Here is a 140878-nt window from a genome sequence, read left to right on the forward strand (position 1 = left end):
GTAAACACAGAAATGTGCCCCCCAGATCTTCCTTCAAGGAAGCACTTGTAGCTGAGGGGAATAGAGGGGAGCAAGCAGCTATTCTTCAGCTGCCAGATCCTCCAAATCTGCCTCACCCACAGAGTCCCTTCACCTGAGGTCATAACCTTCCTGGGGCAGCCTGCATCCAGTGACTAAGTGAAACAGAATATATAAAATATCTGGCCAGTGTAGCCTGACAGAGGATGCTCTGATGGGCTACATTAGCTCCAGAGCTCCCCACCTGGCTGATGAAGGTCTGTGGGACTTGCATCACAGTTTAACTTTTTCTTCTGTCCCCTTTCTGGGTGATCATCCCTAATAAACACACTGCTTCAGCATCTGCTTCTGAAGAAACCAATCTGTAACATCCTTTTTTTGAGAGAGAGAGCACGCAAGCGGAGGGGCTCAATCTCATGACCCTGAGATCATGACTTGAGCCGAAATCAAATGTGGGATGCTTAACTGAGCCGCCCAGGCACCCCCTGCAACACCATTTAAGGCCATGGTAAAGATTGCTACCTCTAAACCGATTTGAATAATGAAGTTGTAGAAAATAAAGCAACAGTGCCAAAAAGAAATAAGGGCTGCATGATATTCCTACACTGGTCAGAAGAGAGCAGCATCCTTTCAAAGGGTGAGAGAATGCAGGCTTTCCAGGAGTGACCAGCAGGCAGGAAAATAAACAGTGGCCCACAGCACTGTTGAGAGCAGTGGAGAGTAGTATGAGACATAGCTGCCAGGTGAGCAGCTCATTAGTAAATGATAATTAGAAAACAAAAAACTAGAGGATAGAGAGGGAGGGTAAAATTGATGAGCAGAGCAAGAATAGATACTTTTTCTACATATTGTTGGAGGTGGGGGTGAGAAGAGTAGGGTCAAATAAAGAAACCTAGGTCTTGAAAATGGATTCCTGAGAAGGAATCAGAGGTGATAGCTAAATTGAGCCAAAACAAGGAGCCCTACCTTGGCTTCATGTGCTCTGGGCTGGAATTATTCCTGGAAGAACAGATTTATTATCCTGTGTACTGGGGAGGCACCTACTGGTCCAACTGCAGACTCCCATCATCACTCCAGCTCCCTTCTATCTGTCAAGTTAAAAAAATCTATGAACATCACCCAATGCCTTTCTTGCCTCAGGACCTAGTTATTTGGGGTCTCTGGAGTCACAATGAAATTGGGAATCTTAATATGGGGTTCACAAATACACTATACCCATCTCAGAAGCAACTACTGGTCTTAGTAAGAACATCACAGACACTTTAAACCATGAATTTTCCTTGCTCTTCCCTTGATTCCCATTCTAACTATAAATATCCTTCTTACAGCCTCCCATCTTATTTCTGAGGCCCTAGAGTTCAATCATGCGAATTCCTGCTGAAACTACATAGAAGTTGTAGGCCCTGCTTACCACCAGATGGTGGTAAAGAGCCTTATCAGGATAATTCTGATCATTTCTCAACTTCTACACGGTTGACCTTCACGGCCAGTTAATTCTTTGTTGGGAGGTGGGGATCTGTCCTATGCATTATAGAATGTTTAGCAGCATCCTTGGCCTTTACCCCTTAGATGCTAGTAGCACTCCCTACAATCATGACAACCAAATATTTGTTCAGACATTGCCAAATGTCCCTGGAATATTTGGATTCTTTGGTTGAGAACCACTATGCAATAGGACCCTGAAGAGTTTTGAACAAAAGAATAAAAGAGAGAAAGAGAATCAGATTTTGATGAAATTTTTTTTTGTTATATTGTTATTATTATTACTATCAGTTAGCTTTGTTGATTTTTTTCTTTTTAAAGATTTTATCCATCTATTTGACAGGGAATGACAGAAGAGAGGGAACACAGCAGGGAGAGTGGGAGAGGGAGAGAAGCAGGCTTCCCACCGAGCAGGGAGCCTGATGCAAAGCCAATCCCAGGACCCCAGGATCATGACCTGAGCCAAAGGCAGACACTTAACGACTGAGCCAACCAGGTGCCCCAGCTTTGTTGATTTTTTAAAAATAACATTTATTCATTGAAAAAATTACAAAAATGTGGAAAAATATTTAAAAGGGTAATTTAAAACGCAAAATCCCACCACTCAAATTAACTTCTGTGAACATTTAAATGACCATCCTTCAAAGCGTATGGACACATATTTAAATACATACAATTTGTCATGCATGGTAATGTATAGTACACACACTCTCCTATAATCTCCTTTTCCACTCAAAATCTACAATAGACACCTTTCAAGATCAACGATATGGCATATTTTAATGCCTGTGTAATATTCCTTTGTATATAATTAACCACGTCTCTACTGGTAGGCAACCGGGTTCCTAAATATTCACTATTATAAATACCATTGTAATTAATATCCGTGAACATACATATCTTTGCACAGCCTGAGATTGACAGTTTCACACTCAACATTTCTGTGTATCTAGAATTTTGCCAGGACCCAGAGCTTTACAAAGTGAATTACACATAGATCTCATTCCAAGGATGTACACAGACTGGTAGGGAAAAATGAACATAGTACAAAATAAAATGTGATAAATGGGATGGAAATGCAAGGTGGAAATGTTGACAAAAATGAAGAGAATATGATTAATTGTGCATCTGGGATGGTTTTACAGACATGGGCCTAGAAAGTCAGTATAAAAGTCAGTCTCAGTCTCTCAATATTATATTTAGAAAACCCTAAAGACTCCACCAAAAACTATTAGAACTGATAAATGAATTCAGTAAAGTCACAGGATACAAAATCAATGTACAGATATCTGTTGCATTCCTATACACTAATAATGAAGCAACAAAAAGTGAAATTAAGAAAGCAATCCCATTTATAACTGTACCAAAAACAATAAAATATTTAGGAATAAACTGAACCAAAGAGGTGAAAGACCTAAACTCTGAAAACTATAAAACACTGATGAAAGAAATTCAAGATGACACAAAAAAATGGAAAGACAGTCCATTCTCATAGGCTGGAAAAACAATTATTGTTAAAATGTCTATACTACCCAAAACAATCTACATATTTAATGCAATCCCTATCAAAATACCAACAGCATTTTTCACAGAACTAGAACAAACAATCCTAAAATCCGTATGAAGCACGAAAGACTGTGAATAGCAAAAGCAACCTTGAAAAAGAAAAACAAAGCCGGAGGCATCATAATTCTGGACTTTAAGCTATATTACAAAGCTGCAGGCATCAAGACAGTATGGTCCTGGCAAAAAAACAGACACATAGATCAATGGGACAGAATAGAAAACCCAGAAATAAACACACAATTATACGGTCAATTAATCTTCAACAAAAGTGGAATAAATATACAATGAGAAAAAGATAGTCACACACAACAATCACACATGATGTTGGGAAAATTGGACAGCACCATGCAAAAGAATGAAATTGGACCACTTTCTTTCACAATACACAGAAATAAACTCTACATCAAAATAAAGAGCTTCTGTACAGCAAAGGAAACAATGAACAAAACCAAAAAACAACCTACTGAGTGGGAGAAGATATTTTCAAGTGATATGTCCAATAAAGGGTTAGTTCCAAAATATACAAAGAACTTATTAAACTCAATACCCCCAAAATAAATAATCTAATTAAAAATGGGCAGAAGACATGAACAGACATTTCTCTGAAGAAGATATACAGATGGGCAACAGACACATGAAAAGATGCTCAACATCACTCATCAGGGAACTGCAAATCAAAACTACAATGAGATACCACCTCACACCTGTCAGATGGCTAAAATCAACAACTCAAGAAACAAGTATTGGCGAGGATGTGGAGAAAAAGGTACACTTGTGCATTGCTGGTGGGAATGCAAACTGTTGCAGCCACTATGGAAAACAGTATGGAGGTTCCTCAAAAAGTTAAAAATAGAACTACCCTACGATGGAGCAATCACACTACTGAGCATTTACCCAAAAAATACAAAAACACTAATTCAAAGGGATACAAGCATCCCAATGTTTATAGCAGCTTTATTTATAATAGCTGCATTATGGAAGTAGTCCAACTGTCCATCAACAGACGAATGGAATAAGAAGATGTGTGTGTGTGTGTATATATATATGCACACACACACACACAATGGAATATTATTCAGCCATAAAAAAGAATGAAATCTTGCCATTCACAACAACATGGATGGAGCTAGAGAGAATAATGCTAAGAGAAATAAGCCAGTCAGAAAGACAAATACCATATGATTTCACTCATATGTAGCATTTAAGAAATGAGACAAATGAGCAAAAGGGAAAAAGAGAGAGAGAAACCAAGAAAGAGACTCTTAACTACAGAGAACAAATTGATGGTTACCAGAGGGAAGGGGGGGGGGGTGAAATAGATGATGAGGAATAAAGAGTACACTAATCGTGATAAGCACTAAGTAATGTATAGAATTGCCGAATCACTATGTTGTATACCTGAAACCAACATAACATTGTATGTTAACTATGTTGGAATTAAAATTTAAGACTTAATAAAAAATAGTCTCAGCTTGTTTTTCAAGTGCTTGTTTATAACAACCATTTGTTTAAATGTCTATTTCCTGGGATGCCTGGGTGGCTCAGTTGGTTAAGCATCTGCCTTCGGCTCAGGTCTTGGGATAGAGTCCTGCATCAGGCTCTTTGCTCAGCAGGGAGCCTGCTTCTCCCTCTGCGGCTCCCCCTGCTTGTGCTCTCTCTCTCTGTGTCAAATAAAATAAAATAAATAAATACATAAATAAATATCTATTTCCCTATTTCCCCTGCTCCCTTTTTCTTCTGTACATACCCTGTATTTATCAGAGCCTCATACTTATTCAAGCTTAAGTAAAGTTTTATTGAATGGGGATATATATTTTTTTTAATTTCCTGCCTGAAGAGCATTCTTCTAAAGAGAAGGAAGAATTATATAGGAGCAAGTGGGCTACGAATATAAGTTTAAATTCCCTCCCAATTTCCCAAACTCAAAGACAGACCAGGAAAAAGGGATGGGGAAAAACAAGGGGAAAAAAAGAAAGATAAATTGGTGTGCACTTCTCTGGTGCTCTTTCCTCTTCTGAAAAGCTTATCCAAGAAGAAATCTGAATGGCCTTGCAAAAGGGCAATTTGGGATGAATCCTAACTCATATACTACAACTCAAATGATGTAGAGAAATACTTTACTCTCCTTATTTTATTCTGTAATCTAATATCCCTCCCAAATCCCCATTCACTTGTTACCAGGAGAAAATAATTAATTAGTTTCAATCTAGTTTAAACTTAATCCAATCTGACATTTTAAATATACTCTTAAGAAGCATTTGATCTTTATTGGATAAAATAATGCTTGATCACTTAGAGAGCCTCTCCTTTCTCTGCATCTCTCCCCCAAAATTATGGTGTTAAGAATGTACGCTTCTCTCATCTCCTGGCATTGAGAAGAGACTCTAGCCTCATGCTGGTTTTTCTTGTGGTGGCTGCCACCTACTGGTATCTGGAGCACTGTCCTTTGTGCACCTAACTGCTGAACATTTTGCAGGAGGCTGCTGCTGAATTGGCTAGTTAACATAGAGTCTAGACTTTTGGCACGGACAATGTTCCTGAGCTACTGATGCTGTACCAAGGATTCTTCTGTTTGCAGAACATGTAGTTAATTTCACATCGTCCACCTCAAAAGTTGGCCCAGCAGTCCAGTTCAGGGTTGAGTCAACTCACTCTGTTATTGTAGGCATATGGCAGCCCACTGGGCTTCAACTAAGCATCCACAGCACATAAAAACTCAGGGCATCTAGGGGCGCCTGGGTGGCTCAGTCGTTGGGCATCTGCCTTCGGCTTGGGTCATGATCCCAGTGTTCTGGGTTAGGGTTAGGGTTAGTGTTAGGGTTAGTGTGTCTAGCATGTCAGGCTTCCTGCTCAGTGGGGAGACTGCTTCTCCCTCTCCAGCTCCCCACTGCTTGTGTTCCCTCTCTCACTGTCTCAGTGAGACATCTCAGGGCATCTTTATAAAGTTTATAAAGTTAAACCCCAGGGCCTCCCTCTACCTGACCATGTGACTGCATACTCCATTTCTGTGACTGAGTCTTAAGTTAATACATGGCAAAATTCATTTTGGACATCAAAGACTAATATTACTTCAGGCTTATTTCTTTCTGTATTTCTTTTGTAAAAAATCCTAATCTCCCTCCTGACAAATGAATGCCTCTGATGGACTAAAGAAAAGCCCTAATCACGCCACCTTCATCCACATCCTCATCCCCAATTCTGTTGCGTCTAATTACTACAAACCCTGTGATCTTTTAACTTCACCTCCAGACCTTTAGACCAGAAAGTTTAAGGCGGTTTGAAAATTAAGAGGAGACAGACTGGAAGAAAACTGCCTGGTCACATCACATCATCATACCGGTCTTGAATTCTCACAGAAACATCCATATTTATTGTTAAAATCCTTTACTGTAATTAAGAATCAGACATTTTGGAAGCTTGAGCATTCATTCAATACACATTTACAGAGCACCTACTATGTGCAACGTACTCTGACAATGTATAACCCGCTGTAACTTTCTGATTGCCGCTGTGACAGATTATCACAGACTTGGTGGCTTAAAACAACACATCAATTCTCTTAAAGTTCTGGAGGTATAAGGTATAGAAATGAGTCTTATGGGGCTGATTTACTGGGGATGAGTTAGTGACAGGGCCACTTTCCTTTTGAACGTTCCAGGGAAAGTCCATTTTCTTGCATTTTCCAACTTCTAGAGGCTGCCCACATTCCTAGCCTTATTACCCATTTCCATCATCAAAGCCAGCAATGGCCAGGCAAGTTTTTCTCATGGTGCATCATTCTACCTTTGACCCTCCTGCCTCCCTCTTATAAGGACCCTGTGATTACATTGGGCCTATCTGGATAATCCAAGCTACTCTCCCTACCTCAAAATCTTTAATCATATCTGCAAAATTCTTTCTGTCATGTAAGTTAACATGTTTGCAGGTTCTGGGGATTAAGGTATGGACATGTTTGGGGGGCCTTTATTCATCAATATGACACCTACCAGGGAGAAATAACTCTTAGTGAGTCGGAAGGCTATAAAAGAATATAGCTTTTCTGCCTTTCTTTTTTTTTAACTAAAATGTAAGTTATACTAAAAAAACCACACAGTTTACATGTGTACAGCTCAATGAATTATCACAAAACACTCAGGTAACTGCCATCTAGGTCCACCCAGGTCAAGTTATGGAACATTACCAACACCCCAGAATCCATCCCCATCCACTCAATTACCCTTAATCATGCCCTCTTCTAATCAGTATACTCTCTCTACTCCAGAGGTTCAACCATATTTTAGTACTGGTTTTGAATAGGCAACTGGAATGATATAGTGTATATGTTCTGTGCCTAACTTCCTTCACTCAACATTGTGAGATTTATCTATGTTGCTAAATGAAACTGTAGGTAGTTCATTTTCATCATTGTATAATATCCCATTATATGACAATAATGCAATTTGTTTACTCATTATACTATTGATGGACATTAGGGTTGTTTCCAGCTCGGGTATATTTTTAATAGTACTGCTATAAGCATTCTTGTAGATGTCTTTTATTGTCTATCTGTTCACATTTACATTAGATATATACTAGGCGTAGAATTGCTAGGTCATAGTAGAGATCTACCTATCTATATCCTAGATATAGCTTCAACTTCAGTAGAGAACACCAAACAATTTTTTAAGTCGCTGTGCGAATTTATATCCTTAATAGCCATGTACAAGAGAATTCCAGTTGCTTTTCATATTTACAACACTTACAGGGGAGTGCACAGGGAAAATGAAGTATTATCAGTCTTTTTAATTTTAGTCATTCTGGGTATGTAATACTATCTCAATTTAATTTTGATATGCATTTCCCTGATTACCATAAGATTGTGCATCTTCTCATGCTTTGTTGACTATTTGGTTATTTATTCACTTTTATAAAGTGCCTGCTCAAGTCTTTTGTCTATTTTTATTTGTGAGGATTTTATAGGAGTTTTTTTGTTTGTTTTACATATTCTACACACAAGCCCTTTGTCAGTTATATGTGTTGCATACATGGCTTCTGTAGGGCCAAGGGCAGGCTGCCCCAAGATGGGCCATTTTGGCATATTGATTATTTTAAAAAGTTACTTGAGAGCCTGTGCAAGAAAAACACTCAGACTCTACTCTGTTCTGTTGAAAGCAGAAAATACATCTCCCATATGAAGGGTGCCTCCCTGTACCAGGAAGTAAAGGGACATCCTTATCACCAGAGATGGGAAATTTGGAACTGACAAGGCTATATAAACAACCCTTGTTACTTTTTACTAATTTACTATCCCAGCCCAAATTCTGTTTAGAATTCCCTTAATTGAAGTTCCTAAAGTTAAGTTTTCTTTGTCCTGTCAATTCCTCGCAGATTTGTTGTCTGTCTTAAAAATGATACAAACTGCCTGCCTTGATCATTTCTTTAGGTTTCAACTGCATTAGTGGGCTTCCATGCACATGTAATAAAATTTTGGATTTTTTTGTTCTATTGATCTATCACATGTCAACTTTTCAAAAAGATTTTATTTATTTATTCGAAAGCAAGAGAGAGAGAAGGAGCAGGGGGAGGGGCAAAGGGAGAGGGAGAAGCAGACTCCCCTCTGAGCAGGGAGCCTGACGTGGGACTCGATCGCAGGACTCGATCCCAGGACTCTGGGATCATGACCGGAGCCAAAGACAAATGTTTAACTGACTGAGCCACCCAGGCGTCCCTTATTGCATGTAAATTTAATCCTTAGTCCATCTGGAAGACTTCGAAAAGATAGAGAAGAATTCTTCTTTCCCTTCACTTCTCTGCCACAAAAATACGTATATAAAATTAAAATTTAAATATCAATTGATTTCTTATGGATTATCATTTCCATTTTTTGTTAGTATACAACAAAATATTTCACAAATCTGTGATAAATAAGTCTTAAACATAAAGAATAAATTGTTACTGAAAATACATCACCCAAAGAAATGGATGGGCAGGATTTTTTAAATTAGTTCATGTATTCTTAGACAAATAATACCCAATGCTAAAGTGATACTGGGTTCAGTGGAGATTAACAGCAAAAACAAAAGAAGTCAAAAAAGATATTGGGCCACTTGGAAGTGCAGGGTGTAAGAAGGTATATTAATTGTTATTGTTTAGGGCATTGTTTACAGAATTAATAACACATTTAAGTAAATCTAAATCTCTTAAGTAGATGGTAGGAATGAATAAATGACCAGAGAATTAGTTGAAAAGTGACAGCAAGAACACATTAGCCAGAACTAAAATGATATGCGTTCACAGTACCCAAACTTTAGTCAAAAGGCAACGAAAGAACTTTATGGTATGCAAATTTTACCTCAATAAAGCTGTTTTTTTTTTTTAAGCCAATTAAGGGGGGCCTGGGTGGTAGAGTCAGTTGAGCCTCTGACTCTTGGTTTCTGCCCAAGTCATGATCTCAGGGTTGTAAAGTTGAGTCCCACATCAGCATGGAGTCTGCTCAAGTTCCTCTCTTCCTCTCCCTCTGCCCCATTCCCCCAACCCATGCATGCACGTGCTCTCTCAAATAAAACTTTTTTAAAAAATAAAAAGCCAATTAAAACATTTCTTCCATGAGTCCGAATAAATGTTCTTGATTAACTTACCTTTAATATATATTGCTTTTTCTTTTAGATGCAACATTAAACTATCAGAAATAAACAATTTTCATCTCCTAATTCCTGAAATTATATGAAATACGCAACTGTCAGGGAGCAAGAATTCCTGTCCCTCAAAGGTTCTTCTAGCTGGATTAAGAATCAAATAACATGAGACATATTAACAGGAGAAAATCAAATTTAATAGTGTATATATGGGGGGGGGCGGCGCCTGAGTGGCTCAGTCATTAAGTGTCTGCCTTCGGCTCAGGTCATGATCCCAGGGTCCTGGGATTGAGCCCCATGTCAGGCTCCCTGCTCAGTGGGAAGCCTGCTTCTCCCTCTCCCACTCCCCCTGCTTGTGTTCCCTTTTTCGCTGCCTCTCTCTCTGTCAAATAAATAAATAAAAATCTTTTAAAAAATAAAATTTAAAAAAATAGTGTATATACAGGGAATCCACACAGACATGGAAATTCCAAAGACAGTCAAGCAAAATGAGGTGTGTATATATATCATTCTGAACTGAGGAGAAAGGGGTAGGAATCTGGGATTTCAGAGGAAAGGAATGCACTTCACAGGGTGATAAGAAGAGCAGATGGGTAGTTGGGAAGATGGCAGCAGAGTAGGAGGACCCTAGACTCTACCAAATCATCCTAAATGCCCCAGAAATCAACCTGAAGACTGGCAGAACAAACTCCACAACCAAAGGTAGAGAAGAGGAAACACTGAAGAAGGTAGAAAGTGCAGAGACATGGTTTGGGAGAGAAACAGATTGTGGCTGCTGCAGTGGGGAGAGAGCCAGGGTCACAGAGAAGGGCAAGAGACAGACTAACACATGGGGGGTGGGGGGTGCACGGGAAAAATAAATTCCCATAGCAACGGCTAGGAAAGTGAGAGGGGCTGAATTTTGTGACTTCTGGCAACTGGTGGGGCTTAAAGCCTAAAGCTGTTTATGTATTTATTTTTTTAATTTTATTCATTTGTCAGAGACAGGGAGAGAGCGCACGCATGCGCATGAGGAGAGAAAGAGAGCACACACACACAAACAGGGGAAGTGGCAGGCAGAGGGAGAAGCAGGCTCCCCACCGAGCAAGGAGCCTGATGCTGGACTTGATCCCAGGACCCAAGGATCATGACCTGAGCCGAAGGCAGATGCCCAACCAACTGAGCCACCCAGGTGTCCCTAAAGCCTGAAGTTGTAAAGGTCACCGGGCTTGGTTCAGAAGAGCGCAGAGGCATTGGGACTGCTCTTAGAAGGCAGGCAAACAGCCTGCAGACATTCAGCCTGGAAACAGCAATCTAAAGAGTGCCTAGGGCACATAGTGGGATTATTTGCTTATCTCCAAGCATGTCCCAGAGAGGCAGTGTTAACAGAGAGGCCTCTCCAGGAACAAAGGAACTGGCAGCTGCCCTTTCCCTCCCCCAGCCTTCAGCATTAGCACAGGGCCACCTGCGGAAACCAGCATAGCACCTAACTTGCTTACATCAGGCCTGGCCCCTTGCATTCTAGTGGAACTGTCCCTCCCAGGATGCTTGCCTCAGTACCAGTGGGAGGGAGGGGACTCCCTCATAAAATGGGCCCAACCCCTGCCAACACCTCGTCTCCCAACATGGGAGTTTTGTGAGGCCTTGGTTCCTGTGGCAGCACCAGTGACAGGTCTCATTTCACAAGCAGACCAGAACACACCTAGTTAAAACTCATCACATTCAGGCCAGGGATCAAACACTGCCCCCAGCAGCAAGGAGAGACTCTGTAGATGACTGGGCTGCAGGATAGAGCAACCAGAACACAAGAGCAGCAGAACACAGCATGCTGGGCACACACTGGGGATGTTCCTGGAAGCACCAGGCCCTAGGGAACAGGGTACACTACACTGCAGGGCACTACAGGCCTTCTTCATAAAGCCATTTCCCTCAAGAAAAGGAGATGTAGCTGATTTTCCTAACACACAGAAACAGGCACAGAGACTTAGACAAAATGAGAAGACAGAGGAATTTGTCCCAAATGAAAGAACAGGATAAGGCCATAGCCAGAGATCTAAGTGAAACAGATATAAGTAACATGCCTAATGGAGAATTTAAAGCATGATCATAAGGCTACTCACTGGATTTGAGACAAGTGTGGAGGACATCAGTGAGACCATTAACACAGAGATACAGAATAACATAGCGGAGATAAAAGGCTCAATAAGCGAAATGAGAAACATGCTTGATAGAATGAACAGCAGGCTGGAAGAAGCAGAGGAACAAATTAATGACCTAGAAGACAGAGTAATGGAAAGTAATCAAGCTGAACAAAAGAGAGAAAAAAGAATTATGCAAAATGAGAATAGACTCAGGGAACTAACTCAGCGACTCCATCAAATGTAATAACATTCCTATTATAGGAGTCCCAGGAGAAGAGAGAGAAAAGAGCGCAGAAAATTTATTTGAAGAGATAATAACTGAAAACTTCCCTAATCTGAGAAAGGAAACAGATATCCAGATCCAGGAGGCACAGAGAACCCCCAATAAAATCAACAAAAGCAGATCCACACCAAGACATATTATAATTAAATGGCAAAATGTAGTGATAGAAGAAAAAAATTTTAAAGCAGCAAGACAAAAGATAGTTACATATAAGGGAAACCCCATAAGGCTATCAGCCGATTTTTCAGCAGATAGAATCACTGAATCACTATATTGCACACCCAAACCTAATATAACACTGTATGTTAACTATACTGGAATTAAAATAAAATAAAAAGTAAAATAAGAAGAGTAGAATGTTTGGTAATGAGATGTTTGCCCTACCATACAGATGGGTAACTCAGATAAAATTTATGTTAATAATTCTTATTCTGTGAAAGACCCCCATTTAGATTTTTCTGCATGATTAAGGAAGGGACAAAACTTTCTCTTGAGCCCACAGGGTCTCAATGACTTCAGCCAAAAACAAGCCACATGCCAAAGTGGCATATGGGGGACGGGAGTGACTGTCCTGAACACCTTCACAACTGAGACTTAAGTGAATAAAGATACTCATTTTTTTCATTACTGAAATTAATGAAAACACAGAACACATTTTGTAGGTTATTTCCCAGCATGATTTTGTGTGTGTGTGTGTGTGTGTGTGTGTGTGTGTGTGAGAGAGAGAGACAGCGAGTGCATGCATACATGCACGAGCAGGGGGAGGGGCAGAGGGAGAGCGGGGGGAAGAGAATCAAGAAGGCTCTACACTCAGCACGGAGCCCAATGCGGGGCTTTATCTCATGACCCTGAGATCATGACCTGAGCTGAAATCAAGAGTCTGACGCTTAACCGACTGAGCCACCCAGGCGCCCCCCAGCATGATTTTTATAAGTCTTGAATATTCTAATTCTAAGATAGATTAGATAGATAGACTTTTTACTCAGGGAACAGTGTACCATAATAAGATTCAAAATGGGCAAAAGGAACGGCTTTATTTTTTAAAAATGAGATAAGAGTCGACATGAAAAGTGAGATGGGAAAAAAGAACCAAAATGCTATTTCTACTACAGACATATTCCTAGGCAAATCAATTTTAGAAGAGACATATGGAGGTTTAGGACCTGGTAAAAATTACCTTAAAATTATCCATACAAGGGGGCGCCTGGGTGGCTCAGTCGGTTAAACATCTGCCTTCAGCTCAGGTCATGATCTCAGAGTCCTGAGATGAAGCCGCAAGCCCCATGCTGGCCTCCCTGCTTCTCCCTCTCCTTCTGCCATGCACCCCTGCTCGTTCTCTCCCTCTCAAATAAATAAATAAAATCTTTTTAAAAAATTATCCATACATGTGTATCTCCTGCAGAATCATTGTGTACCCCCAGGGGTATACATAACTCCTTTTAAAAATAGCTTTCCTGGGCGCCTGGGTGGCTCAGTCATTAAGCGTCTGCCTTCGGCTCAGGTCATGATCCCAGGGTCCTGGGATCGAGTCCCACATCGGGCTCCCTGCTCTGCGGGAAGCCTGCTTCTCCCTCTCCCACTCCCCCTGCTTGTGTTCCTGCTCTCGTTATCTCTCTCTCTGTCAAATTAATAAATAAAATCTTAAAAAAAAAATAGCTTTCCTATAATATAAATGCTATGAATGCAAGAACTGGGCGTGATTTTTTTTTCCCACTGCTTGTGTTGGATACTTTCTGTTTGCCTCCCTAGATATACCTTCCATCCTTCTCTGTCCCAGTCTATATATCCTGACACTGGGCTTCTTGCCTAAAATAATCCTTTTTTTAACTTCCTTGTCTCACCCTCTTTCTGCCTATAAAAACCTTCTATTTTATACAACTCCTCAGAGCTCCTTTCTATTTGCTAGATGGGACCTGCTATATTCATGAATTATTGAATAAAGCCAATTGGATCTTCAAGTTTACTCAACTGAATTTTGTTTTTTAACACAAGCAATGTACCTAGGCACATAGTAAATCCTCAATAAGTATCTATCAAGTGAAAGACAAAGGGAGGGATAAATAATTGTTCCAAGTAAAGGTGAAATCTTCCAGGACACAGACCAAAAAACAAACAAACAAACAAAACAAAATCAAAATTCTCTTTTTTAAACTTATATTAAAAAGACTTTAAAAAAAAAAAAAAAGCACAGGGGCGCCTGGGTGGCTCAGTCGTTAAGCGTCTGCCTTCGGCTCAGGTCATGATCCCAGGGTCCTGGGATCGAGGCCCGCATCGGGCTCCCTGCTCGGCAGGGAGTCTGCTTCTCCGTCTCCCACTCCCCCTGCTTGTGTTCCCTCTCTCACTCTCTCTCTCTCTGTCAAATAAATAAATAAAATCTTTTTTTTTTAAAGATTTTATTTATTTATTTGAGAGAGAGAGAATGAGAGAGAGAGAACACATGAGAGGGGATAGGGTCAGAGGACGAAGCAGACTCCCTGCCGAGCAGGGAGCCCGATGCGGGACTCGATCCAGGGACTCCAGGATCATGACCTGAGCCGAAGGCAGTCGCTTAACCAACTGAGCCACCCAGGCGCCCTAAATAAATAAAATCTTAAAAAAAAAAAAAAAAAAAAAAAGCACAGCACTAGGCTGGAGGTAAAGGAGCAGGAGTGGGAGAGGAGATGCCTGAGTCAGAGTCCTTCCCTGACCTTGAAGGACCTTATAATCCCAACAGGAGGCAGTTCATCTCACTAATAATACAAGGAAATGAAGCAAGGAGGGGAAAGAACACCACATGAAGAGAGTAAGCCAAGCTGGAAACAGCTAGTCATCATTTCCAAAGGGAAATATCCCCACAGACAGTTATGCTGATTTCTGTCCAAATTCTATGTCTCTCTACAGCCCTGGACCACCACCAACTTTAGATGCCTATATATCAGTAACTTCTTTTCCTAAATTCAACTGCTTACAAGGTGTCTTGTTTCCAACTGGGATGTTTGACTTATAGTTATCCTCAATATCCTAATGACTCTAATTATGGAAAACTCATTTTAACTGATTCTAATATGATCACAATTCTATCTGATACCAGACATGGGCTCTATCTTTGTCTAATCCTTCCCAGAACATTGGGTCCAAAGAGGTTTTAAGACCCTGACCTGAAAGTAAAACACATGAAGAATCAGGACCTATGATACTTCTAGACAATCAGGATTCCAGGGATAGAACCACAAGTTGGCTTAGGATCTGACAATTGCTTCCCACCATCATCACCACATCCCTTGCTGAACTCCCTGTACTGGCTCCCAGGACATTGCTTCATGGAAGCTTCAACAGAATAGGATGCAGTCATTCAGAGTACAGGAAAAAGATTACTTCTCTACTTCAAACACTTCTGACACCAAATATGCGGGTTTTCCACACCAGGCAATTCTCTAATTCTTTAAAGACACTGACTGGGGGTCCTACAAGCCAATTCTGATACTAACTACCTGGAATTAGCATAGACCCCACAGGTTAAGGTCTCAGTCCCCCATTTCAAGGCCAATTGCAAGTCCCAGGTTGTCACCTATAAAACGGGGGTTCCCATGATCACCTCCTCAAATTTGATAATTTGCTAGAATGGCAGGAAAGCACTTTTACTTATTATTACTGGTTTATATAAAAGGTACAACTAAGGAAGAGCCAAATGGAAGAGATGCATAGAGCAAGGTATGTAGGAAGGGGTGCAGAGCTTCCATTCCCTCTCTAGGCACATGCTAAACTTCCAGGCACTTCAATGCGCTCACCAACCCAGAAGCTCCCCAAACCCCATTGTTTAGGGGTCTTATGCAGGCACAATTGACTAAATCATTGGACACTGGTGATTAGGTCAATCTCCAACCTCCCCAGAGGAAGGGAAAGCACCAACCCTCTAATTACTCTAATCATGTGGTTAGTTCCTCTGTTAACCAGCCCCCCTCCTCCAAGAGACACCTCATTAGCATAAACTCAGGTATGGTTGAAAGGGGCTTTTATGATAACAAAAGACCCTCTCATTCCCATCACTCAGGAAATTTTCACTCTGTGACAGGAACCTGGACAAAGACTACACACACACACACACACACACACACATTATATCACAACATCACACTGGGGTTCTCTGCAGTAGTGTGGGCCAAGTCCAACCCCCTTCTTCCAGCAGAAGCTATGAAATTTCATGTGTAACAATTTTCTATAGACTGGGGTCTTTCTTCTTCAGCTGCTGCACAACACTGCTTAGGACCACTTTCCTCACCTCTGCCCGACTAGCTACAGTCACTACCAACACTGCCTCAGGGGCTCAACTTGGACTGTCAACAGAGTTACTCCAAGTCCTGGCTCCCCCAGAATACTCAGATTCATCTGAGTACCTTCCTTGGAGGCTCAGCTGGACACTCAGAGCCATCTGATATCTGGTGGGGAGGTAGCAGCAATCTGCCCTTCTGAAACCATAAGGAGGTGAACTATCTGTAAAGGATTTTAAAATAGTAACAAAGCTAGGGGCGCCTAGGTGGCTCAGTGGGTTAAGCATCTGCCTTCGGCTCAGGTCATGACCCTAGGACCTTGGGATCAAGCCCCAGGTCTGGCTCCCTGCTAAGCAGGGAGACTGCTTCTCCCTCTATCCCTCCCCCACCCGTGTGCGTGCTCTCTCAAATAAATAAATAAAATCTTAAAACAAACAAACAAACAATAAAACTAACCAAAAGTCAACCTGATTTTTATCACGTTACACAATGCTAAACAGTGTTAGTGATACAATAACCCTCACATAAAAATCTTTTTTGGGGGCGCCTGGGTGGCTCAGTTGGTTAAGCAACTGCCTTCGGCTCAGGTCATGATCCTGGAGTCCCGGGATCAAGTCCCGCATCGGGCTCCCTGCTCGGCAGGGAGCCTGCTTCTCCCTCTGACCCTCCCCCCTCTCATGTGCTCTCTCTCTCTCATTCTGTCTCAAATAAATAAATAAATAAAATCTTTAAAAAAAAAAATCTTTTTTTGGTCTAAATTCTAGTTGTTATGCTTACTGCTGAGTTATATTATCTATGTAGGCTTCAAATTATCACTTTTTAAACTAATTCACTAACAAATATTTTATTCTACATGAAAAGTTAATTTGAGGAAATACCAATTTCACAAATTCGGCCACATATGTTACTTTTCACAGTAAATTCATAAGAATTTGTGATCTTCCAAATTCACTTCTGGTGCATTTTGGACTCTAACCTTTTAGCAGAACATAGCCCTACTTTCAAAACAGTAAATTTAAAATAAACAATTTTAGTTGCAAAAGATTTTTCTTTTCCAAGTTATTTTTTTTATTAAGGTAATGTATCAGATGAGGTCAATCAGACACAAAAATATCTGCAAACCACAAGAATAAGCCTTGAACAACACACAGTAAAACACCAAGGTTTAAAATTGTTCCATGAATACCAGCTCACAGAAATTGTGGAGAAAGCTATAACTATGCAACAACAAAATATAAGGAAATTGACAGAAAAAAGAATCAAAATTTGAGGACTGCCAGAAGAGACAAGAGATGATGGCTTTCACGGACAAAAATAATTAAGGACAATGTCTGGTGCTGTACGTTTTCACAAAGTGGACATTTCTTCTAAAGCAATGCATAAAATAATGTCACAGTGTCAGTTCATCCTCTTGACTTTTGCTGAAGAAAATCTTCACAAGATTTTACCACTAGGAATTTATGATGAATTTTCAATTGTGGAAATCCTGAAAGCTGCAAGAATTGATCCCAAAGAAATAAGGCACAGACAATATAATAATTTCTGGAATTTATTGTGAAACAGGATTTGTATAAATCTATGCCAACATATCCATATGTTTAAGACTTTTCCTAACTACTTCAGACAAAAAAAAACTTTTCAAAATTAAAATTAACAAGAAGTGTTCTCTGGTCACCTATGAGCGAGGACAGAGTGACAAATCTAAGTGTGCTATCTACTGAACATGAATATGTTATTAGTCTCCTAAAACCCTAGGAGACTAATACACTGCTCTACAATTTATTGTCTCATAGTCCTGAAGGCTGGAAGTCCAAAATCAGTGTGACACCTGGGCCATGAATTCTTTCAAGAATCTTGGGAAAATTTTGTTCGATGTCTTTCTCTTAGTTTCAGGTGTCTGCCAGAAATCCTTGCCGATCCTTGGCTCCCAACTGCCTAACTGGGATCTCTGGCTTCTTGGTCACGTGGCATTCTCCCTGTGTGTCTCTAGTCTTCACATGGTTGTCTTCACTCTGTGTGTCTGTCTCTCCACTTGTGGTTTTTTTGTTTTTTGTTTTTTTTGAGGACACCAGTCATTTGGATTAGATGCCCACTCTACTCCGGTATGACCTCATCTTAATAATTAATTGCAACTGCAATAATCCTATTTCCAAATAAGGTCATATTCTGAGGGGAGTGCGGTGGAGGTTGGGAGGGGTTTGGGCTTAATCTTTCTGGGGGCGGGGCAGGGGAAGACAATTCAACCCACAACAAGGAGTAATTTTGACAAAGTGACTGCAAAGTGTCTGCCAATTTGCAGACATTAAGACTCAAAAACAGAAACTAGAACGCTACTACACATTAACACAAATGCATAGGTACGTTTCTCACCTTTTAAAAAAAATACACGGATGTAATTAAAAAGTATTAACCCATTACTTTTCCTTTGCTGTACTTCCTAACTGGGATGGTTACTATATGTACTTCAACAAAAGAAAATGTTCAGTTAACTGCGCTTCTTTTCTGAGCATCACTGTTATTCGTTTCATCTCCCCATTATTGCGGAAAATAATTTTGTGACAAAAAGACACGCTCGGGGTGTCAGACACGCGGGCTCGCCACCGCTCGGACTTGGCTGGGCCGCCGGCTACAGCGCCCCGACTCCTCCGGGGGGGCGGCCTTCCCCTCAGATACTCACTTTCCCAGCAGGCTCCGCGGCGCTTCCTGTCGCCCTAGAGGCCACAAGATGAGTGACGCAGCCCAGGAGAAACTCGACGGCCGCTTCGTCCCACACTAGGGGGCGTCTGGTTCCCCGGAGCGACAAGGAGTGCCCGAGGCCCGCCTCGCTCTCCTCCTCTGGAAGAAGCCAACACCTCTTCTCCGCCCTCCCCCAGGTTGCCAACGAGGCAGGCTCTGATACTCATGCGCAAACACGTCCACCACGCACCTAGGTACGGCGCATGCGTCCTCCCAAAACCGTCTCCTCGGCGTCTCCCTTCGAGTTTCCAGTTCCGGCCTCACAGGGGCGGAGAGAAGTCAGGAAAAATGCGGCTGACCGTCGCCGCCGCCATCTCCCATGGCCGTGTATTCCGCCGTCTGGGCCTTGGTCCGGAGTCCCGCATCCACCTGTTGCGGAACTTGCTTACCGGCCTGGTGCGACACGAACGCATCGAGGCGTCATGGGCGCGCGTGGACGAAATGAGGGGCTACGCCGAGAAGGTGAGGGGCGGGGCCACGCAAGGCGAGTGAGTTGGGGGCGGGACCCTTCTGTCCTCCAGGAGCATCAGGCCTGAGATGCGGCTGGACTTGGGGGACGAGTGGGATAGCCCTGGCAATCCCCGCCCAAAGTCTGAATCCCCTGGTACCCTGAGTTGACCCCTCTCCTCCGGCCCCTCAAATGGACGACTAGTTAGAGCTGCGGAGTTAGGAGTGGCCTGAATTAGAGGGATGCTTTGCTGGTGGAATGAATGGGTTGCGGTCCCGCATTAGAGAAGTAAGATTGCGCCTCCTTTCTCACTCGGGTTGGATCAATGATGTTATGTCCCCTCAGCTCATCGACTATGGAAAGCTGGGAGACACCAACGAACAAGCCATGCGCATGGCTGACTTCTGGCTTACGGTGAGTGCATCGTATCTCCCTCCCAAATCTCATCTTTTGCTCCCTGTGGGGGAGGGGATTGTTAGAGGAAGGGGGAACTGGGCAGAATTAAGCTAAGACACTCACAGACAGATGTTGTAAACTAAATTAGAAACGTGTGACTTAAGTTAGTTGAATGTTACGTGAACCAACCTGCACAATTGCCTGTAACCCCTCTGTGTAACTTTGACACTACCACGTTAGGGGATGGAAGAGTTCTGTGTGAATGTGTTTGGACCCTGTTTTTGGAAGTGCTGAAAGTTAAATGTGTCTCCGCAGTAGTGCCTGACTCTGCTCTCTCCTGGATAACTCTCCCGCTCTAGGAGAAAGACTTGATCCCAAAGTTGTTTCAAGTACTGGCCCCTCGGTACCAAGGTCAGAATGGGGGCTACACGAGAATGCTGCAGATCCCAAATCGGAATAAGCAGGATCGGGCCAAGATGGCAGTGATCGAGTATAAAGGGAACTGCCTCCCACCCCTGCCCCTGCCTCGCAGAGACAGCGACCTTACACTTCTAAACCAGCTGCTTCAAGGGTTGCGGCAGGACCAGAAAGCAAGCATCCACGGCTCCCACACAGCTCAAACACCAGGGATTTGACTGGAGCCAGAGGGTGTGTGGCCCGCTCATCAATGCCCATGATCACAGGTCTTTGGAGCTCTTTTAATCTCTAAGAAGAACTGGAGCTAGAGTTGTTAATGGACAGTTTTAATGGAGACAAGAAGCTTCTGGGGAGCCAGATAATCATCTCTTTGCAGTAGATAAAATTCTTTGTATGAATATATGTATGTATATGGGTGTTCTTTTTTTTCCTACCCTTGGGATTTCTGGAGAATGAGAACTATCCAAATGCTCAGTCTCCGTGGGTTAGTAAATTCACTGCTTATGTTTCTGGCTCTTATTCTGAGTTGTGTTTGGTTAGCAGTTTTGTTTTTCTTAATGTCAGTTTTTATGGGGCTTATATCCTATAATTCCAAACTGGCCTCCAAAGGTGATTGATTTTTGACATCTAGCATAGAGACTGAGCCCCTGGGATTTCTTAGAGAAAGATTACTTCCTGACAGGCTAGGAGAGTGAACATCTAGAATTGAATCTTCCATAATAATCTGGTGCCTTAGGAAACTTCAAGGAACACTACAACTATTCCTCTGTTTCTAGGCAGGATCACATATTACCCTCATGTGCTCGCCTCAGCCCCAAATAGGCCTCAGAAGAGAGGATCTGAGAACTCAGATGTACCACCTTCCTGGCCAAGGGGGTGGAAGTATTCAGTAAAGGATAAGATCCTTCCTCTTGGAGTGGGCGTTGGGGGTGGGGTAATAAAGAGAGAGTTGAGGTGGGAGGAGGGTTAGGAAGTTAAATGTGCTGGGAATTTCCTGGAAGTTTTTATTGTTGTCAAAACTGGGCTTCTCTGGGAACTCAGAAAAGGGAAATCCGGCTTCAGAATGGCCAGAGCATATGAGAAGTAGGAAGCTCCTTGATATCCACTAATTATTGTGAAGCCAGACTTAGCCCAGCCAGGCGGCCCATGCCTCAGGCTCAGAGGTTTGACTAGGATAGTAGTCATGGAAGACTTGGAACTATCATCCCTGCCTGAACACTTGGCAGCAAGGCCTGACAGTTCCCATATCTCTAGTACAGTGAAAAGAAGAGATTTTATCTTAGGCTGGACCTTCAGAGTTTATTTGGCCTGCTAAACCCAACCATTGTCAGAAAGTAAGGGTGAGGATGGAAGGGGTCACTGGTTTAGCAGGTAGATATTAGCTTCAGGGACAGAGCTGTTCTGTTCTCTTTCCCTGCAGCTGCTTGAGTCTTAAGATTCATCTGCTCCCAACAGGATTCTCCCATCTCTTTCCCTCTAATTTGTCTTTCACGCTATTGCCAGAAAGCTCTTTCTGACATATTTTGAGTGACATATAGTAGACACTCAAAGCATTTATTCCCAAAACCTACAATTCTGAATGCTTCCCCAAAATTCACCCCCTTCCTGTCCTCTTGGCATGAACATTCACCTCAGCTATATATCTCGGGAGTCATCCCTGATTCTTTTTTTTTTTTTTTTAACATTTTATTTATTTATTTGAGAGAGAGAGAAGAGAGACAGCGAGAGAGTACAAGCGGGGAGGAGAGGGAGAAACTGGCTCCCCGCAGAGCAAGGAGCCCAATGCAGGGCTCGATCCCAGGACCCTGGGATCATGACACAAGCCAAAGGGGTCATAACTGACTGAGCCACCCAGGCACCCCGAGAAAGTACTTTCTTTAAAATTAAAACCACATCTGTTAAGTATTACCATAGGTGGGTTATGGCTCAACTCGCATAGCTTTTCCTCTTAGTCCCCAGAAACAGACCTCCCTTTGGGGCTTTCAACAGTTCCTTAAATGCTTAATAAGCATCTGCTAGTATCTAGCATCATTTTAGTCACTAGGAATACAATCTTTATCAAGTGTTTGGCGTATGTCAGGCCCTAGGCTAGATACTAAGGATCTAGAGATGAGAAGAAACAACCTTTGCCATTAAGGAGCTCACAATCTAAAGCGCCACTTCTCCTGCCACAATGGCCTCATGGGACACTGCATCTTTAATATTTTGGCCCATAAAAGACTACATGAGTCCTAAAATGTTTACTAGAGGCTCAGGGATAGCATAAGGGAAATAAACAACAATGTATCAGTTTTCTAATCTGGCCTATAAATGGTAACTTTTCACTTGAGTGCACTATGCCCTCAAATCCATCTAAGCACCTCTTTAAGAAATTCCAACCCCCCACAAGAGGGGCCCAGATACACTGGAGTTCCAAAGGTTCTCTGACTTGGGCTCTGGTTCTTTATGGCAAGGTTGACAGCTATGTCCACTTCCTTCAAAAAATAACAAATTTACTCCAGCCTCAACAAATCAGTGACACAATATAAGCCCAATATCCAAAGGAGACACAACTGCAAAAGCCAGGCACTGTTTACTTACACTTACTCTACAGTCAACTGAGCAAGCCTTGGTTTTCTTTCCATAATGTTTCTCAAATCTGCAGTCACCTCTTCCTAGCCTGAAATCCAAGACATCTCTATCCTGGATTACTGCAAAAGCCTCCTAATTTTCCTCCCTCCGCACTGCAGATGAAGTAATAGAAATCTGATGTCTTAATTCTCTGCTTGATGATCTCCAGTGCATCCTCCTTTCCTATGGGGAAAAAATTCTGGTTCCTTACCATGATCCCCTTGGTGACTAGGCATCTGTTCACTACTCCATTTACTTCCCTGCCTCTAATTTTATGCTCAGGAAGTACGGAAGTCCTTATTTTGACTTTTCCTATACACAGCTCCCCTTACCACCTTTTGTTCATGCAGTCTCTATCACCCAGAGAACTCTCCCCCTTTCACCTACCTAACTTGTACACAGACTCTTGGCATCTGGGTGGCTCCTCTGACCATCCCCACACCTAAATTCATTACTTTGTAAACCGGGGTCCTGCTACAGTATTTCCATAATGCACTGAATTTGCCACATTGCATCATAGTTCCCTACAGCTACAGCAATTGGTTCCCAAACATTCATTAGTCTAAGGGAGTCCTAGTATTTCCATCCCCTTGCCCTTAATGGGTTCAGGGATGGACGGGCCTAAACTAATTTGAAGCAATAAGAATCTGGTCTCTACTTGAGTGGATAAGAATAAGGTAGCATGTTATTCTGAGAGCCATGGGGAACTGGCTTTAGTCTGAAGATGACAGAATGTCAGGTCAGAATAACTAGAAGAAACTCTTATACAGTAATAATCTTTAGTGATTATTCCCACTTGCATGGGTTTTCTGTTAATTGCTACAAAAGTAATCTGAGGTATTAATTTGTGCCACTGAACCTTTAGACTAGTGTTTCTCAAAACCCACAGATCAAAAAATTCTTTACATTAGAACACTGTTCACATATATGTAATTGAAACAAAGGCATCACAAAACATTGTTTACCTTAACAAATATGATGCACACTAATACTGTCAACTCTTCTCTAGTTACTATTTTTTAAATGCCAATCCCAATTCACCAAAATAATTGTACAACTGACTAATGGATTACAACCTGCTCTTTGAAAAACACTGATCTGAACCATTATTACAGTGACTCACCGTTGCCTTTGCTGTATAAAAGCCAGATTTTTCTCATGACACAAAGGCATTCTATGGCCTGGCACAGCCACCACTCAGCCTCTTCCACCATTATTTGCTGCCACCCTTCATAGGAAACTACTTGTTCTCTAAACATATCAGACCTTTGTACGTGAGGTTGCCTCTAGTATAGCTTGCCCTATGTCACATCACCTCTTACTTATCTTTCGATTCTCTCCTCAGAAGTCACTTTTTTGAGGCTACCTCGAAACTTCACACAACCCTCCAAACAGGGCTAGGTCCCCACCTGAGTGCAGTTACAGTCCTCTGGGCATATGCCTATTAGAGCATTCATCACACTGTCCTGCAAGTGCTTGTCTGCTTCACCGACTCCATTCAGCTGAGCTCCCAAAGCCAGGAACCGAGGACTCAATCTTCTGGATAACTCTATTCCTACCAAAGGACCAAATTCATCATAGGTGCTCAATATATGTTTATTAAGTGAGGAGGAGTAAGCCATGTCCATATTCAACTCTAGCTGAACTTTACAAAACCAATAAATATGGTACTATACAGTGACAGTGCTCAGCTATACTGCTGAGTATACCAAGACTAAAGAAATGGGCTCTCCAGGGATTTACATGCTCATGATGACTGTCAAGAATGTGTGTGTCTAATTCATTTCCCACACATTTCATATCCCAACTTCCTGAAATATTTCTAGCCAACCTACAGGCAGAAGACACTTTTCCAAGTTTTAGCCAAAAGCTGAAATGATGCCTCTTTTGTGAAGTATTCTCTGAATTCCCCCAATCGAAGCTAGGCATGTTTCCCATGGTCCAGTTTCATGCTGTACATCCTTCATTGTAGCAATGGCACAATTACATTGTTCAGCACCCATTACTAGAGAGTGAACTCCTTGGGGGTGGGGGGACACATCTAATTTACTCTGGTGCCACACAATAGAGAATGTGGGACAATATGGGCATCTATAAATGTCTATTGACTGAATCAGTGTGTTGTACTAAGTTTGTCAGCCTCGCTCTGCATATTGGTTGGGCTCAGTAATTCCTCCCTGCCCCGGTTTCCTCCCACTTCATCTGAAAAAGAACTTCCTGCAATGCTGGTTGTCCATTGTTCACTGCTGGGTAATGTCTGTACCCTTAGGCTTTTCCTCTCTATGCCCTTAAATGCGTGGGCATATTATAGCTCCCCTCTGACCCTGGGACATGAATTTGGTAGTTAAATTTGAGCTGCCTTAATAGAAATGGTCTGTGTGCTTATATTTGGAGGAAAAAAAGTTTAAACTTTTCTGACATTTTCTCTCTGTCCCATTATATGTGTTTAATATAAAAAAAAATGGTTTTCATTCTTACAAATTAAATATTGTAAATTACACACATACAAGCTTTCTGTCAAAGTCGATACTCTAGGAAGCTGAGCTTGTTCACACTGTAGCTTCACATAGACCTTGACACACTACTGTGTAGCCCAGCACAAGAAGCACAGCATTAAAGTTTTACTGCTATTACCTTCAAGGAGAAATACAAAATACAAAAGCTGTACCTAAAGAAATCACTGAAAACTGTCTGCCATTGTTCTGGGTTAATTTCTATTTGCTTTTCCTTTATATGATCTCAGAGTCTTTCTTACATTTATCTTTTTCTTTTGTACCAGAAGGAAAAATTTAGTTTTTGTCTGTGCTGAGTTTGAGATGCCTGAGAGCATCTGGAGCTTGGGCAAGAGTTCTTCACTGGGAGAACAGATTTTGGGAGTTGTTGGCAATTAAAGCTAAGGAAATGGATGGGGTGACTCAGAGTGTATACGTAGAAGGAAAGGAGGCTGAGATCAGACATTATGGGACAGACAGGATACAGAAACTATGAAGAAGACTGAGAAATTGCCTTTAAGAGAGGCAAGAAAACCTGCAAAATTCAACACAGTACCTAGTACAGTGTCTTCTTTGTGCATAGGAATCACTCAAAAAATAATTATCAAATCCATTTAGCAAGCATAATCTTTCTCATTCAAAGCACTATGGGAATATAGAAAATAAGGGACCCAACAGGCCAACTGGAGGGACAAGATCATAAACAAATAAGTATAACATAGTTAAGACAGGTATTACGAAAGTGATGCACACAGGCATACCAAGTACCAAGAAAGAAGGTGCGTGTGGAACTTTTCAGAGGAACAATGCAAGGGCTAAATTTTAAAGAATGAATAGGTATTCATTAAGCATGGGGGAGAGAAATCAGCTGGGAGGATATTACAGGCAGCAAGATCTGCAGGTATAAGTGCACTGAATTATGAAACAACATAGAGTGGTTGAGAAATTCCAAATAAGTAATTTGGTACAGCTGGGATTTAGTATTTGAGGAAGAAGTGGAGGAAATGAAGCAGGAAAGCCAAGCAAGATCAGGTTACAAAGGGCCCTGTAAGACATGATAAAGTGCTTAGTTTTTATACTGAAGACCAGGGGAAGCCACTGAAGGATTTTCAAATGGGGAGAAAAGGGATCAGATTTACATTTCAGAAAGATCATTCGTGCATCAGAGTGGAAGATGGGTTAGAGGGGCAAGACTAGAAGCAAGGAAACCAAATAGGAGGCTAGTTAAGGAATCCAGAGGGAGTTGATGGAAGACTAGATGAGGCCAGAGGCAGGGGAGATGGAGAGAAGCTGACAGACCAGGCAGCTTTAGAGGAGACAGAACAGACTAGACATTGTGCGTGATTACACGAGGAAAGACAATAAGAATCCAGGATGATACCAGGTTTCTACCTGGGCAATTGGGTAGAGTAATTACATTCACAGAGAACAAGGATAGCAGAGGAAAAGCGGATTTGAGATCACTGTGCTGAACTTCGTTGTAGACATATTTCTGTTAAGGAGCTGTCTCTTGAACAGTTATTCTGGAGATCAGAGGATATGTGTAAGCTAACAATACACATGTGAAAGTCACCCACATACATGGGAGTTGAAGCAATTATACCAGATGAGATTTCCCAGTCAAAAAATACACAGTAAGAGAAAGAAGGCCTAGGAGAGGGACCCCTGGGTGGCTCAGTCAGTTAAGCGTCTGACTCTTAGTTTCAGCTCAGGTCATGATCTCAGGGTCATGAGATGGAGCTCCACGTCAGCCTGGCATTGAGCCCCACATCAAGCCCTGCATCGGGTTCCACATTCAGCAGGCAGTCTACTAGAGATTCTCTCCCTCTTCTACACCTCCCCCTGCTCGCTCTCTCTCTAAAATAAATAAATGTTTAAGAAAAAGAAAGAAAGAAGACCTGAGAGAGCTGACATTCAAAGGCTGGACAGAGAGAAAGAGAAACCATCTGAGGAGGGTAATAAGAAGGACTACAACTAGAACATTGGTGTGTCAAAATCCAGACAAAGAGGGTGTCAAAAATACCCATTTGTGTCTATCTCCCTCAGTAGATTGAGTTCTTGGGGGCAGACACTAGATAATTTTTGTATTCTCAGAACCTAAAGTTGGCCAGGCTCCAGAAAAATGGACTAATGAGTATCTTTGGCCATTGAACTAGGAAATTAGGGTGTTCACTGTTGACCTCTGATAGAGCAGTCTCTTGAGAGAGGCAAAAGCAAAAACCCTAAAGATAACTTGAGAAGTGTGACAATGAAAAGGGGAAATGGGGCAGAGATATACCAGCAACTTGAGAAGAAAGCAGATTTAAAAAGTAAAATTTGAAGGTTAATGTATTCATTTCTTGCTATGGTCTGAATGTTTGTGTCCCCCCAAATTTGTGTGTTGAAATCCTAATGCTCATATGGTATTATTAGGGTATGGAGCCTTTGAGAGGTGCTTAGGTTATGTTGAAGCCCTTATGAATGAGATTAGTGTTCTTATAAAGAAGACCCCACAGAGATCCCTTGCTCCTTCCACCATGTGAGAACACACTGAGAAGGCACCAGCTATGAACCAGGAAGAGGATCCTCCCCAGAACCTGACTGTGCTAGCACCTTGATCTTGGACTTCCCACCCTCCAGGACTGTGAAAAATAAATTTCTGTTTTTTATAAACTACCCAGTCTGTGGTATTTTATTATGAACAGACTAAGACAATTTTATGATAAGTACTATTGCCAAGTCTTAGGTATGGTGACACATAAGAGTATATATAAATTGAGAGAAAAGTAAAAAATCTTGGGTTGAGGGCAAAGGGGGGGGAAGAGCTTTCTCATTCCCCATTGTGGCTTCCTTGGCTCTTCTACCTTTATTGAAAGCTCTTTCTCTTTTGGGACTCAAAGCATTGGTTGTACCACCTTCTCCTGATGGTCTTCTGATGGTCTTGGCCTAAGCTACTAAAGCATGCCTAGAGCATCTGCTGACCCAACAACCTAAATGAAGTCAGTTGGCAAGCTTGAGGCTTGACTATGTCTGCCTTTGAGGAGAAAATATGCTAGTACAAATGAATTATTAAATTCAATCAGTCAGAGACCTAACATGATGGGCTAGAGCAGACAGACAGAATATCATGAATTCAAACATGACTCAGAAGTCAACATGGAAGTAGCAGAGATAGAAGCAAATACAGCGTGGTCAAAAGCACCTCTGGAGGAGTTCTGCAAACAATGAGAACCAGCTACCCCCAAACTTTTTTTTATAACAGGCTGGGTCATTCATGCTGGGCTGATTGGGGGTATAGAGGGGGGAAGACACCTTCTGATCACTCACACATTCAGTGAAGTCTTAGGTCCAGAGTCTTGCTCACCATCCCAAGACCTACTACCATTCTATCCATTTGGATACCCCATCCAAGACTCTGACCCCACAGTTCTTCATTGTTCTCTCCTGAAATTCATCCTTCCAGCCCACTCTCTTTACCAGGCCTTTGACCCTTTCATGACCAGATCTACTTTACCCCTGATATTTTACCCTCCAGAAGCTCGCTCTCTAAATCCAGCTTCTTGCCTCTGGCTCTCATCCCCTTGCACATATATCAAACTTTCAACATCTTGTAGCTCTAGTCCTTTGAGCTCTCTCTTCCTTTGTGTAACAGGACTTTCTTCCTTTTCAGCCCAGCCTGGATGTCATGATCCAATACTTCATCAGTTCTCATGACAGTTCCTATACAATCCCATGTCTTTCTTTCCTACCTACCTACTAATCCCAGATTTCTCTTCTCCTGTGCCCTCATCACTGAGAGCTCTTAGGAAAAAATATCATACAACTGTTGGAACTGGAACCAACAGAGCTACACCATGAACACAACAAACCTGGATTGCTCAATCCTGTCATCTCTTTCACTCCTGCAGACTTTCTCTGCTTTTCTTAAACTCTTTGTGTAACCTTCATCTCTTGCTAATAGCACTTAACTTCACCTCATACTTACCGAAGGAAAAAAAAAAAAGATGGAGGCTGCAGGCATGGTCTTCTCAATTTCTACCCTCCTGACCTTTATCTGCATCCAGGCACTAGGCAATTAGTTGAAAACCTATTTACTGAAGACAATTCATCCAACAACCAAGCTACCCAAAAGTCAATTCATCAAATTTTTCAAATTTATCAAACTTGCAGCTTGACACCAAAATCCAATTTGATAAAATTATCAATTCACCAAAAATGTGTTCTTTCTTAATAAAATATAATTATAAAATTTATAGAATTTATAGAAATTGTGTTACATGGAAAGGTTTAATAGCTTTGTGAATTCTGTCTCTTTTTTAAAGTTTCAATTCGTTTCAGTTTGACTTAGTTTACTTTTAGTTTTACCGAAGTCTTTTTATTAGATCTGTTCTGTACCAGATTTCAATCAAACTGTTGAATGTCACTTTTATGTGGTACTCATATCAGGCACTTAGGATTCAGATACCTAAAACAAGTAGATAATACCCATTTGATCAAGCTGATAAACCAATCTATGAATTAAGACAGTTAAAAACAGCACTTTCTAACTCAGTATTATCTAGGCCATTATTATCCCTGATACTAAAACCAGAAAAAGACCTCACAAGAAAAAAAAAAACACAAATCAATATCCCTTAGAATTGAGATGCAAAATTCCTCAACAAAATACTAGCAAACTGTATCCAACAACACAGAAAAAGAACCATACACTATTACCAAGTGGTATTTATCCCAAGAATATAAGGTTGGTTTGTCATTCTAAAAGCAAGTAAATGTAATACAACATATCATATCAATAAAATAAAAAACGAAGCCACATGGTAATCTCATTAGACACACAAAAAGCATTAGACAAAATCTGACATATTTTCATTACAAAAACATTCAATAAAGTAGGAATAATGGGAATTTTCTCAACATAATAAATGACATGTATGAAAAACTCAAGCTGGGGCACCTGGGTGGCTCAGTCGTTAGGCATCTGCCTTCAGCTCAGGTCATGATCCCAGGGTCCTGGGTTCGAGCCCCTCGTCGGGTTCCCTGCTCAGCAGGAAGCCTGCTTCTCCCTCTCCCACTCCCCCTGCTTGTGTCCCCTCTCTTGCTGTGTCTCTCTCTGTCAAATAAATAAAATCTTAAAAAAAAAAAAAACCTCAAGCTTAAATCATACTTAATATTAAAAGACTGGATGCGAGGTACCTGGGTGGCACAGTGGGTTGGGCTTCTGACTCTTGGTTTCAGCTCAGGTCATGATCTTGGGGTCTTGGGGTCAAGCCCCATGTCAGGCTCCACACTCAGCATGGAGTCTGCTTGGGTTTCTCTCTCCCTCTCCTTCTGCCCCTCCCATTCGTTCTCTCTCCCTCTCTCTCTTTCTCAAATAAATCTTTAAAAAATAAAGTAAAAGACTGGATGCTTTGTCTCTAAAAACAGGAACAGGACAAGAATGTCTATTCTTACTACTTCTATTCAACATTGCATTGGAGGTTCCACCAGAGTAATTAGACAAGAAAAAGAAATAAAAGACATCTGTATTGGAAAGGAAGAAGAAAACTATCTCTATTTGCAGTAACATGATCTTATATATATAGAAATTACCAAGGAATCCACCAAAAAAAAATTAAAACTAATAAATGAGTAGAGCAAGATTACAAGATACAAGATTGGTATACAAAATTTAATTGTAGGGATGCCTGGGTGGCTCAGTCAGTTAAGTTTCTGCCTTTGGCTCAGGTTGTGGTCCCAAGGTGCTGGGATCCAGTCCCGCATCAGACTCCTTGCTCAGTGGGGAGCCTGCTTCTCCCTCTGTCTGCTGCTCCTCCTGCTTGTGTGTGCTCTCTCTCTCTCTGACAAATAAATAAATAAATAAAATCTTTAAAAAAATTAATTGTATACAAAAATCAGTTGTATTTCTATGCACTATCAAGAAAAAATCTAAATAAGAAATTAAGAAAACAATTCTGTTTACAATAGCATTGAAAAGAAAAAAATGCTTAGAAATAGATTTAACAAAAGAAGTATAAGACTGGGGCACCTGGGTGGCTCAGTCATTAAGTGTCTGCCTTCAACTCAGGTCGTGATCCCAGGGTCCTGGGTTCGAGCCCCACATTGGGCTCCCTGCTCAGCGGGAAGCCTGCTTCTCCCTCTCCCACTCCCCCTGCTTGTGTTCCCTCTCTCGCTGTGTCTCTCTCTGTCAAATAAATAAATAAATAAAATCTTTAAAAAAAAAAGTATAAGACTTATATACTGAAAAATATAAAACATTGAGAGAAATCTAAAAATGCCTAAATAAATATAAAGATATCACATATTCATGAATTTGAAGACTTAATATTGTTAAGATGCAAATACTGCTCTAACTGATTTAAGAAACTCAGAATAGCCAAAATCATCTTGAAAAGCTGGAGGACTTTACTTCCTGATTTTAAAAATTCTACAATGTAATCAAGTCTGTGTGGTACTGGCATAAGAATATATAGTTCAATGGAAGAGAAATGAGAGGCCAGAAATAAACCTACATTTAGGGTAGATTTATTTTTTGACAAGGACGGCAAGAAAATTAAATGAGGAAAGATAAGTCTTTTCAACAAATGATGCTAGGACTAGATATTCATATGTAAAAGAATAAAGTTGACCCCTACCGTACACCACATATGAAAGCTAACTAAAATGATTGTAGACCTAAATATAAGAGCTAAAACTATAAAACTATTAGAAGAAAACATAGAAGTAAATTTGTCCTTGGATTAGACAATGGTTTCTTAGATATGATGCCAAAAGCATACACAACAAAAGGAAACTTAGACTTCATCAAAATGTAAAATTGTCATGATCCAAAGCACACCATTAAGAAAATGCAAAGACAATCCACAGAATGGGAGAAAATCATATAGCTGATAAGGAACTTGTACCCAGACTATATCAAGAATTCTCACCAACTCAAAAATAAAAAGACAACCCAATTTTAAAATGGAGAAAGTATTTGAACAGATATTTCTCCAAAGAAGGTATATATCCACTTTCTCATTTGACAAGAATTAGGAGCCCCACCAGGTTCTCACTGTGAAGATCAGAGAAAATTTCCTCATGCTTCCAGCAGGAGGACAGAAAACATAACCAATTTGAATGATGCACAGAGCTGTCTCTCTGTTCTCCTTAGCAAGTCTTGCCCTCCAGGGAAACTGTTTTCCTAGAGCCTAACCAACTCGGGTTTACCAAAGCCTAACTGACATGGAGGAAGGGAAATATCCAACTTCAGCTATATCTAGCCTTCCTGTCCTAAGGCTAAGGTGGGAAGTGGGGAAGAAAAGTTCAGAGGCATTTGTGAAAGTCACAGCCCAAGGACACAAGCTCCTTAAAAGACTATAGAATAGTTCTTCCCCCACACATTGTCATCACATCAATAGAGCTCCTCTATAATAACAGGAATCAGAGCTAAAAGAACTGCAAGCCTCAGGCCCTATTTAAGAAGGAGTCTCTAGGGAAATCCAAAGACAACAGGGAGGACAAAAACAAGAGCACTAGAGGAAATTTTAACCTCCAATACCACAGCTACAGCACACGGTAAACACTACCTAACTCCTAGCCAAATAAACATAAAATCTCACATGAAGGACCTATCTATCTCAGTTCCTTCTACATCATGTCCAGTTTCGACAAAAAATTACAAGGCATGATAAAAGGCAACAAAGTTTGAAAAGATGAGGCAAGCATCAGAACTACACTCAATTATGGCACAGATTTTGGAATTATGGGACTGGAAATTTTAAATAACTATGGTTATGTGCTAAGGATGCTAATGGAAAAAGAGGGCAGAATGAAAGAAGAAATGAATGATGTAAGCAAATAGAAGGAAACTCTGAGACAGAATTGAAAGGAAATGCTAGAAATTTAAGACATCATAATGGAAATGAAGAATGCCTTTGATGGGCTTATCAGTAGACAGGACACAGCCAAGGGAAGAATCAATGAGCTTGAAGATATGTTTAATACAAATTTCCCAAACTGAAAAGTAAAGAGAAAAAAGAGTGGGGGTAAAAAGAACAGAATATTCAAGAACCATGGGACAATAACAAAAATAACAAGAACTGGAACAATAAGAAAGTATGTAAAATGGGAATACCAGAGAAAAAGAAAGAAAAAGGCACAGAAGAAATATTGAAGTACTAGTGGCCAAGAACTTTCTGAATTAATGGCAGACACCAAACCAGAGATCCAGAAAGCTCAGAGAACACCAAGCAGGATAAATACTGAAAAAAAAATCTACGCCTAGTTGTAGGAAACTATAGAACATTCAAACTACAGAAAAATAAACCACAGAAAATCAAAGACAGAGGAAAATTTGAAAGAATCCACAGAAGATATACAAATAGCCAATAGCATACAAAAAGATATTGAACATCATTAGTCATTAGAGGAATGCAAATCAAAACCACAATGAGATACCACTTCACACCCACTAGGGTGATTATAATAAAAAATATGAACAATAATAAGTGTTGGAGAGGATGTAGAGAAATTGGAACCCTCATACATAGTGGAAATGTAAAGTAGTGCAGTTGCTGTAGAAAAGTTTGGCAATATTTCCTCAAGTACTTCCTCAAAACGTTAACCATTTAGTTTACAATATGTGCCATACCAGCAATTCACAACTAGGTATATACCCAAGGGAACTGAAAAGCCATGTACACACCAAACTTGTATATAAATGTTCATACCATTATTCTTAATAGCCAAAAAGTGGAAAAAATCCAAATGTCCATCAACTGATGAGTGAATAAACAAAATATGATATACCCATACCATGGAATATTATTCAGTCATAAAAAGGAATGAAGTACTGAAACATGCTAAAACATAGATGAACCTTGAAAACATGCTAAGTGAAAGAAGCCAGAAACAAAAGACTACATATTGTATAGTTCCATTTATATGAACTATCCAGAATAGGCCAATCCACAGATATAGAAAATAAATTACTGGTTGCTTGGGCTTGAGGGGAGGAAAGAATGGGGAGTAACTCCTAGTGGGTATGGGGTTTCATTTGGGTCAATGAAAATACTCTGGAATATATGGTGATGAATATACTCTGTGAATTACTAAATTCACTGTGAATATACTAAACAACTCCATGAATATACTAAAAACCACTGTGAATTATACACTTTAAAAAGATGAACTTTATGGCATATAAATCATATTGCAATAAAACTACTTAAACATAAAAGATAAAATCAAAGCTAAAACTATTTAGAGGTAGTAACAACTATATACTCAAGGATGAGGATAAGCAGAAATCCTTCTAAAGTGTAGTCTTCCTATTGTGATATGAATGGAACTGGCAGAAATCCTACAACTGTTTCTTAGATGTCACTATAGCATGAGGCCCATTTATCAATGGTCATCATGATATCTCAGAATAATTATCTTGAACTAATAAGTTTATAGTAGAATTTATATAATTAATTTTATCACTTATTATAGTAACTATTAATACCATCTACCAACTAGTATGAAAATACAGTATGGTCATATTTCAGCCCATATCTATAAAATTGCAATAAACAAAAAAAGTTTTTAAAAAGGCAAATTATTGGGTTGAAAATATTTTGGAAGATAGAACCCCTCCACCATGATTGTTTATAAAATTTTTTACATTTGAGTCATTGCATAACACTTGCAGAGCAAAATACACAAGGAGTTCTCATTCCCAAAAGTCACAGATTTGAAGGAAAAACTTAGAATATACTGAACTTTGGCCAGCCATGCCAAAATGACTTCAGTGAAACAGCTGCAAATAAATTAAAACTAAAACTAAGCTCAACTAAACTTCAAATGAGTCAACTGACACTTTGTAGACATCTTCAAAAGTAGTTAAAATCTGCCCAACCATGCAAGTTGTTGTAAACCATACAAATAACTTTAAAAGAAACAAAATTTTGTTTAACTGACAAAACTGGTAAATTTCAGCAAATTGATCACTGTGAATTGAAATTCAGAGAACTGGCTTTCTTTACTTTCCATTCCAGAGGAGAGGCAGCCCTCCTCTTCACACTGGATCCCTCCACCTGTGTTCTAGATCCCATCCCCTTCTGCTTCCTCTGGCTCTTGCTCTGTGGAGGGAATCAGGAGTTTCCTTTTTTCTTTCCTAGTGTCTCTATTGGGAATTGAAGTCCTTCAGAGCCTGGAAAATACACTTGGTCTTGGAAGATCCCAACTCAGACTACCCTGGACTCTGGCCAGTTTTTAATAACCCTGCTCAGTTTCTCCAGGGCTGGGCTGTACTGAAGAGCTCTGATGATTGCAGCTTCTCAGGAGCATTTGAACAGGGGGCTAAGGCTTGGAGCAGTCTGAAACCAACAATGATGCTACCCAGTGCCTCTTCTGGCATTAAGAAGAAACAAATGAATAACAGAGCCAGCAGGAATTGTCAGCCTCCCATTCTGTCATTCAGAATCATCACTCACAAGGCAGGTCTTCTGGGTCATCTTCCCTTTCTCATTTCGCCATCCCCACACTGATCTGTCCTTCCTTGCCCCTAGTTAACTTTTTGTTCCACTGCTTCCCTGCTGTTTAACCCTTTCCATGGTGGACCTACTTCCCAAGCTTTTCTGTTCTGAAACCTCCATTTCATGATGACAACCCCTTAAATTCTCAGCCCCTTTATATATCTCTGAGCCTCCACTTCCTGTGCAAGAGGCTGGCTTTACTTAAGCACTTCTTCACTTCTGCAAATCCTTCCACGTGTCTGGGGGGAAGAGGGAAGGAGTCTCCAGTCTCAGGGGTCCCCAAGGTCCAAATGCAGGCAACCACTTCACACACACACCAATCTTTGCGAATCATACCATCTTGTCATACAAGACTCTACCCTCCTCACTGTTGTCACAAAATGACCTCCCCTCTTTTCCAGCAAGGACTTTAGTGTGGCTGTGCCTGTATCCTCTGCCCTTTCACCAGCATCCTCAATTCTTTCATCCTTTAGGCCTATAAGGCCACCAGCCGTCAGTCCCTTTAACAGTGCCTCCACTCCTTTAATACTCTCCTGAAGGTCTCTAACAGCTTGCCTCCCTCATGCCCCAACTGCCCTCCAGAGAGAATGAGATCATTTGATGGCCTCAATTCCTGCCCTGTCCACCCTCCTCCCCACTGCCATCATTCCCTCACACATGCACATTCTGCATCCTCCCCATCTTCCCTTCCTGTCTCTTCTGTTAAAGACCAACTTCTGCTTGTACTCATGGTTATTTCTCCAGTCCCTCCTCTCTCCTCTGGAACCTGCTAACCAGCCATTGCCTCTCCATTAGTTCCTCACCTACAGTGTCAAACATGGTCCTGTTGCTTTCTTCCAAGCAACTGTCCCTTAGTCCTTCCCTTCCCCACTCTTTCTGCCAGCCTCCTGTTACCTGCCTCTCTCTCCTTACTGCACTCACCCACTGAGTAGTGGTCCCTGATTCTGCTACCTCAGTAATATCCTTTCTTAATTGTGGAATAGCAACATGTCATGTCAGGCATACACTTAACAAATACAGACAGAACATCACCTATGTGCAGGTATAGCATGTATGTGCTACAATGGTGAATACACCAGATTGACTGTTTAGGGGAGTCTTTAGACATTTAATCAAGTATTCACACACCAGAAACTTGCAACTGTGATAACCACCACCAAGGAGGAGTACCAGGCACCATGGGAATCCATCATATGGACTGACCTAGTCAGAGAAGTCAGGAAAGAGGTCTGTGACTGAGTGATGCTTCAGCTGAGATCTGAAGGTTAAATGAGAGGTCACTTAACCAAGGAAAGAACCAAAGCATGCCCCAGGCAAATGGACAAGTTTATGCCAAAGCATTTTTAACAATCAGTCTAAATAGGAGCTGCAATCCTCTTAAGTGTTCTTGCCTCTGCTCCTAAGATTGATCTAGATGGGCATGTGAGTCAGCCCAGGCCATCTGGAGTCTTTCTTCAGGATTTCTGAATTTTTCGGTGTTTAATAAGGCCTACCTATTTTTTGGACTAGTCATATATAATTTTAATTTTAAAATTAGTTTAAAACATCAAGAAGGAGAAGAAACGCATCTTCCAAACAATTAATTCCAAATAATTACTACATATTATAGCATATATCATATGTTCCCCCCCCTCCAGGAAGTGGAGCTTAATCCCCCCTTCCCTGATTATGGGACTTAGAAACTCACTTTCAGGGGTGCCTGGGTGACACAGTTGGTTAAGTGTCCAATTCTTGGTTTCGGCTCAAATCATGATTTCAGGGTGGTGGGATCGAGCCCCACATCCAGCCCCGGCATCGAGCCCCTCGTGTGGAATCTGCTTAAGATTCTCTCGCCCTCTCCCTCTGCCCCTCCCCCCAACAACCCCCCCACCACTTAGCACTCACTCTCTCCCTAAAATAAATAAACAAATCTTTCAAAAAAAAAAAAAGAAGGAAAAGAAAAGAAAAAGAAACTCACTTTCAAAGAACAGACTATGGAAAGAGAGAAAAAAAAAAGCAGCTTTACAGTAGAAAGAGCTGACAGACACAACCTTAGCCAAGTGATCAAAGTTAACATCACCTGTGATAATCCATGTTGCTATCATGTACTCCCTGATAATAATGGAATGAGCAGGGCACTTCAACTCCGTGGTACTCCTTCCCAGTTTAATCATAAGGAGAGCATCAGAGAAACCCAAACTGAGGGATGTTCCTCAAAATGCCTGGCCAGTACTCTTCAAAACTGTCAAAGTCATGAAAAAAAAAAAAAGCAAAACAAAACAAAAACAAAGACAGAGAAACTGTCACAGACGAGAGGAGACTAACTAAACATGAAGATTAAATGTAATGTGGTATCCTGAATTGAATCTTGGGATAGAAAAAGAACATTAGTGAAAAAACTGATGAAATCAGAATAAAGTCTGGAGTTCAGTGAACAGCGATGTACCAATGTTAACCTCTCATTTTTGACAAATGTATCATAATTATATAAGATGTTATCATTAGAGGAATGAGGGGTATCATCATTAGAGGATGAAGGGTGTATGGGAACTCTCAATACTATCTTTGCAACTTTTCTATAAATCTAAAATTACTCCAAAATTAAAAAAAATTAAATCGTAAGCAAAAATGAAGCAAAATAAAATAAAATGAAAAACAAAAACTAGAGACACAAAGTAAGCCTTGATAGTATTTGAGTTCCCGTTCCATCTGCCAGTTGTCTCCCAGGTTTGGTACCGTGGGCCAAAAACTCTGCCCTTCTTTCCTCAGTGGTTTCTTTCACATACCATTCCATTTTTACTCTCACACTATCACTACAGTTTACCTCTGCTCCCTCCTCCTCTCTCTGTGGCCTGGATTCTTCCGCCTCTTCTTTCTTTCCTTTTTTTTTTTTTTTTTTTAAGATTTTATTTATTTGAGAGAGAGACAGAGCATGAGTGGGGGGGAGGAGGCAGAGGGAGAAGCAGGCTCCCCATTGAACAGAGACTGACGTGGGGCTCCATCCCAGGACCCTGGGATCATGACCTGAGCAAGCAGAAGGCAGCAGCTTAACCGACTGAGCCACCCAGGTGCCCCCTGTCTTTCTCTTAACAAATTTCACTTATACAATACAGTATTATCAACCATAGTTACCATGTTGAACATTAGATCCTCAGAACTTACTTGTCCTCTAACTGAAAGTTTGCACCTTTTACCAATCTCTCCCCATTTCTCCCATTCCCCCACCCCCTGGTAACCATCATCCTACAAGTTTCTATGAGCTCAATTTTTTTTTTTTTTTTTAAGATTCCACATGTAAGTGATACAATGCAGTATTTGTCTTTCTCCATATGGGCTATTTCATTTAGAACTATGCCCTCCAGTTTCAGCTATGTTGTCATGACTGCAGGATTCCTGTCATTTTTAAAGCTAAATAATATTGTTCTATTATCTATCTATCTTTTTTAAAAAATATTTTTATTTATTTGAGAGAGAGAGAATGAGAAAGAGAGAGCACAAGATGCGGGAGGCCCAGAGGGAGAAGCAGACTCCCTGCTGAGCAGGGAGCCCAATGCGGAACTCGATCCCAGGACTCCAGGATCATGACCTGAGCTGAAGGCTGTCGCTTAACCAACTGAGCCACCCAGGCGCCCCTATTATCTATCTATCTATACCACATTTTCTTTATCTACTTATCGATGGACACTTAGATTGTCTCCATGTCTTTGCTTATATTGCTGCAATGAACACAGGGTGCAAATATTTCCTTGAAATAATGATGTCATTTCCTTCAGATATATACCCAGAAGTAGGATTGCTGGATAATGTGGCAGTTCTATTTTTGATTTCTTGAGGAACCTCCATATATTTTCCATAGTGGTCATACCAGTTTACATTCTCGCCAACATTGCACAAGGGTTCATTGTTTCTCCACATCCTCACCAGCATTTGCTATCTCTTGGGTTTTTTTTTTTTTCTTTTGTTTTTTGATAACAGACATCCTAACAGGTGTGAGGTGATACTTCATTGTGATTTTGATTTGCATTTCTCTGATGATTAATGATGCCGAGCATCTTTTCCCATACCTGGTGGTCATTTGTATGTCTTCTTTGGAAAAATATCTGTTAAGGTCCTTTGCCCATTTTTAAATTAGGTTATGGGTTTTTTGCCTTTAAGTTGTATGAGTTTCTTGTATGTTTTGGATATTGATTGCTTAACAGATATGTGGTTTGCAAATATTTTCTCCCATTCCATAGGCTGCTTTTTCATTTAGTTGATGGTTCCCTTTGCTGTTTGTTTTTGCTTTTGTTGCTTTTGGCATCAAATCCAGATCATTGCCAAGACCAATGTCAAGGAGCTTGCTCTCTATGTTGAAGTTCTTCTAGGAGTTTATGGTTTCAGGTCTTACATTCAAGAATTTAGTCCATTTTGAGTTGATTTTTGTGTATGGTGTAAGCTAGTGATCCAGTTTCACTCTCTTGCATGTGGATATCCAGCTTCCCCAATACCATTTATTGAAGACACTATCCTTTCCTCATTGTATATTCTTTGTTGAAAATTAATTGACAATATACAGATGGGTTTATTTCTGGGCTCCTTATTCTGTCCATTGTTCTATGTGCCTGTTTTCATGTCAATACCTTACTGTTTTGATTACTAAACTTTGTAGTATAGTTTGAATTCAGGAAGTGTCATGCTTCCAGGTTTGTTCTTCACTTCTTCTCTTTTGATCACTGAGATCATCAGCTATACCCTAATTTCAAAATCTAATAGAAACCTGCCATACCTCATCTTATTGTGGTATTTTTACTCTGTTGACAATTCTTATTCTTTTAAAAAAAAATATTTTATTTATTTATTTTTGAGAGAGAGGGAGCACATGAGCTGGGGGAAGGGGCAGAGGGAGAAGGAGACTTCCCACCAAGCAAGGAGCCCAACACAGGACTCCATCCCAGGACCCTGGGATCACGACCTGAGCCCTTAAGGCAGACACTTAACCAACTGAGCCACCCAGGTGCCTGACAATTCTCATTCTTATAGCTGCTTCTTTCCTTGACTTGTATGATAATACATTGGACACTGCTCTCTTGTTCAATTCTGACCTTGTCGGTTGCTTCTTCCCAATCTTTCTGTGAATCTTCACCCACCCCTTAACAGACACTCTTCTCACTACATGTTCTCCATAGGTGACCACATCCATTCTCATGGTTCCACATAACCACCCTTAGTCTGGTGGCTCTGAAATATTTATCCTCAGCTCAGCAGTCTCTTCTGAGTTCCAAATTTTATATTCAACCACCTGCTAGACATCTTCATTTGGCCATTTCACATATATCTTAAACTCATCATTTCCAAAACCAAATTCATTATTATCTTATCTCTCTCCTCACAAACCTGCTCTTCCTTTGTTTTCCCAACTTTATGAATAACATCACTACTATATGACCCAAGAACATGGAAAGCATCTTAGAATCTTCCTATGTCACTACTCCTTCTAGTCAGTCTGTAATTTCTCTCATGTCTTACTCTTCTTTTCTAATCCTATTACCATTTAGTTTAGACTCTCGTTACAGGATAAGCTAGGCAACTGAAACTCTTATTTGGTCTCCTTTGATCCTCAGTATTACAGCCCTAATGAAGTTGATGTCACATAACTTAATCATTTCATTTCCTGTATTAAATAAAGCTTTCCATGGCTCCTCAGAGCCTGGACCCTTTGTATGACATATAATATCCTCCATGATTTGGCCCCATTTACTTTCCTTGGTTTCTCCTTTCACACTAGCCCATATGCCCCACACGCCAGCTCACTCAGTCTGCTCAGGACCACCACTACTACCACCTATGCACCAACCTCCATGATCAGAAACTATTTTCTTTCATGCTGTTGTGATTTTGAACATGGTGCTGCTGTTTACTCTGCCCAAAAGTCTTTTCTCCAATCTCTCCATTTGCTATGCTTCTACTCATCCTACTAGATCCAGTTCCAGTATCATCTTTGTGACACCACTGGCTGACATCCCAACCCTGGGCTGGATGAGGAATCCCCTCTATGTCCACAATCCCATACTATCCTCTATCATTATACTCCCCAGTGCCAATTTGCAGATCTGTCTTCACAGCTTACTCTTTAGTCATATCTTAGCTATGTATCTGAAGTATAAAGCTGGCACATAGTGGGCATTTGCATGTGTCTTTGGTAGATAAAGGAAGCAAGGAATACATTTAGGTTCTCCCATTTGAAAAATTCTGGCCTCCTAAAATACCTGTCTACCCGCCCCCTGCTATCGGTCTCTCTCCTTGCCTGCAGTCAAGCCTCTTTAAAGAGCAGGCTGTACTCCAAGTCTTCAGTCCCTCACCCCTCACACTAAGGCAGTTGGTTTTTGGCCTACATCCAGCAAGAGTGTGTTCATGACCTCTAAAAATCCCTTAATGTATTATTGCCTTTTAAAAATAATTTTAATTGTTAATTTTTTATTGAAGTATAACATTCATACAGAAAACGACACAAGTCATAAGTGTTCAGCTCAATAAATTTTCATAAAGTGAAACACCCATATAGCATCACTAAGGTCAAGAAATAGAACACTTCCAGCACCCCAGAAGCCCCTCCCAAGTACTACTGTATTACTTTTTAAAGCAATCTTTAAAAAGCATATTTAGAGACATCCAACACATGCAGTTGTGAGGTCATACTACCAGGAATAGTTACCAAAGCCGTGTTAAATTTCTTTGACAATGGATTCTGTGGCAAGTGACCTACACAAGCATCCAAGATAGCATTGTTGAGGATATTTCAGGTTAATCCATCTTGCCCAAACAGTAAAAATAGCACTTATTGAGCACTTACTATGTGCCAGGTACATATAGTACTTTATATATATTAAATAATTTAATCCTTTAGCCCCACTTTATAGATGAGAAAACTGAGGCAGAGACAAGTTAAGTAGTTTTTCAAAAGCCACAAAGCTTGTAAATGGCAGAGTCTGGACCCCAAGCCAAACAGTCTGGCTCAAGTCCACAAGCTTAGTCACCATACCATACTGCCCTATCCAGTGGTTTGTTGTTCAAAATAAATGAGAGCAAACCCTGTAATATGAGAGACTTCCTAAGAACTCAAATGTAAGGTTACTCCCTCTTTGCTGAGGGAAGATTTTGGAAAAACAAAAACGCAAAACCTCACCCTATATTCAAGCTTATAAGGTATTTGCATATGACTCCCAAATATTTATGCCCATCCCAGACCACTCTTCTAAGCTACAAACCTGCCTACCCAACAGGCGCTTCAAAGTCAGCAGCCCAAAGCAAAAGTCATCATCTTTCTATATAAACCCCCTGCAAGCTACTCCTGCTCCTTTTGTCTAGCACAGGAAAGTCACTGCCATCCACCCAGCTGCCCAAGCCAGAAACCTGGATATTTTCAAGGATTCCAGCTTCTCCTTCAGTCTTCCCTTTCAAAATTACACCCCCTTCTGCTTTAACTGAAACTTTGTTTTCTTCTCCCAGAAGTTCCTGATTTCTTTGTACCATTTGTACACCTCTCAAATCCAGAATACCTTTGGACTCAACCTACTCACAGTCAAAAGGAAGGACAGGAGGGAAAGGGCCAAACTCTTCCAGTTCTTTGATACTCTCCAGCTCTGTCTGATTTCACATCTTCCCATTTTCTCTCCCAAGTTGACCCTCAAGCCCCTTCCCCACTCCCTGCCCAGCTTCCATCTCATTTTTCTTTTCTGGGGACTATACCCTGAGTTAGACCAGCAGCCGCAAATCTCCTCCTTCCAATACCTTCATTCCAATCTCTAGCCTCAAATTTGGGATGAGAGAAGAGGGGAGGGAAAGAGGGCTAAGCAACGAAGAAGGGACAAGGGATAGAGCATGAGATAAACAGAAGTGACTAGGAGGGTATGGAAAGATTAAGATGGAAGAAGAGGATGGGGAAAGAGAAGGATAGAGAAAAGACGAAGGCAGAAGGGAATGGGGAGAGGTGAGAGGAAACGGGGATGAGGAGGAGACAAGGAGAAAGGGAAGTGAGAAGGGGCTGGGGAGAGAGGGGAAGAGAAGAGAAGGATGGGGCGATGGGGAAGGAAGCCGGGTGTAAGAGAAGGGTTGAGAAAGGAGATGAGGAGAATTTGATAATAGAAAAGACGCTGGGGAGAGAGGACCGAGGGCAGGGGATGGGAAGAAGGGGGTGGAGAGAAAAGGGTGAGGAGAAGGGGTGAGAAGAAGGGGATGGGGAGAAAGGGAGAGGAGGTGGAGAGAAAAGGGTGGAAGGGAGAAGGGCTGGGCAAGAAGGAGAACAGGACGGTGAGGGAGAAGAGGGGACGGTGGGGGAATAGGGGCTGGGAAAGAAGATGGAAGAAGGGAATGTGGGAGAGGATGTCGAGATCGGGCTGGGAGGAGGGGGCCGGGCGAAGTGACCGAGAACGGGGACGTGAGGACCGCGCGGCGCTGGGGCCGGATCCGGCGCCGGGGACTGGGGCCGGGAAGTCGAGGGGCGGAGGGAGGACGGGCTGGCGGGGGGGGGGGGGGGGGGGCGCGGGGCCGCGGCGGCGAATCTCGCATCCTCCGCGGGGCTGCTGTGGAGGAGGCGGCGCCCCGGCGGCGGCGGCGGGGAAAAGACGGACCGACGGCCAGGGGCGCGCGGACCGACGGCCGGCTGCCCAGAGCTGATCGCGGGCCCGGAGACAGCGGCGGCGGACGATGCGCGGCCCCAGGCCCCGCGCGGGCGGGCGCTGCCCGGGGGGCTGACCGCGGCCGGACTGCGCCCCAGGACCGGGCGAGGGAGCCCGCGCCGCGCGGAGGTCAGTGCCCGCGCCCGCCCGGCGCGTCCGGCCGCGCCCGCCCGGCCCGCTGGCCTCTCCCGGGCGGCGGCGGCGGCGGCGGTGGAGCCGGGGGCTTTGTTCTGAGCCGGAGACAATGGGGGAGGGGGGGCCTGGGCCTGCGGGACTGGGGCGAGCGTGAACGTGAGCGCGGGGGCAGGGCCTGGGGGTCTTTGTGTGCGTGTGTCATCGAGTCGGGTGTGCGGCGGCGAAAGTGTGAGGGGGGTGTGGGTGCGGGGTGCGGGCAGGGTGTGTGTGTGCTACTCCGGGTGTGAGTGCATCTGCAGAGTGTGAGTCAGTGCGTGTCACTGGGAGGTTGTGTGTCTGTGTGTATCTGTCTGGTTGTGTGTGTATGTGCGTGTCACTCCGAGGGTGTGGGGGTCAGAATGAGTGTGTGTCATGGTGAGCAAGTCCCAGTGAGAGTGTGTGTGTGTGTGTGTGTTGTCTACCTCTGTGGGAACCATGTGTCAGAATGTGGAGGATGGGTGTGTGACAGAGACAAGTGAGACAGAGACAAAGAAACTAAGGGGGAGAAGTAAAGGGAAACAGAGGAGATACAGGCAAAGCCTGAAGTGGAGGTGGGTCACCCAGACTGGTGCTCTGAGTTTGTGTCCATGACGCCTACATCAGAATCTTGTTCAGGGGACAGAGGGAGGTCACTGCAGGCCTGGTCCCACGTGGAGGGGGTGGGGAGAGGGAGGTCTAGAAGCACAATGAACTCAGTGTGGCGTGGGTTGGGCCCACAGCCATGGGGTCATAGGCCAGAAAAATATCGTTACTTATGTCAACTCCTCAAATACTCACAGGGGACACAGTCATAGCCCTACTCAACCCACAAGGGACACAGTCCTAGGAAACACACATCCACAAGAAATGCCTTCACAGCCATCACACACACACACACCCCCCCCCCAGGAAGCAGTGTCAGAGCTAACAACACACACCTACAGATGATGCTCTCAGGACAACACACACCCACTGCAGAACTGGTGCAGCCAACACATTCCCACAGGTTCATTGTCAAGGCCAACACATACCACGGGAGACACTATTACTGCCAGCACTTCCCTGCAGACACTGGCACAGCCAACCCATCATCTAGGTTATACTTCATCACAGCTGCCTATACATAGCAGGTGCCCCAGGGACCTGACACTAACAGGAGGCTGTGTTACAATCACCCTTACCACACACTCGCTTGTACAACCCACAGGAGGCACACTGTCAGGTGACATGAATACACCAGGAGTGAGCTGTCCCAATTGCTAAACAAGTTCCCATTAACTTATGATGCTCACACCATTACTCCTTCTCATCCATAGACGTCCCAGGCTTAACCTCTTGTTCCCTGAAAACTGGAGACCTGGATCAGTCTTCCCCTCACCCTATATCCTGCCATGATGCTAAGTGTCCTTCTAATATCCCAGCCTCACAGTTTCTTGAGCTCCTTAGCTCCAGTTATGTTCTACTTCCCTTCCAGGACCACTTTGTAGAACTGGTCCATCTCTAAAGTTGTAAACTCTTCCATTCCACTCTCTGCCAGTAGCTTCCTATGTCCTTCCAGCTCTCAGATGCCCTCACTCCCATTACACTTACTCTTTAACCTCATAAGGACCTCTTGCCCTTGACATCTTTGCTTTCTCCTGATCTGCCCCTTTCTGGCTTTGTACTTTCCTTCCAGTTTACACACCCAGGACTATCCCTTTAGACACTCCCTGGCCACTCTGTCCCATTGTCCTTGAACCCACCCACCATCCCACAAAGCTTCAACCCAAATTCTCAACCACACCAGGTGATGCTTCTATAAATTCCACCCTCAACTGGCCCTCCATAAATAAATAAATAAAAATTTTTTCTATTTTCTTCATACTCCTTAACTTCACATCCCTCACCCCATTGTTTACAGCAGATTAAGTAGTCAAACCACTGGTTCATTCATTCAGCAAACCCATATTAATTACCTCCCCTGTGCCAGGCAGTGTGGTGGGTGCTGGCATTACAAGGGTGAATGAAATGGACATGGTCCTTGCCCTTATGGAGCTTACAAGTTATCAGGTGAGTGTGGGTGCTTAAGATTGATGGATAAATAAGGAGTCAGCAGAGGAGAGGCGGCGATGAGATGGGCTGGGTGGGGAATATTCAAAGCCATGGGAGCAAGCATGGAAAAGTCCACTTGCAGAAAGCATTGTATATCTGAGCGAGAAAGCAACCCAGTGAGCCTGGCACTAATAGCATGATGTGAGGAGAGGTGAGAAAGTCTGGGAGAGGTGGATAGACAGTTAGTTAGATCATGCAGTTCTTGTAGGTCATAGGAAAAAGATTATCTAATCCAAAAATAATGGAGAGTCACTTAATTATTTGAGGCTATAGTGTGATATGATCAGATCTGGTTTAGAACTACCAGGCTCTGAAAAGGAGGATGGTTTGCTCTTGCAGGAAGCCAGGAGAGAACCCTGGCCTGAACTGGAGTGGGGGGAGCAGAGAAGGAGAAAGTAGATGGTTTCAAGAGTTGTGTAGGCAGCGGGGTCAGCAGGGCTCAGTGGCAGAATGGAGGTGGAGGTTGAAGGAAAGGGATGCAGTAAGAGTAGTTAAGCTGGTCTCACTCACTGAGAAAAGTGAGGCCATCCAGTATGAATTCCCTCAGCTTCCTGCCTCCTTCCTCAAATTTTTATCTGCATTCTCCTCAATCTTTTCTCCTTTCCTATAATTATGAAGAGGTGTCTCTTCTATTTAAGACTACTTCATCCATCCCCTCCCGCCTCCATGGGGACCTAACTCAACTAATTATGCCATGTCTTATCCATGTCTCCAGTTTTTCCCTTTATACCCCTTCCTCCTGTGAGCACACACAGAGCCTCCAGTCTCCCCTGCCTCCCTTAACTTGGTAATCCCCAATGAGCTAAACTAAGCTAAGCTTAGCTTATTGGAAATTACCGACCACTTGGTGTGGTTGAGAATTTAGGTTGAGACTTTGTGGGATGGGTGGGCTCAAGAACAATGGGACAAAGAGTGGCCAAGGAGTGTCTGAAAAGTGATCTCTCACTTTGCTTCACTGTGAAAGGGTCTTCTGCATGGAGCTGTTCCCACTTCCCCTTTCCCAACCTTCCAGTATAATGGCTCTCCTAAGAGAAAGTGACTTCTCACCTGCCAAAACTAGAGGTTCTTTTCAAAAGTCCTCAACTGCTTGACCCCTTGGCATGGTCTGACATTGTTGATCATTCTTTTCCCTTTGAGCCACTCTTGTCTTATGGCTTCTGAGCCACCATTTTATTCTGTCCACATTTAGTGAGCTCTCTAGTGCCAACCACACTGCTAGATGATAGGAACACTGTGAGAGAAGACACTATTCCTACCCTCAGGAAGTTTAAACCTCAGTGGAGGAGACAGGCAGATAAACAGATGATTACCATAGGATGAGGTCCATGCATCTCTCTCCCCAGAGCTCCTACTTACCCTTCCTTCCCACTCTGCTTTGAGGGCTCCTTTGGGGAGCCCTTAAATGTTACCATTCCTTAGGATTCTGACTTAGATCTTCTCATTTTCTCACTGAATACACTCCTCTAGATGATCCATCTCATTCATTTCCAGGGCTTTATCACCTGTATAGGCTGATGACTCCCAAATATCTACCTCTTCCAGACCTCTCTTCTGACCTCCAGACCTCCATATCTGCTTCCTACCTGATCTTTGCTGAATAGCTCACAAGCCCCTAAATGTCCAAACCTGAACTCATTCCTTCCTCCCCCAAACCACCATCTCTACTCAGTTATCAAGCTACACATCCAGAAATTAACTGCAGCCAATTCCTTCTCCACATGTCTTTTTCCAACCCAGAAAGTCACCGGAACCTGCTGGTCCTACCTCCTTTCCAGCTCTCTCTGGCATCCCATCCCCTTTGCTCCATGGCCCCAGTTACAGCACTCACCTCACCATCCTTCCACACAAATTACTGCAAGAGTCTCCTAACTTGTCTCCCTAGACTTCTACTTTTCCTTCTTCCAGTCCATTCTTTTCATTGCAGCAAGAGGGATCTCTCTAAAATGCAAGTCTAGCCATGCATTCCCTGCTCGGTATTCTGCAGTGTCTTTCTTTCTTTCTTTTTTTTTTTAAAGATTTTATTTATTTGACAGAAACAGCGAGAGCAGGAACACAAGCAGGGGGAGTGGGAGAGGGAGAAGCAGGCTTCCCGCTGAGCAGGGAGCCCGATGTGGGACTCGATCCCAGGACTCTGGGATCATGACCTGAGCCGAAGGCAGCCGCTCAACGACTGAGCCACCCAGGCGCCCCCTGCAGTGTCTTTCCATTATCTTGGGTGAACTCTCTACTTTATTGAGGCTTATGAGATCCCTCAGGATCTGACTCTCCTCAGCCTCCCCAGCCTCATCATCTGTCTTATTTCCCTACCTTCCTCACACTGGAAGTTCTAGCCATACTGAATTCCTTGTAGTTCCTCAGAGACACGGTATTCTTCCATGCTCTGGACCTTAGCTCATACTGCTCTCTGCCCAGAAAAGCCCTTCACTCCCCTCTTCTTCTGGCTAGCCCCTTCCCATCCTCAGATCTAGTCTCAAACCTAGGAATTATAGGACAAGTTAGGAGACTCTCAAACTCAGCATGCAGGCTTGAGATCCTCTTCTCTCACTCTTGTCATTGCCTCTTCCCTGTTCTGTATCTTTGGGCTGGGGCCTCTTGATGGCAGGGTTACATATTATATTTGTCATGTCCCCAGGGGCCCTCCACATTCACATTCATGACAATGAACAAATGAATGAATAAATGAGGCCCCTCACTACACATACCTCACCCTCACTCACTCTTCAGAAGACTGACATCTGGTCTCAGCAGCCTACACAATTGAGACATTTCCACACATACCCATGTATCCCACTGGAGACACTGCTGCTCCCCTCCCACACAAACTATCCTTCCTCACCCTATGCCCTCCTCTCTGCCTTTTACCTGGGCTTCTCTTTTCCTGGATCCTCTTGCTTTCCTTCTCTGTACTTTATCTCTCTTTCATTCAGTTTGGCAAATTATTTAAGGAGCACCAGAAGTTTGCAGATTCAAATATATTGCACCAGGTGCCCATTTGGGTTCCTGGAGGGAGAGGAAAATGAGGAAGCTGTGACCTGCCATTAGGCCACAAGGCCCTATATGCCCACCATCCACTTCACTCCACCAAGTCCCCTTCCTGGGAGGTGCTGTCGGCTGCTCCTTTCTCCAACACCCCTCACACACACCCACTCTGGGCCCTCCCAAATCCTGGCACCCTTTGTCCTGCTCCTCCCCATATCAGGTTCCCAGACACTTGTGCCCTCTTCCTCTTCCCTGTCCAGCCTATCAGTGGCAACAGAAGCAAGACTGGACTCTCTGATGCCTTGCGACCTGCAAGCAAAAGCCCCTTCCAGGTGTTCAGGCTGTTGGATCCCATCTTCTTCCTGGCTTCCTGCTGCCTGCCCCATCTTTCGGCTCTAGGGCCCATGTTTCCTGGGTAACCCTCTGACTTCCAAGAATTTTCAACTACTGACACTTAGGAGGGGATACTACTCAGTTCCTGTGTCCCCTGGTGAGAGAGCTCCTCCTCCCATCAGTCAGCCTGTAACCCCCAAGTGTGAGTCAGGATGCCCCTCTGTGTTCCCTTGGCACACTAGAATGTCCTTGTTTATGTTTCTCTCTAAGCTGCTCATAGAAGGAGCTGTTATCTATCAGAGCCCAGACGGCACCACCCTTTTGGTTGGTGAGGAAGGAGGAGGAGAAGGAAAGGGAGGAAAAGAGGGGGGTGGAGGCTCCCCCTCTGACCTTCCAGCCACATCATCTGCCACCTGGGTGACCTTAGCTTCTCTGAACTCCACTTTCCTTTGGTGACAATGGAGGTAATATTAAGAGAGTTGTTTGAGAATTCAGAAAGAAAACAACTCTTAAGGATTCAACTCTTAACTTAGCTAATTTTCCTTCCGACATCTCCGTCCCTCTACTGTATTCTCCTGCCCCTCAACCTCTCAATTCCCTACATTTGTTCTTCCCTCTTGGTATCTCTGGGTTGCTGCTATATTCTCACCTCCTCTGCTTGCTCCAGCCTCGCTGGCCTCCTCTGCAGCCCAGACTCTGATTGTCAGGGTCAGACCTTAGGAAGAGGCCCTTGCTGCCCATCACCACCACCCCTTCTCCCTCACCCTGCCCTGCCTACGTGTGAACACCACAAAGGCAGGGACTCCCATCTGTCCAAGTCACTGCTTTATCTCTACTGCTTAGTATGATGGTTGGCCCATCTTCAATAGATATTTGTTGAATAAATCAATTAATGAATCATTTCACATGCATGCCCTGAGTTTGCCTCTTCTCATTTTCTCTTGGTCTCCTAGAGACCTCCAAGCATCCTCTGGTCCCTTCTCCTATCTCACCACCTGGGTCCATGCCTACCTGACCCTCTGCCTGGCCTGGCAGTATCCTCATCACTGATCTCCTCTAACCCACCTTGTGCACTTTGCCTGAGTTATTCTCCTGTAACAGAATTCTGCTTGCTCTCCTTCCCTGTTGTGTTGCCTGGCCAGTGACATGACCCTTCATCAGAGCATTCCAAGCCTTCCAGCAGAGAAGCAATATAGGGTAACAATGCACTAGCTTTGGAGTCCATCAGAGCTGGGTCCCACATTTCTCTGCCACCCGCTGAACCTCAGTTTCCTCATCTGTGAACTAACACTTGTCTGAGGGTTATTTTGTGTGTCTGGCATACAAGAACAGCAGCTGATATTTATTGAGCCCTCACTGTGTGCTAGGTGATGTGCTAAGTTTTTGGTAACATTCTTTCATTTAACACTCCTGTCAACCATATAAAGTGGGCACTTTAATCCCCACATTATAGAGAGGAAACTAAGAAAGGCTGAACAACTCACCTGGGGCTACACTGTAAGTGCCACTGAAGTCTGCCTCACAGCAGAGCCCATCTTCTAATCACACCTGTGTGCTTACAAAACAAGAACTGTGTGCCAGACACCGTTCTAACCACAAACACAGTGTAGTAAGTACTATTATTGTCCCTATTTTATAAAGGAAGAACTAGAAGCATTGAGAAATTGAGTGGCTTGCCAGAGGTTACACAGCTAGAAAGTGTGAAGCTGGGCAAAACACATTTGGTTTGGCCAAGTCCACGTCTTCACCACTTCATCCTGTCCTACCCTACTGTGATATATTGCCTCCCTATTGTAGAAGTGCAGTGTGTATTGATCAATCACTCTATGCTGATGTCTGGTCTATGGTGAGTTGTTTAGTTGATTTATCCTCTATCATTCCCCACTGCAGGAGGTGTGCACCCTTCGGACTCTCCTGAAAATATTCTCCCCAGATCTCCAGCAAACTCCTTACTGCTAAAATCAATGGCCACTTCTCAGCTCTCATCCTATTTGAAGTCTCTGCAGCCTTGGACACTATCGATCCCTCCCTTCTTGTTGAAATATTTCCTCCCTTAACTTCTGTGATACTGACTCTTTTTTTTTCTTTCTCCTCCAAGAAGAATAAAGGTCTCCTCAGTCTGCCCCTTAAAAGTGACTCCTCCTCAGGGTACTATCCTAGACCCTCTTCTCCCTCTGCACATCCTTGCTGATGGGTCTCCATGCCCATGGTTTTCTGTTACCCCTGGATTTGTCCAAATCCCTATCTCCAACCCAGACCTCTCTTCTAACCTGTAGACCTGCAAATCCAAGTGTGCCTGGGACATTGCCACGTGGAGTTCCCAATGGGCATCTGAGAAATGGCTTCTCTCCTCTGGGGTGTCCTAATGGCACCACTTTAGTAACCAGGCCAAAACCCTGGAAGTCAATCTGGACGCTTGCATTCCACCACCCTTCCCGAAGGGTCAGTGGCCAAGTGTTGTCAACCTCACCACTTTTATCTGTGTCTTCTTGATCCCACTGCTACTGACCTGGGCTGTCACAGACTGCTCATACCTGGTCCCCCTCCTCCCATGGGTTCTCTTCTTCAGGCCTCCATTGTCTTGCTAGGATTCCCTCCCTTCAACTCCCCTATCATTTCTCCCTTTCTCCATCTCTCCCTTCACCCTGCATCCCAGGCAGCAGGGAGTGTATAGTCTTGGGATCAAACTGGGGCTGTGTTAATTCAGGAAAGTTGTTTCATGCTAAGCCTGTTTCCTCAGTGGAAGGCAGGACACCTTCCTCATAGGGTTGATGTGATTAAATGAGATACTGTCTGTGAACTGCCTGGCGTAGAGCCCAGCACACTATGTTCAGAAAAGAGGCTTTCCCTCCGCTCATATCTGTCCCTAGCCTCTCCCTGAAGTGGCTCCTGGGCACCAGTCCTCTGGAGGGATGCAGCCCTCCCATGGGTTGTCAGGGATACCCTGGGAGGCCAGTTTGCCTTTCTTCTCCTCCCTCCCCCTCCCTCTCTTCTTCATTCTCCTCTCCTCTCTGTCCCCCAGCACAGCTCTGCCTCCCGCCTCTATTTACCTCCCTACACCTTTCCGGGCTAGCTGTAGCCAACTCTGACTTAGCTCCCCTCTCTGTAGTAACTGGCTTGTTCTCTCCTTTGCCCTTTGCCACACATGCTCTCTCCTTTGTCACACTAGCTCACTCTCCCGCAGTCTTGCCCCCAACCACCCCCACCAGCATTCTCAGTCTCTTCCTCTCCCCTTTATGCCTGGCCCTCCCTTTGCTTACCAAGGCTACCCTCTTCTGCCACTTCTGCTCCAATCTGCCTTTCCAGCCCCCCCCCCCCCACTGCACACCCACCCTGTTGTCTTTCTGGTCCCTGCCCCTCCCTGGCCCTAGGACAGGAAGTTGAGGGAGGAGGCCTGGGCGGTGCCAGCTCCCCCAGCCTGCTTCCCGTCTGTACCTCCGCCACTCCTCTACTTCCTCCTGGAGCACCCCCTTCCCTTATGTTCCCCCTACTTCTCCTCCCCAACCCACCTCTCTTTCCTCTCCCATGCTCCCCCTGCTCCCAGGTCCTGTAGACACACAGGCTGTGGTGGGGTGGAGGGGAGGATTGACATCACATTGCAGGCCCCAATGAACAGCCTCGCCCCTCCCCCTCCTAATGAGAACCAGCTGTGGTTCCAGAGGCCCAGATGTGGGGCTAGAGGGGGAGAGCAGGATGGAGCCAGAGGACAGAGCAACAGGACCAGGACAGTGAGGGCATGCAGCAAGGCAGAACTGGATGGGAGAGAAGTGACTGATCTGAGGGCAGAAAGAAGACAGGTCTGGGCAGGAGACAGGTGGACAGCTGAGGCCAGATCTGGGGGGAAGGGACAGGACAGACCTGGAAAGGGAAAGAGACAGGAACAGGGAGGAGGAACAAGTGCTGGGGAAGAGGCTGTGAGAAGCATTGGACAGATGGGGAGATGGTGCTGAGAGGAGAGCTGGAGAGAGGATGAGACGGTCTCTGGAGAGAGTCTGGAACTAGAAGCCCTGGAGCAGGAAGTGATGAGGCACAGTCCAGACAGAGGCCCCAGGGACCGAAAGGTCACAGCTGCAGCCACAGAGCTGACCACGAGTGCCCCGGCAGCATGTGTGAGAGCATGCCTGTGTGTGGGCAGGTCTTCAAGTGTGTGCGCGCGTGCCTGCCACTGTGTGCGCACGTGGAAGTTCATCTGTCTGTGTACGTGGGAGGGAGGGTGTGCGTGAGGATGCCTGTGTGTATGTGTGGGGGAGGGTATCATGGGAGTGTGCCTGTCCACGTGAGGCCTGTGAGAAGCTTGCCTTTCTGTGTGCACAAGGCATGCATGTGTGGGTCTCTGTGTATGCCTGTATGTGTGTGGGGGGGGACAGGATCCATGGGAATGAACATCCCCATCTGTGTGTGTGAAAATACGCTTCTCTGTAAGGAGGGGTATCTACGTACGTGCACTGACTGCATATATGTTGAAGTAGCCCCTGCTCGTGTATGTATGTGTGTGTACTGTGCCTGTCTGTATGTGAGTCTGTGCATCTGTGTATCTGGCTGTGTGTGGGTCTGTGACTGTGAGTATGCACCGATGTGCGTCCACTGTGAGACTGTACTGGGGGAGTCTTCAGTGGAGAGGAACCCCACTTGGGTGATGAGGAGGGCAGGGTCTACACAGGTTGGAGAAGGGGCATCTGTCTGGGCCTGGATCCCTTTTCTTCAAGGCTGCTCATTCACCTGAGCTTTTATCTCATACCATTCATACATCCTTTCGTTCAGAAAACATACTGATCATGTACCATACTCTGTGCTACACACAAAGGTGAATGAGAGATAATCCTGGCCCTCATATAGCTGGCATTCTGTCTCTGGATGTGCAGACAGAAAACTTTAATACAGTAATAAATACATTGACCTCATTGTCCATTATCCTCTCTCCCCACCAACCATAACTGCTTGCTCTCCATTGATTGATTAAATGAATAGGACCACCTCTAAACCCTTGACCCCTAACTCAGTTCTAGGCCTACATTCCTGACCTGGGCCTCTGGGCCATCCCCGTACACTCAGCCTCTCCCCCCACTGAGTCAGACCTATGTTCACTCAGACCTCCTTGTTCTGAATTCCTCTGACCTGTTTATCCCATGTGGCAGTTCCATGAGCTCCTCAGACTTGAGTCCCCAAGGACAGGGGTCTTAGTGCACACAGAGAACTCCAGAACTCTGAAGCCAGGATGAAGGGATCCATCTACCAGATGCTCAGCTCTAGGCTCTTTGCTTCCATTGTCTCGAATTCTCACAGAATCATATGGATTAGGAAAATAACTCAAACTCTAGAATCCCTGCTCTTTTTATTGCCTCACACAGGTGGGAGAGTTGGAGGTTGGAAGTGTAAGCGAGAGGTCAGAACTCCCTTGGGAGGACAGGAAGTCCTAAAGCAGAGCTAATACATAAAACCCGAGGACACACTTCTGTAGCCACAGGACTGACCACGGTGCCTCAGGGACACAGGCTGTCATTGTGTTTGTGTATGTCATCTGAGTTGGCATGTCCACAGACGTTTCTGTCTGTGTCAGCATGTGAGTGCGGTGGCATAAAATTAAAAGGCTCTGAATATGCATTCAGCCCTGATGGCCTCTCATACTGTGCTGGACAGAAACCAACTAAGACCCTGAACTCACTGCCCTCAAGGGGGCTGCAATTCAGGGCTGCCATGCAATTTATTGTCAGTGTGACCAATGGCAGTGGGAGCCCAGGAGAGGGTAGGAGGAGATGGTAGGAGGACCCCAGGGGAGAAAGATGTCGCAGAAAATTCCACAGGAGACAGGACATTTGAACCAGATCTTGAAGTCTGAGTGGAGATGGCCACTTGGAAAGGATGTTTAAAGGATATCTCAGGACGAGAGAGTAGTACATACAGGGCAAGGAGTGGGAAGGAACTTGGGGATGGCTTTAGTGTTGGGATGCAGGGTGTGGTGGAAGACAGTAAAGGTCGGGTGCACTAGAGAGGCAGCAGGGCTCAGATCAGGAAGATATATTAAGGAAGCTGTACTTTATCTTTTGGGCTAGAAGTTTTACACCTAGTGTCCATGAACCCCCTGAAACTGCCGACACGGTTTGTGTGTATGTGTATCTGCAGAGAGGGACAGCAGTTTTCTGCTGTCAGTAATGGGGAACCCATGGAAGCCTCTCTTCAGGAGTGATTTGGTGAAAGCTATGTGGATAGCTCTGGTCAGGTGGAGATGGGTCAGACGATCCAAGCCAGGAGCAGGGGGAGCAGTTAGAGGCTATTGTAGGAATCAAAAGGAGAGATGATAGTGCTCAGACTGGGACAGTAGCAGTGCAAAGAGAGAGGAAAGGGCAGACTTGAGACATGTCTCATTGAGATTGTCAGGTTTTGATAACTAACTGGAAATCAGACCTAAGAAAAGCAAGGAAGCAAGGAGAGTTTCTGAGTGGTGGTGCTGCTCACAGGAAAGAGATTGGAGGAAGAAAATCAGCTTGAGGAGAGGGTTAGGGATATGTTGTTAAGGAAGTCCAGTATATAGCCAGCCATGTGTCTCCAGAGCTGGAGATGGAAGGAAATTGGAAAGGCGTCAACAATTAGACAGTGCATAAAAAATAATTGATGCAATTGAATTGAAGGCACAGGAATGGATAAGAAAGATCACCCAGGCAGAATAGGGAGGAGACTTGAAAAAGATGTGGCCCAGGATTGAGGCCTGAAGAGCACCAATTTTTAAGGGATGGGCAGAGGAAGAAGAATTTGTGTAGGAAATTGAGGGGTGGACAGAGAAGTACAATGGAAGCAAGAGGTGGGGTATCACCATGTGAAGCCAGGAGGAGTAGGCTCCAAGAAGCCAATGATCAGTGATCCAGTGTTCCAGAAAGATCCAGTAAGAGGAAGATAAGAAAAAAGTGTTCATTGGATGTAGAGCATGGAGATGATCGGAAGCCTAGTGAGAGCATTGTCACAGGAGGGGAAGCCCCATGGCATGGAGGGAGGAGGATGTGAGAAGTGAGAAACTGGGGGAAATGAACCAACCTTTCAGACAGGGCAACCTCTCCAATGATTCTGCTCTCCCTCCATCACTAAGGCCTTCATATGGGGCTTGAGGCCTCTTCCCTCTTGAACTTATGCAGTGTTTGAAATCCTGGCTCCCCTTAGCCTCAGAGGCACTGTCCCTCTCTGGGTTTCTTTTTGTCTCCCTCTCTGGCCAGTTAAGGATACCTTTCTCCAGTTGATGGTTAAGGCCAGAAATTTGCCCATCATCCTTGACTGCTCACAATCCCTTCAAGCTGTCATCAAACCCTGCCTGTTCTACCTCCTAAGCCTCCTGCAGACCTATCCACTTCTCACCATTTTTATTGCTAACACTCATCAAGTCACCATCAAAGCACCACCATCACCTGGACTCCCACAAATGTATTATAGGGGCTGTCCTAAGATAACAGTCCCATGTGCATACCTTCTGTTTTCCAAAGGGCACCTATCTATAGTGATCATCACAAAATGTAAGTCATATCATGACACCTCTTCTTAAAATGCTTTTTCCCTTACCCCTAGAAATAAATCCAAATCATCCATATGGCTTATGAGTCCCCGCCCCATTTCATATCCCCTCCCCCTAGCACTCTACACCTCTACATCTCACACACATTGTCCCTACTCACCCCCAAACACTCTCAGCCTTTTCTTCACTGTAGACCCTAAGCCTTCCCTCTGTCTGTTCCCTCTTCTGAATGTTCTCTCCTTTCTATAACCCCCTTTTCTGCCCACCACTGCCTAGCCAATACCTACTCATTAGGTAGATCCTGACTTGAAGGTCACATCCTCAGAGAATTTCTCCCTGACTCCCTGACTATGACAAACCCCTCTTCTATATATGCCCTCAGAGCTGCTTGCACTTCTTACAGCCCTTATCATACTTGTAATTACTTGTCCAATCCCTGGCCTGTGACATCCCTGAAGCCAGGGACTGTTTCCTTTAGTCACTGATGTGTTCCCAATCCCTTGTTGAATGGAGAGGGAAGTGGGGCTAAGGGAATACATATATATTCCTATATATAGGAATTCCTGTATATTTCTATGCTGATAGAAAGCTCAAGAACATGATGGTTCAAGGTGAAGTTTGATGATTCAGGTGAGGTTACCAAAAGCACATGGTTGTTGAGATATTAGTCCTGAATAAGAAGAAAAATGAGAAAGGACTGGCCATATTTTTAAGTCCAGACATGAAAGGAAGGGAATCCAAGGGCATTGAGACCTGAACAATAGGAAAAAAACAATCTGCTGGGGGTAGGGTGTGGTTAGGGTGGGATGGGGACCTGCCAGGGAAAGACTGGAATAGGTCCTGAGGAGTTCTGAAGCAGGAGCTTCTTGGGTCTGAAATGGATATATGGCAGCACAAATGCCCTATGGAGGGGCTGAACATGCTGGAGTCTTACTGTGGCTTAGATACCAGTCTCCCTGGATCATTGATTCCACTCCCCTCCCCTCCCCCCACCCCACCCCACTACCATCATGACCTTTTTCCTTCTGCTTTTCTCCCAGGTCAGGGAGCCCGAGCTGGAGCCAGGGCCCGAGCTGGACCTGATCCAAAGCCTGAAATCAAGCTGGGCCTGGAGCCTGGGCCAGAGCTGGAACCCAAGTCATAACTGGACTGCCCCTGTCATGCAGAAGGAGGAGGGCATTGCGCCTTCCTGCACTGGCATGCAGAGCTGCAGGCCCCTCCCCCTGCTACCACTGCTGCTGCTGCTGCTGGGGGCTGGGGTGTCAGGTGCCTGGGGTCAGGCCGGGAGCTTGGACCTACAGATCGATGAGGAGCAGCCAGCAGGCACCCTGATTGGGGACATCAGTGCAGGGCTCCCTCCAGGCACAGCAGCGCCTCCCATGTACTTCATCTCCGCCCAAGAGGGCAGTGGGGTGGGCACAGACCTGGCCATCGATGAGCACAGCGGAGTGGTCCGTACAGCCCGCGTCTTGGACCGTGAGCGGCGAGATCGCTACCGATTCACTGCAGTCACTCCTGATGGCGCCACCGTAGAAGTGACCGTGCGAGTGGCTGACATCAATGACCATGCTCCGGCTTTCCCACAGGCTCGGGCTGCCCTGCAGATACCCGAGCATACAGCTCTCGGCACCCGCTACCCGCTGGAGCCTGCCCGTGATGCAGATGCTGGCCGCCTAGGAACCCAGGGCTATGCACTGTCTGGTGATGGGGCTGGAGAGACCTTCCAGCTGGAGACACGTCCTGGTCCAGATGGGGCTCCCGTGCCAGAACTGGTAGTTACCGGGGAGCTGGACCGAGAGAACCGCTCACACTACATGCTGCAACTGGAGGCCTACGATGGTGGTTCACCCCCGCGGAGGGCCCAGGCCCTGCTGGATGTGACACTGCTGGACATCAATGACCATGCCCCAGCTTTCAATCAGAGCCGCTATCATGCTGTGGTGTCTGAGAGCCTGGCCCCTGGCAGTCCTGTCTTGCAGGTGTATGCATCTGATGCCGATGCTGGTGCCAATGGAGCTGTGACCTATGAGATCAACCGGAGGCAGAGTGAGGGTGATGGGCCCTTCTCCATTGACGCACACACAGGACTGCTGCGGCTGGAGCGGCCACTGGACTTTGAGCAACGGCGGGTCCATGAACTGGTGGTGCAGGCGCGGGACGGTGGGGCTCACCCTGAGCTGGGCTCAGCCTTTGTGACTGTGAACGTGCGAGATGCCAACGACAATCAGCCCTCCATGACTGTCATCTTCCTGAGTGCAGATGGCTCCCCGCGAGTGTCCGAGGCTGCCCCACCTGGCCAGCTTGTTGCTCGCATCTCTGTGTCAGACCCAGATGATGGCGACTTTGCTCATGTCAACGTTTCCCTGGAGGGTGGAGAGGGCCATTTTGCCCTCAGCACTCAGGACAGTGTCATCTACCTAGTGTGTGTGGCTCGGCAGCTGGATCGGGAGGAGCGGGATGCCTATAACTTGCGGGTTACCGCCACAGACTCAGGCTCACCCCCACTGCGGGCTGAGGCTACCTTTGTACTACATGTCACTGATGTCAATGACAATGCGCCTACCTTTGACCGTCAGCTCTACAGACCTGAGCCCCTTCCTGAAGTTGCACTGCCTGGCAGCTTCGTGGTGCGAGTGATGGCCCGGGATCCTGACCAGGGCAGTAATGGTCAAGTCACCTATAGCCTGGCCCCTGGTGCCCACACCCGCTGGTTCTCCATCGACCCCACTTCAGGCATCATTACCACGGCTGCCTCGCTGGACTATGAATTGGAACCTCAGCCACAGCTGATTGTGGTGGCCACAGATGGGGGCTTGCCTCCTCTTGCCTCGTCTGCCACAGTCAGTGTGGCCCTGCAAGATGTGAATGATAATGAGCCCCAGTTCCAGAGAACTTTCTACAATGCCTCACTGCCTGAGGGCACCCAGCCTGGAACCTGCTTCCTGCAGGTGGGTAAGTCCTGCACACAGCAGGATGCTGCTGCGGGCAGGAGTGAATTAGAGGTCACAGGGGACTTCAGAACAGAAACCAAGCCTTGCAGGTGTATGTTTATGGTGACTTATGTGAGGGGGTTTGATCCTATCCTGTGAGCTCCAAAGTCTGTACAGAGGGTGAGGGCTCATGACAAGATGAGAAAGCAGGTGCAAGAGGTGGGCCAGGTAAGGCAGTTGAGGGAATTAAGATTGGATCTAGAGGAAAAAGTGTCCTGTGGTGTCAAGAAGGGAGAGAGACTCTACAAAATCTCAAAGCTGTTCTGAAAGGCAGAGATGGAGATTCTGTGCACCCATGTGGCTCCTGCTCTCCAAGAGAGATGCCAGCATTTACGGAGCCTTCATCCCATTGCTCGGCTCTGCTGGAAGAAACCCCCATCTCCCTCCATGGAGCTGAGCCTTGATGAGACATTTGTGCTCAGGCACAAGGATGAGAGATAACAAGAACTATTAGTGAGATCACATGCCCATGTCCAGAGCAGGAAGGCCTCTCTGAGGAGGAGGTGGGAGCCCTGGACAGACTCTGGGAGCCACAGAGTGCCTGCAAGTCAGGCCTGGAGGAGACAGAGGGGGCATGAAATTGAAGAGTCAGGCTGAGGTCAGATTACAGAAGTCCTTGGACACCAAGCTTTAAGGGGGTTAGGTCTTTACTTGGAAGGCACAGGTGGTCACTGAACTTCTTTGAGCCAGAAAAGGGCATGATCAGACTGTCTCAATTTTTTGAAAAGTTTTAGATTCACAGCAAAATTGAGTTGAGGACAAAGATTTCCCATATATCCCCTGTCCCCATTCATGTACCCCCTCCCCGCATTATCAGCATCCCCACCAGAGTGGTTCATTTGTTTCAACTGATGAAACTACAATGACACATAATCACCCCAAACCCCCCAAAATAGTTTACATTAGGGTTCACTCCTGATGTTGTACATTGTATAGGTTTGGACAAATGTATAATGGATATATATAATGACATGCATTACAGTATTATACAGAGTAGTTTCACCATCCTAAAAATCCTCTGTGCTCTACCTATTCATCCCTCCCTCCTTTCTACAGATTGTTTTTTGGGGAAGCTAACTTGCTTTAAGGGTGAAGGATGGATTAGATCAGTGGATAAGTGATATATTCAAGAATTAACTTACCCACTATGAGCTTGGCACTCTTCTGGTCCCAGGGAACAAAGAAAGGACACGGTCTTATTCCCAGGCAGGTCCCAGTCTAGACAGGGAGACACATCAGTTACTAGTGCTGCATCAGATGGCATATGAGGTGCTGTGGGAGTCTGGAGGAGGGCACCTTTGAAGAACCAATGAGACTTTGCCAAATGGATTATATAGAGTATATGGATGGGGATTCCAGGCCTTCAGACAGAGCTGCAGAACCCCATGATGTGTTCAGGTGACTGCATTGTTCAGATTGGCCTCAACTGTGCTGCTAAGAACTGCAGAGAGCTGAGACAAAATAGTAGACATGGACCAGATTTATAAGCTGGTCTAGACATTGCCTAATGTCCCCTCCAGAGGACAAAATCACTCCCAGTTGTGAACCACCTCTTTGTCTTAAAAATCACAGGGGGTGGGCGCCTGGGTGGCTCAGTTGGTTAAGCGACTACCTTCGGCTCAGGTCATGATCCTGGAGTCCCGGGATTGAGTCCCACATCGGGCTCTCTGCTCAGCAGGGGGTCTGCTTCTCCCTCTGCCCTCTTCCCTCTCGTGCTCTCTGTCTCTCATTCTCTCTCTCTCAAATAAATAAATGAAATCTTAAAAAAAAAAAAGGGGGGCGCCTGGGTGGCTCAGTTGATTAAGCGACTGCCTTCGGCTCAGGTCATGATCCTGGAGTCCCTGGATCGAGTCCCGCATCGGGCTCCCTGCTCAGTGGGGAGTCTGCTTCTCCCTCTGACCCTCCTCCCTCTCCTGCTCTCTGTCTCTCATTCTCTCTCTCTCAAATAAATAAATAAAATCTTTAAAAAAAAAAAAAAATCACAGGGGGCTGGGGCGCCTGGGTGGCTGAGTCGGTTAAGCATCTATGGTCGGCTCTGGTCATGATCCAGGGTCCTGGGATCAAGCTCCACGTTGGGCTCCCTGCTCAGCGGGGAGCCTGCTTCTCCCTCTCCTGCTCCCCTGCTTGTGCCCGCTCTCTCTCTCTTTTCTGTCAAATAAATAAATCTTTTTTTTTAAAAGATAATTTAAAAAAATCACAGTGGGCCAGTGAGGGGCTCTGGGCAAAGCTGATATGTCTTTTGGGAAGATTGCTTTGGCTGCATCATGGAGTATGGATGCAGGACAGAAAACAGGAGGTAGGGAGGCCTTTTAGGAGACTAGTGCTTAAAGTCTTTACTTCTCAGAAGTCCACCAGATGCCTGAGCATCTTCTCAGAGGCTGCCTGTTGGCCTAGACTTTAGGCAGTGCCTAGGCCCAGCTGACGCCTTGCCTTCTGGCTAGGGTATTTGCCTGCCTGCTGCTGTCCAGCTCCCACCCACTCTCCCATGTGTTTACTCTCCCTCTTGGCCCAGGACCAATGGGTGATGGCTTCAAAATTTCTTCCTCACTAGTGCCTGAAGAAAGAGAGTAACTCTCCAGGGGGTTTCCTGGAGTTTTTACTCTTAGTAACTATAGGGAAGCAGGAGTAAAAATGACCACTGGGTGTTCATACCTGTTAGAAGAAGTCTTAATATTGGATTCATTCAGTATACATTTATCAAGTATCTACCAAGTGCTAGCCATTGTCTTAGGGACAGAGAATACAGTAATGAATGAGTCATTACCCTCTACTTCATGGAGTTTATAGTCTAAAGGGGAGATTCTTGTACAAAAAAATAGTTGTACTGCAATAAAAAGAACTTCCATAATGGGGACTTATGTGAGGTACAGATAGGCAGTACGAATGCATCCCCAAAGAGGTGACCCTTAAGCTGAGACTCACAGGCTGAGCAGGAGTTTGTGAGGGGGCCAGACGGTGGGGAGGGGGGCTCCAGGCACAGAGCAGTGGGAGAGCCTGATTTGTTCAGGGCTATAAGTGGCTCAGTATCTGCCTCTGGAGTTTAAGGTGTGCAGTGGGAGAGTGGGAGGTGAGATGTGCAGGTAGGTCACACAGCGAGGAGTCAAGCCAAGCCAAGGCCTTTGAGCACTTTTCTTTAGAGAATGTTGAAGATTTTCTAGTAGAAGGGTAATATGATCATATTTCCTTTCTCAAAAGATGCTTTTGGTAGTCTAGAGCAGTGGTTCATGACTGGGAGTGATTTTGCCCCTGAGGGACATTAGGCAATGTCTAGAGACTTCTGATAGTCACAACTGGTGGGATGCTACTGGCATCTAGTGCATAGGGGCCAGGGATGCTGTCAAACATCCCATAATGCACATGACAACACCACAACAAAGAATTATCTGGTCCAAACTGTCAGTCATACCAAGGATCAGAAATCCTGGGGTAGAGGACAGATTGGAGGGTCAGACACCTATGAGAAAGGAATCACAATAGTCCAGGGGAGAGATGACTCAGGCCTAAATCAGGACAGTGATAATGGTGATGGAGAGGAATAGACAAATAGGAGAGATAGTGAGGATTTACTTAGTCCCCAGTTGATTGATATACCGGGAGAGGAAAAGGGAAGAACAGATTTCTGGCTTGAGCAACTGCGTGGATGGAAGAGTCATTAGAGGGGGTTGGAATGATCATAAGTTTAGTTTTGGACAGGTTGGATTTAAGGTGCCTGTGGGACATCCAATTGGAGATGTTGAGCAGGCATCTGGATGTACAGGTTTGGATCTCAGAGGAGTGGTCTAGGTCAAAGTGCAGACGATGGTCAAAGCCACGGAAGTGGAAGAGAAGGTCCTGAGGGAGCATGCAGAGTGAGACGAGGCCAAGGCGAGATTCCAGGGAGCAACAGTGTATGAGAACAGGCAGGAGAAAGGGAGGCGGAGGAATCTGTGGAGGGGGTTGGCAGCGGGAGAAGCAGGAGACACCTGGGAAGGAGGTCAGGACGGGGTGGATGCAGTAAGTTTGTGGCCTGGTAGGAACTTTAGCAAATTCACAGATAAGGGTCTTTATTTCCTCCCTGAAATAGTGCATTCGATGAGAGCTAGAGGTGGGTGGGGACAAGAGGAGAGAGATGAGTGGGAGAGGGAGCTGACCAGGGTTGGCCTGGGCAGCAGGTCTGAGAGCCTGCTGGAAAGGGAGACTGTGCATTTGCAGTGGAACCTCTAGCAGGAGCTGCACAGGGCGGGAAATTCACTTCTGCCTTGGTCATTTCCAGTCAGCGGCCCCTATGCCTTTTGGGGTCACTTCCTGACAACTTCCCCTGACCACTATTTATTGCTTTCTTCCTGCAGCAAGTCAGAGGGCAAAGGTCTTTAACAGCTTTTGGAGATGGTGCCGCAGCTGTGCTGCTGCCTGCCTGAATTGATGTGGGGGGATGTTTGTCTCCTGGGATATCTGGGCCCACAGCCATAGTAGACTTGGAGCAGGATCGGTTTCCAGGGTTCAGCCATGGCAGGGTCTTAGTGTCTCTCTGGAGGGTAAACAGTGCCACAAATCACTTCTGTCAAGGACCTGGGCAACAATCCGAAGTCCTTGGCTAGCCTTCTCTCGGAGGAACGTTTTCTGGCTAAGAAGAGGGAACTCTCCAGCCTCCTCTTACAGCATGACATGACCCTAGGACCCCTGTATCCATAGAGAGTACTTTGTCACAGTCTACAGCAGTCAACACCAGCTAACACACTGTCAGGGGTCTAATGTGCACCCAATGTATAAAATGTAGTTTGAAGGAAGGTTTTGTTGTCAGGGTAATCAGAATGTCCACTTATTCAACAAATACACATAGAGTACCTGCTGTGTGCCTGGCCCTGTCCTAGACTCAGAAGCTTTCAGAATGATGTCTCCTCTGCTCTGGTTCTGAAATGTTCAGAGGCTCCTAACATTGGTGTCTGATAGTTCAACTTTTCCTGAGCCAGTCTGGGGGATACCCAAGAATTAACCAGGAAATCCTTCCCCTACTTCTTAGTTTTGAGGAGCCCCCTGGACTTAATGACCTTGACATCCCATAGACTTGCCATTCTCCCTCTCTCACTTCCAGTGAGGTTGGCTTGAGAGGCAAGGAACGCCACAGGTACATGAGCCACATCCATAAATTCACAGAGCAGACCCCGATCACTCCAGTGATTAGATCCCCAAATCAATCAGACCCCACTCTGGAATGGCCAGACTCAGGAAAAAGCAGGGCTAGAACATCAGCCCCAGTAATTCCATTGGTCATCTAGTTCTCTGCTCAGAGTGATTATGAGACTTGGTGATGGTCACTAACCCCCTGTGGCCCACCTGGAATTTGCAGTCACAGCCCCAAGCACGCTCCTCTACCAGTGCAGGTGGTCCTCATCATGTGCAGATTCTGTATTTGTAAATTTGCCGACTCTCTAAAATGTATTTGTAACCCCCGAATCAATACTCATGGAGCTTTTGCAGTCATTCCAGCACATGTGCAGAATGATGAAAAATTCAAGTGGACTGATGTGCACATTCCAGGCAACACTCTGCCTTCATGTTTCAGCTCGTACTGTAAACAAGGGTCCTTTCTGCGGTCTATTTGGTGCCACATTTTTCGCATTTTTGTCCCTTTTGTTTGGTGATTTTGCTCTTTACTATGGTCCCTAAGTGTAGTACTAAAGTGCTGCCTAGTGTTCCTAAGGGGAACCTTATGAAGTGCCTTGTGAAGACAATATATGTGTTAGATAAGCTTCATTCAGATATGATTTATAGTGCCATCAGCTGTGGATTCAATGTTAATGAATCAACAATATATTAGGTGTCTTTAAACAGAAACACACATAAAACAAGGTTTATGTATTGACCTATTGACCAGCTGACAAAAATGTTGTGACCAGAAGCTCACAGGAACCTAAACCAGGTGGTGAGGTCTGAGGTGGTGAGGTTGGGTTTTGGCCCACGTCCTACTGGTCCCCTCTCAGTGTCCACCATCCAGAGACTCTGGCACCCAGTTGGCCCAGGGCCTGCCCCTTCTAACTGCCACTTAGCTCTGGCTCTTCTGTCAAAAAGACGGGGCATCACTCACCCCAGCCTCTCCCTAGGTGACGGCCACAGATGCAGACAGTGGTCCATTTGGCCTCCTCTCCTATTCCTTGGGGGCCGGACTTGGCGCCTCAGGGTCTCCCCCGTTCCGCATCGATGCCCACAGCGGTGATGTGTGCACAACCCGGACCCTGGACCGAGATCAGGGACCCTCAAGCTTTGACTTCACAGTGACGGCTGTGGATGGGGTGAGTGGGCAGACCGTGGGCAGGTTGGGGTGTTGGGATAGGGCATTCACCAGAGCCAGACAAGGCCCATCTGTCTTATGGCTGCCTGTCTCCCTAGGGAGGCCTCAAGTCCATGGTATACGTGAAGGTGTTTGTGTCAGACGAGAATGACAACCCACCGCAGTTTTACCCACGGGAGTATGCTGCCAGTCTGAGTGCACATAGTACACCAGGCACAGCTGTGCTGAGGGTGCGTGCCCATGACCCTGATCAGGGGCCCCACGGGCGACTCTCCTACCACATCCTGGCTGGCAATAACCCCCCACTCTTTGCCTTGGATGAGCACTCAGGTGAGGACCCTCCCATTCTCAGGGCTTGTCCCCAGACCCCTCTTCCCACCTACTTAAATGAAGTACTGCCCCCCCTTCCCATAACCTTTCTACCTCTGTGCTGTTTCCTTATACATCTCTGCTTCTGTCCCTTCTCCCAGGGCTGTTGACAGTAGCCTGGCCCTTGGCCAGACGGGCCAACTCTGTGGTGCAGCTGGAGATTGGGGCTCAGGATGGAGGTGGCCTGCAGGCAGAGCCCAGTGCCCGAGTCAACATCAGCATTGTGCCTGGAACCCCTGTGCCACCAGTATTTGAGCAACTACAGTATGTCTTTTCTGTACCAGAGGATGTGGCACCAGGCACCAGTGTGGGCATAGTCCAGGCACGCAATCCACCAGGTATTATTTATCATTATACCCATTTGGTGCTCTACCCAGCCACCCCAACATAACCCATCTCAAAGCACCCTACAGTATCACACCATAGATAGCCCCAGTACAAAACGTGCAGGTTCAAATCCCCAACACACCCCTGGGCACAGTGCAGGCACTCTGCTTCATCCCCAGGCCCATGAAGTATCACCGTAGTGCCACCCAGCATCTCTGCCACCACCTGCCCCTCCCCTTAATAGTTTGAAAGACACAGGTGTGGATGGTGCTTAGCCCTCCTTGAGATCAGAGTCTAGGTCCCCAACTCAATAGGTGCCCCCATCTCTTTCTTGATTCCTCTCTCCTTCTCCTAGGTCGCTTGGGGTCTGTGACCCTTGCCCTATCAGGTGGGGATCCCCGAGGACTCTTCTCCTTAGATGGGGCCTCAGGGCTGTTACAAACACTTCGCCCTCTGGACCGGGAGCTGCTGGGACCAGTGCTGGAGCTGGAGGTGCGGGCAGGCAGTGGAGTGCCCCCGGCTTTTGCTGTAGCTCGGGTGCGTGTGCTGCTGGATGATGTGAATGATAACTCCCCTGCCTTCCCTGCACCTGAAGACACAGTGTTGCTGCCGCCAAACACTGCCCCAGGGACCCCCATCTATACACTTCGGGCTCTGGACCCTGATGCAGGTGTTAACAGTCGAGTCACCTTTACCCTGCTTGCTGGGGGTGGTGGGGCCTTCACTGTGGACCCCACTACAGGCCATGTACGGCTTATGGGACCTCTGGGGCCCCCAGGGGGGCCAGCCCATGAGCTGGAGTTGGAGGCCCGAGATGGAGGCTCCCCACCCCGCACCAGCCACTTTCGACTACGGGTGGTGGTACAGGATTTGGGGACCCGTGGGCTGGCTCCTCATTTTGACAGCCCTTCCTACCGTGTGGACCTGCCCTCAGGCACCACCCCTGGAACTAAGGTCCTGCAAGTGCAAGCTCAAGCACCAGATGGGGGCCCCATCACCTACCATCTTGCAGCAGATGGGCCAAGTAACCCCTTTGGCCTGGAACCACAGAGTGGTTGGCTATGGGTGCGAGCAGCACTGGACCGTGAGGCCCAGGAGTTGTACACACTGAAGGTACTGGCAGTGTCTGGGTCCAAAGCTGAGTTGGGGCAGCAGACAGGCACAGCCACCGTGAGGGTCAGCATCCTCAACCAGAATGACCACAGTCCCCGCTTGTCTGAGGAGCCCACCTTCCTGGCTGTGGCTGAGAACCAGCCCCCAGGGACCAGCGTGGGCCGGGTCTTTGCCACTGACCGAGACTCAGGACCCAATGGACGTCTGACCTACAGCCTGCGACCGCTGTCAGAAGACAGCAAGGCCTTCCGCATCCACCCCCAGACTGGTGAGCACTGGGGCCCAAATTCTGAGACCTCATAGCCTCATCCTCAGACTGGTGAATACCCAGACAGAATCCCCAGACCCCTGCCATGAGGACCAGGACTGAGCCTGGACTTTCACCCTGGCATTCCCTCCCACACTCCCTAAACCCCAGCTTCTTAGCTGCAGGCCTCAGGCTGTACATCCCTAGCTACCCCATACATGATCCCTATCCTGCACTCCCAGGAGAGATGACCACACTCCAAACCCTGGACCGAGAGCGGCAGAGCAGCTACCAGCTCCTGGTGCAGGTGCAGGATGGGGGGAGCCCACCCCGTAGTACCACAGGCACCGTGCACATCGCAGTACTCGACCTCAACGACAACAGCCCCAGCTTCCTGCAAGCTTCCGGGGCTGCTGGCGGGGGCCTCCCTATACAGGTATGTGAAGTGGCAGGACTCTGCCCTGAAAAAGTGTGAGAGGCAGTGGGGCTCCCCACAGAGCTGTAGGTATAGGTAAGAGAGACTGGCTCTTGGAACAGGTGTGAGAGCAAGAAAGGGGCTCTGCCTGCATTCAAGTGAGGGGAACTTGACCCTGAGATAACTCAAGAACAGGAAGGACACAGCTGTAGGTGAGTTGTGTGTCCCCACAGGTACCAGATCGAGTGCCTCCAGGGACACTGGTGACGACTCTGCAGGCCAAGGATCCAGATGAGGGGGAGAACGGCACCATCCTGTACACACTAACTGGTATGGGGGGTGGTGTGGAGAGAAGGGAGTTGGTGGTGATGGCATGACCTGCTGAGCTCTCACCCTTCTTCCTCTACTGTTCCCAGGTCCTGGCTCAGAGCTCTTCACTCTTCACCCTCACTCGGGGGAGCTGCTCACTGCAGCACCCCTGATCCGAGCAGAGCGGCCACACTACGTGCTGACTTTGAGTGCTCACGACCAAGGCAGCCCCCCTCGGAGCTCCAGCCTCCAGCTGCTGCTGCAGGTACGGCTGCCCTTCCTTAAATCTGTCCACTTCTCTTTGGCCACCGCTATGGGCTTCTCCAAGAGCTACACCTTCACAGAATCCTTATGCCCTCTAGTCGGGCTACTCTGACTACCCTTTCAGCTACCCAGTCGGCCAGCCCAGACCCCTTTTACACGGGTCCCACTGATTCTGTCCTTCCTCTTCCGTCCACAACAGGTGCTTCCCTCAGTTCGCTCCGCTGAGCCCCCAGCAGATCCCTCAGAGCCAGACCCAGCGGCTCCAGTGCCCGTCGTGTTGACGGTGACAGCGGCCGAAGGGCTGCAGCCGGGCTCCCTGTTGGGCTCTGTGGCGTCGCCGGAGCCGGCGGGGGTGGGCGCACTCACCTACACATTGGTGGGCGGCGCCGACCCAGAGGGCACCTTCGCGCTGGACGCGGCCTCAGGGCGCTTGTACCTGGCGCGGCCCCTGGACTTCGAGGCGGGCCCGGCGTGGCGCGCTCTCACTGTGCGCGCTGAGGGCCCGGGAGGCGCGGGGGCGCGGCTGCTGCGCGTGCAGGTGCGCGTGCAGGACGAGAACGAGCACGCGCCGGCCTTCGCGCGCGATCCGCTGGCGTTGGCGCTGCCGGAGAACCCGGATCCTGGCGCGGCGCTGTACACCTTCCGCGCGTCGGACGCCGACGGCCCGGGCCCGAACAGCGACGTGCGCTACCGCCTGCTGCGCCAGGAGCCGCCGGTGCCCGCGCTTCGCCTGGACGCGCGCACCGGGGCGCTCAGCGCACCGCGAGGCCTGGACCGGGAGACCACACCCGCCCTGCTGCTGCTCGTGGAAGCCTCCGACCGGCCCGCCAACGCCAGCCGCCGGCGCGCAGCGCGCGTCTCGGCGCGCGTCTTTGTCACGGATGAGAATGACAACGCGCCCGTCTTCGCCTCGCCCTCACGTGTGCGCATCCCCGAGGATCAGCCGCCCGGGCCGGTGGCGCTGCACGTGGTAGCAAGGGACCCGGACTTGGGCGAAGCCGCACGCGTGTCCTATCGCCTGGCAGCTGGCGGGGACGGCTACTTCCGGCTACACTCCAGCACCGGTGAGTTGGGCCCGGAGGAGGTTGGGGCGAGGGAGGGTGCTGATGGGAAGAGAGTGTTGAGGTTTCCTTCCAACCTGCCCTACCGCTCACCTAGGAGCGCTGTCCGTGGTGCGGTCCCTGGACCGGGAACAGCGAGCTGAGCACGTACTGACAGTGGTGGCCGCCGACCACGGCTCCCCGCCGCGCTCAGCCACGCAGCTCCTGACTGTCAGTGTCGCTGACGTCAACGACGAGGCACCCGCTTTCCAGCAGCAGGAGTACAGCGTCCTCTTGCGTGAGAACAGCCCGCCTGGCACTTCTCTGCTCACTCTGCGGGCAACCGACCCAGACCTGGGTAAGACCTGAGGGGATGAGTGGAGAGGGTCACTGGGCAAGAAAGGGTATATTTACCCTCTGATCTCCTTCCATGCTGCCCCTCCTCAGGGGCCAATGGGCAAGTGACTTATGGAGGCATCTCTGGCGAAAGCTTCTCCCTGGATCCAGACACTGGAGTTCTCACGACTCTTCAGGCCCTGGATCGCGAGGAGCAGGAGGAGATCAACCTGACAGGTACACATTGACAGGACCCCAAAAGCCTGAGGTGTTGTGAGCACCAGTGTTACATGAGCAGAACCCCCAAACTACCCTCTAGAAGCTTCCACCTATTATAGCACAGCTTGTTATATTTTTGGATCCTTTTGGGGAGGCAAGAGTTGGGCAGATTGCAAGGTGATCTGACTTTTAGGCTGTTACCGTTGTGATCTCACAAACTCTTAAATACATAATGCCACAGCTCTGTCCTTTAGGATTCCCTCAGATTATACTGTGGCCATCTAACAGAAAAGCATATTGATAATGAGGACCATAGAGGTTAAGTGACCTATGCAAGCTAACACAGCTTGGAAGCGGTAGAGCTGGGACTTGAACCCACATCTTTTGATACCTTATTTAGTGCCTTTTCTGTCACATTACCACTAATCCAAGATACATCTTTCTTGCACTAAGTATGGGAAGTGGGGAAAAAAAAAGTCTTCTGACATGTATGTTTATGTGTGCATGTACACATGTAGGCACCCATGTGCTTGCAGAGTGTGGAGAGATGGACATTTTCTGGTTCATATGTGCACCTGGTGAACATGTGTGAATGCTGTGTGGTGTGGGTTTATCCATGGATGGGAGCAGGCTACATATTACTGATTTTGCTTCCCCACAGTGTATGCCCGGGACAGGGGCTCACCCCCGCTGCTGACCCATGTCACAGTGCGAGTGGCCGTGGAGGATGAGAATGACCATGCCCCAACCTTTGGGAGTGCCCACCTCTCCCTGGAGGTGCCAGAGGGTCAGGACCCCCAGACCCTTACGGTGCTGCGGGCCTCTGACCCAGACGTGGGAGCCAATGGGCAGCTGCAGTACCACATCCTGGGTGAGAAATGTCCCACATTTGCTAATCTAGCACCACTTGCCCAGATTTACTCCTTGTGGGCTTATGTCAGCCTCAGTGTGTCTGGGTTTCCTTTCCCTTTCCTTGGTCTTCTACCTTTTCAATCATGCATATATGTGTTTCTAAGTGTCTCTTTCTATGCCTCTTCAGCTCTTTATGTCTCTCTGTGTCTCTGTTTTTATTTCCTGTTTCTTTTCTTTTTCTTTCTTGTTTCTCCCTGTGGAGCACTTGTTCTCAAACTTTTTGGTCTCAGTAACCCTTAATATTTTTAATTTTTGAGAACCCTGAAGAGTTTTTGTTTATATGATATCAGTACTTATTGATATAATAATATATTATAACAAACATAATACAAATATGTATGTATAATAAACACATTACATCAATATTTAGTATATTAGATATTAAAGCTGAGAAAAATCTTAAAACACCATTGTAAAACAGCCAGTGAAGTATCCTGCTTACTGTATTTCTTCATAGGCACAAAGAAATATTAGGAGTTCAAATAGTTTGTTGGACAGCAGTGAGATTGCAAAGATTATAGCAGGTGTAACTAAAAGTAAGCCAGTAAAAACTGAATGAGTCAGGGCACCTGGGTGGCTCAGTTGGTTAAGCGTCTGCCTTCAGCTCAGGTCATGATCCTGGAGTCCTGGGATCGAACCCCATGAGCCCCACGTCATTGAGCTCTTTGCTCAGCGGGCCGGCTTCTCCCTGTCCCTCTCCCTGCTGCTCCCCCTGCTTGTGTTTCCTCTCTCTCTGTCAAATAAATAAATAAAATCTTTAAAACAACAACAGCAACAAAAAACTGAATAAGTCTTTGAAAATACACGTTTATGCTCTAAACTTTGTATCTATATTCTAGAAGACATAAGAATTCGTAAGCACACATTCCATTACTATACAAGTGATGTCATCACTTGTCATGGAAGCATTTTGACTCTACATTTGTGAGATACTAAGAATTTAAAAAGGCACATAATGTTTTAGTATTGCTATGAAACTAGTTTTGATTATATACTCCCTGAAAGGAGTTCCCAGACCACACTCTGAGAACAGCTGCTTTATAGTATCTTCCTTTACCATCTGTGGTTCTCCTCTCTTCCTTTCTCCCAGTTTCTCTCCCCTCCACCCCTTCCCATTTGCTGTTGCCTATATATCACCCTCACTCCCATGGGCTGACACATCTTTGTCTATGTGCACATGTACTTCTCTGCAGATGGGGACCCATCAGGAGCCTTTGTCCTAGACCTAGCTTCTGGGGAGTTTGGCACCATGAGGCCACTAGACCGAGAGGTGGAGCCAGCATTCCAGCTGCGGATAGAGGCCCGGGATGGAGGCCAGCCAGCTCTCAGTGCTACTCTGCTTGTGACAGTGACAGTGCTGGATGCCAATGACCATGCCCCAGCCTTCCCTGTGCCTGCCTACTCTGTGGAGGTGCCTGAGGATGCACCTGCAGGGACCCTGTTGCTGCAGCTACAGGCTCATGACCCTGATGCTGGGGCCAACGGCCGTGTGACCTACTACCTGGGTACAGGTGCAGCAGGAGCCTTCCTGCTGGAGCCCAGCTCTGGGGAATTACGCACAGCCACAGCCCTAGACAGAGAGCAGTGTCCCAGCTATGCCTTTTCTGTGAGTGCGGTGGATGGTGCAGCTGCTGGGCCCCTGAGCACCACGGTACCTGTCACCATCACCGTGCGTGATGTCAATGACCATGCACCCACCTTCCCCACCAGTCCCCTGAGGCTGCACCTGCCCCGCCCAGGCCCCAGCCTTAGCACCCCGACCCTGGCTCTGGCCACTCTGCGAGCTGAAGACCGTGATGCTGGTGCTAATGCCTCCATCCTATACCGGCTGGCAGGCACGCCACCTCCTGGCACCACCGTGGACTCTTACACTGGTGAAATACGTGTGGCCCGCTCACCTGTAGCCCTGGGCCCCCGGGATCGTGTCCTCTTCGTCGTGGCCACCGACCTTGGCCGTCCAGCTCGCTCTGCCACTGGTGTGGTCATTGTTGGGCTGCAGGGGGAGTCTGAGCGTGGACCCCGCTTTCCTCGGGCTAGTAGTGAAGCCATGCTCCGTGAGAATGCGCCCCCAGGTGGGTCCTCAACCATGCCTCCCAGCTTTGTATCCCTGGATGGGCTGGGGTTACTCACTAAAAATGTCTGGTAAACTCCCTCAGTGCTCACGGTCCAACCAATACCATCTTCTCTGCAGGGACTCCCATTGTCTCCCCTAAGGCTGTCCATGCAGGGGGCTCAAGTGGACCAATCACCTACAGCATTCTCAGTGGGAATGAGAAAGGGACATTTTCCATCCAGCCGAGTACAGGTAGGGGGCAGGAGCAGGGGCTCTGTGAGAGGACAGGCTCCTGGGGGTGCTCCTCCTTGGGCCCGAGAAGGCCCTGGTTGGGGAGGGGCTGCCCTTGAGGAAGGGGCATCAGAGAGGGAGGCTCCAGGGCAAGCAAGGGCTGTCTGATGCTTTCTGCCTCCCCCCAGGAGCCATCACAGTTCGCTCGGCAGAGGGGCTGGACTTTGAGACCAGCCCACGACTGCGACTGGTGCTGCAAGCGGAGAGTGGGGGAGTCTTTGCCTTCTCCGTGCTGACCCTAACCCTGCAAGATGCCAATGACAATGCTCCCCGCTTCCTGCGGCCCCACTACGTGGCCTTCCTGCCTGAGTCCCGGCCCTTGGAGGGACCTCTGCTGCAGGTGTGGGATGTGATGGGAAGATGGGGGGCAGGGCTGGCTAGACTTGTCTGTGGCCAGCCCAGTGCCAGCAGCCTCCTCCTCCCACCAGGTGGAGGCAGATGACCTGGACCAAGGCCCCAGTGGACAGATCTCCTACAGCCTGGCCGCATCCCAACCAGCACGGGGTTTGTTCCATGTAGACCCAGGCACAGGCACTATTACTACCACAGCCATCCTGGACCGTGAGATCTGGGCTGAAACACGGTAAGGCCTGGCCCTGTAGGTTCCAAGACCCCATCCTGGCTCCATCCAGTTTCAAGCCCTGCCCTGAATCCCTCTCAATCTCTAGGCCACATCCTGAGGCCCCCAGGCCCCCAGGCTGTCGTGAGTCCTCCTAGCCCTGCCCAGGGTTTTCCCTTATCCCCAGGCCCCACCTCTGATTGTGCTCTGTGTCCAGGCTGGTACTGATGGCCACAGACAGAGGAAGCCCAGCCCTGGTGGGCTCAGCTACCCTGACGGTGATGGTCATCGACACCAATGATAATCGCCCCACCATTCCCCAGCCCTGGGAGCTCCGAGTGTCAGAAGGTGAGGGCTCGGGAAAGTGAGAGGTAGAGAGGGTGGTAGGGCAGCACTTTACCCCACCCTGGGGCTCCAGGGGTGTCTTGGACCATGCCAAACACACTTGTCCCATGTATTGCAGATGCACTTTTGGGCTCAGAGATTGCACAGGTAACAGGGAATGATGTGGACTCAGGACCGGTGCTGTGGTACGTGCTGAGCCCATCTGGACCCCAGGATCCCTTCAGTGTAGGTCGCTATGGAGGCCGCCTCTCCCTCACGGGCCCCCTGGACTTTGAGCAACGTGACTGCTATCACCTGCAGCTGCTGGCACATGATGGGCCTCATGAGGGCCATGCTAACCTCACAGTGTTTGTGGAGGATGTCAATGACAATGCACCTGCTTTCTCACAGAGCCTCTACCAGGTACTGATGTCCCCAGCTGACCCCACACCTGGGCCCAGGGTTGTTCATGTTGGAAGGAAGTGGCAAGGCTAGAAGTGTCTGAGGTGGGCTGGATGTTGGAACTGACCTGAGGATGGAGCCCTGGGGATGGGAGGGTCCCATCTCAAACCAGCCTTCCAAGTCCTAGGAGCTATGTCCAGGTTCTTCATCCTGTGCCCAGAAATGGAGGAAGGTGGGCAGCTTGAACACTGAGTATGGGCTTCAAGCTGGCATGGATGCCAAGCAGGGCTCATGGGACCAAGCTCCAGAACATAGGCTGAGTGGACAATAGGGCAGCTGGGAAACAGCCATAAACACTTGTCCTCACTCCTCAGGTGACACTGCTTGAACACACACCTCCAGGCAGTGCCATTCTCTCCGTCTCTGCCACTGACCGGGATTCAGGTGCCAATGGTCACATTTCCTACCACCTAGCTTCCCCTGCTGAGGGCTTCAGTGTTGACTCCAACAATGGTACGTCCTTCCCAGTATCTGACCCCTTATCTTTGACCATGATGGGCCATATTTTCACTCCATTCCTAGAATTTGCCTGAATTCTTAACTCCTGGATCTCTGACCCAGTGAGAACATTTTCCCTCCTTTGTCTCTGTTTTAAGCTCTGTCCTGACTGCATGTCCAGAAGCCATTTCGTGAATCCTGGAGACCATTCCATAAATTCCCAGCACATAGGCCATTCCCTGGAGTCTGACTTCCAAAGCCATTTCTTAGGCCCCCCAAAGGATCACCCCTGTACTCACCTACAGCGTCTGCTGAATGCATATTTCTCTCCATTCCCTTCTCATCTCAGGGACTTTGTTCACAACAGTGGGGACAGTGGCCTTGGGCCAGGAGGGGCCAGGAGTGGTGGACGTGGTGCTGGAAGCACGAGATCATGGGATGCCAGGACGGGCAGCAAGAGCCACAGTGCATGTGCAGCTGCAGGACCAGAATGACCACACCCCCAGCTTCACATTGCCACACTACCGTGTGGCTGTGACTGAGGATCTGCCCCCTGGTTCCACCCTGCTCACCCTGGAGGCCACGGATGCCGATGGAAGCCGCACCCATGCCACCGTGGACTATAGCATTGTCAGTGGCAACCGGGGCCGAGTCTTCCAGCTGGAACCCCGGCTGGCTGAGACTGAGGAAGGTAATGGACTAGGCCCCCGGGCACTGGGCTGCCTGGTGTTGCTTGAGCCTCTAGACTTTGAAAGCCTAACCCAGTACAACTTAACTGTGGCTGCAGCTGACCGGGGGCAGCCTTCTCGCAGTTCAGCCGTGCCTGTCACCGTCACTGTGCTGGATGTCAATGACAACCCCCCTGTCTTCACTCGAGCGTCCTACCGCATGGCGGTTCCCGAGGACACACCTGTTGGAGCTGAGCTGCTGCATGTGGAGGCCTCTGACGCTGACCCGGGTCCTCATGGCCTTGTGCGTTTCACCCTTAGCTCAGGTGACCCTTCTGGGCTCTTTGAACTGGATGAGAGCTCAGGTGCCTTGCGACTCGCCCGCCCCTTGGACTGTGAGACCCAGGCTCGACATCAGCTTGTAGTGCAGGCTGCCGACCCTGCTGGGGCACACTTTGCTCTGGCACCAGTGACCATCGAGGTCCAGGATGTGAATGACCATGGCCCAGTCTTCCCACTGAGCTTGCTCAGCACCAGCCTGTCAGAGAACCAGCCTCCAGGCATTCTTGTGACCACTCTGCATGCGATTGATGGGGATGCTGGGGCTTTTGGGAGGCTCCGCTACAGCCTGTTGGAGGCCGGGCCAGGGCCTGAGGGCCGTGAAGCATTTGCACTGAACAGCTCAACAGGGGAGTTGCGGGCACGAGTGGCCTTTGACTATGAGCACACAGGAAGCTTCCAGCTGCTGGTGGGTGCTGTGGATGCTGGGAATCTCTCAGCCTCGGTCACTGTGTCCGTACTGGTGACAGGGGAGGATGAGTATGACCCAGTATTCCTGGCTCCGGCTTTCCACTTCCAGGTGCCAGAAGGTGCCCGGCGTGGCTACAGCCTGGGTCATGTGCAGGCCACAGATGAGGATGGAGGTGCCGATGGCCTGGTGCTCTATTCCCTTGCCACCTCTTCCCCCTATTTTGGTATCAACCAGACTACAGGTGCCCTGTACCTTCGAGTGGACAGCCGGGCACCAGGCAGCGGAACAGGCACTTCTGGGAGTGGAGGCCGGACACGGCGTGAGGCACCACGGGAGCTGAGGCTGGAGGTGGTGGCACGGGGGCCTCTGCCTGGTTCCCGGAGTGCCACAGTGCCCGTGACTGTGGATATCACCCACACTGCACTAGGCCTGGCACCCGACCTCAACCTGCTATTGGTGGGGGCTGTGGCGGCCTCCCTGGGAGTTGTGGTGGTGCTTGCACTAGCAGCCCTGGTCCTAGGGCTGGTGCGGGCCCGTAGCCGCAAGGCTGAGGCAGCACCTGGTCCGATGTCACAGGCAGCGCCTCTGGCCAGTGGCTCTCTGCAGAAGCTAGGCCGAGAGCCACCCAGCCCACCACCCTCAGAGCACCTCTATCACCAGACTCTCCCCAGCTATGGTGGGCCAGGAGCTGGAGGACCCTACCCCCGAGGTGGCTCCTTGGACCCTTCACACTCCAGTGGTCGAGGCTCAGCAGAGGCTGCAGAGGATGACGAGATCCGCATGATCAATGAATTCCCGCGTGTGGCCAGTGTGGCTTCTTCCTTGGCTGCCCGTGGCCCCGACTCAGGCATCCAGCAGGATGCAGATGGACTGAGTGACACATCCTGCGAGCCACCTGCCCCTGACACCTGGTATAAGGGCCGCAAGGCAGGGCTGCTGCTGCCAGGTGCAGGAGCCACTCTGTACCGAGAAGAGGGCCCACCAGCCCCTGCCACAGCCTTCCTGGGGGGCTGTGGCCTGAGCCCTGCACCCACCGGGGACTATGGCTTCCCAGCAGATGGCAAGCCATGTGTGGCAGGTGCACTGACAGCCATTGTGGCTGGTGAGGAGGAGCTCCGTGGCAGCTATAACTGGGACTACCTGCTGAGCTGGTGCCCTCAGTTCCAGCCACTGGCCAGTGTCTTCACAGAGATTGCCCGGCTCAAGGATGAAGCTCGGCCATGCCCCCCGGCTCCCCGTATTGACCCACCACCCCTCATCACTGCTGTGGCCCACCCAGGAGCCAAGTCTGTGCCCCCTAAGCCAGCCAGCACGGCAGCAACCCGGGCCATCTTCCCACCAGCCTCTCACCGCTCCCCCATCAGCCACGAAGGCTCCCTATCCTCAGCTGCCATGTCTCCCAGCTTCTCACCCTCACTGTCTCCTCTGGCTGCTCGCTCACCCGTTGTCTCGCCATTTGGGGTGGCCCAGGGCCCCTCAGCCTCAGCACTCAGCGCAGAGTCCGGCCTGGAGCCACCCGATGACACAGAGCTGCACATCTAGCTGTGGCCCAGGCTGGGCCCCGACCTGGGATGCGCACAGCGTCCCCAATGCAGGCCCCATCTGAGCCTGCCCTGGGCAGCCTCGGACCATGATTGACCACGGGGGAGGCCAGCTCCCCATCCTAAACCCCTCCAGTGAGGGTAGGTCCCACATCTCACCCTGCCCCATCAGAGCACAGTGCCACAGAGGCTCTGTTGGGCACTGACCTGGGGCCAGGTCCAATGCGGGGAGAAATATGAAGGAGGCAGCAGCCCTGGGTTCTCCTCAGTGAGGGCTTCCTGCCCTGCACCAGCACCCTGAGGTGGAGCTGAGACTTTATTTATTGGGGGGTAGGGGGATGGGGGAGGTCCCTCCAACCTATTTGGGCCCAGCTCCTTTGGGTTCCACTGACACCCCTGCCCCTGCACAGAACCAAGTGCCAATTCTCACTCTGGAGCCTTAATAAACTGCAGTTTGTATCCAGTGTCTGGCTGTATTCTGTGGGGGCCGTGGGGCCGGGGGATGATTGCCAGGCATCTGATACATTGTGGACACCTCAGGGGGCACAGAGGGGTGGTGGACACAGGCATCTAGGGTGGGGATGGCACTGGGAGCCCAAGCCGAGCCTGAGGCTGAGTGTCACATGTCTGCAGTTGGCCTTTCCTACTCACAAGGGCTGGGAAGCCAGACAGAAGGCAGACAGCAGGGGCTTCCTTAAGGCACTGACATAGAGAGGGATTGGCTGGGTGAGGAAAGATCTTGGGGATGGCCAGCTCTAGGCCTGAGGGTCCACATAGAACAAGAGCTCACGTCTCTTGAGCCTTTGCCACACCAGGCTCTCTGCTGAGCGGTGTGCCTGCTTTATCTCTGTACATGTTCACTGCAATTCTGTGAGGCAGAGCACTTTAAATACAGCCGCTTCCGTATTCTAAATGAAACCTAGGCTCCGAGAGGTTGGGTGCTTTCCCGGTAACATACAGCTAAGGAGGAACCCTGGTCTGTGGGTCTGTGTGCCCCAGGGCCCCTTCCTTAAGCACTGCCCTACACCCCTTGGTGGGTGCCAGCTGGACTCCGGCAGCCGGGGCGGGGGTGGGGGGCGGTGGTGGGGTGGGGTGGGGTTTGGAGCCCGGGACGAACCCAGTGCGGGCGGGGGTCGGGGAGGGCGTCTGGAGCCCGGACGAACCCAGTGCTGGCGGGGCCGCAGAGGAAGGATCGGGCGGCAACCCCACCCATCTCCAGCATTTAGGACCACCCATTTGAAGGAGGAGCCAGCACGGGCACGAGTTTCCCCGCAGCCGCGTGGTGTTGGTGCTCGCGGTAGACTATAAGGCTCATGTGATCTGTCACATGACAGCGGATCTCCAGAAAGGCAGAATGAGACTCCGAACCTGGTAAGAAATTAGGGGGCCCCGGGAGGAGGGGGTCAGGTTGGAGGGTGGGAATACAGTGGCAGCCCGGCCCCTGCTGAAACCCGCCTGCCGCCTCTGCAGCCTCGTCGGGCTCCTTGCCCTCTTAGTCGCTGGCCAATGCAGTTATAGCCCGGAGCCGGACCAGCAGCGGACGTGAGTTGACTTAGCACAGACCGCCCCCTTCCCTATGCCCTGTCCTATGCCCACTGTCTTGGCCCAGCCTCCCTCACCCCCTTACCAGCTCCTGGTACCCACTCCATAGTCTTATCCCCAGGTTCCCAGGCTCAGTCCCCAATCATTCACCTCCTGTGAGCCGTATCTGCCCCTGGGATCCTACCCCAGGTCTCAGCCCCTAATCCTGAACCTTCCATGACTAATATTTCCCATCCCCACACTAACAAAGGCCATGTTCCTGACCTCTGACCCTGCAGGTTGCCCCCAGGCTGGGTGTCCCTGGGCCGTGTAGACTACGAGGAAGAGCTGAGTCTCACCTTTGCCCTGAGACAGCAGAACGTGGAAACGTTGTCCGAGCTGGTGCAGGCTGTGTCGGATCCTGGCTCTCCTCGTTATGGTGCCTATTGAAATAGGGACTGGGGCTGGGAAGTGGGATGCAGTGAAGGGACTCCAGGGCTGGGCTGAGTGTGGGATGGCGCACATAACGTCAGGGTCATGCCCTTGGTGCCTAGGGAGGTGGTGATATAGGACAGTTGAATGGCAGTGGCCCTCATTGAAGAGTTTCTGAATTAAAAAAAAGTGAACAGGAAATAAACTGTCCAAAACTCACTCAAATTCCTTCCCCCAAAACTCCCCACCTATGTTTATCAGGCTAGAAACCTGAAAGTTAAGAGCACAAGCTGTGTGATCAAATCTGGACTCAAATTCTGCTACTACTTACCAGACACATGGGACGTAGTATCCAGTACAGATAGGTGCTCATCAACTCAAATTCTTTCCCCACCCTCAAACCCATGCCTGTTTCCTCCTCCAGTCAGACTCTAGAGCTATCATCTCCAGTTCTGGTTCTGAAAGAGCCTTTGGAGTCCTCTGCTTTCTACCATTGCTTGTTACCGCCCACCCATTTGTTTATTCTTGCACCCAGACTGCTGCCCAGTCTGGAGTGGTTCACCCCACTCCCCACCCTGCCCCCTACTCTGCTCCCAAACAGTGTTCTGTTCCAGTGGTCATGCTGGATAGTGTCCCTCCCCTGCATGAAGCCCTTCATGGTTGGGTGGCAGTGGTATGTGTGTGAGGGGGAAGGCTCAGATTCACCCTGGAGCTGTGTACATGGCACTCTGTAGGAAAACAGTGACTCACCATCACGTTAAGCTTAAAATCAACAAGTACGAAGACTGGAACTGAATTAGATGTCACTTTATAATTGGTTCTGAAAGTTTTGAGAACTTTTACTGGAAATAAACTTAATATGGGAAATTTTAATTTTTAATCTCATTTGTTGTTTATGATTATGGCAATACATGTTCTGATGCAGCATTTGCAACCTTCTGGCCTTTAGGATAAATCCATATTTCTGGCCATGGCATTCCAAGTCTCCCTAGCCTTTTCTTCTCCTGGCTCCCAAATATAGCTTGTACCTGCACAGCCTGCCTTTTTGCTAGAAAGTTCCCACCTATCCCTCAAGACCCTGTACCAGGTTCCCTGGGAAGTCCCAATGTCCTGGCTGAGGTCCAAAATGGGCAACTTGGAAAAGCAATGAATGAAGTCAAGATCCTCTACTGAATCCCTGCAGGAAAATACCTGACCCTAGAGGATGTGGCTGAACTGGTCCGGCCATCACCACTGACCTTCCGCACAGTCCAAAAATGGCTCTTGGCAGCTGGAGCCCGGAACTGCCACTCAGTGACCACACAGGACTTTCTGACTTGCTGGCTGAGTGTCCGGTGAGAGGGAAGGATTGCCCCGTGGAGGGTACCAATCATCCCATCAGGGAGATGAGTCACCCCAATGGGAGAGAGCTGAGAAGCTGGTGGGAGCTTGTGGGTGAGAGCTAACACACAGGGAGACAAGAATGAGCAGTAATGCTCAGGTAGCCTCCTCTGCTCTGGTCTGTGCTGCTTTCTGACCTCTGTTCTCTGATCTCTGACCTCCAGACAGGCAGAACTGCTGCTCCCTGGGGCTGAGTTTCATCGCTATGTGGGGGGACCTGCAGAGATCCATGTTATAAGGTCCCCACGTCCATACCACCTGCCGAAGGCCTTGGCCCCTCATGTGGACTTTGGTAACACCCAGTGGGGTCGGTGGGGTTTGAAGCAGGCAGAACCAGGGGCTGGAAAAGTTTAGGTGCCATGGGGGGGTTTGAGGTGGGATCTGTGGTAAAGTGGGGGTTGGAGTCTAAAAGATCTCCTCCTCAAGCCTGACCCCTCCCCACAGTGGGCGGGCTGCACCGCTTTCCCCCCACATCATCCCTGAGGCAACGCCCAGAGCCACAGGTGTCAGGGACTGTTGGCCTGCACCTGGGGGTGACCCCATCCGTGATCCGTCAGCGATACAACTTGACAGCACAAGACGTGGGCTCTGGCACAACCAACAACAGCCAAGCCTGTGCCCAGGTGAGCCGGACAGAGAGCTCCAGGGTCCTGACACCCTACCCAAGATGCCTCCCCAGGCTGGGGCTTGCTTTCTCACTCCTCCCCTGGGTCCTCACCCCCTATCTGGAATAGTGTCCCCTGGCCTGACCTTGGGGCTGCATCCTCTGACCCATGATACCTGATCTGAATCCTTCTGTAGTTCCTGGAGCAGTATTTCCATGACTCGGACCTGGCTGAGTTCATGCGCCTCTTCGGTGGGAAATTTGCACACCAGGCATCAGTAGCCCGTGTGGTTGGACAGCAGGGCTGGGGCCGGGCTGGGATCGAGGCCAGTCTAGACGTGGAATACCTGATGAGTGCCGGCGCCAACATCTCCACCTGGGTCTACAGTAGCCCTGGTACTGCCAAGGGGACTGGTGGGTGGGGAGAGGGGTGGTCGTGAGTGGTGCTCACTGCTCCCTCAAGGGAATCCCATGAGCTAGAGGGAGACCGTGACAACCTCCCAAAGGACCGCCCTTGTGCTCCTCCCCTCCCCCCAAATCCAGGCCGACATGAGTCACAGGAGCCCTTCCTGCAGTGGCTCCTGCTGCTGAGTAATGAGTCAGCCCTGCCGCACGTGCACACCGTGAGCTATGGGGATGACGAGGACTCCCTCAGCAGCGCCTACACCCAGCGGGTCAACACGGAGTTCATGAAGGCAGCCGCTCGGGGTCTTACCCTGCTCTTTGCCTCAGGTGACCTCCTACTCTAAACTTAGACCCTACCTCAACTCAGGAGTTTTGACCCCACGGGGACCCTTGTGATCGCTGACTTACAATCTGAACTCAGTAGGGACCATTGATCTGACCTCTAAACTCAGACCTCTTGCAGTAATGACTAACTCTTGAATTTCTTCTCTGACATCTGAACCCACATATCAAGCTCTGACCAATTAATCTGAGTGCTAAACTTGGTCTTTCTCCCAGGTGACAGTGGGGCTGGGTGTTGGTCTGTCTCTGGAAGACACCAGTTCCGTCCCAGTTTCCCTGCCTCCAGGTAAGCACCCCAGCCCACTACTTACCTGTGACCACCAATCTTCATCTACGGCTGCATGATCTAGAACTTTGCCTTGACCCCACCAGGTGCTCCTGTAGCTAAGACCTCAGTTTAACCAGCTCTGGTTGCTGCATTCCCTTCTTCCTACATGTCTAGGCCCCATGGCTTCTGAGTGGAATGCAGTTCCCAGTATTCCTCTTCTCAGTTCCCAGGCATTTTAGTAGAAGATTTGGTGAATGTTCTGTAGACAAAAGTGTGCACTGTCACCTCAGGCCATGCCTTGAGGGCTCAAAATCTCTTAGTCTTTCTCATGTACCTGCTTCCCCCCAGAGTCCAGCCCCTCTAGCAAAGCGAGCCCACACTTACCCATCTCCACACATTTTGGAAGTCCCCTTGGAACCCATACAGTGTGAGTGCTGTTTTCTGCTTTCAGCCCCTATGTCACCACAGTGGGAGGCACATCCTTCCAGAATCCATTCCGAGTCACAAATGAGATCGTTGACTACATCAGTGGTGGTGGCTTCAGCAATGTGTTCCCACAGCCTTCATACCAGGTATGTGTATGTGTCTGGATGGATGGATGGGTGGGAGGGATCCTCAGTTCAGCAGACAGTACTCACTCAACAACATCTTTCAGGAGGAAGCTGTAGCCCAGTTCCTGAGCTCCAGTCCCCACTTACCACCATCCAGTTATTTCAATGCCAGTGGCCGTGCCTATCCAGATGTGGCTGCACTCTCCGATGGCTACTGGGTGGTCAGCAACAGCGTGCCCATTCCATGGGTGTCTGGCACCTCGGTAAGAATCAGCCTGGCTCCAAGCCCCCACTCAGGAACTATGCTCACCCTCTACTAAGACCTTGCACCCAGAACCCCTGTCTCCTCAGAGACCTCTGATCCTTTCAAACATCCCTCCCCCAAATCCAATCACTCTGAACCCCTAACTTCTACTTACACCCTCACTCTTATAGGCCTCTACTCCAGTATTTGGTGGGGTCCTGTCCCTGATAAATGAACATAGAATCCTCAATGGCCACCCCCCTCTTGGCTTTCTCAACCCAAGGCTCTACCAGCAGCGTGGAGCAGGACTCTTTGATGTGAGTATGGAAGGGAAGGGTGTGGACATTTTCATGAATATGGGGAGTGCAAAGATGAACTTGAGGGCAGTTCTGACGGGGTCCTGAAATGTAAATACAAGGTAAGGGGGCTTAGTCTGTTAGTACTGGTACAGACAGGCCCAGATCTGATATCCACCTTCTCCCTAGGTAACCCATGGCTGCCATGAGTCCTGTCTGAATGAAGAGGTGCAGGGTCAGGGTTTCTGCTCTGGCCCTGGCTGGGATCCTGTGACAGGCTGGGGAACACCCAACTTCCCAGCTCTGCTGAAGACACTAATCAACCCGTGACCCTTTCCTGCTGGAGAGTGAACCTATCCCCTGCCCCATAGCTGGTGGCTTGGTCCCTTATTCTGCACTGTTGGAAGCCCTGCTGAACCCTCAACCATAGACTGCTGCAGACAGCTTATCTCCCTAACCCTGAAATTTTGTGAGCTTGACTTGACTCCCAACCCTACCCTACTCTATCACGCTCACGTCTCCCTACTCCTGCCTCATGTTTCTCTATAGATGCTATAACTAGTATTGTTTGGGACCCCCCAACCCCCCCTATTTTTTTTTAAATATTTTATTTATTTATTTGACAGAGACAGAGATAGCGAGAGCAGGAACACAAGTAGCGGGAGTGGGAGAGGGAGAGCAGGCTTCCCGCCAAGGAGGGAGCCCGATGTGGGACTCAATCCCAGGACCCTGGGATCATGACCTGAGCCGAAGGCAGACGCTTAATGACTGAGCCACCCAGGCACCCCCGAACCCCCCTATTTCACTCCCCCCCATTTCTTCTTCCTCTTTTCAACCAGGCTTTTTCGAAGAGTTGTCTATGCTCTCTGTGTACACTGTTTCACTTCATGTTCTCTCCTCAGTTCAGTGCAGTGAGACCTCTGCTCTCACTTTTTCCCTCTTTCCTCCCCTGACAATGATAGCAATGGCCGTCCTGCTGCTTCATCCAGTGCACTCTTCCCAGCCTTTGCTTTATGGGCTCTCTGTCACAGCTGTCCACTGCCTCTCCTTCTTTAGCCTTCAGGGCTTAACTTCTTTTCTGACCATTCCCTCTTCTTCCTTCTCTTTCTCTTCTTCCTCATTGAATGTTGGTATACTTGATTGCTTCATCTTTACTCTTTTGCTCTTCTCAATCTACCCAGTGTTCCCTGGAACAAGTTAGTCACCTGTATCCACAGCTGTCACCATCTCACTAAATCAGACTTTTTTTTTTTTAATTTTTATTTTTTTATTCTTATGTTAATCCCCATACATTACATCATTAGTTTTAGATGTAGTGTTCCATGATTCATTGTTTGTGCATGACACCCAGTGCTCCATGCAGAATGTGCCCTCCTCAATACCCATCACCAGGCTAACCCATCCTCCCACCCCCCTCCCCTCTAGAACCCTCAGTTTGTTTTTCAGAGTCCATCATCTCTCATGGTTCGTCTACCCCTCCGTAAATCAGACTTTCTATCAGACGATGATTGATACCTCAAATGCAAGGTGTATGACACTCAATACTTCATCTCCCTCCTTCCCAATTCCAGACCATTCTCTTGTGTTCCTTCTTGGTAGATGAGACTATGCTTCTTCCAAGCAAGCCAGAAGCCTAAGTATTATCTTAGACTCTCCTTTCCTCCACCTCCCACTCCCTATTACCACTGTCAATAAGTTCTACTGATTTCACCTCTTAAATATATTTTTATCAATCCACAAGTCCTGCCTAACATTTCCTAAGAATATCTAGAACTCATTTACTTCTCTCCATCTCTACTGCTACTAAATTAGCTTAGAACCATATTTTCTCTCCTCTGAATTCTAGGAGGCTCTTGAAAAAGATGTCCTTACTTCCTGCCTGTCCATAAAACCATTTTTCCAGAGTAAAATGCAAATCCCATCAGGTCATTTACTTAAGACCCTTCAAAGATTACTGATGAAGTTCTGGCTTTTTGCTCTGACTCACAAACCTGATCCTTTCCTTGCTATTTTTCCTGAGTAACAAATTGTTTATCCTCCGGTGTTCTCCTTCCCCCTTCCTCCACTTCCCCCCTTTCACTTTTGCTCAAGATATTCTGTGCCCTTAACATGACCCCTGACTCCCTTTGCCTGGTTGGTTTCCAGGATTCTTTGAAGACCCAGCTCAGAAGTCTTCTCCAGTGAACCTTTGGCTCTCTGAAGCTAGTTGATTTTGGTATAGCAGAAAATGATTTGGTATAGCAGAAAAATCCCAGATTTTTTTTCAAACCAAACATTGTTTGATTCTTGGTTCTGATGTAGACTGGGAGAGAGCCTTGGACAAGTCCATCTCCCTGAGTCTTTTCCCTCCTCTGTTAAGTGGGGATATCAGTACCTGCCTCTAACAATAATCAGGGAATAATTAAATGGAATAAAATTGATAGAGTGCCTGACACAAAGAAGTAGGCAGCAGATGTTAGTTCCCTTTCTCCTTTGCACTGCATACTCTGTGTCTACCTCTAGTATTGTAACTCCAGCATAGTATTGAAAATGCCAGTTTACCTCTTTGCCTCCCTTTGAAGACTGTTGGTGCCTAGAGGACTAGAGTCTTGTCCTACCGAACTTTGTACTCCCAGGCCCTAGCTCAGGATTGGCAAATAGGAATTAAATAAATGTTTGTTGCTTGAAAACCCCACCCTCACTCGTGATTTTGCATATATTGCAAACATACGTGATTTTGCATACTCAAGCTGAAATACCTCCCTTCCTAGCTACAGCAGCACTATTGGCTCCCCTGCTGTCCTCACTTCTGGCAGCTGGAGGGGAGTGGGGCTTTCCAACCCTTAAAAGGCTGAGTAAGGGAACTAGAAAGGATGCAGACTGGCAGGCAACCTGTGGTTGAGGGGTGTCCCAAAACGAGGTCTTTAAGCGCCAGGTTCCCAGAGGGGTCCCAGACCCGCGGAAAAGCGTGCTAGACATTGATGGTTGACATCCCGGCGAAAGGGCCTAGGAGTACGGGCGGGTGGGAGGCGGCCTGTCGGAAGCGTCTCACTGGCTGGTAAACAACCAGGAGGCGGGAGACCCGAGAGACAGCAAACATGGCATGGGAGGGGCAAAGCGCGGGGCGTGTGACGTCACCCTTGGTGTGTGCGTAACGTGAGCGGAAGCGGAAGCGGCTCTGTTCGCCGCCTCTCCCACCGGCCCGATGAGCTGCAGCGGCTCCGGCGCGGACCCCGAGGCGGCGCCGGGCTCCGCCGCCTCGGCCCCGGGCCCGGCGCCCGCGGTCTCGGCCCCCGCAGCGTTGCCCGCTGGCACCGCTGCGGAGAATAAGGCCAGCCCCGCGGGGACAGCAGGGGGACCTGGGGCTGGAGCTGCGGCAGGGGGCACGGGACCCGTGGCGGCGCGGGCCGGGGAGCCGGCCGAGCGGCGTGGGGCGGGTGAGGGACGGGTGAGGGTGAGGGCAGCGCCTAGGGCTGGGTCCAGTGGCGGGTGAGGGCAGAGGGTTTGAGGCCGACCTAGCCGGGGCCCCGCATCTCCCACCTCCATGTCTGTTTGCTGGTTCTCCTCCAGCTCCGGTGTCGGCGGGAGGCGCGGCGCCCCCGGAGGGGGCCATGTCTAACGGGGTTTATGTACTGCCGAGCGCGGCCAACGGAGACGTGAAGCCGGTGGTGTCCAGCACGCCTCTGGTGGATTTCCTGATGCAGCTGGAGGATTACACGCCTACGGTGGGCTTCCTGCCTGAACAAGGCTATTGGCGCGCTGTCAGGCCAACTTTCTGCTACACCGCGTGGATTTCCAGCTTCCTTTTGTACTTGCTCCCCTACTAGCTCTTTGATTTATCCCCTCTGCCCACCCAAACTGTGAGCTTCCTAAAAGCCAGGCCTGCCCTCCATTTCCCTCACCCTCTCAGCCCCGCAGCGCCCAGGGCAAATACTGACAGTCATCTCATTGATCTCTCAGATCCCAGACGCAGTGACTGGCTACTACCTGAACCGTGCTGGCTTTGAGGCCTCGGACCCACGCATGTGAGTACAGTCTGGGTGGGTAGGTTAAGAGTCTTGAGTGCTTGTGTGGAGTTTATTGTCCCATCTTCTCACACCAGTTTTTTCTCTCTAGAATTCGGCTCATCTCCCTAGCTGCCCAGAAATTCATCTCAGATATTGCCAACGATGCCCTACAGCACTGCAAAATGAAGGGCACAGCTTCTGGCAGCTCCCGAAGCAAGAGCAAGGTGTGAGGGGAGGCTCATTGAATCAGTAATTACCTCCCACAGCATCAGAGGCTTAATTTGTTCTGAAATCCCTTTGGGGAAACTAAGCCCTAGGGGAGGTGAAAGACCTACTCAGGGTCACCCACCTGGGATTGAAATCTGGGATTCCTGTGCTCAGCTGGTGCTCTTCCCTCTTCCCTCAGGACCGCAAGTACACTCTAACCATGGAGGACTTGACCCCTGCCCTCAGCGAGTATGGCATCAATGTGAAGAAGCCGCACTACTTCACCTGAGCCACCCAACCTAAATGTACTTGTCTGTCCCCTTGTCCCCACACCAGCCTGTTTTCATAATAAACTTTATTGTGACAGGCAGGGCTGGTCCCTCCCATGCTGGGAGATACCGTGTGGCAAGTGACAAAGCTCTGAGCCTAGCCCCTTTGGGGGCTGCAGTGGTAGGGATGGGGGCAGGGGATGGGCCCCATGGCTGGGGTAGTACCATGACTGGAGGCAGGGGAGGCAACCAGAGGCCTGCTGCTTTGGGGAGACATACTCCCCTAACCGTGTCCTGACACCTCTGGAGTTTAGGCAAGGGCTTTCCAGCTCTACTTGTCCTGCATCTTCTCCAGGATAGGCACAATCATGTCAAACTTGGGCCGCTTAGCAGGGTCTTCATTCATGCATATCTTCATAAGCTTACACACATGGGGGGAAATGCCTGGTGGGATGGTAGGCCGAAGGCCTTCCAGTGCCACCTGCAAATACAGGAAAAAACAAAATGGGTCTCAGAACTTGAATATTCTGCGGGGAGAGGCCTCTTAGTCCTCAGGACAGTATTACTGTATATTTGAACAAATATGGGAAGAGCCCAGCCCTGCTATAGTTATTGTCACCACCACCACCATTCCCCCAACACAAGTGCATACAGTTGTGCTCTCACCTTCATTCCAATCTCCATGTTGGAGAGGTCAGCAAATGGTACCTCCCGTGTCACCAGTTCCCACAGAAGCACTGCAAAACTCCACATGTCTGCTGAGCGTCTGTTTGTATCTTCAGGCTTCTTCTGCAGAGCTGGAGGAACAGGACTTAACTGTTCCAGCTGCCTATCCTGTCTCTGCCCCTTCCATTACTACTGAGCTGGCCCTTCTCTACCTCCCAACATGATGCCCTCACTCACCTTCAGGGGCCACCCAGGCAGGTGCATACATACGCCCAGGGCACTGGAAGGAAAACTTGACGTCGGCCATGCTGATTCGGGCAGTCATGTCCTCATCAATCTGAGGAAGAGAAGATAGATATGTGGAAGGAGGTAAGTCCTATTCTAGACAGGGAAAGGGCTCTGGGGGCCTGGGCCAGGAGTGAAGTGTGACCTCACCATTACACTACGGCTATTGAGTGCATGTCGTGGGATGAGGGGCTCTAATGTATGTAGGAAGGCCATGCCCCTTGCCATGTCCAATGCAAACTTCACAGCCTGGCTCTGGTCCACAACGAAATCTAAGGAGGCAAGAGTCAAATAGTTTGGGGAGGCTCACACACCCTGCCCCCCATCCCATGAGATTTGGTATCCACTACTTACTGGTGCCTTCGTGTAATACATTGTACAGGGATCCATATGGCATCCAATGTGTGATGAGGGTGGGGTGAGGAGCAGGTGGAGACTGACAGGCACCTAGCACTGGGAGCACATTGGGATGCGAGAAAATCCTGGAAGAAGGACAGTATCCCTAGCTGAGATCAGCATAAAAGATCTCCCTTTGGGTGCTAGTCAGGGTTCCTTGGAACCAGCAGCTTCCTGTTTAGGCTTTGCCCCACCTGAGACGGGGACACTCCTCGTTGAAGTCCCTGCTCTTCCTTGTACTCCAGTCTCGAACCTTTAACACCTTCACAACGATGTCATTACCCTGCCAGCGGCCCTTCCATAGCTGAGAGACAGGTAAGGGTTAGGAAGCTTTAACTAAGGTCACTGCTTTCTTGTCCACTAACTGGAAGAAAAACTTAAAAACAGGTGCAGAGCAGGTAATTTGTAGGAGATTGGGGAGGGAGGGGCAAGAAAGGCAGGGTCACCTCTCCAGAGTGATTCTCGTTGAGCTTCGCCAGAAAGTTGAGCTGTTTGAAGTCAATGCCGGAGTGTTTGTTCAGAGTCCCATTTCCTGAGAGTGTGGGCAGGTCAGGTACCCAAGCTTCACCATAACCCAGCTCCAGCAGCCCAGGGTTATTCCCTTGACCACCCCTCCCCTTACAACTGACTCACGGGGCCGAGTGCGGGTGGTTCCCTTCCAGAATGTGTCCTTGTATGGAATACGGTTAAGGTTTTGGCCCATCTTCTCTGCCCGCTCTGGGGAAGAAAAACAGCTTTGGTCCCAGTTGTAGTACGGAGTGAGGAGATAGGCAGGGACAAGACAAGAGGATACAAACTGGAGTTGGGGGACAGACCTCGGAGGAGCTCTCTCAGAGGTGCCTTGGCTTTGTCCACAGGCATCTCTCCATACTTGTTACAAATGCTAACAAGGGCCCCATTAGCCACCAGGTCCTGGAATGAAAAGGGGTTGTGATGAGGGGCTCTGCCAACTCCCTGGCAGTCACCAACCAACCGTCAATACAAGTGGTGTACCAACTCTGAGTGTCACATATTCAGCAGTACTTACAGGATGGATTGAAGGTTCTAGACTCTTCCATTCAGGCTCAGACTTTGCTTCCTACCCATCCCAGGGCTCAGGGCCTTAGTACTCACCTCTGCAACCTGATCTTGGCCCCAAAAACAGGCATAGTGCAAGGGCACATTTCCATGCTCATTCACTGCATTGATGTCAGCTTTATACTGCAGCAGCTGGTCCCCATGGCCAAGTAGAAGAGGCAGAAGACAAATGAGAGATGGGAGTTGAGGCGTGCAAGGAGGGAGAAGAGTACACATGTGTTATATTGCTTGTGACTGACTTCCAGACATGTATGTAATGTAGGTGAGAGGGAGCATTCATGCCTACCTTCTGCACAATATCACGGTGTCCATGACTGGCTGCCAGGTGCAGGGGAGTGTCATCCCCACGATTCATCACATTGATTCGTGCCCCCCGCATGATAAGCATCTCAACCACAGCAGAACGGCCCTCTCGGCAGGCCCAGTGCAAGGGGGAGAAGCCATGATCATCCCTTTGAGGAAGGGACAATGGTCATTGATCTGGAGGTGGGATGGGGGCAAAGGCTTTGATATGGGAAAAAGTGATAGTTATTCTGAATAATCTCCCTGGAAAACCGTACCTGTCCAGGACTCTGATTCTCATTCATGCCAGCAACTCCCAAAGCCATCCAATTAAGACTTTCCCCTGAGCTTCAAACCTATCCAACCACCACCTGAAATCTCAACAAATCCGTATGATTCACTGTCTTCATCACCATCTCCCACTAGCCTTTCTTCCTTGGCATGCCCTATCTCATTAAATGGTAGCATTTTTCATCTGGTTTCCTCTGCATTCCTTTTGCAACATCTGTTGGTCCTTTTTGTTTCCACTGCATTTCACATCCCTCTGGTATACTACTTGTGGCACTGGATTGTAAAAATCTTAATGAGCTGTCTTGTCTGCTAGACTGAGCTTCTTGACAGAATGGATTGACAGCAGGTGTTTAGTGCATGTTAATACAAGGGAGAGGTGTCTTGGAGAAGGAAAGCCACAACTCATGGGAGAAGAAGCAAGCTTACTGATTGGCTCTGGTACTGAAACATAAGACCTAAAAATGGACTGGAATTAAAATAATGTTTTGGAAGGGTTTATAACGAAAGAGAGAAATGCTTTTGATAAGTCATTACTAATGAGGCAGATATCAAACCAGGATTTGGTAAAACAGGATTCCTCTACTCAGGCAGGCCTGGTCCCAGAAAACAGGAAAATGAGAATGGCTTCTTTAGAAAGAAAACTATCTAACTCCCCCACCCCCACCCCCAAGGACATGTATTTTCTAAAGTAAAAGAACTGTACAAAAAAAAAAAAGAAAACACTTGGTGGGAGCTGGGCCTGCCTGACAGCCTGGGGCCATAAAAGGAAATTCCCTCCAGTCCTGTGTATGAAGATCTAAGGGGCGGGGCAGGGGGCGGTCCCTGGTCTGAGACCGCAGCCTCCGGATGCCTTAGTGCTGTGGTCACTTCCCTTGTGGGGGCTCTACGCGTGGCCTGAAACAGATCAGGGGTCTGGCCACTGCAGGCCATCCAGCTGTCCCCCTCCCCCAGGGGAATGGGGTATGTGTGGCCTTTAATGACTTCCCTCCACAGCTGCCCTCATCTGCTCACTTAGAGATAGCCAAAAGCTTTCCTGGGAGGTGGATTACTCCCTCCTCCCCCTCTCTGAAGCAGCCATTCCCTACTTATCAGTGAGTTTTGCCTCCCAGATCTTTAATTTGTGCCCTGGTTTATCAGCCTCCTGCAGTCTGTGGCACGAGCAGGCCAGAGCCTGAGGGCAAAATATGAGCACAAAGGTTCCACTCACTGTCAGAATGCCTGTCACCTCAGGGCCACAGACTATAATCCCGAAGAGCCCTGCAGGGAGTTCACCCCACCTCATATCCAGCATATAGCCTACTTGGGCCCCCAAAGCCTTCCAGTTTCACTAATGCCACCCCTTCACCTTTTGGCACTAAAGAGTTTTATAAAATGCAAGTTCCCCAGGACAACTTTACCTAAGCCTTTATAACCCTACCAACAAAAATAGAGTACTCACTGTCTTTATCTGAGCACCCTTTGAAGAATTATGAAAGAATTATGGAAATTATAAAAGAGTACGAAAAATGGGAAAAAGTGACCAGGAATTATGGAGGAAGAGCATAAAGCCTAATGAAAACCTGTGAAGCCTAGATAAAGATTATAGGTGATCCTTACCTCTCAAACCTAAAAACTGAAGAAATAAAATTTTAAAACAAAAAACCCCTAAAACCCACCACCCTGAATCATCAACATCACTATTGCTTTTCTTGCCTGTCTCAGCCAACCCTGAAGAACTTGTCTACATTCACTCTATTTCCTCACCTCCCATTGAACCTGCCACCAGGCTGCTGCCGTGAGGGCTGGCATTATGTCTGATTCTGGGCCTTTAGCACAGGAGGTGTTCATAGTACTTTAAGTGAAGGAACCCGGTGTTGTCTGGTTTCTTCATCCATTTTCCTCTACGGCAGCCTTCACAAAGATCATCAAATACATTATTAATTGTAAGTTCAATAGTTACTTTAAAGTGCTCAAGTTCTTTGACTTCTCAACAGCCTATACTACTGTTGACCACTCCCCCTTCATTGAAACATTCACTTCTCTGAGCTTTACTAACATATTTTCCTGTTTCCTGCAACCTCCAGCTGCACCTTTTTAGTCTTGCAGGCTTCTGTCTCTGTCACACCCGTGTCTTCAGGTATCATCGATATGCTAACACCTCCCAATCTGTCTTTCCAAGTCAGCTCTCCTGAAATCCGAATCTGCATAACCAACAACCTACATGACATTTCTACTCTACTGTACAGTCACTTTAACATGTCACAGCGGCAGTCATCATCCTTCAGCCTTGTCCAACTCAGTAAAAGCAACCACCATCTACCCAAGAGTGTGAGCCAGAACCCTGGTCATCATCTTTGCTTCCTCACTTCCCACACCAAGTCTCATCAATTCTTTATCCTAAAGATTTCAGGAATCTGATCACTTCTTTCTTTTTCATCTGCTCCCATTCTAGTCACCACTTCTGGGACAGACTAAGCAATTGCTTCTCCACATGGCCACCTGCTCTTCAGAAGGTATCCAAGATGACACTTAAATGGACAATCTCATCATATCACAGCAGGGCTTTAAACCCTTGTTCTTAGAATAATGACCTTATTATAGCATAAATACCCTTGCATGATCTGGCTGACCCTTGCAGCAGACTTCTCCAGTCTTATCTCCTGTGGTTTACCACTTGTACCCAATGCTTCAGCCCACTGAAGCTCATAGAAGTCTATCCTCCAGCCACATGGACCTGTAGACAATTTCCAGACACTCCGCTCTCTCTCTTGCCTCCTAGCTTTCGCCCATGCAGTTCACTGAGGCTGGAAAGCCTCTCTGCAGCCTGTGCCTGTGAAACTCTTGTTGAGCAGTCAAGATTCAGCCGAAACACAGCTTCCTCTGTGGAGACCCTCTGCCCCCCACAGGCTGTGCTTCGCACTAGTCCTACTGGGTAGGAAAGTCAGCCGCCCCCAGCCAACGTGAGCACCCCACATCGCGGAGAGGAGTATGTCTTTGCCGTTCTCACCCACCAGCCACCTCAACTCACCCCTGGTTGAGGTCGTTCTCCGTGTTGTCCAGCCACAAGCGAACGGCCACTGCGTTGCCCTCCCGGCACTGAGTGAAAATGTCGTCCATAGCAGCGTCCCGGCGCTGAGTCCCCTAGATTGGGGAAGCCTGCGGACTGTGGAGGGATCCAGGGAAGGGTGATGAACCCCGAGCTTTGTCCCCTACTGGAGATAAGTGTTCGTGAAGGGGGTGAGGGTCTCCTGCTGCCTCCCCAGCTAGTGGAGGTCTGGGAAGGAGTTCGGGAAGTCGGGATTATCCCTGACCGTGTCCCCTGGGCGCGAGGGAAAGCGGGTCCGCGCGAGGTGGGGGGTGATTAGGAAGTAGAGTCTCCTGAAGGGGTGTCGGCGAACAAGCTCGGGGACCCTACCCGCGAACAGACCTGGGGGGGAGGGGGGAGTTCAGGCACCCTAAACCCTGGGAGAGGCGATCGGGGGTCCTTCCCGAGGGGTGGCTCTCGTTCCCTACTCGGTATTCGGGCCGAGTGAAGGCTGACGGGTTGGCAGGGGTCGAGCCTTGGGGAAGGGCACGGGTGCTCCCGCACTCACCGGGACTCGGACCGGAGGAGCCTTCTTCGGGGAACTCCCGTCCGGCCGCGCCCGCCGCCCGGCCCCGCCCCTGGCCCTCTCTGGCCAGCGCGGGCCCCCATTCCTCCCTCCCTCTCGCCTCCCTTGCCCTTCTAGCCAGCAGTGCCTAAACTCGATGGTTTCCGGCGCCGCGCCGACCGCTCTAGCTACCCATGCTTCACTCTTTGGTTTCCGGCTCAGTTCCGGCGGCTCCGGGCCCTCGGTTCACTAGAGACGCGCTCTGCACGTGGAGAGCTGTGTGGACCCCGCGACTTCATCCACCCCACCGGCATGTTTGAGGAGCCGGAGTGGGCCGAGGAGGCCCCAGTAGCCGCGGGTCTCCCGCCTGTAGCCTCGCGGCCTCGGCCCGCCTCAGCTTCGCAAATCAAGGTGAGCGGCCCTGCAGGGAGCTGTTTCAAGCCGAGCTTACCCTGGGGGATCTGAGCGTGTGGGCACGCAGTGTGTGTGTGTGTTGGGGGGGGCGCTTGCCACCAACAGAATGTGTGTGTGTGTGTGTGTTGGGGGGGCGCTTGCCGCCAACAGAATGTGTGTGTGTGTGTGTGTGTGTTGGGGGGGCGCTTGCGGCCAACAGAATGTGTGTGTGTGTGTGTGTGTGTGTTGGGGGGGCGCTTGCGGCCAACAATGTGTGTGTGTGTGTGTGTTGGGGGGGGCGCTTGCGGCCAACAGAATGCTGGGGGGGGGGGGTGCTGCGGCCAATAGAAGACCCGACTAAGTGAGAGCTGTTGAGTAGAAGTTAGTGAAGACGCATTTTGGACAGGAAAAGCACGTGCAGGGGCTCTGGAGCAAGAAAACATGTCCTGTTGTTAGGGTCACACACACAGTAATCCGTGTGGTTGGAGCACAGAGAGTGAGAGGGTATGCCATTGAAGTTGGAGAGGTAGAGGAGAAGTGTTGCATATTTTACCGATAGAAGCCAATGAAGCGGTTTCAGCAGGGGAATAATTTTTTAAGATTTGCATTTTGAAAAAGTCATTGGTTTCAGTGTGGAGCTTGGATTAGAGAGAGAAAGGGTGAATGACAATGAAGGATTTTACCAGCACTACCATTCTAAAGGAGTGGTGCAGAGTGGGTACTGAAAACCACCAGGTTAAGTACCTGGCCTGGGACCTCCCAGTAGGACTTCAATCCAGAAGGCCTCCCAGACAAGAGACCTTCTCCTTTAAGCCTTTGCAGATGTGAAGGCTGCTGTACTTCCTCAGGCTCTTCCTGCCTTTTAGTGAGCATCCAACATGAAATCTGCCTGCTTTATTCCCTCCTCTTCATCCCCTCAACCTACAGCTATAATCAATGCCACAGGTCTTTCCGTCGGCAGCTTGTCCCTTTCCATTTATTTTCTACACTACGGCTAGACTCATCTTAAGTACACACCTGTGATCCTGTCACTCTTATTTTCAGAAACCTCCCTAGCTTTTACAGAAAGATATAGAAAGCTGCAGGCAAAAGGCTGAGATTGAGGGTTGAACTCCTATTCTCTGACCTTGGTCCTGTTGCTTGTGGCCTTACCACAGTCCTCTGGGGAACTCCATTTTCTCATCTGCAAATTGAAGAAGTGAGATGGGTGGTTTCTCTGCTCTCCAGCCTCCCAAAGGTTGAGATGGTGACTTAAAAGTTGTTCAGGGTCTGGCAGGCTTCATGACAAGCTAGTGAAGTTAACTAAGAATAATCCAGATGCTTCTGCCAGCATCTGAATCAGGTCTCCATTTCTGCCTTCTTATTCTCCACGCCCCATCTATTCACCTCACCCCTTCTCTCTTCCCTTGTTTTTCCTCAGGGCTCCAAGCACCGTCAGCTCTTGGCCACATTACGGGCCCTAGAGGCCGCATCTCTTCCCCAGCAACCCCCTAGCCTGCCTGGCAGTGACTCTGAGGAGGATGTGGTGGAAAGGAAGAAGAAACACCCAAAAAAGACCTCATCTGCCAGTGCTTCTATTGAAGTAGAGAAGAAGAGGAAGAAGAAATGTCAACAACAGGGCCCACTTGGCAGTGACTATGAAGAAAAGGAAGTAAAAAGGAGCAAAAAGTGCCTCAAAGGGGTTCTCAGTGCCAGTGACTCTGCTGAAGAACAGAAAAGAAAGAGGAAATGCCAGAAACAGGTCCCCTCAAACCCCGCCCAGCACCAAGACAATGATAACCAAACAGGTACTAGTAGCTGTGTATATGTGTGTGGAACAGGGAGGCGGATCAGCTGATCCTGTACATGACAGAGGTTACCTGCCACCATTAGGTTTGGGGTTAGGCAATAAGAAGTGTGTTCATCCAGGCCATAGTGTCTTTCTCAAGGACAGGGGTATGGCCAGGATGATTGCCAAACCTCTGAATTCAGGGGCTCTTGCCCCAAATATGCTTTCTTATCTCCCTCTCTTCAGGTCCCAAAGCTTGGAAGAGTAGTGCGACAAATGACCAATCCAAGCAAAGTCCTGGGTCCACTTCTGCCAACCCCCTGCAAACCTTGAGTCGCAAGCAGTGGCGGAACCGACAGAAGAACAAACGTAGACATAAGAACAAGTTTCGGCCACCTCAGCCACCAGACCAGGCTCCAGCCACAGCCCCCAAAGAGGAGACAGAGATGCCTCCTGCCCCTAGCCCAGATAACTGTGAGGATCGGGCAGGGGCTCTGCGAGCCCGCATGGCACAGCGGCTGGATGGTGCCCGATTTCGCTACCTCAACGAACAGCTATACTCAGGGCCTAGCAGTGCCGCACAGCGTCTCTTCCAGGAAGATCCTGAAGCCTTTCTTCTCTATCACCGCGGCTTCCAGAGCCAAGTCAAGAAGTGGCCACTACAGCCAGTGGACCGCATCGCCAGGGATCTTCGCCAGCGGTGAATGGGGGTTGGGCACTGAGAATCGATGTGGGTCAGTCATGGCTCAGACTAGACCAGTGAGTGATCCCTCCCCTCCACTCCCAGGCCTGCGTCCCTGGTGGTGGCTGACTTCGGCTGCGGGGACTGCCGCCTGGCTTCAAGTATCCGGAACCCTGTGCACTGCTTTGACTTGGCCTCTCTGGACCCCAGGGTCACTGTGTGTGACATGGCCCAGGTAAACCCTTCTATCTCTCTGTGTCTCTGGCCTGTGCTCTAGACCCAGCCTCTATGTGCCAATCTCTAATGCTCCCTCCCTCTGCACCCCCATCCTGGTGTCTGGCGCTAGCAGTCAGTGCTGGATTTCTTTCTTTTTTGTTTTGTTTTTTTTTTAGGATTTTATTTGGGAGAGAGAGCACAAGCAGGGGGAGTGGCAGAGGGAAAGGGAGAGGCAGGCTCCCCGTTGAGCAGGGAGCCCAATGTGGGGCTCGATCCCAGGACCCTGGGATCATGACCCGAGCCGAAGGCAGCTGCTTAACCGACTGAGCCACCCAGGTGCCCCTCAGTGCTGGATTTCTGCTTCCCATGTTGTGTGCTTTATACAGTACTCCTACTCTCTACAGGTGCCTCTGGAGGATGAGTCTGTGGATGTGGCTGTGTTCTGCCTTTCGCTGATGGGAACCAACATCAGGGACTTCCTAGAGGAGGCAAATCGAGTGCTGAAGCAAGGGTAGGAGTTCCCGGGACACAGATATGTGTATATGTGCACAGATGTATGTCTGTGTATATACACAGAACTTCTCATTCTTCTCAGGGGTCTCTTGAAAGTGGCTGAAGTCAGTAGCCGGTTTGAAGATGTTCGGACCTTTCTGGGGGCTGTGACCAAACTGGGCTTCAAGGTCATCTCCAAGGTGAGGGCCTCAAGAAGTCTCCCTATTTTTGTCTCATGTGGTCTTTTTTAGGGTAATGGTGTTTAGGAAGGAGGCCATAGGCACAGACACAGATATTTGCTCTTTGAAGGCATGACGCATGGGAGAGCCCTGGGGAGCTTTCTGAGCAAGGGCGGGACATGGAGCAGAGGTGTTTTGAGGAGCTGGGGTGAGGATTTGGAGCTCACTAGGTTTTTTCCACCCCTAGGATCTTACCAACAGCCACTTCTTCTTGTTTGACTTTGAAAAGACTGGGCCTCCTCGGGTAGGGCCCAAGGCTCAACTCACAGGCCTGAAGCTTCAGCCATGTCTCTACAAGCGCAGGTGACCCCTGGGCCTGCCTTGAAAGGGGATGCAAGTCTTGAACTCCAGGCTCAGAACTCTGAAGACTGTATCCAGCCAGTCTCTGACCCAGGAACTGATAACATCACTTTCGCCGTCTTAAGACCAAAGTGTGATGAAACCCCCTGGCTCAGCCCTGCTCTCACGAAGCCTTCTTGTTTGTGAGAAGCATAAAGTAACTCAGGCTAGCTAAAGAATAAGGAGTTTATTGTGAAAATACAAGAGTATCTGGGAATTATGGGTCCTCCAGATGTGGGAACTAGCTGGTTTGGAATTCAAGGCATCTCTGGGTTTGGCTCCTCTTTCCATCTATCAGGAGTCACGTGGACTTTCTGCCCTGGCATCTCTCCTCTCTTCTCATCTCCGTCTGCTGAGAAAATCTACAGCCAGGGCTGGGGGCATAAGAGGTGCTCAATAAACTGTAGCTATGGCTGTGATGTGTTGTAAGCCTTACTATTTTCTACAGTCCTTCCCTAGGTAGGGTTGGAGGTTGAAGAGTGAAGAATGGATTTGTTGACTGAGGAATACTCTGGGAGAGCTCAAGATAGGCCTTTCAACGGGCTTCATTTCAGGGTATTTAGAGATTGTTGATAAGACTCTGAGCTGTTCTTGGAGGAGCATGGTAAGGGAGCTGGGTCTCTTCATAAATAACAACTGGTTGATGCCATGGTAGGCTGGGGGATTGGGCTGTCCATTGGCACAAGTGTCTGTTGTTTCCACCTTGCAGTGGGCCCAGATCAGCATGTCCTGGGAAAGCTACAGGCAAGGAAGGCTGGTGTTGGAAAAAGATGAACTGGGATGATAGACCCTTGGCCTCTCCTGGAAGGTATCTGCCATGTCCAGGTATAAAGATGCAGCATCTTACCTATTTGGAAGGGCAAAAACTGAGAGTGCCCGCTGGGGCACAGCTTCCAGGGCTCTGAGCCAGTCAGATGCCTCCAGTGAGGGAATGGAGATTTTGAGGTAGGCTGTAGGCCGGAGGGCATGTTTGGAGGCTTGGCAGTGTACCGCAGTGTCTTCGCATGTGTTCTGTCTGTGGAATACTCATCTGACTGATGAAGTCTTACTCGTCCTAGCTTAGTTGTTCCCTACTCCACCTCTCCTAAAGCAGAATTAATTCTTCATCTGCATTCTCCAAACTGCATTGTGATTGCTTTGTGCATTAGGCTGTGGTCTTTTCAAGTCATATTTATCTTTGTATTCCCAGAGCTTGTCACTTAGGTGGTGGAATAACAGGGTCTAGTTGGGTGGGACTGATGAGAACAGGGTATTGGGAGGAACCCAGGCTCAGGGTACAAGATGTGGGCACTGAGGACTAGAGATGATGGAAGAAGTAAGCAGATAGGAGAACTTGAGCAGGTAGCACAGGTGGGATTGATGAGGGTTGTGAGAGAGAGGAATCTTCAGTGAGTCTGGTTTCTCACTTGAGCAACAGGTTGGGCTGGTGCTGCCGTTTAGAACGTTGGGTTGTAGGTACCTGTTCCATGTTCATTTGGAAGAGGGACGTAAACGTGCCAGGAGAGACCTGTGCTAGGATTTGGGAATCAGTAGTCTAGAGGTAGTCATTCAAGTCATGGGAATAGATAAGATATCCAGAGTAAGGTAGTGAGAAGAGAAAATGGCTCTGAATAAAACTGAGGACCATTTGATGGATGGGCAAAGGCAAATGGACCAGTCAAGGTGACAAGGTGAGAAGGTTGGGCCAAAAATGGAGGAGTAAAACTGGGAGAATGGATGCTTTCAATATGGAAGGAAGGGATGGGGAAGTTGTCAGCTGTCAAACGCTGTTGCAAGGTCTGTTAGAATTTACAGTGAAGTCAGACTGCAGTGAGTGAAGGTTGCTGAATACTCTTGAGGGCCTGTTTGAATTTATAGTGGTATTATTCATGACTTTATGGTTACACCAGCCAGCCCAGTGGTGTGGTTTTCTCTGCCTACTCAGGAATCTAAATGTAGCTGTGGGGAAAATGAGCACTAAGGAATCATCCAGAATTGGAGTCTTGCCATGCAGTGGAAATGAAAGGAGGCATTTCACACCATTCAGAAGTAACTGATCACTGCTAGATCATGCACTATTGTAGAAGAGGTAGGAGAGTGAAGACAGAGGGGTAGGTTGTTGCACTGGGAATCGTTAAACAAGCGACCTGGGCAGGTGAGAGGTGGTGGTCAGCATTTGGAGTGCTTTAATTATTAGTGTTGGAAGCACAGCAGCTCCAGGCGATGGCTGCGTCTAGAGTGAAGCCACAGGGGTTAGTGCCTGAGAGGCGTGCGAGAGAGGTTGCCCATACGTTGGGTAATGGACTGAGGGCTCAGGTATTATGGGGAGGTCTTGTCTGAATGGACTCTGACGTTCTCCAGGATGATGGTAGAAATTGGCATGGAACAGGTGCTAACCTCTCAAGGGAGGGGGCGGATCCAGGAGATCTGCAGACAAAGTGACGGGGAAGCTAGATGGCATGAATTTCAGAAGTGCAGGGGGTTTGGACTGCCTACTAGAGAGACCTCCATTGTGGGAGCGATGTGAGGCTGGTGAGGAGCTGGCTGCTAGGCAGCCAAGATAAAATACCCTCACAGTCCTCTCCAGCTTCTCAGGATTCACTGGGGATTTCTGGGGAAATGATTATTACAGCAGCTGCACGGGACAGGAGCCTCCAGGGGTAAGGGGAGGCAGGCCACAAAGTCCAAGGAAAGTGTTGGAGTAGCAGGCATCTCGCTGTGGGACACACATTACCTTTGATAGCTCCCTATCTCTGTTCTTTTGCAAATGTTTATATTCTGTAGGTCTTGGTTATTTTCCCTGTTTTTTTTAATTCTCAGCAAGATAGCTGCGGTCTGCTTTTCTCCTTTTTTTTGTCCTCCTCACTTATAATTTGGATTTTTCCTATGCCTATTCTGGCTCCATCCACCCAAGTAAATATCTCTCTGGGTTTGACTCAGGCCTTGGACTCCCCGTAACTCAGCCCAGCCCCACTAGTGTCTCCATCAGTTGCTCTGATTCTGAAAGCAGGACTCCCCTGAGCCTGCTCTGGGGCCTCCTGGCTCTATCATCAGCTTCAGGACAGACTCTTGGGCAAGCCCAGACTCTTGGACTTTAGTGTTTAATGCTGAGAGCCGAGGCTGGAGAGGGAACAGTATATTTCCTTAGGAAATAACTGCATGCCAGCTGCTCAAACAGCAACCTAGTTTAAAGAACAATTGGAGAAAAGATTGAAGGAAGGGCAAGAGTAGTAAGCGGTAAGTGGGAGGGGGTTGCTCTACCATGCAAGGCAGTGCATTATAATCACCCAGTGATTACCGAGCCTTCCCCCAGTTTCTAATTCAGGAGATCAGGCTAGGGTCTGAAAAGTTCTATTCTGGTTGCTTTGGTTTCTCACAGTGAAGCAGGAAGCAGGGTTGAGAGAGTAGCAGGGAAGGGGTTGGAGTTTTGAGGCGAGGAGAGAGTAAACGTCCTTACGAGAATTAAGAGGGAATGAACGAATGAGGGAAATGGAGTATGATTGCTGGTGGTATTAATAGCATGCTTGAGGTTCAAGGTCAGAAAGAGGATGCATGGGGAGAGACAGTGTAGGATCTCTGTAGAGAGCTTGCTGTTGTGAGACAGCACAGCTGGACTGTGAGGGCCCACCCCCCTCACCTCAGATCTAACTGCGGACTCCACTGGGACCATTCAGGAAGCTTGAGGTATTTATATTCCTACGGCCAAGGAGTGATGAGCCTGGAGTCTGACTCCCGCCCTGGGCATGTAGAGGGCAAGCAGAGGCTCACTAACTGTTCAGTGGTGAAGCCGGGGGAGTGCCGCTGCTTTTGCATTGGCCTGCATTCCCACACTTTGCTGTGGCAGTTGAGGCATGTGTGTATCCTGTGCATCTTGCAGGAGAGAAGGAAGCGTGGGGTGGTCTTGGGTCCTTTCCAGTAGGACCATTTGAGGAAGCAGGGAGACCTCAGCACAGAGCAGCTAGGAGTGTGCCATGTGGGCTGAGGAGGGAGTTGCAGGAGACCACCCACCACAGCTGCATCCACCAGGGTCAGGGGGGCAGCTGGGATGTCCCCTTTAATATCTGTCAGGCCCACAGGGCACAGAACCACCCAGTCCAGCAAGAACCTTCTTTCCTTTCTTACCCCCTTATTTCTGCGCAGCTGGGCCCAGAGCAGTCAGCAGCTGTTAGGTAGATTGGAGGTAAGAAGAGCAGAGAGCATACAGATGATTCTTCCCCTCCCCAGCTCAGGCTCCTGGAGACTAGACGTAAGTGGGGCAGGGCCGGGAGGGGAAAGTAGCTAAAGCTACAGTAGGTGCAGGTTAGTTATTGTTACATAGGGTTAGACATTCTAATTGCTTGAGATGGTAAGATTGTTAACTAAGAATGAGCTGAAAAGTCATAGGCTTGCTGCAGCTTCTCTCCACAGCAGGGAACAGTGCCCGCAAATGAGAAAAGTTTGGAGGGGGGTAGGAATAAGGTTGGGTTTGGATGGCAGCCTGTGCCTTGTGCTTGTTCAGCGTGCTTTGAGAGCTTTCTTGCTGCTGCAGTTTTTGGTGTGTTCCAGCTTTTGTTCCTGTAACTCAGTCCTGCGGGAACACCGTTCCAAAGGAAGCAGCATGATCTTGGCAGACACACAGCTCAGCTCCAAACACGCAAGCATTTACATAATTGCACAAAGCCCTTCACAGCTTTTCACAGACACAGACCTGCAATTAGAGCTCTCTATCCACAGGTCGTCCTCCTTCCCAGGTGACTTCTCAGACTGGCCCCCTGGTTCTGGGACATTTGACCACTGTAGCAACTGCCTTACTGGTCTGATTGCTTCCATTCCTGCCCCCAAAGCCATTCATTTCCCACACAGCCAAGTGATTTTTAAAATGTATGTCAGATATGTCATTTCTCTTTTTAAAATCCTTCAATGGGTTCTCAGTGTTCTGAGAACAAAAGACATAGACTCGTTCTGAGGCCCTGTGTGATCTGCCCAGGCCTCACTCTCCAACTGCATCTTAACCCACTGCTTCCTCCTGAGGCTCCAGCCACACAGGCTTGCTTTTCTTTCCTCAAGCATTCCAAGCTGCTCCTGCTGGCTCTTTACACATGCTGCCCCATCTTTCTACAGTACTTTTCGTGATGAGCTCATTTTCATCTTCCAGATCTTCACGCCAGTATCTGCATCTCTTCCGTAGAAGAAACTGGCTAGATGCTCACCAAAATGTCCTATTCATGGACACACAGTTAAACTCCGTTTCCCAGCTCCTTGCATCAAGGTGGGGCTCTGTGAATAGTCCTCACCAATGGAAAGTGAGTAGAAGTGGTGTTTTACTACCAGACCAAGGCAGCTACAGAGTGGATGCGTCTTCTCCACATTCCCACACCCCCTCCTGCCTTCCTCAGTAATCTTGAAGCACATGTTTTGAAGACAGTGGAGTCAGAACATAGAGTCTGAGTCGCTGCTGGGAGGAAAGCTGTCTGACCAAGAACATCCACATTGGACTTTAAACAAAAAGAAACCTCTGTTACATTAAGTTACTGAGTTTTGGGAACGTTACAGAAGTTAGCATTATATACCCTGGCTAATATATGTTTTCTGGGCACCCTGTCCACCTTACTCTAGATCACAAAACCCTTTTTGTTTCCTTCAGGGTGCTTCAAACATACCGTTTACCAGGTGCCAATCAACACTCCTACCTGTCCCATAACTTTGAATCTTAATTGAGAGAAAAAATGCTCACATGAGGAAGTTGAGATACTCATTTTATCAGTTGCATTTTTTTTTTTTAAGATTTTATTCATTTATTTGACAGAGAACACAAGCAGGGGGAGCGGCAGGCAAAGGGAGAGGGAGAAGCAGGGAGATCCCAGGACCCTGGGATCATGACCTGAGCCGAAGGCAGATGCTTAACCGACTGAGCCACCCAGGCGCCCCTGTCAGTTGCATTTTGATTGTGACCAGAAGAAAATATCCCACTGAAGAATGTCCTAAACAAATTAGATTTTTATTCTAATATTATTAGAAACCCAAAGGTAGGTGGCTGGTGACATTGGTTTAGGAACTCAAGGATGTTATTAGATCTTTGTTACTCTTGGTCTCTTGATTCTGATGGTCACAAGGTGATGTGTTCTTGATTGGGCAGGGACACCCTACTTTTTTACTTCTTGGGAGTCTCGCTGATTGCCACAGCCCTTACCTTTTTGACCTTACTTCAAGGGTCTTTCTACATTGTTAATACTCTGGTGTAAATATGTTTCATTATTCTCTACAACATAACTGAGGCCAATCTAAAATATTAGCATTTTAAATATATTTGTCTCCCTCATCTCTTCCCACACCTCAGTGACCTGTGAGCAACTTATCCAATTCAGAGCTGTTCTTCCTCCCGCTCAGTGGGGTGGGGAAACATGGTCTGTTGCTTTCACTCATTCTTTACCTCCTCTGTTACTTAGGATTGGGATGGGGAGGGCACATTGGAGGAGAAAAAGCTAAACTCCCATCAGTGTGCTCTACTAAGACAGGCATTTAAATGTTGCCTCTGTGTGAGCTATTGGGGTTCTCTGGAGGCCCCATGGGGACTTGTGCACTGACTGGCTTTGCTTCCCTCCTTATAATACACAGCCCACACTCCCCTTCAGCTCCTGCCCCTGTCCGTGAATCCACAGCCTCCTAATACTAATACCCCCCCCCCCCCCCCGGGCAGCCCTCCTGGGAGCGGTTCCAGCAAACACCTCAAGACTGGTTTTCTTTCAAGAAGCCCACTGGAAACTCATGCATATTTGTCCCACCAGACAGTGAAAGTGCAGGCCACCCAGCAGCTGACTCCTCTCTCCCTGCTTGCCCCTGCCAGCCCGACTGACTTCTCCATATGAGAAATAAAGCACCAGTCTCTACAGTCATAGGACTCCAAACCTTCATAAGTGATTCAGGTTCTATTCTCCCAAGAAGCCTTTGCCCCAGGCTCCACCTCAGTGGTCATATGGAGATGGCTCTGTTAAGTTTCTGGGTGTGGCAGACCTCTAGCTAGAGAATGTAATCGGAATGAATATAAAGCCTGTCCCTTGTGGAAACACAAAATGACTACAGATGGTTCTTTGGAGCCCTCCTCACTTGATTTAGGATGGAGGGAACAGCACTGCACCTTTTCCTTTCAGGGAGGAAAAGTTCTCTATTCCTAAAAATTCCCATCAGTGCATCTTTCATTTCCCACTTCTCATACAGTAGAAGGTTGGGGGGCTCTGGATCAGCTTTATTATCTTAGGAGTAAATCCTATGTGGATATACCCAGCACCTTCATTAGAATGTGTCAGTACCTGTTACCTATTGTGTTCAATTTTGGTGTATTACCCAAAGATCTTAGACAACTGAAAACCTCATTTAATGTCCTCGTTCTTATGTACATATTCTTAGGAAGTGTGAACTGTTTGTGTGTGTACGCTTTATTTATATAGAGTGTTACTGACCACATATTCTTACTTTCCCACCCCCCTCCCTCACTCAGCTGTGTTTTTAATATCCATTCACCTATCAATCAGGGCCCTGTCAGGAAAATGCAAACCACACTAAGTATTTCAAGTGACGGCATTTAATACGGAGAATTGATTCCAAGTGTCAGAAGGCTGAATGAAAGAGTAGGAAGAAGTTGCTGATGTATTTCGGAAATTAATAACTGGAGATATCCGAGAACATCCCAAGTCCTGGGACAACAAACAGGAAGAAGTGGTATAATCACCGGAAACTAGGAGCTCAGAGAAGGGGCCCCTTTTGGCTGATACTCAGAGCTTTGTGGGGGAAGCTCCTTCCACGTACCTAGTGCTTGGACATCTGAGGAAGGGCATGATGGCTTGTCTGCTGCTAAAATCTCTTGACAAGTGTGGCGAAGCTGCTGCTAAATGCAGAAGCGGCTAGTAGCTGGAAACAGCTGCCTGCCCCTGAAGTAGGGTGACAGCATCTGGAAAACAGGAATGAAGGGCCTTCCTCCTGACTTTCACTTTCAGTTTCCCTTTAGGATGTCCCATTGACAGGACCTAATGGAACCAGCTGGCAGTAGATTCTGGGAAATAAGAGTTTGCAGAATCTCAGCTGCTGCAACACAACCAGAGTGTGTTAAGGGGGTGGGTGGAGATAATGTAGTGGTTTAGGAGCCCAAAGAAAATAGGTAAACAAGGGATATAACCCATGTCGTTTCTGATGACTTTGTCATTTCTGTCAGCCACATAGTAATATGCCTCCATTCACCTTGTTGCTTCAAATTCTTTGCTACCTGGAGAAATTAAAATCCTTGGAGCTAGCGTTCTTATAAAAATTATGTTCCATCAATTAGATGCACTCACGGGATTTGGGAGGCCAGGGTCATCCTCCTGCTGCTTGGCTGTTGCTGCTGGAAAGCAGGTTTATCTAGATGTTGGGCTCTCTGTAGCCACCTTCCCACTGACGCCAAGGATGAAGTAAGGATGCTTACTGTAATGGCTGAAGTTCCACATGGGACGGAGGTTCAACAGGTAAAATCCCATCTACTCTGTGACACGTACAGAGTTTGGCTATAACAAAGTGTGGTTAAGAAGAGAAAGTCCTGGGAGGACATCAGTAAGTAATAAGAACTTGTGAGAAGTCCAAGGAGTGAGGCTTAGAAAACAGACTGGACCAGGAGAGGATGGAAAGCTGTAAAGACTAGGGTCACAATTCAGAGTCAATCCGGTTAGGATGGCGCTTCTGGCACCGTTACTGCTGGACTTCTTGTCTCTTTCATTGCTGCATCGATTGATGCTGAGAATTGAGTTAAGCCTCTTTGTGGTCCTGTTTTAGGATTGGCTCATGAAAGCCCCCTCTTCTGTTCTTTGTTTCCTTTATTCCTGATTCTCGCTCTTCTGTTCCTCACCCAAAGGTGTTTGTTGCATGTCCCTAGATACATATGTATCTTTGGGCAGATACATGGTTTTGGTATATATGTGTTGTGGCAGAAACCTGCCAGGTGTTCCTCACACCCATGTTCTTCTTCCTGGGAAATCAGCCGGACTCTGTTTCCCAGCTCCCCTCATGCTTAAGTGTGGCCACAGGATTGAATCTAGCCAGTTGGATGATAGCAGAACTAATGTGTGCTACTTGCAGATTTGGATCCTTATATTTTCCTATGCATAGTCCTCTGTTATCCACTATGGCCACCTTCATGCATTTGCACATGTGACCTTGAAAGCTACATGCTGAAGATGCTGGAACCAAAAGATGGAGGGAGCCTAGATCCCTGAAACATCACTTAGAGAAGAGCCACCCACCAATTAGTGATGTAGGAGATGGTGGGGTTCAGAGCTGATGGCCAAGAAAGAATTCTTGAGATGTCTTTGGTGCAAAAAGATGGTTTTATGAAAGCACGGGGACAGGACCTGTGGGCAGAAAACTGCACTGGGGTCATGAGGAGTGGCCGATTATATACTTTCAAGTTGGGAGGGGGTGAGGGATAGCACAGGCTTTGAGGTATTTAGGGATAGCACAGGTTCCTAGTACCTTGAGGAGGCTAGCTCTTGTTGGGAAAAGGTCATTTATTACTGTTTAGGTTAAGACAGTTTCCCAGCTCTCATCACTTAGGAAATTCCAATGGTTTTAGAAGCTCTGTGTTAGAAATGGGAGGAAGACCAAATATGTATTTTTTATTATAAATCACAGTATCACAGGCTTAACTAGTAAGACTATACAGAAAAGCAGGGAAGTTAATGTCATGAGAGTCAGGATGATGGTAACTTTGTTTTGTATGGCTGAGAGAAGCCCCAGATATCAGTGGGCCGGATGCTTGTCAACGTGTATCTTGGGGGAGTTTAGAGATAAAGGAAATTTCCAAAGTAGTTTTTAAATGTTGAAATTGACTGACAGGATCCTGGGGGGTCGGGCTAAGATTGCCTTTTGCCGTTAGCAAAGTGTTAACATCGAGGCAGCTGAGTTCCTAGAGGAATGTCACTCTTCCTATTTCAAGGATTTGTCAGTGGACTGTAAGTAGTAAGGAAATTTAATTTTTCTTTTGCCTTTGTTCTCCACATCATTAGGAACACCTGTTTTGGACTTCACATGAGTGAGAAATCATTTTCTTTATGGTTCAACCATTACACCCTTGAAGGTTTGTTGTTAAAGCAACTATTGATCTTTTTTTTCAAATCCCTTTTAGTTAAACACATCAGAAAAGTAAACAAAACACACATCCGTATAGAAAAGTAAATGAAACAAAAATGTTTAGCCCATTGTTTGTCACAGGCCAGCACCATTGTAACCACCATCCAAATTGAGAAAGCCTCAGCACCTGAAAGCCTTTTATGCTACCTCCCAAACATTAACCACTTTCTTCTCTCAGCCATACAAAGTTACCATCATCCTGACTCTCATGACATTAATTTCCCTGCTTTTCTGTATAGTCTTACTAGTTAAGCCTTGTGATACTGTGATTTATAATAAAAAATACAGGGGCGCCTGGGTGGCTCAGTCGTTAAGCATCTGCCTTCAGCTCAGGTCATGATCCCAGGGTCCTGGGATCAAGCCCCGCATCGGGCTCCCTGCTCGGCGGGAAGCCTGCTTCTCCCTCTCCCACTCCCCCTGCTTGTGTTCCCTCTCTCACTATGTCTCTGTCTGTCAAATAAATAAATAAAAAATCTTAAAAAAAAAAAACGTATTTGGGCTTCCTCCCATTTCTAACACAGAGCTTCTAAAACCATTGGAATTTCCTAGTGATGAGAGCTGGGAAACTGTCTTTTGTGTTAATGAGACAACTTTTGTAATGCCCCAAGTCACCTGGGATGGAAGGTTTGCCTTCCCACATGCTTTGTCCTAAGCATCTTTTCCACCTGGATGTTAAGCTGCATTCTTTATTGTATTCTTTTATAAGAAACCAGTAAATGTAAATAAACTGTGAGCCATTCTAGGAAATTAATTGAATCCCAGGAGTGGGGCGGTCATTGGAATCTCCAATCTGTAGGCAGTTAGAAGCACCAGTTGAAACCTGGATTTTCAACTAGTGTCTGATATGAGGGAGGAGGGCAGTCTTGTAGGACTGAGCCCTAAATCTGTGCAATCTGATGCTGTCTCTAGGCAGATAGTGTCAGAATTAAGGTGAGTTGTAGGACAACCTGCTGGTGTCTCAGAGAATTACTTGTTGGTATGGGGGACCCCCCCCATGGTGGAATTCAGTGCTCAGACCCCTTTTTAAGTACCTATACCTAAATAATATATATTTCCATGTGTCTGGCTTCTTTTACTCAACATTAAGTTTATGGGATTCATCCATGTTGTTGAGTACAAATGAATTTCTTTCACTGTTATTACTGTAGAATTATCCTGTTCTGTGAGTAAATTACAACTGTAAACCACAGTTGATTGATTCAACTATTCATGTACACTTTTGAGTGGTATATCAATTAGAATGGGCTGGGCCATGCTGCAGGAAATAAAAATCCAAAATGTTAATGGCTTAACACCACAGAAGAGGCAGGGACTACTCATAGTCACTCAGGGTCCCTAGCCAATGCAGTACATGCTTCCAAAAGGAAAGAAAAGGGAACAAGGCACATCACTCCCTGGCACCAGAAGTTTCAGCCCAGAAGTAACACATGCCCTTTTTCCCTCTATGTAATTGGCCAAAACAAGTCTCCTTGCCATGTATAACTCCATAGTTGATAAGAAAGTGCACAGTATGGAAGTTCCTCAAAAAGTTGAAAATAGAGCTACCATACGATCCAGCAATTGCACTACTGGGTATTTACCCCAAAGATACAAATGTAGGGATCTGAAGGGGTATGTGCACCCCAATGTTTATAGCAGCAATGTCCACAATGGCCAAACTATGGAAAGAGCCAAGATGTCCATCGACAGATGAATGGATAAAGAAGATGTTGTGTGTGTGTAGACACACACACACACACACAATTCAATATTCAGCCATCAAAAGGAATGAAATCTTGCCATTTGCAACGATGGGGATGGAACCTGGAGGGTATTACGCTGACCAAAATAAGTCAATCAGAGAAAGACATGTATTAGATGATCTCACTGATACGAGGAATTTTTAATCTCAGGGAACAAACTGAGGGTTGCTGGAGTGGTGGGGGGCAGGAGGGATGGGGTGGCTGGGTGATAGACATTGGGGAGGGTATGTGCTATGGTGAGTGCTGTGAATTGTGTAAGACTGTTGCATTACAGACCTGTACCTCTGAAACAAATAATACATTATATGTTAAAAAAAAAAAAAAAAGATAGCAGGAGGGGAAGAATGAAGGGGGGAAATCGGAGGGGGAGACGAACCATGAGAGACTATGGACTCTGAGAAACAAACTGAGGGTTCTAGAGGGGAGGGGGGGGTGGAGGGAAGGGTTAGCCTGGTGAATGAGTATTGAGGGCACATACTGTGCGGAGCACTGGGTGTTGTATGCAAACAATGAATCATGGAACACTACATCAAAAACTAATGATATATGGTGATTAACATAACATAGTAAAAACATATATATATATATAGTTCAAGGTAAAAAAAAAAAAAAAAGAGGGCGCCTGGGTAGCTCAGTTGGTTAAGCGACTGCCTTCGGCTCAGGTCATGATCCTGGAGTCCCTGGATCAAGTCCCGCATCGGGATCCCTGCTCGGCAGGGAGTCTGCTTCTCCCTCTGACCCTCCCAACCCTCCCCCCTCTCATGTGCTCTCTCTCTCAGTCTCTCTCTCTCAAATAAATAAATAAAATCTTTAAAAAAAAAAAAAAAGAAAGAAAGTAAGTACACTCCCACCATGTACCCAGGGGGAAGACAAACAAGATTTGTGAACCACCTAATAACCAGTTTCTGATTCCTGCAAATAATGTTATGAATAATCTTGCAAATGCCTCTTGTGCGTGTGTACACATTTAGGTTGGGAATATAACTAGGAGTAGAACTGTTTGGTTGTAAAGTATGAATATCCTTAAACTTTAGCAGATAATGCCAAACTGCTCCAAATTTTTCAATTTATACTCTTCATCAAGAATATGAGAGTTTGTAGCGGGAGGGGAAGAATGAAGCGAGGGAAATCGGAGGGGTAGACGAACCATGAGAGACGATGGACTCTGAAAAACAAACTGAGGGTTCTAGAGGGGAGGGGGGTGGGGGGATGGGTTAGCCTGGTGATGGTTTTTTTTTTTTTTTTTTTTTTTTTTTCTGGTGATGGGTTTTAAAGAGGGCACGTTCTGCATGGAGCACTGGGTGTTATGCACAAACAATGAATCATGGAACACTTCATCTAAAACTAATGATGTAATGTATGGGGATTAACATAAGAATAAAAAAAAAGAATATGAGAGTTTAATCCGTATGAGAATTCACTTTATTTCATATCTCTGCTATCTTGTGGCATTTCCCCCCAGTTGTATGTGTAATGTTAATGTCATTTGGTTTTACTTTGCATTTCCCTGATTACTAATGGGATTGATCTTTTCATGATTCTACTGGCTATTTGAAAATACTCTTCTATAAAGTGCCTGTTCAAGTCCCTTGCCCATTACTATTGGATTATCTTTTTCTTACTGTTTTTGGAGTTCTTTGGCTATATACCGAATATAACCCCTTTAAGTTATATGTATTACAAGTATCCTCTCCCATTCTGCAGTTTGCCTTATCACTCTTCATGGGTGTTTATTGATGAATAGAAGTCTTAATTTTAATATAGTCTAGTTTATCGATCATTCCCTTATGATTAATGCTGTGTGTACCTATTTAAGGAGTCATTCCTACCCCCTAATGGTGAAGATATTCTACTAAATTATCTTTTGGAAGTATTTGTATTTTGCCAGCAACCCATGTGCAACTGATTTTTATGTGTGGTTAGAAGAGGAACCTGAGTTTAATTTTATTTCCATCTGGATATCTAATTAATCCAAAACTGTTCACTGAAAAAACCTTCCCATTGCTATGCATTGCCTCCTTTCCATATTTTTCTCTGTATATGTGAGCCTGTTTTCTGATCCTAATCCATTCCTAGATCTATATGTCTATCTTGGCACCAGTACCTCACTGTTTTCATTGCAATAGTTTTCTAATATTAGTCCTCATGGTTGGTACAGCATGTCCCACACAATTTTTCTTTTCCGAAAGGACTGTTGTTGACCCTTTGCATTTTCATGATTGTCGAGCTCCCCAGACACCCTGATGGGATTTTCTTACACTGGATCAGTTTGGGGTGAATTACAATAGTGAGTCTTCAAGTCTGTGGCCTATATGCTCCATTTCTTTAATTGCTGTCAATAATATTTTATAGATTGATGTACAGAGTTCTGCATCTCTTTTTTTTTTTTTTAAAGATTTTATTTATTTATTTGACAGAGAGAGAGATAGCGAGAGCAGGAACACAAGCAGGGGGAGTGGGAGAGCGAGAAGCAGGCTTCCCGCCGAGCAGGGAGCCCAATGCGGGGCTTGATCCCAGGACCCTGGGATCATGAGCTGAGCCGAAGGCAGACGCTTAACGACTGAGCCACCCAGGTGCCCCAGAGTTCTGCATCTCTTTTGTTAGATTTATTCCTTGGCATTTACTCGTTGTTTTTTTTTAATGACTTACAAATGGGATCTTTTAAAATTTCATTTTCTCCTTGCTTATACATAGAAATACATTACTATTTTTTATGTGTTGACCATGGAGCAGCACCTTTACTAAATATAAATAACCTCATTTACTAATTAATTCAATAATATATCTGTATTTTTTACTTTTCTACAAACATACTCATTATTTCTGAAGTTATCAATTTTATTTCATTCTTTCCAATTTTGTACCATTTATTTCTTTTTCTTGCTTTACTTCACTGGCCAGGAGATCTGTTACTGTGTTCAAGAGAAGTGATGTTGGTGGAAGTGCTTGTCTCATTCTCAAACTTGAAAGAAAAGCTTTCAGTATTTCATCATTGGGTATGATATTTGCAGTGAGGTTCTGATTAATGGTTGTCAGATTAATGATGTGCCTTTCTGTTTGCTATTATTTTTATCATGAATTGGATTTCAAATTTTGCCAAATGCTGCTTTTGAATTGAGATATCATACATATTTTTTAAAAGTTCTGTCAGTGTAAGGGTGTTTGGGTGGCCCAGTCAGTTACATCTGACTCTTGGTTTGGCTCAGGTCGTGATCTCAGGGTCATGAGATTAAGCCCTGCACTTTGAAACTCTCCCTCACCCCCCGCCCCCTGTCACACACACATTCTCTCTCTCTCAAAAAAAGAAATCTTTAAAAAAAAAATTCTGTCAATGTAGCAAGTAATAGATTCATTTCCATATGTGAAATCAACCTTGAATTTTTAGAATATAATCACCTTAGTTGATTATTATCCTTTTTAATATATTGCTGAAATCAATTTGGTAATATTTTGCATAGGACTTTTACAGCTATGCTCATGAGTGAACATATTTTCCTATAAATCTTTTTTTCTCAATACAGTGCTTTTAATTAAGTGCTATACATTGTTGCTATATGTACCTTTAACTCACTTTTCCTCTTCAGATGCTCTAATGGCTTCCCATCTCACTCAAATAACATAGTCCAGAGTTCTTACTGTGGCCTAAAAGGCCCTGCATTTGTGATGCCTAGGTGGCTCAGTCATCAAGCGTTTGCCTTCAGCTCAGGTCATGATCCCAGGGTCATGGGATCAAGCCCCACATCAGGCTCCTTGCTCAGCGGGAAGCCTGCTTCTCCCTCTCCCACTCCCCCTGCTTGTGTTCCCTCTCTCGCTGTGTCTCTCTCTGTCAAATAAATAAAATCTTAAAAAAAAAAAATTTTTTTAAGTTAAAAAAAGGCCCTGTATTTTCTGGATTCCAGTTATCTAATACTCACTCCCTCTACTCATGTCTTTTCAGCTACACAATCCACCATGCTATTTATTGAAAATGCTAGGCATGCCCCTGCCACGGGGTCATTGTACTTAATATTCCTTCTATGTGGATTGTTATTTCCACGATATCTACATGGCTCACTATGCACTTTATTCAGGTCTCTGTTCAAATGTCAGTTTTTATAGTCCCCCCCCCTCTACTGGCCTTACCATGCTTAGTTTTTCTTCAAGGAACTTAACATCACCTTTTAAGTTATACATTCATTTGTTTATATGATTACTGTGTATTTCTCCACATTAGAATGTAAATTCCAAGGCAGCAGGGACTTGATCTATTTTATTCAGTACTGTACTCCTAGGATCTAGGACTTACTTGCCTCCAATGTCTGTGTAGTGTTCCAGAGTGTCTGTTTAGAACTTTTAACATATCCATACCCCTAGTAAAGGACATTTAGATTATGCAAATCTTGTGACCACAAAAAATTGGGTAGAGAATTTTCTTATAAATGTTCTCTTAAAAACGTATGTTGAGTCTTGCTTCCAGATTTCAAGTTAATTTGTCAGGCCTTTATTCCCTTATAAAATATAACAAAATTGGGGCACCTGGGTGGCTCAGTCGTTAGGCATCTGCCTTCGGCTCAGGTCATGATCCCAGAGTCCTGGGATCGAGCCCTGCATCGGGCTCCCTGCTCAGCGGGAAGCCTGCTTCTCCCTCTCCCACTCCCCGTGCCTGTGTTCCTTCTTTCACTTTGTCTCTGTCAAATAAATAAAATCTTTAAAAAAATAATAAAAATAAAATATAACAAAATTAACAACTATAAAATCTAAACAAAATGTAAGCCAAAAAGCAACTATTTGAAGACACTGAAAAGTGAACAAAAGCAGGCAAAAACTAGAGGAGAATTTACCCTTAAAAGACTTCAACTGCAGTGGGTAAAATGTGATTTTGTGGTCTTTGCCTAAAGGTTCTTCCCAACCCCACCCCATCTACCAGTTCCAAAGGCAGAAAACCACAGCCTTACTGGCTCAAAATAACAGAGAACAGAGTTCAGGGCTAGTAAAGCAGCTGGAAACTTAAGAGCAGAAATCCTGGAAGTGAGAGAGTGGCATGAGGGGTAAGACCAAAATATGAACATAAACTCTGCCCAAGTCTTTGTGTGACTGCTAAAGTACACATGCACGGAGGAGACTCGGGACCTACCAAATAAAGCGGGCAGAGTCCAGTGAAGAGTCTTCCTTTGAATGACAGAAGTGCACTGGCCAAGATGTGCAAATTTGCTACTTTTTTGACTGAGTGCATTCCTCAATTCATGTCCAGCTTGGGTAGCAACTGAAGTGTCAGAGGTCAGGGTTTGGTAATGGAGAACAGCTGGAAATTTAAATGGAAAACCCCAGAAGCAAAATGACTGTAGTGGAAGTGAGCCCCAAAATCTGAGCCAAAGTCTGCTCACATCTTGGGCCAGTGACTAAACTATATATATGGGAGATGCCCTGAGACCAGGCTTTAAAAAAAAAAAAAAAAGCAAGCTGCTGCTAGAAGATGGAAGAAATAAGCACAACTATCTACTGTTACATAACACAGGAAATAAAAGATTTGCAATTTAAGCCTACCCTCACCCCAGATCGCCTGCTATAACTACACCACCAATAAATCTTCAGAATATAAGAGAAGGAAAACTTACTACATATTATCCACAACAACCAGCTTTCAAACAAAATTACCAGACATGCAAATAAACAGGAAATTATAACCCTGTTAGAAAAACATGAAATTATAAACAGTAATTTATACTCAGGGTAAAGGACACTCAATAGAAATTGACTCTGGGGGGCTCAGATATTGGATTTAGCTGTCAAATACTTCAAAGTAGCTGTTATTAGTGTGCTCAAGCAATGAAAGGAAAATATGTATAAGAAACTAAAGGAAAGTATGGCTTGAGTGAATATTACAGATAGGGAACCTTGCCAGAGACAGGAACTACAAAAAGGAACCAAATGGAAATTCTAGAACTGAAAAGTATAAACTTTTTAAAAAGGGGTAAGAGAAGAACAATATCAATCACTCAATTTGAATAACAGAGAAGATAGACTGAAAGAAATGGACAGGGCCTCAGGAACCTGTGGGATTATAACAAAAGATCTAACATTGTGTCATCAAAATCCCAGAAGGAGCTGAAAAAGCACTTGACGAAAAATACTTGAAAATTCCCCAGATTTTGACAAGAGACAAGCAGAGTGAACCCCAAATGATAAACATGAAAAAAAAATCAATATCAAACATATAATGAAGCTTCTGAAAACTAAATTAAAAAAATATATATTGAAAGTGGCTTAAAAAAATGACACCTTACCTAAAAGAAAACAATTTGAATGACAGTAGATTTCTCATGAACCATGGAAACTATAGGGAGTAGTATGATATTTTTCAGGTTTTGAAAGAAAAGAACTATTAACTCAGAATATTATACCCAGTGAAAATACTCTTCAGGAATGAAGGGGAAATTTGGACATTCTCAGATGTAGGAGAATTTGTCACCAGCAGACTTACCCTAAAAGAATAACCATTCTTTTGGTTATTCTTTATTTGGTTATTCTTTATTGGAATAAAGTTATTTGAACAGAAAGGGTGAAAACAACTTCTGCAAAAATTAATTAAAGCAGGAGTAGCTATATTAATACCAGATAAAGTAGAGAAGGAGAATTTGACAAAGACAGGGAAGGACATTATATAATGATAAATGTATCAATGCATCCAGAAGACATAAAACAATGTAAATGTGTATATACCAAATAATATTGTGCAAAATATATGAAGTAAAACTGATAGAACAGAAAGGAGAAATAAAACCAAACCACAATTGCAGTTGGGGACTTCAACACCCCTCTCAAAAATTGGAAAACAACTAAGACAGAAAATCAACAAGTATACAGAAGGACTCAACAACACTTCTTCCACCAGTATAATCTAATTGACATTTATAGAATACTTCACCCAAGAAAATACACATTATTTTCAAGTACTCATGGAACATATACCAAGAAAGGCTCTATCTTGGGCCATAAGATAAATTTTGAAAAATTTAGAAGAACTGAAATCATATAGAGTGTGTTCTCTGGCCACAACAAAATCAAACTAGAAATCAGTAACAGGAGAATCTTCAAACGTTCAGAAGCTAAACAATGTACTTACAAATAATCCATGGGTCAAAGAGACAGGGAAATTAAAAGTTACATTGCATGTAATGAAAATGAAAATACAACATATCGAAATTCGTGCAGCTAAAGCGATGGTGAGAGGGAAGTTTATAGCACTAAAAGCATACATTAGAAAAGAGAGTCTCAAATGAATAATCAAAACTCCCACCTTGATAATCTAGGGGTGAAAAAGAGCAAAATAAATCCAAAGCAAACAGAAGAAAGGAAATAATAAAGGTAAGAGCAGAAATCCATGAAATTGACAACAGAAAAACTGTGGAACAAAACCAATGAAACAAAGGGCCATTTCTTTGAAAAGATGGATAAAATTACAAACCTCTAACAAGACTAACAGAAAAGACACAGATTATCAACATCAGGAGTAAAATATTACTACAGATCTTACAGACATACTATATAAAGTAATACTACAAATAACTGGATAGACACATATTTGACAGCGTAGTTAGGATGGAACAATTCCTCCAAAAAACCCCACAAGTATTACAACTCATGCAATATGAAATAAATAACTAACCCTATAAACTATTAAGGAAATTAAACTTACAATTTTAAAACTCCCAAGAAAGAAATTTCTAGACCCTGATTATCTGTCTCACTGAGGAATTCTACCGACTGTTTAAAGAATAACACTAATTCTGCACAACCTTTTTCAGAAAATAGAAAGGAACACTTCCCAATTCAGTTTATGGAGCTAATATTACTCTGATATCAAAACCAGGAAGAGATGGTATAAACAAAACTACAGACCAATATCCCTGATGAATATAGGCACAAAAATCTTCAACAAAATATTAGCAAATAGAATCCAGCAATATATAAAAAAGAATTATATGCCATGGCCAGATGAAATTTATTCCAGGAATACAAAGACTGGTTCAATAGTAGAAAATCAATGTAATTCACCATATTTAAAGGCTAAAGAAAAAAGTCATAGGATTACATCAATTGATAAGAAAAGACATTTGACAAAATTCAGCACCCATTCATGATAAAAACTCAGAAAACTAGGAATAGAGAGGAATTTCCTCAACTTCAGAAAAAATCTCTTAAAAATCTATAGCTAACATTACACTTAATGGTGAAAAAATTGTATGCTTTTTTCCTAAAATTGAAAAGAATGCAAGGATTTCCATTCTTATTCAGAATAGTGCTAGAAGTTCTAGCTAATGTGGTATGGAAGAAAAGGAAATAAAAGGCATACAGATCAGAAAAGAAGACTCAAACTGTTGCTATTTACAGTTGACATGTTTGTCTATATAGAAAATCCCAAAGGATCTACAAAACCCCAGCAGGGTTACAAGGTACAGAATAAACATACAAAAAAAAAAAAAAAAAAAACACATGGTTTTGTACACTAAAAATGAACATGTAGACACTGAAATTAAAAATACCATTTATACTTGCTCACAAAGAAATATTTAGTTGGAAACCTAAAATACATTTGTAGGACTTGTATGGTAAAAACTATACAATGCTGATGAAAGTAATCAAAGATCTAAGTAAAGGTAGAAACATACCATGTTCACAGATTGCAAAACATAACATGGTAAAGATGTCATTTGTGTACACATGTAAACCACAGAGGAGGGCTTAACACAATTCCTATCAAAATCCCAGCATGATTTTATGTAGATATAGGCAAGATCATTCTAAAATTTGTATGGAAAGGCAAGGGAACTAGAATAGGAAGAGAGTTTTGAAAAAATAAAGTAGAAGGAATCAATCTACGCAGTTTCAAGACTTACTATACAGCTACAATAATCAAGACTATAGTGGTATTGGTGGAGGGAGAGATAGATACATAAATCAGTAGAACAGAATAGAAAACCCAGAATAGACCCACACAACTATGCCCAACTGATTTTTGACGAAGGTGCAAAAGTAACTGGGTGGGAGAAAGCCTTTTCAACAAATGGAGCTGGAGACCTTGGACATCCTTAGGCAAAAAAAAAAAAAAAAAAAAAATGAACCTTGACCTAGTCTCACACCTTAGACAAAAATTAACTCAAAATAGATCATGGACTTAAATGTAAAGTACAAAACAATAAAAGAACTTTAGAAAAGAAACACAGGAGAAAAATCTATAGTGAGGCAAAAAGTTTTAAACATGACATCAAAAGCATGATCCATAAAAGAAAACTGATAAACTGGACTTCATCAAACCTAAAAACCTTTGCTCTATGAAAGAGATCCAGTTAAGAGAATGCTTTAGACTGGGAGTAAATATTTGCCAACTACATATCTGACAAAGGATTAGTAGCTAGAATATACAAAGAACTCTCAAAATTCACGAGTAAAAAACCTAGCCTTAAATCTACTAAAGAAATTGAATTTTTAATTTAAGACTTCCCCCACAAAAACAAAACTAAAAACTCTAGGCCCAGATGATTTTACTGGCAAATTCTATGAATCATTTAAGGAAGAAATAAATGTCAATCCAACACAAATTCTTTTAGAAAGTAGAGTAGGAGAGAACATGTCCCAACTCACTTTGTGTGTGACCCACTAAGACGTAAACCTGGGAGCAGAATTGCTAGAACATAGTAAATATATTTTTTTACGTTTTTATTTTAATCACCCAGCATTCATCATGTCAAGTACACTCCTTTATCCTCATTGCCTATTTAATCCATCCCCCCACCCAACCTCCCCTCTGGTAACCATCAGTTTGTTCTCTATAGTTAAGAGTCTGTTTCTTGGTTTATCTTTCTCTTTTTTTCCCTTTGCTTGTTTGTTTCTTAAATTTCACATATGAGTGAAATCATATGATATTTGTCTTTCTCTGACTTCTTTTGCTTAACATTATACCCTCTAGATCGATCCATGTTATTGCAAATGGCAAGATTTCATTCTTTTTTATGGCTGAATATTCCATTGCGCATATCCCACCTTTTTTTTAAATTTAATTTTATTATGTTATGTTAATCACCATAAATTATATCATTAGTTTTTGATGTAGTGTTCCATGATCCATTGTTTGCATATAACACCCAGTGCTCCATTCAATGTGTGCCCTCTTTAATACCCATCACCAGGCTAACCCATCCCCCCACTCCCCTCCCCTCTAGAACCCTCAATTTGTTTCTCAGAGTCCATAGTCTCTCATCGTTCATCTCCCCCTCTGATTTCCCCCTCCTCATTTTTCCCTTCCTACTACCTTCTTCTTCTTTTTTTTTTTTTAACATATAATGTATTATTTGTTTCAGAGGTACAGGTCTGTGATTCATCAGTTCTTACACAATTCACCTTTTCTTTATCCATTCATGTATCAGTGGACACTTGGGCTGCTTCCATAATTTGGCTGTTGTAGATAATGCTGTTATAAACATCAGGATGCATGTATCCTATTGAATTAATGTTTTTGTATTCTTTGAGTGAATATCTCATAATGCAATTGCTGGGTCATAGGGTAGTTCTATTTTTAACTTTTTGAGGAACCTCCATGCTGTTTTCCACAGTGGCTGCACCACTTCGCATTCCCACCAACAGTGCAAGAGGGTTCCTTTTTCTCCACATCCTCGCCAAGTCTTGTTGTTACTTGTGTTGCTGATTTTAGCCATTCTGACAGGTATGAGGTGATAACCTCATTGTAGTTTTGATTTGCATTTCCCTGATAAGTCATGATGAGCATCTTTTCATGTGTCTGTTAGCCATCTGTAGGTCTTCTTTGGAGAAATGTCTGTTCATGTCTTTTGCCCATTTTTTAATTGGATTTTTTTTTGGGGGGGTTGAGTTTTATAAATTCTTTATATATTTTGGATGCTAACTCTTTATCACATGTCATTTGCATATATCTTCTCCCATTCCGAAGGTTGTCTTTTAGTTTTGTTGATTGTTTCCTTCACTCTACAGAAGCTTTTTATTTTGATGTAGTCCCAATAGTTTATTTTTGCCTTTGTTTCCCTTAGAACATAGTATATTTAATTAATTTCACCAAGCGCTGCCAGATTGCTCCCCAGAATAACTATACCAGGATAACCACCTACCAACAGTGCATGAGAATGCTTGTTTTTCACTATATCCTCAACATTTGGTAGGGAAGAGACAATAGAAAGCCATATGGAGAATGGATTCTGGGGACAAATGTCTGGATTCCAAAACTGGCTGTACCATTTTCTGACTTTGTGACCTTGGATAATTTATTGAATATGTAAAATGGAATGGTAACAGTATCTTTTAGATACCGGAGCTTCTTAGGCATTAGTGGGTGAAACTGGCACTTTTTTTTTTCCCCCCTATTTCAGACATTTCCCCCTATTTATCCTATTTCTGAGTGAGGATTTCAAATTAGACTGAAAAACTACAAAAATAAATGAGTTTCAGGTGAGTTACAGAGCAGAATTCAATGAGATTTTTGGTCTTGGGATTATTAGTGCATGCAATATACAGAGCAGGATCACAAATTTCCTTACAAATTTGGATATGCAAATACAATTTAGCTCCTTTCTCAATTACTGTTCTGATTTTCCTCACAAGTCTCACTCCCTCCTCCACTCCACTGGATAGTAGTAGAGTCTAGAAATAAATTCAGTTCAGTCTCTTCAGGTTTCATGCATTCTTTTTAAAATAAATGCTCAGAAAAGTCTGAGCATTCTACCTTTGCTCCTCTCCAAAGTGGCATCTGGGTATAGACAGGAGGACTTATGTGGCATTTTGATATCAGAAGGAAGGGCTTGCCTGGCTTAATACTGGTTCTTGGGTGTGCAAAAGCTGGAATCTTCTGGGCATGGCTGGCCCTGTCCCATACCTAGGCATTCTACCAACATTTGCTTCTAAAGCTGATAAATTGGTGGTCTTGTCTCTCTCCACTGTCAGGCCCTTGTGCCCTTCCCTGTCAATTTGGCCTCCTCTCAACAACCCTTTTTGGTACTGCAGACCCCAGTGATTCTCTGCCTCATATCCATCAGGCCAAAAGGGTCTCTGCTCAGTATCCATACCATAAAGGGGTCAAGGGACTTCTTCCTGGCCATGCCAGTCTGCCCTCTTAATGCTCTTGGGGCCACAGTAGGTCCATGCTGCAGAGCAGTTTCCTTTTAAAATCTTAGTAGGGAAAAGGGCAAAAGCATTTTCTCCACAGTACCTCAGTTTACTGCTGCATCCCAAGTCCCAGATGAGGTTGATTTTGTCATACTTGTCCCTCCTGTCTCTACTTCATTTACCGCCATCCATCAGGACAGGATGGGACCTGCTGCTCCCTTTTGTCGTGTGTCTTACTTCTTCCTTCCTTTCATTGTTTGGGACTTTGATTTCCTAATGGGATTTTAATTTATCTGATAGACAATAGTGAAATTGTCTGGTCTGGAATATTTTCACATGGCAGTCATTGTATTTGAGCCAGATAGTCATATGGTACTTATTTATAGTCTCTGATTAAAAGTTTAATACCTCAATAAAGCTGAAGTTACAAAAATAAAAGAAGAAAATCCTACATAAAAGAGAAAAAGAATGAATTTCAGTCTAGAAAACAGTGTGGATTTGTAGAAAATGTTCTGTTCTAACCAATTTTAGGTGGTTTTACAGGTACTGCACTGTTGCTCCCTGCTTCCACTGGAGGATAGGTAGTAGCGATGGTATATGTGGATAGAGGGTACGGTTCATTTATCCAAACGGACTTCTTTAATAATCTGCTTATTCCTCTCCTAAAGGAACAGCCCTGTCCCTGATTGACCATGGAAAAGAAAAGGAAAGGGTTTCTGAGGAAAGTAGAACTTTTTGCCCCTCTGCTCAGCCTTTTGTTAAAGGACATCGGTTACACCACATTCACTGGTGAGGCGGGTGGCTCAAGAGGTTGTGTGTCAGCGCTCAGTATACACTGCCCTTTGCATTACCTCCCACCACACAGTTCACACCTAGCCATACAGCGGGGGACGTAGGTTGTACCTAGTAAGTTTTGGTGCTTAGGGGTAAGGAGAGGAGCCCATGTAGGCCTTTTAGCTCAGTTACATGCTAACCCAATTTTTGTCAGAGAAGTTTGTCCTGGGATAGCATGCAAAGACCTAATAATAACTGAACATATCAAGGCAGAACTCTTGATTCCCTACCCTTAGCAAGTCCCTCTCTCAAATTTCTCATCTCAGTTAATGACACCATGATCCACTCAGTTGCTCAAGCCTAAAATCTCGGAGTCATCCTAGATTTGTCCTCTTTGTTCACTCTTCACATACAACCCATCAGCAAGTCCTGCTGGCTTTGCCTCTAAAATATTTCCTAAATCCATCAATTCTCCATCCCTGCTGTTGGGACCCTATCCAAACTCCATCATCTCCCACTAGAATTACTTCAAGCCTCCAAACAAATGTTCCTTGTTACTCTGGATTTTCTTCCACCCATTCGCCATAGAGAACAGCCAGAGTGATCTTTGCATCATGTCCTCTCATACCTAATACTCTGCACTAGATTCCTCCTTATGCTTTTAAAAATAAAATACAAGGTGATTATCATGAAAAGGCTCTATGTGATCTACCCCTGTCTATATCTTTCCATCATTTTTAATCACCCTACCCCTCATTCACCATACTCCAGCTACATGTTCTGTCCTGCCTCAAGACCTTTGCGCCTACTGAGGGCTCTACCCAGAAACACTCCTCCAGGGGCGCCTGGGTGGCTCAGTCGTTAAGCGTCTGCCTTCAGCTCGGGTCATGATCCCAGAGTCCTGGGATCGAGCACCGCATCGGGCTCCCTGCTCGGCGGAGAGCCTGCTTCTCCCTCTCCCTCTGTCTGCCGCTCTGCCTACTTGTGCTCTCTCTCTATCTCTGTTAAATAAATAAATAAAAATCTTTAAAAAAAAAAAAGAAACACTCCTCCAACATCTTCAAATAGCTCTCTTTCTCATATTCAGGAAGCATCGCCTGACCACCTAAACGATACTAACTGCTCCATTCTAGTCGTGCTCTAACACATCAGCCTCCTTTATTTTCTTTATAGCACATACAGATCAAATTTAACTTCCCTATACACTGACCTTTTCTTGTCTGTCTCCCTGCTCTGGAACAACCTCATCAGTGCCAGGAAGAGCATCTGGTTCAGAGGAGTGCTCAATAAATAATTGTTGAAGGGCTCAGTTGGTTAAGCGTCTGACTCTTGATTTCAGCTCAGGGTCATGAGATCAAGCCCAGGCTGGGGCTCCCTGCTCAGTGGGGAGTCTGTTTGAGAGTCTTTCTCCCTCTGCCCCTCCCCCCAGTAGCCTGCATGCTCTCCCGCATGCGCTCTCTCTCTCAAAAAATAAATAAATCTTTAAAAAAAATAATTGTTGAATGCACATAAAACCTTGTATCTTATTTGGCTTTTGTTTTTTATGTATATGACTCACTTGGAGAATCTATCACAGCGGAGGTTGATGACTGGTAGGGAAAGATGGAGGCATTCTCGATAATACAATGAAAGCTTTAAAAAAATAATTTTCAGTTCTAATGTTATCTCTTCAAAAATATCGCTTGTGAAAAAAAAATATATATCTTGTGGATTTAACACAAGTACTCAGACCCCAGTAGAAAGCTGGGTGAGGATTCGGGATCCTGTGTATTACCCATCCCCATCTACCAAGCCCCTGGGATGTATGACCAACACCAGGCCCATCTCCCACAGGATACCAACATTCCCCTCTCAGTTGTGCACACTGGGTCTTCCCCTCAGCAGGGCAATTCTCCATGTGCAGACCCCCTGCACTGCTAAATCTCAGAAATCCTTCATTGAATCACCCCAACTTTATTTTGTTTGAGGGCTCACAGCAAAGGTGGGCTGCACACATGGACCCTCCGTTGGTCACAGGTGGCGGGGCTGAGCTTCGTGGGCAGGGGCAGGTGCATCAGAATGTGCCTGCTGTGCAGCCTAGTGATACCTAGGGGCCCTTCCAGGTACACAGGACAGGAATACACAGCCAGGCCAGGTGGGGGTGGCAAGTCACTGGGGCCCAGGGCCTGGGCACTGACGCTGATCGGAGGCAGAGGGCTGGGCTGGCTGCAGGTGCTGTCCTGCAGGGCCCCTGCTAACGGGTCCCACTCGGCATTCTGGAGCTGGAGCCCAATCAGCAGCAGCCCCATCTCTGGAACGGTAGGATTTGGACCATTCACCACCTAGAGGTGCCAGAAGCTGATCAGGCAAGGCTAGGAAGCTGAGGGTTCCTAGTGGAGGGGTATCAGTGCATATGGGGCTCCTGAGGAGGCAAGATCACCAAGAGGCAAGGTGGGGTAATTGTAAGGTGTAATCAGGGATTTGAGGGGCGGCATGAAGATACCTGGAGGTGCAAAGGGTTGCTGTTCAGCTCCTGATGTTCATGGGGGAGCCCACTGGAGCTGGAGCCTTGGCAACCAGAGAAATTCGAGCTAGGCGCACGCTGGTTCAGGGCGGTGGTAGCAAAGGTAGCCTCCCAACGCAGTGACAGCAGCAGGCGGCGTGGGTGGCGAAAGGCTGAGAGGTGAAAGATGCGCTCTGGTACTTTGGTGTCCACGCCCAGGTAGCGAACCAACAGCTGCCCACGGCGTGACAGCTGTCGCAGCCAGTGCCAGGGTGGCTGGGGGCCAGCAGGCGCATGGGGACGCCAAGGCGGGGGTAGGCGGCCAGTCCAGAGAGCTTGGGCCACGGCCGCACAGCGCGGGGAGGCGCACGGGGGCGCGCCCTGCAGCTGCTGCAACAGGCAATCCAGGTCCCGATGCAGTGCACCCGCCAGCTGGCTCAGCTCCAGCACCTCTGTCTGGAGGAAGGCCTGCAGAGGCCGCTGCGAGCTCAGTCCCAGCACCAGCCACACGGCGCCAGACTCTTCCTGACGGGCGGTCTCCGCCAGCAGAGCCTGCAGCGACTCCAGCCTCCACTTGGCTTGCACTAGGCGCTGCCGCAGCCGCCTTTCAGCGCGTCGGGAGCCTCCTCGAGACGCAAAAACCCAAGTGGGTAAACTCCGCTGCAGCGCGTTCAAGAGAGTGCGGCTCTGGCGTCGTAACAGCCAGGCCTGGGGGCCAGCGCTCAGTCCGCAGCTCTGGGGTTCAGGAGGTGTGGGCAAGAGGTGCATCTGGGCCTTGCACTCTTCCAAAGCATCCAGCTCCCCTAGCTCTTGGAGGTGAAGGGGAGGGGTGACACTTTAAGCCACCATCCCATAACTGTGTGAATATTGCCCCATCCTACACCTTTGTTGGTACCGCGGTTCACATTCCTGAGGGGGGCATTACACAGACTGTGCCCCAGCCCAACACAGGTACCTGGCTGCAGCTTACCTGGGCTGGGCAACAGAGTAGACAGCAGATACTGGGGTGTGTGTGGTTGAGCCCAGCTCCGGCTGTTGGGGCTCAGGCAGGCCTGTGTTAGGCTAATCAGGGCCTCCCTGTCCTTCTTGTCTCCCACAGGACCCCCATAGAAAACGGAAGCTGAGAATAAGGTCAGAGTCCCTCAGTTTTAGCCCCTGCAGTTTCCACCACCTCCCAAACCAAAACCAAAGCTGGGAATCATGCCCCTATCCCAGTACTCCCACTCCTGCCCTTTCAGGGCTGTCCTGGGGGCTGATGACCACATGGGACAGGAAGGGCCTCACCCGCTAGCTCCTGCATGGCAGCACTGGGATTGCTAAGGCCGGCCCACAGCTGCTCTTGGATCTGAAGGACCTGCGTCAGGGTCACTGTACTCCTGGGGGAGGGGAGCAGGAAGTAGGCTTTCAGAACCATCTATATGCTGAGGACTCTGGTCTTTCTAGCCCAAGTTCCCAAGCTCCAGACTCACGACGGTTCACTAGTCATTGCCACTTAGCACTTCAAATTCAACTTGCTTTCAACTGAAATCATCATTTCCTCCTATACCAGCCCCCAGTTGTCCTAGGCAGAAATCTGGGAGCCACCCTTGACTCCTCTTTCTTCCTCACTCCATATTTACTTTCTATCCGTGCTGGGACTACCCTAGTCCCTACCACCCATACCATGGTCTTGTCCCTTCAGACTGCCAGAGCCTCCTAAAACGGCTCTGCTTGCCTCCAGCCCTGTCCCATCTGGTCCATTCTCCACACTGCAGCCAGAGTGATCTTTCCAGCAGATAATTAGGATCACACTTCTTCTACTTAAAACTCTCCAGTGGCTTCCCACTATCCTCAGGATAAAATCAGGCCTCTTGCCATGGTCTTATAGGCCCTTTACCATAAGCCTCGCCTGTCCCCACCCAACCCCCAGCATGTCCATCTTAGCCACATTGAAATATTTTTCCTCCTGCTGAGCTTAGTTCCCTCTGCGCAGAAAAGCCCCATCTCCACCTGATCTGCCTCTGCTTCCAAGACTCAATTCAAAGCAAGATTTCAAAGTCCTTGGAGGAGCCTTTCTTGACTTGCCCTTGCCCGCACACTTTGGTGCTGCCCAGGCAGTAATTAGTCGTACTCCTCAGGGATATGGAAAATGCTCAGTGTTTGCTGAATGACTGACTGAACAAGATGGACAGGGGTCCCTCACCAGCGCCCCCTGTGTGCCTGCAGCTTCATTCCATATTGCTGCCGGTGTAGCAGGAGGCCATGTAAGAGAAGCAGAGGCAGCACCCTTGCTGGGGGTTGCACAGAGAGTTCTTGCTGGGCTAGCTCCAAGCTGTCCATCAAGACGTGGCCCAGCTCCAGAGACTGCTCCCAGAAAACAGGCATGGAGTGCTGAGTCAGCGCAGCTGGGGCAGAAGGAGAGTGCTGGGTCAGCACAGCACAGTTGCCTTCCTCCTTCAATCTGAGAGCCTATAGCGGGGACTCCTCACCTGGTAAGGAAGCAATAGCCTCTGCAGACAAAATAAGCCAAAGACGGAAATCTCTGTGGACGGTCGTCACACTCCTGCTTGCAGGTTGGGCTAGAAGCGGTTCTAACTCCAGGTCCGAGACCACTAGGGGTCAGATATGGGGCTGAGATCAATCACTGGGTAAAGGGTCAGACACAAGTTTAGGGGTCAGACTTGAGGCTCTGGGGTCAGGAGTGAGATCCAGGGGTGAGGGGATCAAGCTCAGGCCCAGTACTGGATTAGGTAGCAGACACACCCCTGGCTCCATCCAACAGCCCCAGCAAGGGCTGTAGCAGCTCCTTTGGCCAGCGAGGCATCAGATGACAGTTCTCCAACACCAGCCAGTGCCCTCTGTGCATAGCCTGGCATAGCGTGCTGACCACTGCTGACACTGGGTCCCAGGCTTCAGAGCCTAGGGCGATCACCTCCAGATGCTTCTGCCCCTGAAGACCAACAGAGAGGTGGCAGAGAACTCAAAGTGATCCTGGGGTGACCCAAGGGACCCAAAGGAATGCCACAAATGACCCCAGAAATCCCTGAGTTAGCCAGAAAGATCTATAAGAATACTGGGATGGGGCCACCACACCCCATCTTGGCCCACAGGGGTCTGGTGTCTCTGTGGCCAAGGGACTAGGCTCAAACCTGCTCATGCCTGGCAGCCAGTTTCTGGATGACAGTCAGGGGATGCATGGTGGCTGTGGGGTGACCAGGTGGTGGCAACAAGATCAGCACAGGCTGAGTAGCCTGGCTGTGTTCGAAGGGTATGGTGGAGGCACCCAGGTTTTCGTCCAGGGGCCGGCCCAGGAGGCTGGTGGTAAAGTCTGCCAGGGCTCCTGCCAGGCACTCAGGTCGCAGCACACGCCACAGAATCAGCTTCTGGAGGAGGCTGAGTGGATCGGGTCCAGGCCCAGGCCCAGGTGCAGGACCCAGCACTGTGGATGACAATGACAGGTAAGCCTGCCAAACACTGGACTGGCCTGCCAGGGATGCACACAGCCCCGGAAATGGGGGCAACATCTCCAACAGGCCACATTCATGCCAGGCTCTCAGCCCCAGCCAGGCCGGCCGAGCCACCCCTGGCTTGCTGTAGCCCGTGCTAGGGGAGGCTGCCAGGCCAGGCACAAAGGCTAGCCTCTCCAGCTCTGGTGCTTTCCTTGCCGCTCGCAGCAGCGCCAAAGCACCCAAGGCTCCCACCAGTGGTACGTGGATCGGGCCCAGGGCAGCCACGGTGCTGCCCAGTAGCTGGCGGGTCAGCTGTGTTCTCAGATGCAGCAGATGGCTGGGCAGGTCTTCCCCCTGGTGAATCTCACACTGCTTCACGCTGTTCAGAGCCCGCTTGGTGGCCGCTAGCCAGTTGTCGGGGCTCATGCGGAAAAGGGGCAGCAGGTTCTGCAGCGGGCTAAGGGCCTTTATTATGGCCATCGCGTGCCAGACCACACGCCTATAGGGCGCCCACAATGCCACCTCCTGCAGTCTCAGCTCTTCTAGATCCTCGCAGTGAGCGCGCAGCTGACATAGCTCTGCCTGCGCCCTCACCATGTCCCGTAGGAATTTAGCTGGTTTCTGATGTTTTGGGTTCTGGAGTAGCATCAGCAGCAGCCGCTCCTGCAAACAGCCACCCATTCCGTGGGTCTGATCCTTTCCCATAGTCCTCAGCCATTCACACCCACCTCTGCCCCCACACCCGGGCCCCTCCAAAGCTCACCCCCACCCATAGCCAGGACCCCCAGGCACCTCAGCAGCCTCCACAGCTGCACAGCTGTCCAGGGCTCTGGTCTTTAGGTCCCGCCAACGGCTCTTGAGCTCGGGACACTCTATGCCCAAGATTTCATGCAGCATCTGGTCTTCTAGGATATCCATGTTCAGGCTCAGATCCAGCACATTCAGCCCCTTCAGCAGTTCATAACCTAGCACTTGGGGTCACATGGGAGATGCTTAACCCTTCCCCCTTGGCAAAGCCAGTGGCTGGGGTACACCAGGCACATGTCCCGACCACAGTCCTGAGCTTGCTCGGGGCCAGACTGAGTGAAGCGGGAGACCTAGTGTGTCCACAAAGCTGTGGTGGCAACTTACCCACTGGGACTCACCTTTTTCCAAGGCACTGAGGGGGAGACTAGTGCTCAGATAGAGACAGAAGCCCGGCTGCACCTGGGAAGGGCTCAGCTCCTCCCGCTGCAGTAGCCACTGCAGTTCTTGGCACCCTAGGCCCAGCTCCATGTTGGTCAGTAGCACGGGCAGGCCTATGAGGGGGCGACAAGGACACCCTACCCACCATGCCAGCACCGCGCCCCTCCCACCCACCCCCCCAAAATCTGGCTCTGACCAGCTCCCCGCTGGCTAATGGGAGGATTCCCTCAGGGCTCTTCCACGCAGTTAGTGCCTGGCTTAGGGATGGGAGCTGAGGTCAGGCTGGGGGTGAGAGGCTTGTGGGGCCACAGAGGGGGACACGGTGGATGGGGACCCATTCTCACCACTGGCAGCTGCCTCCCAGAGCTGAGGACCCAACTCTGGGTCAGTGCCTGAGAGTACACGAAGGTAGGGAAGGGGCAGAGACCCAGTGTCAGAGGCTGGCCTTGACCTCTGCCTCTCTGTCTCATCCTCCTCCTCGTGTTCTTGCTCCTCTTCCTTTTCTCCCTCCTCCTCCTCATTTTCCCTGTCCTCTGTCTTCCGCTCTTTTGTCTTGTCCTTAGCCTTATCACACTCTTCACGACTGTCGTCTTCCTCCTCTTCTTCTTGATTTCTCACAAAGCCCTTCTCTGTGGCAGAAAGATGCAGAGGAACTCCTCTCAGAGGATGAGCCAGGCTCCTAGGGAGCATCGTTCACCCAAGGGCTCCATCTCATGAGGGAAGGCCCACAGGAAGACAACTTAGGAGTCACTTAAGCTCCTTCCGACTCAATTTCCTTATCTGCAACTCGTCTGCAACATGGGATTGATATTAATGAGTACCTCCCAGGGTTACAAGGGGCAGAAGACATGAAATGATAACATAGAAAGCACTCTGCTGGACCCAGGAAGCACTCCACAAATGGTAGCTGCCATTACTGTTTCTCTAGAACTCCAGAGAGGGGCTCTAGGTATCCCTGAAATCAGTTCCATTTCTGCCTTTCACCAGACTGGTTAGAAGAGTCTGTGTATTTCTCTTTTTGCCTAAGCTAATTTTCCATCACAATGAAACAAATTGTTGCTAATATAGAAATCAGTGCCTGGAAGTAGCAACTTGTAAGTGAAAGGCCATAAACTGGAATTAGCCAAGTCATGGGGTATATGGTGGACCCTGATGGCTCCCTCCCTAGTCTCCTCCTTTGCCGCCTCTACTGCAGGAACTGGAAAAGAAAAATAATATATTTTTTTAAGTATTAAGAAATTTAAGAATTTTAAGAATTTTTTTAAAGTATTAAGCACTGGGGCACCTGGGTGACTCAGTTGGTTAAGCGTCTGCCTTCAGCTCAGGTCATGATCCCAGGGTCCTGGGATCGAGCCCCGCATCAGGCTCCCTGCTCAGCGGGGAGTCTGCTTCTCCCTCTCCCTCTGCCTCTTCCCCCTGCTTGTGCTGTCTCTCAAATAAATAAATAAAATCTTTTTTTAAGAAGTATTAAGCATTATGAAGTAGGCGAATGGAGGTTGCCTGGTCCACAGTTTAGTGGATTCATTTCCTATTGCTTAACAAATTACCACAAATTACCGCTTAGCAGCTTAAAACAACATCCATTTTTTTTTTAATTTTTTTTAAGATTTTATTTATTTATTTGAGAGAGAATGAGAGACAGAGAGCATGAGAGGGAGGAGGGTCAGAGGGAGAAGCAGACCCCCCGCTGAGCAGGGAGCCCGATGCGGGACTTGATCCCGGGACTCCAGGATCATGACCTGAGCCGAAGGCAGTCGCTTAACCAACTGAGCCACCCAGGCGCCCAGCACCCATTTATTATGTTTGAGCTCAGAAGGTTAGAAACGCCACACAGCATGACTGGATGCTCCGCTCGGGGTTACACAGTGCTAATCAGGCATCAACTGGGGCTGCAGTTCTCATCAGGGGCTAGGGTCCTCTTTCAGGCTTACTGGTTTTTGACAGAATTCATTTCTACCTCACACTTTCCCAGTAGCCCACTCCATCTTCAAGCCAGCAACAGTTTCTTGAATTCTTCTCATGTTTCAAATCTTCCTGTCTTTTCTTTCCGCCTTGCTTCTTTGAAGGGCACATGTGATTACATTGGGCACACCCAGATAATCCAGGATATCTCTATCTTAAGGTCAATTGGTTAGTAATCTTAATTACATCTGCATAGTCTTTCCTGCCATGGAACATAGTTATAGGAGTAACAATGGAGGACAAAGGTGATGGGGGCCAAAACTCTGCCTACCACATTTGGCTATTCAGACTTCTGGACGATCTTTTGCTTTCCTGATAAAAGGGAGAGAAATGGCAAGCAGCAACTCTGACATGATGCTTCGGGGGGATAGCAGCCAATATGGTAACAAATTACCACAAATATGGTGGCTGGGAAAAAAAAAAAAAACCAAAAACTTATTTCCTTGTAGCTCTAGAGGCCAGAAGTCCAAAATCAAGGTGCTGGGAAAGCTGCACTCCTTTTGGAGGCTTTAAGAAAGACTCCTTCCTTGCCTTCTCCAGCTTCTGTTGGTTCCAGGAGTTCCTTGGCTCGTGGCTACCTGACAGCACTATCTGTCTGCATCTTCATGAGGCCTTCCCTCTGTGTACCTATGCCTTCTCTTTTTTCTCTTATAAGGACAATTGTCACTGGATTTAGGGCCAACCCAGATAATCTAGGGTGATCTCATTTGAAGGTCCTTAACTTAGTTATACCTACAAGACTCTTTTTCCAAATAAGTTCCTATGAATAGGTTCTGTGGGTTAGGATTCAACCCACTATAATGTGATAAGCCAACATGCTAAGGATCATTGAGCAGAAAGGTAGAAGAATCTGGGTACTTGAAGTCAATACTGAAGCCCTGTGCCTGCTTATCTCAGTACTTCTTATAGTGTGAGATAAATAAATCCTTCTTTCTAGTCTCTGTCTCTGTCTCTGTCTCTCTTTTGAAGTAGTCTCCACACCCAGCGTGGAACCCAATGCAGGGCCTGAACTCATGACCCTGAGATCCAAACCTGAGCTGAGGTCAAGCAAGAGTCAACTTAACCAACTGAGCCATCCAGATGCCCCAATAAATCCTTATTTCTTAAGCCATGGTAAGTTGGGCTTTTGTTACTGATCATGATAGAATTCCTAGCTGATACAGGGAGTTAGTGGTGGGGAGGGGCAATGAGGATTTTTGTTTTCCCTCCTATGTTATGTGGTAGGTAAGAAGTTGGTTTATCTCATGGGACTTGGACCATATGCTCACTGAACTTCAGTGGATTTAGCAGAAGGCACGTTGGCTACTTCTCTCTTAGATAAGAGGAACAACCTCCCAAAAAAAGAAAATTCCTTTCTGCTCATATCAAGCAATTTCAGACCACAGATGATCAGATACTCATGCATCTTGTTGATTTGTAAAAATGATTTTCTACCTAATGTTGCATGGAATAGGAAATTTGGCTATTGGAAGAGCCTGGAAAATCAGGGAAGTCTAATTCTCCAGGTCCATCCCAAGCACTTCTCTTTAAGCATTCCCTGCTTGACAAACCTAATAGTCTCCCTCCCACTTTTGATTTGGATACAGCCCCAGGTAATAGGGGCTACATTCCATGGGCAATTAGCCTAACCTCACTACTCAGACTATTTTATTACCACAGCTCTGAGGTGAAGGCCAAGGTTTAGATGGATGACAATTACATTAAGGCTTAGTGGGATTGCTAGAGCCCCAGAACCAATGTTAAGAGAGAAGACAAAAAAAATGGGGTTTAAATTCAAGAATGAGAACATACCAAGATTTCTGGCATTGGTTAATAGCTAATAGAGTCCTGACAAATGAAATCTGCAGGGAAATGATGAGAGATTTAAAGGAATTAGCTAGAAAATCCCCTGTCTGGTAACAAGTGATCAATGTTTGCTTAATTTTAAGGCAAATCCTAAGCCCCCATCCCATTCTAATACGAAGTGGATATGTAAGGCAGAACAGCTACAAACAGGGGACTCTTGCCCAATGTTCCTTTCATAGATAGCCGTGGGGACAATGGACAAGGAAAATTATACTGTTCATCAGAACCCAGGACAGCCAAAGTGGCTGTCCAAGAACTCACTCTATAGCCAGTGAAGTGATGCTAATCATTCGCCTTACTATCCCTGTTTGGCGTCACACAGCACATGATGGAAGATTAACATACAAGTGTGTGTTTCTTACCCTTACCTGGTTTCTAAACAGGAAGTTTACTGTAGTTATCTTGATTTGATTTTGCTTCACTCTGCCTATCAGGTGTATTACTAGGGTGAGATTTAGCTTGCACTCTATCATAGGTTATAGAATCACAAAGAGCTACATCTAGGTCTGATCAAGAACAGTGAACATCGTTCACAGTTCGAGGACTCAGAATTGGATGCTGCAGCTGGAGGTTTCTTCAGGGGTCTCTTACTAGAGGGGGGTAAATTCACTTATAGTTACACATGAGATAGTTGTGTCATGGGCATTTTTGTAATGGGGTATGGGCACAATGGAAGGTTGTGCTGGACAGCCAAGGGATGGAGTGGAATAATGGTAGTAGTAATACATTAGTAGTGATACTAACATTTTTCGGAACTTATTATTTTTAGGCACTGTGTAAACCCCTTTTACATGAATTCTCTTGCTTAATACAACGTTTTATGAGATGGGTATAATTAAGATGTTCATTTTATTGGCAAATAAATTTAGGCTTAGAGCGATTAAGTACCTTGCCCTATTTGCACAGCTAGTAAAGAACAGATATTTGACCCAGACAGTCTGATTACAGAGCCCGTGTTACAGACCACTTTATTACATACCTAGTCCATTGTAGATGTCTATTATTCTCCCCAGTGCAATTCCCAACCCTTTCTTCTGGAATATAAACACCCTTTTTTCCTTCCCCTACACAACACCCTTGCTTCCTTCCCCTGGAAAACACCTCCTTCTGACACTCTACCCAGATGGGTCTCTGCTCCAAGCAGAGCTAATAGAAATACTTCCCCAGAATTCCTGAACATGGGATAAACTTGGATAATAAGGAAGGCTCTGAGTTGTAGGCCAAGTTTCTAAGAATGCTGGGCAGACCAGGGAAGTAGAAGATCATGGACTGGTCAGCCATGTAGATTCAGAATCATCGCAATGTAGGCCCCAAGATGTAAATGTGACTAGTTGACTAATATCATATGGACTGATGAAGTCTAGGATACCCTGGCCACAAAAATTTAGTGTCTTCATTATGAAAGGGAAGACCACATGTGGCCGAGAGTGTTGGCAGTTCAGATACCCGAGAAGCGTTATGTTCCTCATCCCTGGCTTTACCTCTGTACTCTGTGGGGCCTGGGGCCAAGCATCTAGTCTCTTGCAGAGGCAGTGGGTTCAGCCAGATGAGGGCCTGGTTGCCGGGGTCAAGCACCAGAGGCCAACGGCAACTGGAGTAGTGGGTGTTGCTTCGTAGAAGCAGGCCTGCCAGGCGGGCTGACTTCGCCTGGGGCTTCAGGTCTCGGTCCCACTGGAACTGTTCGGATTCGGAGCTCAGCAAGGACAGAAGGCTGAAGGGAGAGCGTACGGAGAGCAGGGGTTTCTTTGGTGGCACGACGACAGATTTCTGCTTCTGCTTCAGGGCTTGTGCCACATCATCTGGGCCCAGGGTCTCCTGAAAGCCCCTACACAGAGCCAGCCACTTGTCTAGTAGCTCCTGGCGCCGCACTGGTGGGAAAGGACCCAGGTAGATGATGGCAGCTGAACACAGGAGGGCGTCTCCGAACACAGTCAGGCAGTGCCCCTTCAACTTCTGGCACGGGAAGGAAGAGCAGAAGGCATGTGGGCCAGCGAGGAGGGTACAGGCAGAGAGGGAGCGAGGCAAGGGGTGCAGGAAAGCATGGCAGGGAGAGCCCAGGGAGGAGCCGAGGGGTTGGGGGCAGTGGTGCAGAAATGAGCTTTGAGGGGAACCGCGGGAGGGGCTGGTTACCTGGAGCTCTGTAGTCCAGGAGTGCATGGGTGTGAGCAGTGCAGCCTTGATGGGCCACTTGTGATATTGGCCACACTGAGCCTGACTGAGTTTCTCTATCATACGGTTGTTCGAAGCCCGGGCCTCTTCCAGTGTCTTGGCCAGATCCAAATTGTGCTCTAGGGTCTCCTGGGCCTGAAACTGGCAGTGGCCCAGGCGGGCCTGCTCCCGAGCCAGCGTGGCCTCGATCTGCCGCAGCAGGAGGCCCGTGGGCAGTCCTCGGCGCTGGGCCAGCCCATAGCGCAGAACAGCCCAGAGCCAGGCGGCCAGGTTTGCTGCGGGTATGCTTACTGCCCGCAGAGCTGCGTCACTCATACCTGGAGCCTTCAGAGCTTGGGTTAACTTTATCATCTCTGAGTCCGTCATCTTCTCCTTGGGGAAGAACACCAGCTCCTGGGAAAGTGTGTTAAGAGGGGTAGGGGCAGACATAGGTGCTCTGGACTTTGCCCCAACTGCCTCACTCTGCCAGGTCCCCCCCCGCCCCGCTTAGGCCTCCACTCTCCTCCTCCATTGTGCTCCACATTCCTACCTGATAAAAATCCTCGGTGCCTAAGAGTTGCTTGGCACTGGCCCAGCCTCTTTCACAGTGGAACAGGTCGCACAGTGCATCGGTCACCTGGACCACCGATTCTGGTGGCGCTCGATAGCTCCGTATCTCCTCAAAGTCAGCCACCTGCAGCTGGCTCAGAGGTCCCAGGAAGGCCTTGCCCATCTAAATGAGGAGAGATGCACCCCTGAAGTGAGTTCCCAGAGTGTCCTCTTCCTTCAAGGTGCTGCCAGGAGGGATCATTTCTTCCTAGGGGTTCCCATGAGGGACAGTTCCTCAAGCCATCCTATTACCTTTGCCCCTCACCCCAAAGACTCCATGACAAGTCACCCCATTCTCTCCTCTGGGCATCCTGTGAAAGGCTGTCCCCTCCCAAGAGAGGACCAGTGCAGGGCAGGCAGCAGGAAAACCCACCTGCTCCAGGAAAGCCTCATGCTGAGCCTGCAGGGCATCCCGCTGCTTGGTCAGGTTCCCGATGAGGTTCTCCTGCTGCTGACACTCTCCTAGCTGCTGCCTGAACAGCAGCTTGCCCTTCTCTAGCTGCTGCTGATGTATGCTGACGGTCTGCAAACAGAGATCCAGGCTCTGCAGCTCCAGATCCTGGGCCAGTTGGGAATACCCCAGAGGGAGCCCCGGGGGCTTGGGACTCCAGCATACTCCTCGCTTGATAGTCAGGATGACCAAGTTGAACTCCATATAGGCCCAGAGCCCTGGACTGAGCCCTGAAACTGTCACTTGCTGGTGTGTGAGTCACACACCTGGTAACGCAGCTCCAAGTGGGTGATTGCTTCTCCTGATCTGCCACACAGGCCCCGGCAGTCTGACTCCAAAGCCTATGTGCTTATGCCACACTCTTCATCTTACTTGACCCATTAGTGGCATTTGTCACAGAAGACAGTTCCCTCGCTCTTGAAGCATTGTCTTCCTTTGACTTTCATGACCCCATGGTATCCTTTGGCTTTCTTCAGCTTCTTTGGTTGCTCTTTCTCAGTCTCTTCCTCTACCATCCCTTAAATATTCCTCAGCAATGTTTCAGGGCCTCTGTATCTTCTCATTCTACACTTCTATGTGTCCTCCCTAATCTCATGGCTTTGATTACCACTTCTATTTTAACAACTCTCAAATTGCTGTCTCAAGCCCGATTTTTTCCTGAGCCCCACATCCACATATCCATCTGCCTAGTGGCAGTCTCCTCTTGGATGCCTTGCATGCTCCCCGGACTCCACATGTCCCCAAAGGAACAATGTCTTGGCTACGCCCCATCAGGTCTCTTGCAATCTTATTTGCCTCCTCACCTGTTCTTTTTCTCAGAGAACTGTGGCAAAACACACCCAAGTTTCCTAAGGAAGAAAACCTCATTGTTCCCCTGACTCCATCTCTTCTATTCCCCTGACCCCAGCCCGTCTTTAAGGCTGTTCAGGTCTGCCTCCTACCTGTCTGTCCTGTGTGCTCCCCTGCCTGGGCCCGTGCTTCCTCACTGCTGTCTTAGTTTCTGCTCTACTCTGCTCTCCTTGCTGCAGCCAAAGACCATCATCCTCACATTCCCGAACACTCCCCACTCTCCCAGTTGGTTTATGAGGCCTCTGTGCCCAGGAGGCCTCGACTCCACTTTCCAACCTCATGTCTCTCCTCCCCCAGCACCCCACTCTCCAGCCATTCCTGACTTTCAGCTCCTCCAATGTGGCATGCGTTCTCTCGCCTCTGGGCATCTGCCCATGCTTTTCCTTCAGCCTGTGACATCCTCCCCACCCAGATCTTAGCTAACCTCCAGGTATCAACGTTGTGCACTTCATTCATTTGTTTCCATATTTAAGGAATGTTTTCAGTGCTTGCCAT

General features: G+C 47.1%; 7 protein-coding genes across 8 annotated transcripts in view; 5 read left to right on the forward strand and 2 right to left on the reverse strand.

The window, feature by feature from the left end:
* Positions 1–19199: 19199 nt before the first annotated feature.
* Positions 19200–20835, forward strand: MRPL17 (mitochondrial ribosomal protein L17). Its single transcript, XM_034995090.1, has 3 exons — positions 19200–19528; positions 19860–19928; positions 20270–20835. The coding sequence occupies exons 1-3, from the start codon at positions 19232–19234 to the stop codon at positions 20543–20545; spliced, it is 642 nt and encodes a 213-aa protein (XP_034850981.1). The 5' UTR covers positions 19200–19231; the 3' UTR covers positions 20546–20835.
* Positions 20836–44450: 23615 nt separating this feature from the next.
* On the forward strand, positions 44451–79949 carry DCHS1 (dachsous cadherin-related 1). Its single transcript, XM_034995053.1, has 21 exons — positions 44451–44672; positions 58635–60542; positions 66665–66853; positions 66951–67182; positions 67323–67559; positions 67904–68929; positions 69151–69344; positions 69557–69653; positions 69740–69897; positions 70096–70960; positions 71055–71294; positions 71384–71509; positions 72153–72362; positions 73597–74475; positions 74595–74708; positions 74876–75087; positions 75176–75330; positions 75524–75654; positions 75770–76053; positions 76407–76545; positions 76880–79949. Exons 2-21 carry the CDS (start codon positions 58755–58757, stop codon positions 79489–79491), a joined length of 9888 nt encoding a protein of 3295 aa, XP_034850944.1. The 5' UTR covers positions 44451–44672; positions 58635–58754; the 3' UTR covers positions 79492–79949.
* An 802-nt stretch (positions 79950–80751) lies between these two features.
* On the forward strand, positions 80752–86178 carry TPP1 (tripeptidyl peptidase 1). The gene is made up of 13 exons (XM_034995245.1): positions 80752–80861; positions 80961–81032; positions 81311–81450; positions 82627–82777; positions 82988–83115; positions 83268–83446; positions 83625–83823; positions 83971–84159; positions 84391–84460; positions 84894–85014; positions 85098–85256; positions 85429–85554; positions 85723–86178. The coding sequence occupies exons 1-13, from the start codon at positions 80818–80820 to the stop codon at positions 85861–85863; spliced, it is 1719 nt and encodes a 572-aa protein (XP_034851136.1). The 5' UTR covers positions 80752–80817; the 3' UTR covers positions 85864–86178.
* A 2507-nt stretch (positions 86179–88685) lies between these two features.
* Positions 88686–90096, forward strand: TAF10 (TATA-box binding protein associated factor 10). The gene is made up of 5 exons (XM_034995520.1): positions 88686–88949; positions 89083–89237; positions 89473–89537; positions 89629–89743; positions 89926–90096. Exons 1-5 carry the CDS (start codon positions 88718–88720, stop codon positions 90013–90015), a joined length of 657 nt encoding a protein of 218 aa, XP_034851411.1. The 5' UTR covers positions 88686–88717; the 3' UTR covers positions 90016–90096.
* On the reverse strand, positions 90065–96993 carry ILK (integrin linked kinase). Of its 2 annotated transcripts, none has more exons than XM_034995515.1 (13): positions 96565–96993; positions 96000–96134; positions 92706–92871; positions 92456–92551; positions 92158–92254; positions 91976–92059; positions 91789–91874; positions 91537–91646; positions 91301–91428; positions 91097–91218; positions 90899–90998; positions 90662–90792; positions 90065–90476 (listed from the first exon to the last, which is right to left on the reverse strand). In XM_034995515.1, exons 2-13 carry the CDS (start codon positions 96086–96088, stop codon positions 90327–90329), a joined length of 1359 nt encoding a protein of 452 aa, XP_034851406.1. In that variant the 5' UTR covers positions 96089–96134; positions 96565–96993; the 3' UTR covers positions 90065–90326. The 2 variants fall into 2 exon arrangements, with proteins under 2 accessions (XP_034851406.1, XP_034851407.1); XM_034995516.1 differs by lacking the exon at positions 96565–96993 and adding an exon at positions 96399–96504 and having other exon boundaries at positions 90075–90476.
* Positions 96781–106362, forward strand: RRP8 (ribosomal RNA processing 8). Its single transcript, XM_034995514.1, has 7 exons — positions 96781–96972; positions 98375–98741; positions 98969–99422; positions 99510–99639; positions 100025–100131; positions 100216–100312; positions 100539–106362. The coding sequence occupies exons 1-7, from the start codon at positions 96874–96876 to the stop codon at positions 100656–100658; spliced, it is 1374 nt and encodes a 457-aa protein (XP_034851405.1). The 5' UTR covers positions 96781–96873; the 3' UTR covers positions 100659–106362.
* Positions 106363–127394: 21032 nt separating this feature from the next.
* The window catches only part of DNHD1 (dynein heavy chain domain 1), a 78868-nt gene continuing 65384 nt past the window's right edge, over positions 127395–140878 (reverse strand). Inside the window, exons 28-42 of the mRNA XM_034995113.1 lie at positions 139457–139606; positions 139025–139207; positions 138457–138888; positions 137803–138279; positions 132864–133143; positions 132480–132632; positions 132127–132305; positions 131035–131997; positions 130649–130835; positions 130375–130497; positions 130089–130290; positions 129191–129282; positions 128877–129026; positions 127907–128715; positions 127395–127745 (exon numbers count right to left, since the gene is read on the reverse strand). Coding sequence (XP_034851004.1) covers positions 127395–127745; positions 127907–128715; positions 128877–129026; positions 129191–129282; positions 130089–130290; positions 130375–130497; positions 130649–130835; positions 131035–131997; positions 132127–132305; positions 132480–132632; positions 132864–133143; positions 137803–138279; positions 138457–138888; positions 139025–139207; positions 139457–139606 — 4731 coding nt within the window. The remainder of the gene's footprint in view (positions 127746–127906; positions 128716–128876; positions 129027–129190; positions 129283–130088; positions 130291–130374; positions 130498–130648; positions 130836–131034; positions 131998–132126; positions 132306–132479; positions 132633–132863; positions 133144–137802; positions 138280–138456; positions 138889–139024; positions 139208–139456; positions 139607–140878) is intronic.

This window comes from Mirounga leonina, unplaced genomic scaffold (genome assembly GCF_011800145.1).
Source record: "Mirounga leonina isolate KUSES-001 unplaced genomic scaffold, KU_Mleo_1.0 Mir_92, whole genome shotgun sequence".
Classification (NCBI taxonomy): Eukaryota; Metazoa; Chordata; class Mammalia; order Carnivora; family Phocidae; genus Mirounga; species Mirounga leonina.

Bases quoted from the DNA above. Each gene is read 5' to 3' on its own strand.
- MRPL17 (XM_034995090.1), top strand. From the start codon at position 19,232: ATGCGCAAACACGTCCACCACGCACCTAGGTACGGCGCATGCGTCCTC. The intron at 19,529-19,859 runs GTGAGGGGCGGG...ATGTCCCCTCAG, and splicing joins TGAGGGGCTACGCCGAGAAG to CTCATCGACTATGGAAAGCT. The intron at 19,929-20,269 runs GTGAGTGCATCG...CTCCCGCTCTAG, and splicing joins TGGCTGACTTCTGGCTTACG to GAGAAAGACTTGATCCCAAA.
- DCHS1 (XM_034995053.1), top strand. From the start codon at position 58,755: ATGCAGAAGGAGGAGGGCATTGCGCCTTCCTGCACTGGCATGCAGAGC. The intron at 67,183-67,322 runs GTGAGGACCCTC...CCCTTCTCCCAG, and splicing joins TGCCTTGGATGAGCACTCAG to GGCTGTTGACAGTAGCCTGG. The intron at 75,331-75,523 runs GTAAGGCCTGGC...CTCTGTGTCCAG, and splicing joins GAGATCTGGGCTGAAACACG to GCTGGTACTGATGGCCACAG.
- TPP1 (XM_034995245.1), top strand. From the start codon at position 80,818: ATGACAGCGGATCTCCAGAAAGGCAGAATGAGACTCCGAACCTG. The intron at 80,862-80,960 runs GTAAGAAATTAG...CCGCCTCTGCAG, and splicing joins AGAATGAGACTCCGAACCTG to CCTCGTCGGGCTCCTTGCCC. The intron at 85,015-85,097 runs GTATGTGTATGT...AACATCTTTCAG, and splicing joins TCCCACAGCCTTCATACCAG to GAGGAAGCTGTAGCCCAGTT.
- TAF10 (XM_034995520.1), top strand. From the start codon at position 88,718: ATGAGCTGCAGCGGCTCCGGCGCGGACCCCGAGGCGGCGCCGGGCTCC. The intron at 89,238-89,472 runs GTGGGCTTCCTG...TTGATCTCTCAG, and splicing joins TGGAGGATTACACGCCTACG to ATCCCAGACGCAGTGACTGG. The intron at 89,744-89,925 runs GTGTGAGGGGAG...CTCTTCCCTCAG, and splicing joins GCTCCCGAAGCAAGAGCAAG to GACCGCAAGTACACTCTAAC.
- ILK (XM_034995515.1), bottom strand. From the start codon at position 96,088: ATGGACGACATTTTCACTCAGTGCCGGGAGGGCAACGCAGTGGCCGTT. The intron at 91,429-91,536 runs GTGGGGCAAAGC...TCCTTCTTCCAG, and splicing joins GAGGAGTGTCCCCGTCTCAG to GATTTTCTCGCATCCCAATG. The intron at 90,999-91,096 runs GTGAGGTCACAC...TCTCTTCCTCAG, and splicing joins TCAATAGCCGTAGTGTAATG to ATTGATGAGGACATGACTGC.
- RRP8 (XM_034995514.1), top strand. From the start codon at position 96,874: ATGTTTGAGGAGCCGGAGTGGGCCGAGGAGGCCCCAGTAGCCGCGGGT. The intron at 99,423-99,509 runs GTGAATGGGGGT...CTCCACTCCCAG, and splicing joins GCCAGGGATCTTCGCCAGCG to GCCTGCGTCCCTGGTGGTGG. The intron at 99,640-100,024 runs GTAAACCCTTCT...TACTCTCTACAG, and splicing joins CTGTGTGTGACATGGCCCAG to GTGCCTCTGGAGGATGAGTC.